Source organism: Acartia tonsa, chromosome 6 (genome assembly GCF_053477335.1).
Source record: "Acartia tonsa isolate MP-2025a chromosome 6, ASM5347733v1, whole genome shotgun sequence".
Lineage (NCBI taxonomy): Eukaryota > Metazoa > Arthropoda > Copepoda > Calanoida > Acartiidae > Acartia > Acartia tonsa.
Window position 1 is genome coordinate 42369317 of NC_137265.1, and position 128279 is coordinate 42497595.

Here is a 128279-nt window from a genome sequence, read left to right on the forward strand (position 1 = left end):
GGCCAACCACTAATTTTCGATAATTACATACTCTTATGTCTTAATATACATTCATACATAAAGAAATAAAGGAATAATTATGTAGACAAAAATGCCGTCTGAAATCTATTAACACCCTCCATTTTATCATTTTTGAAATAGATTTCAAAAGAGAGGAGGGGGGGGGGGATTTTTTTCCTAATATTCCGGGGTATATAACTGCGCTGCCCTAACCCTGCGGGGATACCATTTACCTATTACCAAAGTTAACAACAAACGCACGGAAAACTACCTCATACTCTAATTAGTAAAAGAGGATTCTATGCTCTACTAGGCATTTTGAAAGAAACCCAAAATAACTATCTTTTTTAAAATTTATGTACTGAAATTTCCATGTAATGCTTAAGCTTTGTATTATACCTTTATTCCTGCTGCAAGGAAATAATAATAATTATTTTAGTGAAGTGTACATATTTGTTCTGCCTTATTATTACTTTTCTTAAGAGCCACTGCTCAAAGTGTATAAACCAGAAAATAATATGACAAGGATGTCATTATCCATATTTAGCTAAGCACAAAAAGTCATAGATGAGCAAACGGACAAAAAAAATGACAAAGAAAATGTTCAGGTAGTGGGACAAAGTGACTCAAAAATCAGCCACGTGACGTCTTAAGAATGAGGGAGTGGAGAGGAGAAGTTAGAAAGAAAACCCCTTAAAAAAGAGATGGATAATTCCTCATTTACATGACGTCATATGGCTGATTTTTGAGTCACTTTGTCCCACTGCATGTTTAGGGGCCATAAAAATTTAAGAGTAATAAAAGTTTATAAAAACGAAACTTTCTTTAAAAAAATATTTATGCCTTTTGGATACTCTTTAGAAAGGGGTATTTGAACAAAAAAGCATCAATTTATCCTTAATAGCCGAAAAAAAAAATTCTGAGAGACGGACAAACCAATGAATTATAGGGTAGCATCGCTACTAATAAACATAATATAGAGATAGGACAATGGGCAAAGTCCAATATGACCAAAACAATTAACTATAGATCCGTTGTTACATTTCTAAATTCATAAATATTTTATGTTTTTTTGTTTTATTTAAAGCCGTTGCTTAAAATGTAAAAACTAAAAATACTAAAACAAAAAAAAAGTTTTTAGAATCAAAACAACTCTTTAATTTTATAAATGTGTCAAATAAAAATGTAAACAAGGATGACAACATCCATAAGTAGCTAAGCTCCAAAATTATGAATGGATGTCGGGGAAAAAAATTATCATAGAGCAGTGTCATACAATAAACATTAAACTTGATAAAATAGGGAAATCATAAAACATATAAAATTACGCAACCTTTAAAATCACGAAAACTTAAAAATCTAGGAATCGATCTAGCACCGCAATTAGTAGACAAATCTTAATGAAATTTGATGGAAATATGTAGAATATGAGCATATTCAACCCCCGATAATTTCAGTCGTTAATAAACAATTAATAAACAAATCTTAATAAAATATGTAGAATGTAAAATTAGTAAAACCTTGAAAATTTTAGCCCTCTATCTTGAAAAGGAGTTAAGAAAATCACGAAACTTGAAAATTTGGGAATCGATCTAGCACCCCAAATAACAGACAGATGAACAAAACAAAGTATAGATTAGATAAACATTTGACGTAGGTATCTACACTAAAAATATAAGCCAAGAAAATCACATTTCCCCCAAAGTGTTTCTTACGGACAGATGGACGTTTCAAATTTTAGAGTAGCTTCGCTACTAAAAATAAGTATAGTAAGACGCTCAGATTGCAATAAAGCACCCAAAGGAAATCCTTTTACATTAGCTAATCAAGAAACTAATGGCACATTAGTTTTTTTCAGGTATTATATCATTGAACCTTAATCTTCCCCCTTTGTGAGTGTTTTTTATCTTTATACTCAAACTTAAAAAAAAGTTTTGCACCTTCTGCTTATTTTCCTCCCTGTATTTTTTTTTACTTTTTGTCTCGGAAAATGGAAAATCTGATGAAAAAAATAAACATAAAATTTTGTTCACAAAAGCAAACAGACAAACATTTATATTTCAAACTTTTGTTTTTAATGTAATTTTGCAATGAAAGAGCGACAAATTTATATTATTTTGGCAAACAAAAACACGGCAAAAGTTTGCACGACTCCGCAGTGTGGTAACCTATTAACTCTAGCCACGTGGGGGGGGGGGGGGGGGTGATTAAGATGGAGTTAGGGTACCTATTTAAATCTATCTATCTGGGGTAATCTTTGTTATAGCTTATTAATTTGCGTTTTTTTGTATTTTTTAACACTATTTTGTGTGTTCATTTAAATTTAACTATGTTTGGAATTAGGAATTGGGGGGGGGGGGGTGGAGTTAACTTGAGGGATTATTTGTATATTTAACCCTTGTTAAGTGGGGATACGATAGGTTTATAAAAATGTTAACAAAAATTTAAATCGCTCCCAATTCTGGGTTAAATTTTTACCCTTTGAAGAGTTGAATAAAACAACTTATTTTATGAATCATTAACTGTTTGTTTTCTATTTTTGTTACTTTTGCTATATATTCAACAACTTGTAATAAAAGAGTACAATTGCGCCCAACAAATTTGTTAATACATAGTTTTGAAATAAAAATGTGATTGTTTCTTTTTAGGACAGTGGGGTGAAATTTTCTTTGGGGCATTTTTTCTTGGGGTGGTTAATTTAGCTTACCCTCCCCCCCTTCACTGCCACAACATGCCAACTTTCTGGGATTTCAAAATACATACAAAAGCATACACATACACACATACATCTTACTGCTCCATAGCCAATTAGTGACCTTGTCAAAAGCATCTAAAAGTGTGAAAAATAAGAATCAATTATGTCCCTTCTTCAAGGAAATAGCTTAAAACCATCTTATGACTAGTTCCCTTAAACAAGTAAAGCCAATTCAGCTTTGCAGTCACCGAGATCTTAAACTTTAGAAGGATATAAATTAATCTAGTTTGCATTATATAATTCGTTTTGGGCTTATGATTGAGGGAATTAATTAATTGTATAGATGTTTTGTATTGAAAAGTTAATTAACTATCAGAGTTTGTATAATCAGCACATGGAGAGATCCTACATACATATCTATATTATTATGTCATACAAGATAGATACACACACAATTTCATTTTAGGTACAACACATTTCGCAGATAGGTGGGTATCAGCTCCATTTACCTTAATAAAAATATTCAGTATCTTGAGGGGGGGGGGGGGTCACACTGTCATTTAAGTAATTTTATAGAAAGAAGCTATACCCGTAAGTAAAATATAAATATTAAACTATTTGTTTAATAATTTGTGTAGGTTAGACTTTAACAAAGCCAGTGATATAAATATTAATAAAATAGATAATTAATAATAAACTATTATTATACTTTGAAATAAGAAGAAAACTACTATAGTAATTTCAAAGCTTTAATTTAATTCAATGTAAAAACCTTATAAAAAAGTAACAGGATCTTTGTTTGTGTGCATGTGCTGAAGGATCTCACTAATCGCTTAACCGATATGGTTTTCCTTTACAGTGTTTTTACCAATTAAAAAAAACAACGCTTAAATCTGGAAGGTGGTCATTTCCACGTTTACCTCAAGTACCCTCTAGTGTAAAGGCCTCTAGGGGCGTAGTCACTAGCAAATTATTGTATATTTTTAAAATCTGCCTTCCAACGAAGATACATATTATTAAAGTTTCTGTGTAGTTCCCTTTAACAGTTATTATATAGGACAGATTTCATACCACAAATCAACTTCAATTTTGAGTGTGTGTGTGTTTCCTTGTCATTGTGTGAGTGGGTTTGTGTGTGTGTGTAAGTTGCCAGGGCTATAAGGAGGATAAATTGATGTATATCCCCAATGATGATAAACAAAATTACCCATTCTCGATTAAAATGTTTGGATGGAAACCTTTACACTGCTAGTTTACAAACTAACCAAACAAAATCAAATAAAAGTACCCAAAGTTTTTAAGCTAGCGAATAAGAAACGTGATAAAAAAGGTTTGGTATTGTGCAATTATCAGCCTAATGTCCCTTACTTCCCTGGCAACGTAAGGATCTGATTTAGCGGTCATAAAAAAATATCCTATGCATGCCACTTGCCTGTATTCCTGATGTGAATATACACAAATAGAATGTATTGGCAATTTGTGATATAACCTTCCAACCAATCCAATTCTAAGGTTATGGGAAATTATATTCTATTCTTAAAGTTTGTCCGTTTGTACGTAACAGAGAGCTTGGATTCTTGCATGAGATTACTTTAATAATGCGGTATAATCTGGAAACTTCAGAAACTCTGAAACTTCACCATAAATGTTTTAGTTTCTTGGGGGAGGTGAGAATTCCCGCAATCTTTGTACGTCCTTGAATAGAGTTTAGAAAAGAAAAATTTGTAATTAGATTAAAACTTTAAGATAGTATTTTTGAATATTTTATCACTAAAACTATAGGCCAAATTCTTTGAAAACAGTTAATTTTAAACATATTTTGTAATATTTCGCAGATATGTTTTCTTTGATTAAAAGGTGAAGCAAGGGTTATGTGTGCCCCACGGGGGGCCTAAAGTGTCTAAAATCATGCACAAGTACATTTTGAATTATAAAACTATGCTGTATATTCAAGGATTTCTAAGAATTTATTTAATCTTTTTAATTCTGTGAACTCTTGCAGTTGGAAAAACTCAAGAAATCCTTTAAGTACAAACATAAAAAAATGAATAAAAAAGAGTTAAAAAAACGTAATAAATTAAATATAACAAGGATGACAACATGCATAAAAGAGGAGCTCTGAAACGTTAGGACAAATGAACATTAACACTTGTATAGTGTCAGAACTGAATGATCAGAATATAAATGTATAAAGTCGAACAAAACAAAATTGTAAGTAAATTTTTTGAAAAACTGCTTGATATAGGATAATGTTTATGGCCATACTTACATTTTTAGGACTTGATTATAGAGTTGCTTCGCTTATAATATTATACTTTGTTGTCCCAGAAATCAATTTACCAAAAATCAGATCAATCGGATGATTAGATTACATAAAAATTTGTTGTTAAAAAAGTTAAAAAATCAACATGTTTAAAATGGACGTACGGACTTTCTGGTAACGATTATAGAGTTGCTTTGCTTTCTAACTCCTATAGGAATCATCATGGAAAGTTTAAAATCGATAGGACATAACATGCCTAAATTAACGAAAAGAGCTATCCGTTACGTACGGACGTACGGACGGACCGACCCTAATTATAGAAAAGCTTCACCTTTAACAAGTGTTAAGTTTAAAAAAATTTACTTTAAAATGTCAGAAAATTTTGTAATTGTACCTTTCAGGACAATAAATACAGGACTATAATTATAAACAAATTAAACAAATTAAATATGTTGATTTAAATTATTACTGGAAAAGTTTGACAACCAATCAACATTGAATAAAGTACCCAAAGTTTTAAAGCTAATTATTGAGACAATATGCTGAAACCAGTGTAAATTACAGTCTAATGCACCCTCCCTTCATAAATATAATAAAAATTTTCGGGTATAGTCCCTTTTGTCACAACGCTCATTAAGAGGCGAATCTTCGTATTTTTCACAGTAGCTTGTCTCCTATTTCTAGCCCCTGCGGGGGGCTATAACCCTGCGGGGCAATCACCAAACCTAAACTAAAATAACCTATTGAAAGCCATTTTAAAAATACGACGAAACGCCCTTAAGGAGCGTTGCCACGAAAGGGACTATACCCAAATTTTCTTTTAAAGCATGAATAATTTCAAAATAACTATCCTTCTAAAAAACACATTAACGTTTGCTTACAAAGTGTTATGGATAAAAAAGTGACAAATCGCTTTTTTATTACCAACTAAAAATACAATGATATGTATGTCCATAAGTGTTTTAGAAACAGCATAAAAACAATATTTCAAAGTTTAATTTTGTCAATAAAGTATAGTTTTTTTTTTAAATCAGAGAAGAAGGGTACATTGGACTTGAAATAAAGCTGGTCCCCAAAGTCATATTTATCTAATTAATTGGCCTAAAAACTTTGGGTGCTTTTATTAAATCTGGATTTTAGCAGCCATTTTTGATTCTCTCCATCAATCACTTTAATTTACAAAAGAGGTCATTTTGTTTATCATAATTGGGCTTTAACATTTGTTAAGTGTCTCTTACAGTCACTTTATGCAAGTTATTCCGCAACACAGACGGAATGTTAGACGTACAGACAGACCTAAGCTTCAGAGCAGCTAGGCTTCTAAAAAGTAAAAATATAATGATAAAATCAATATTTACTTATAAATGATAACATGACACTTAAAAACATAACATACAGGGTAGTGAAATTATTTTTATATCTAAAATAAAAAGTAGTACTTTTTTTGTTAGTAGCTTAAGATTTCGATAACTACTGAAACGATTGAGTTCTTCATTTTATTGAAGCTTTACATAGGCCCCGTGATGATTAAAAGCTATTAAATTTTAGATTTAAATATTGTGGTGGTTTAGGGCTATTATCTGTTCTTTAACCCTTCGAATACAAAGCTACTTGATGCTAGAACCGCAGGCACTAGAAAGCTTATAAACAGTAAAACTACATAATACTATATTTTTTTTTGATAAAACCAATTTAGTTGTTTATCTGTATGTGTGGGATAGTCACATTTCTATTTACCAATAATAAAGTGTTAGTCAACAAGGATGACAACATCCATAAAAGCGAAGCACTGAAACGGTAGGACAAACGGACATTAACACTTGTATAGTGTCAGAACTGAATAATCATAATATAAAATGTTTAAGAGTCAAAGCAAAATTGTAAGTAAATTTGTTGAAAAACTGCTTGATACAGGATTATGTTTATGGACATACTTACATTTTCAGGACTTGATTATAGAGTTGCATCGCTTATTACATTATTTAGATCACATAAAAATTTGTTGTTAAAAAAGTAAAAAAATCAACATGTTTAAAATGGACGTACGGACATTTTGGTAATGATTTTAAAGTTGCTACGCTTTCTAAATCGTACCTAACTACTAAAGGAATCACCATGCAAAATTTGAAACAGATAGGACAATTCTAACATGCCTAAATTAACGAAAAAAGCTATCCGTTACGGACGTACGGACGGACCGACCCAATTATAGAAAAGCTTCGCTTTTAAAAATACTAATAGTGTAATTTGAAAAAAGATATTCCTTCCACGTAGGGACTGTCTAGCAACGATTATAGAGCTGCTGCGCTTTCTAAATTGTAACTTGATATTACAGAATCATCATACCAAGTTTGAAATTGATAAGACAATTCTAACATGCTCAAATATTTATAGTTAAATTACCACTATCCACCTTTGTACATAATCTTCTTGAAATGCTTTATAAAAATTCCAATGCCTGTAAATTTTATTAAAAGCGAAGCTTTTCTATAATTAGGGTCGGTCCGTCCGTAACGGATAGCTTTTTCCGTTAATTTAGGCATGTTAGAATTGTCCTATCGATTTCAAATTTTGCAATGTGACTCCTTTAGTAGTTAGGTACGATTTAGAAAGCGTAGCAACTCTATAATCATTACCAAAATGTCCGTCCGTCCATTTTAAAAATGTTGATTTTTTTACTTTTCTAACAACAAATTTTTATGTGATCTAATCATCAGATTGATCTGATTTTAGGTATATTGATTCCTGGGACAACAAAGTATAATGTAATAAGCGAAGCAACTCTATAATCAAGTCCTAAAAATGTAAGTATGTCCATAAAAATTATCCTGTATCAAGCAGTTTTTCAACAAATTTACTTACAATTTTGCTTTGACTCTTATAAATTTATATTATGATAATTAAGTTCTAACACTATACAAGTGTTAATGTCCGTTTGTCCTACCGTTTTAGTGCTTCGCTTTTATGGATGTTGTCATCCTTGTTTCAATATATTTTAACATATTGTACAAAGAAGTAATATCATGTTATTATTATGTGTTTTGTTTTTCAGATATGAAAATCGTATAAAAATGTTGTCTATTTGTCTGTTGTTATTTTTTCTGGCCCCAGCCTACAATGGTAAGTCAACCAATTTCATTTTATAAGGGGCAGGGATCTTAAGGGATAAGACAATGAAAGATAAATTGAGTTACATCTCCAATAAAAATGAACAAATTACGCCTTCTGTAGATTAAAATTATACGTTGAAAGGTTTGGACACTTCTAGTAGTAGGAACTAATCAATCAATTGATTTGATAAAAGTACCAAAAGTCAACGAATAAGAGAGCGGCGTTATAAAACTATAAAACACAGCAAAATTGTAAGTAAATTTGTTGAAAAACTGCTTGAAGCAGAATAATGTTTATAGACATACTTACATTTTTGGACTTGATTATAGAGTTGCTTTGCCTATAATATTGTTCTTTGTTGTCCCAGGAATCAATATACCAAAAATCAGATCAAACGGATAATTAGAACACTTGAAAATTTGTTGTTTAAAAAGTAGAAAATTCAACATGTTTAAAATGGACGTACAGACATTCTGGTAATGATTATAGAGTTGCTACGCTTTCTAAATCGTACCCAACTACTACAGGAATCATCATGCAAAGTTTGAATTCGATAGGACAATTCTAACATGCCTAAATTAACGAATAAAAGCTGTCTATCTCGGACGGACGTACGGACGTACGGACGAACCGACCCTAATTATAGAAAAGCTTCGCTTTCAAAAAATCATATAAAGAATATATTATGGACACTCCATACATCCCTCTTGCGAGCGGATAGACCATTCAACATTTCATTGGATATTAGGTAAAATACAAAATGCTGAATGTTTAAGTTTATTTAGTTTTGTATGCAGTTTAATGTAATATCAATAATGAATAAATTAGGTTACATAGATAAAAGGATAAATGGATAATCCCTAATTTTGCGACTGAATATTTCTCCCTCTCTCTTATTCTATCTCTATATCTATCTTTATTTTCTCTCTCTCCCTCTTTCTTTACCTCTTTCGCTCTCTTTTTCTATCTCTCTATCTATCTTTATTTTCTCTACTCTATCTTTCTATACCTCTTTCTCTCTCTTTTTCTATCTCTCTATCTATCTTTATTTTCTCTCTCTTTCTCTTTCTCTCTCTTTTTCTATCTCTCGCTTTCTTTCTTTCTCGCTCTAGTTTTCTTTGTCACTTTCCATCTTTCTCTATCTCTCAATCTATCTTTATTTTCTCTCTCTCCCTCTTTCTTTACCTCATTCTCTCTCTTTTTCTATCTCTCTATCTATTTTTATTTTCTCTCTCTCCCTCTTTCTTTACCTCTTTCTCTCTCTTTTTCTATCTCTCTATCTATCTTTATTTACTCTCTCTCCCTCTTTCTTTACATCATTCTCTCTCTTTTTCTATCTCTCGCTTTCTTTCTTTCTCGCTCTATTTTTCTTTTTCACTTCTTGCCATCTTGCTCTCTCTCGTATTTCTCTCGCATTCTCTCATAATCCTTTCTTTTTCTTTCTAAATCTCTCTCTCTCTATCTATCTTTCTCATGCAAAATAAAGTGTTCCCTTATTTAATATAAATTGGGTTGTTGTGCAAATTTATATATTACTAGCGGTTTCGACCCTAGAGTCCACTATCTACTTTAATTTTAGTTTAAACAGAGGGAAAGAATATATTTTTTTGAGGTAACCTCCCTAAAAATAGTAACAACCTTCCCTGGACCTATAAGAAGCTTCACTGTAAAGGAGAACCTTATTGTTTTTACGGTCAGTGAGATCCTTTGCTAAGGATAGACACAATCACATATTAGGATTTTTCCACTATTTTTTTTTCACTATACGGCATTCTAATAAAGATACTGACTGTTTTCGACTGTTTAAATTTTTTATTATAATTGTATCATAAAAGAACAAAAGGGAACATTGGAAAATTGGAAAAGTCCAATAATCTTAGAGCTGCACACAGTATTATAAAACTAAAAGAGACTAAAAGAAATTCTTTAAAGTGTAAGTACAAAGAAGGGAGGAAGGGTATTGGGATTCCACTGCCTAAATAACCAATTCTACCAAATTAATTAATCTATAATCAGGAAAAAAACCTTTCAAGTTTTTAAACTAAATTTATTAGTTTAGATTAATTCCATGGAAAGCAAAGCTTTTTTATACTTAAACTTTGTCTGTCAATCTGTACATGGTAAATTAAGATATACTTGATAGGGGACAAAGTCGCTCAATAATGAGGGATGAGGAGAGGAGGAGTGGAAAAGAAAACTTTTGAAAAAGAGATGGATAATCCCTCATTTTTATGACGTCACATGCTGATTTATTGAGCGACTTTATCCCCTTACTATAATTGTTCTATAAATTAAAACTTTTTTTTACTATTTACTCAATAGGATAAAAATTTTATGGAAAGGTCAGATTTTCTAATTAAGAAAGTTGATCTAAAAAAGATGAAAACAACCACAAAAGCAAAACTACAAATTAGACAGTTGGGTAAATGATCATTAACACCTGTAGAATGTCAGCAAATTCCTAATATTATATAGCTTGATTAATATGAATATATACATGCATTGACTGTTAAGCTTCTTCGCTTCTTCTGCCTAATCTTTCAAAGAATCGCCATTACAGAAATCAAGATGATAATAGAATCATGAAATTCAGCAATTTTATTTAACTTGAATTTTGTAAGGGTAGAGAAGGGGTCACCATGATTGTGGGTTAAACCTTATCGTTATGATATGCCAAAAATCCCACTACCTTCTAGGTTTACTCAATTGAAAATGCCACTTTTCCCAATATAGATTGACAATTCACAAACTTAGCTTATTTCTGTTTCGCTACAAGAATTTCCAGGGATTATAAGGGATAAGAGAATTGCATATAAATTGATATTCATCCCGATTATGATACACAAAATTACTCTTCTTTAAATTACTGTTAGTAAAATTACAAATAGTAATTTAAAGAAGAAAATTAGAAAATTAAGTTAAAGTCCCCAAGGTGAAAGCCAACGAAAAAGAAAACGTTTTATAAAATAAAGTGTAATAAATAGTCCAATTTTTTATCCCTCCCTAAGAATTTTTCTTTCCAGTCCTAATATTTTATCTATGTTTTGACAAATATGGATTTGTATTCGATTTTAGCAGCTTTCTTACACTTAGGTTTGTCCGCAATTGACCATTAGGTCGTTTAAAAAATTTAAATACTTTTAGAAAGGGTTATCTCAAGAAACACTATTTCCCCTAAAATTCTGGAGAACAAGAATATCAGTTTCCTTTTAATTTGCTATGATAACAATATAAGTATTTTGTCAAAATATTCATTTTCCCAGAAAGGGAGGGGAAAATGGAGTGTTAATTACACTTGTAACTAAAGTTTTATAATTTAATTACGTTATCTAATTCGTAGGCTCATAAACTTCTTCTTTGCGTTGGTTCTAAACTCGTAGTGTCCAAACTTTTCAACCAATAATCTTAATCTATAGAAGAAATAGTTTGTATCATCATTATAGAGTTATATCAAATTATCTTTTATTGTCTTATTCCTTAAGATCTCGGATATTTTCTATTATTAGGTGAAATATCCTGCTTGTCATGTCATATTTATTCTTTTCCTTATATGTTAAGTATTTCTCAGGGATCTTAAGGGATAAGATAATAGAGAATAAATTACACTCCCAATGATGATAAACTTTATTATTATGGGTTGTAAACTGCTATTTTGGATACAACCAATCATTATCCAATAAAAATTCTTAAGGTTTTTGAGCACATGAATAACATAGTGTAGTTATAAAACTTTGGGTACCAGTGTACTCTACAGGCTAATGTCCCCTCCCTCCCCGATTCTTACCACACAATTATTTTTGTATATTTTCTAAGAATAGAAATGATAATAATGCAAATATAATAATGACAATGAATTCAATAACAAGAATAATTTATAAATATGCAAAATTCCAGGGCCCGTCAGCCGCCATACAAAAAGGAATTCCAGGGCCCGTCCATCGCTGTACTTTAAACCAGCTGAACAAAATAGCTGCTAATTAAGAGTTCTTATGATGGCTAATTATATGTCATTGGGTGGCTAGATAAGTTGCGGCTGCGGTTTTAAAAAATCAAATGGCGGTTCACGGTCGTGGCCGACGAGCCCTGTTTGTGTACAAATATGCAAAAATATCGCTAAGAAAATGTCAATTTATCATCTTTTTGCAAATGTTTATGTCAACTGAAAACAATTTATCAATAAAGTATGCTAAATACTTCTAGGTTGGCGTCCCTGTGAGGCTTGGAGGTATTGTGTTGACATAAAATTTGATGGATTGTTTTGACTATATGGTATTTATTAAAAGTGGTCATTAATGACATTTCATAACGTTATTACAAATATGTTATATCTATCATTACTATAAAAATATCTACCATGTGAGGCTATGCTTATAATGGCTAAAGTCTTATTTTGATATAATATCAGCAATTAAGATATACAGGGTGAGAAGTTATGCATAACTTTGGAAATTTTGCAGTTAGTTATTTATTGAATGTTTAGATATTTTCTGACCAAAAGACCTTTATTCCACCTCTTCCCCTCCCTTTTTCTGGATATTCCAATCATAATTTAGTTTTATGTTTCAAGAAAAAATACTTTGAACTATTTATAGTACATTCAGTTTATAGTGACTTATAATTTGGAAGGATAGTTTTGCCATGATTAAAATCCAGGAATCTAAAGGGATAAGACAATGGCCGATAAATTGATGTACACAGAGTTATTCCTCCTGTAGATTAAAATTATTGGTTGAAACGTATGAACACTCAACTTAATGAAGCAACCAAACAAAAGTCCCTACAGTTGTTAAGCCAAAGATAAAGAAAATTATAAAACTTTGGAGACTAGTTTAATAAAAAAAACCATTATCCCCCCTCTCTTTGGTTAGGGTCGGTCCGTCCGTCCGTCACGGATAGCTTTTTTCGTTAATTTAGACATGTTAAAATTGTCCTATCGATTTCAAATTTTGCATGGTGATTCCTTTAGTAGTTAGGTACGATTTAGAAAGCGTAGCAACTCTATAATCATTACCAAAATGTCCGTACGTCCATTTTAAACATGTTGATTTTTTTTACATTTTTAACAACAAATTTTTTACTTTTTTAAATAGCTTTTTTCGTTAATTTAGGCATGTTAGAATTGTCCTATCGATTTCAAATTTTGCATGGTGATTTCTGTAATAGTTAGGTACGAGTTAGAAAGCGTCGCAACTCTATAATCATTACCAGAATGTCCGTACGTCCATTTTAAACATGTTGATTTTTTTTTACATTTTTAACAACAAATTTGTATGTGACCTAATTATCCGATTGGTCTGATTTTTGGTATACTGATTCCTGGGACAACAAAGTACAATATTATAAGCGAAGCAACTCTATAATCAAGTCCTAAAAATGTAAGTATGTCCATAATCATTATCCTGTATCAAGCAGTTTTTCAACAAATTTACTTACAATTTTGCTTTGACTCTTATACATTCGCATTCTGATTTTTCAGTTCTGACATTATACAAGTGTTAATGTCCGTTTGTCCTACTGTTTCAGAGCTTCGCTTTTATGGATGTTGTCATCCTTGTTTTTTTTTTACAAATTAGAACTTTATTACTAACATACAAAGTAAACTATAAAGCAGCTATGGCTTAAATAAATTATCCAATATGCCTAAAAGCGTACTACACATACACCATAGCTTTACATATAATGATGACATATTTTCTTTAGTAGCGCAGCCACTCTGTATATAGGGTATGTCCGTATGTCCTTCACTCCTTCTAATATGCCTAAAAGCGTACTACACATACAACATAGCTACACATATAATGGTGGCATATTTTTTTTTTGTAGCGCAGCTACTTTGTATGTTGAGAATGTCCGTACGTCCATCAATACGCTAAAATCATCACATGAGACAGCGTAAAGTGGCAGAGGTGCATTAAAAAAATTACGTCATATGATACAATAACCAATAAGAGGCCTGCATAAATTTTACCATTGGTCAATTACAGTGTATCCTGGCCTCTCATTGGTCAACTTTATTGTATAGCGTAATTTTTTTGGTTCCACTTTACTCTGTCTCCATCACGTTACCGAATGACGTAACGTGCATTCGCTTAATTGCTATTTTAACAAATTTAAAAACACCATATTTTTTGCTTAAAAATTATGATAGTGATATTTTAAGATCTATTGACACTAATTAATTGCAGTTTATTTATGATAAATGTTGTTGCTACGCTAAATGATTGTCCTTATTTTTCTATAATAAAGCAATCTCCTTGAAGATACTCAAGTGTTTATCTAAATATTCTTACAGAAAAAAAATTGAGGTGAATATATTCAGTGGGGTGCTTTACCTTCCGCATATGTATCAGTTTTAATTCACTGGGACCGCATACTATTACAACAGCACAAACTGTCCTTCCTTGAAGCATGGATATAGAATACGTGGATACTGTGAGAGGATCTCGCATACCTTGATAAAATGTATCTTACAGCTGGCTAATAGAATGATAACCCCCCACTTATGTATTTACTCCATTTCCTCAACAGACAATGGAGGAACGTATGTGAATATGCCAGTGCAATAACTGTATTTTTGTCTTACCCCCTAAAAACGCAGGTGTGAATTTGACAGTAAAACTGTGTATTTGACAGTAATATCACTGTATTTTTGCTAGTGGTAAATCTGCCATGTACCCACAAATATCTGTGTGCCATATTAGCAAACCTAAATTGTTGACAAAAATCCACTTTATCCATTTTTATTTATTGGCTATTGTATTTTTTTTGTTAATCATTATTATTTTCTATGCGAAGGTTCATGAACACCTTATATACATACTTTATAAAATGTTGCATGAAAGGATATTTTAGCTTCTTATCCCTATAAAAAATTGCCCCCCTTCTTTAATAAAAAAAATTTAAATAAGGGGACGGGGTCTTCTTCTAGAGGGTACTCCCTCTTTTGATGAAGCCCGAAAGGTCACGAAAGAAACCGCCATTCTGTGATGTATTATTTTAAATTTAATCTGTAAGCTTTCAAGTCTAAAGCACAAAAAGGTCAACCATAGATTTGCGTATAAAACGCCCCTAAAAACAAGGGTCATAATCACTTGTTTATGTGTATATGTAATTGTACGTACATATTATATTTTGTATAGTTACATTAATACACACGACGTTCTCCCAGAGACTTGTTTTCACATTTTTTCCTTTTCATATTTTGGGTACTAAATATAAGCATTACCCTCACTCATTTCTTTAAATTTTACGCAGCAGTTGAGTTAACATACTATGACAAACATACCCTAACTGTAGGGTAGCTATGCTACTAAACAATCAATCCATCACACAATCACATCTTGGTTTAAAAAGTTGTAGTTTGTAAAAACCAATAAAATTTTGCATTGTGACCATGAAAATGTGGAAGAGAGTGTGCGTTCACTTCAGCAAATATATTCCATTATTTGATCATCAGAACCGCTAACTATTACTACACCACAAACAGTGAAATCATTCTGATCATAGTGCCTTTCTTCTAATTAATTTGTTCCTAATGGCTACGCCTACAAAATAGTTATAAACCTTCCCCAGACCTAAAAGGAGCTAATTTGTAAAGGAGAACCATATTGGTTTAGCGGTTCTTCAGAACAAATAAAAAAAACAGACATATTGTTACTTGTTTGTTTTTCTTCTTCAAATATTGCGATAATCATGTGCGGAACTGAATTCACACCATGGAAAGATGCATTTAGTTGAAGCTCTGAAACTTGAAAAAAACTTTTGTGAATGGCAAATAGTTGAATAATACAGAATGGGGTTGATGGCCAGATAGTTTGAGATCTGATTGAACAAACAAGAGGCGTGTAGAAGGGGGGTGTATCCACCCTCTGGCAATGTTTTGACTTTTTATGTAGTGGTTTTTTTTTGGGTTGTGCTTCGCACTCTCTCCTGGCAAAACCCTTTTCATACCACTGCGTAGAACTATTTATAAATATATATTATCCCTCACCTTTCTAATGTGCTGTACAACTCATATTCAGATCTCCAACCTTATTATTGTACCTACTAAACTAACCTAAAAAACTTTATTTTTGTTGAATTTAGCAATGGATGACTTTTTCTTGGTGATTTTGATTTATTTAAACTTTAGTACGGTCTTACGGTACTACATGCATTATTAAAAGGAATTTATGCAAGTCAAGCTCTTAAGGGAAATCACGTTTCATAATTATTAATTTCTCTGCATCTAAAATTTATGTTTATTGTAGAAAAGAAGACGCCCATGAAAAGTGCGATGAATTCTCAAACAATATTTGAAAATTACGACTTGGACCAACAGTTGAAAATTATTAAGGTAAATTCTTTCATCAATATTACTATGATGAATCTACACCAAAAATGGTTTATAAGGTCCCCGCTCTGAACAATGGACATAATTAAGCAAAAACAAAGCAGTTTATATATACTAATAATAATATAATATATGCACTGTGATAGCGTATCTTATTGTAGTAAGGGTATTTTTGTCTGAAGCTTAAGATCTCAACAATTACTGAACTGATTGGGTTCTCTATTTTTGGTAAGCTTCACAGAGGTCATGTTATGGTTTTAGGATATTTCATTTTGAGATTCAAGTCCTTGGATAGTTTTAAGCTATTTTTCTAGCCCCTTTCTGCTCTTTTTAATACAGAGCCCCTAGATTCTAGGGGCACTGCCGCCATAATATTATCTATAATACAAAGTAGTATGATGTCTTTCTGTCTGTCTGAAGCTTAAGATCTCAGTAACCACTGAACCGATTGGGCTCTTCTCTTCAGGGAATATACCTACTGGTCCTAGGATGGTTATAAGCTATTTTCTTGGGGGGGGGGGGGGTGGACACCCCCAACCCCCCCCCCAAAAAAAATTAAAAATCCCCCCCCCTCAAATTAATTTTTTATTTTTATTTTTAAATCTTAATATCACGAAAATAGGTCGATAAAACCTCTGGGGGCAAAGCCCCTAGAGGCTAGGGGCGAAGCCGCTAGTAAACAACAAAGAAGTAGTGACGCATATAATAAAATTGTAATGTATGAATAAATTGACCAAAAACCATTTATCCAAGACTATTGTGTTAATAATTGTCCTGCATACATGCATGCATTAAATAGAAGTCAGAGGATATTAGAAAACAATGTTTAGACGCGAAACTTCTAACAAAGGGCTGTACAGTCGTGGTTAAAGTACATATTATATAGTTTTTATCGGTAATTCAGGCATGTTAGAATTGTCCCATATATCGATTTAAACTTAAAACGAAGTTTTCTGTAACAGATAGTTCGTGCATATTAAGTGTAGAAACCAATGGCGTGCACAGTGTTTTAACCAAAAAAAATTTACCAATGATAGGCCAGTATACACTGTAATTGACCAATGATAAAATTTATAGTGGCCTCTCATTGGTTAATTTTTTTGACGTCATAATCTGAGTCAGGCACTTTACTAGCTTCAAATTAACTACCCCATACGATTTATAAAAAAACATTCTTACTATAAAAAACATTTTCTTTCTTTGTGGCGTCATTAATTATTGATTTTTTTATACATTACACACACAAACACACAATATAATATAACTAGCGGTTGTGCCCCTAGTATTTAGGGGCTCTGTCTTCGGAAAAGTATGGGGAATGTCAGACAAGTAGCCCAAAACCATCCCATCCTAAATTCTAAACTAAAATAGCCCGAAACCACCCCGGGAGCTATGTGAAGCTTTCCATAAAAGGAAAACTCAACCGGTTCAGTAATTTATGTTAAAATTCTATATTAGACTTGTCAGATCAAAATACTTATTTTAGTAATACAGCTACTTTATATCAAGCGAATGATGATGATTCCGTTAATCTTTAAACATATATTAGTGCTATTAGGTCTTGATTTTGTCCCCCCAAAAAAGAGGTGATAATTACTGGACATTATAATCTATTTAAGGCAGTTTTAACATTGTTCATAGAAAAATGATGCTTTAATTAATTTGATTTAACATCACGCTTTAGGTATTTACATGGTCTTATTTTAGAGTTTTTTGATGGCAATGGCGAAAAAAAGGTCATATGAAAATATCATATAAAAACAGCTAAAATAATATCTATTTTTTAGGCTGCTATGGCAACGCGTATCGATGCAGAGAACTCGCCTGGCAATGTTACCGTGGTTGCTGGTGACACAGCCATGCTCACATGCACTGTTATCAATATTGGTGATAAGTCGGTAAGTTTCATCGTTATTTCACGCTTCTAGAGGCACTTGAGAGTCCACCTTCCACCATTTCTAGGACCAATATCTCTTGGAAATGTGATGGTTTCATCTCCCAAAATAATCAAAAACCTTCTCTGGACAGACGATTAGCTTCAGTTTAAAGGAGAACCATATCGGTTCAGCGGCTAGTAAGTAATAAATAAATATCGCCACTGGAAAAAAAACTACAAGAAAGTTTTTTACTTAAAAAAAACTAAAATTGAAAATGGACGGACGACTTACTCTACTTTCCTTCCCTTCAGTGACCCTTGAGGCCTCTAGGGGCGTAGCCGCTAGTAATAGTTATATAAAATGAAGGAATATTTGCTAAAATGTATAATAGATAGATAGTACTAATTGATCTGTTGACCCACACATTGTAAATATAAAAAACATCACTATACAAACACAACATTGGATATATTATTACTTGGATTTTACACCAGATTTGATGGTTCTCTAATAAAGTGATCTTGTAGCTGGCTAAAATAACTATTCCTTCTTCTACTCCCTTTATCCCATCCCATCCCCTGCAACTGGATGAACAAACTAAACAGTAAATGGGGTAGATGTTAGCAACCTAGATTGACGACAATTTTTCCTCTGTCGTAATATCCACGTATATTCTACATCCATTTGGACAACAAAGACATAATCAAACATAACATAATAAAACAAGGATGACAACATCTATATGTAGCGAAGCACAACATTATTTATGGATTTGCAAACGGACAAAGTTGGATATAGAGATATTCAGTTGTCACTAAAAAAGAAAATCAAAGAGAGAGAGAGAGAGAGAATATGCTATAATTGAATGAAAATCATAAATCTTTATAAAAATACTAGCGGCTTTGCCCCAAGAGGTGATCAAAAAAAATTAAGGTGAAATTCGTAAAAGGACCAAGGAAATCTCCTGCAAAAAAAAATAAAGGACCAAGGAAATCTTCTGGAATAAAAAAAGAAAAAATATAAAAATGTTTTTTTTTGTTTTTTGGGGGGTTGGGGGTTTTCCACCCCCCAAGAAAATAGCTTAAAACCATCACAGGACCAGTAGGTATAATCCCTGAAAAGTAGAGCCCAATCGGTTCAGCGGTTACTGAGATCTTAAGCTTCAGACGGACAGACAGACGGACAGACGGACAGACAGACAGACGGACAGACATCGTTCTACTTTGTATTATAGATAAATGTAATTGTCCTTTAGAGCATGACCAATTAATTAAATAATTATGATTTGAATTATTTCCAGAAGTGTTTTAAAATTTGGTTAATTGCGAATTTTTACATGCATTACTGGGAGAATTTTGTCGATATGTAAATTCGATAGATACTAATGGTGGTATGAAAACTACACGACTTAATATGTTAACCATGTTATTTCTAGGTATCCTGGTTACGTCTGAAAGGTCCAATCCCCCAGTTAATGGCCCTGAACAATGTGACCAACACACTCAACACAAGATTCAAAGCCCTCGTTGCTGATTGGAGGTTAGTACATATCTGATTGTAGAGTAGTATCGCTTAATTTAAAGTTTAGTTAGCTCTACTCTCAACTGTTAGAGGGTAATTTTGTGTATAGTCATTCATTGGGGATGTCAAACAATTTATCAGTCATTGTCTATTCCCTTTAGATCCCTACTAAATATACTCAACACTTTGTTTTATGGGATCTCTTCATAGTTAGATTCCCCCTTTGTATGAATAATGTTTGTAATCGGCGTAATATTTTTCTTTAGATGAAATAACCCTACCTGGTGTAAAAGTATATATTGAAAATATATATTAGTTGTCTCATCATTTATACCTTTTTTCTCTCAGCAAAAGAGAGAAAAGTTTTCGAAGATTTTTTTTTGTATATTTGAAGTAAAAATAAAATTAAATTTTAAGATAAATTTTGAGCTTTCTATTGTTGTCGTTCTTGATATTGAGCTCATAATTTTCAATCAATTTAGTAAAAAAATAGTTTATGTTTATAAAAGTCAATAAGTTAAATGAAAAAATGTACTGTTAAGATGCCTTACAAAAAAAGGAACGCTCTAAAGTAACGAGCATAGTTCAAACTATTTTTTTTTAAATTCACAATGTTTAACTTTACCATTAAACAAATCTTATATATGTAGACTTTTTTTCTGCATTTAATTTTTATCAATGTTTAGCCGTACCGCTGAAGTACGTTATTTTCAAATAGTTTTTCTTTTCGCAATAAATTAACTAAATTCTTTTCTTGATATTATATTTTTGCAAGGGTTGCTAATGTTGCAAGGGTTAGGGCAGCCACTTTTAAAATAAAATCTGGACACGTGTTCATTTCAGTAACTTATTTATTGACCGATTAAAAAAACTAGATAGTCAATTGCAGCTTAAGATTAATTTAATGGCTTTAATACATTATTCATGAACATACTTGATTAATGACTCTTCGGATGGTTGATAACAACGCTGAGTACCAAGGCACTAACATCCCAAATATTACAGACAACCAACCATTTGATTGCGCGGCCTTTCGAGTATATTAACTCTGTATGGTAGTTATGCCTGATTTGTGCCGGGGCATTCCCTACATATTAATTAAGTCAGGCAATAGTCATAATAGCAGTAGGAACAAAAGTGTCTTTAGTAGAGACGTGTTATGCACCTAAATTCGAACCTGGCACCTCCACGATCATATGTATTTTTAATTTTATCCAAATTACATATATAAATTAAAATTTTAGAATAGAAAATAAGAATGCAGAATTAAATGATCCCAAAGCATTTATATAAATTAATATTTGCATCGAATGCTATGCTGATGTCCAAAGTGCATTAATACGCATACATAGAATTATACAGGGTTATCCAATCAAATTTTTACTTTAGGTCAGCTTAGGTTATGTTATTTTAGGTATAGGTAAGATCGCAAGGCACATAAGTTATAGGCCTCGCATGGTTTGGGCTACAAGCAGTGGTCGGCTATAGGAATAAAAAAAAGTTTCAATCTTTTTTTCAATTTTTTTGGACATCGGGGGCTTAATAGTGACTTTTGTAAGTTTTGCAATTTTCCGGGAGCTATGGTTATAGTCAAGTGTTCTTCTATTGAATAAATCATTGCATTAAAAACTATAAAATCCAAGAAAAAGAAACAAATGATTCGTTAGTGTCTTTTTTTATTTTCAAAGTCGCAAAAATTTATTATGACGAGGCCACCCTGTATAGCATCTATGAATATAATAATATAGACACATATCAAAGGAATATTGGAAAAAAAGAAATAATTGAATGTAATAATATTTTTTAAGCATACATAAAAACAAGCTGATGCGCTCTTTTAAAAATTAAAAAACTATTTATCTTTAGACAAAAAATATATATACACAGACTAAATCTTTGTATTAGACAGATTTGAAACCTTTATCTACAATAAAACATTAAATTGCTAATGACTTGGTCCTATTTCTGAGTATCCCTGTATTGAAATATATTGAAATTGGCCACAAATCCTGTAAAAAGTGCAATCTTATTTAAGACAGAATTACACTGTCACACACAGGGTTTATATAATTTTATCTCAAGGCCATTCAAATGCTTATTTTTTTTATAGGCAGAGTAATATTAAATCAAAAGAAAAACTTCTTCTTTTTTATCAATCCTCAATCCTCAACGTTTAATTTTAGTTTAAAAATAAAAAAATAATTAATTTACAGGGGCAATTTCTCTGGGCAGGGTGTAGATACCCTACTGCAAGTAGTTAAAGTCTTCCCTATCCATGTATAAGAAGCTTTACAGTAGAGGAGATTTATATCTGTTTATTGGTTAGCGAGATCCTACTCTATAGACAAACACAAAGACAAATAGACTTTTATATAAGGATTTTGTTATTTTTTGACAATAAAAGACTTCTAGGGTTAATAGCAGTTTATATCAATAACGAAATTAATTCGAAAAAACTCATGATACATAATTTCAGTTGTCGTTGTCGTTGGGGGTTAACACAAAGTAGAATTGACGACCTTTACATCTGCCCTCAAAATTATTTTTTTTAGATTTATTTTGCTTGTTGGTTATACCTTAATCCTGGGTTAATGGGCACACAACCGAGAAATTATTAAATATATTTAGTAGGCCAATCTTGAAATTATAACAAGTTTTCAATCATTGCCTAATTTCTATTTAATCTTATTACAAATGCTGTATAGAGTATAAAGGGACTATCTGAGAGATTAATATATTAAGAAAGTTTTTATCTTTATCAAAGGTCCACTTTATAAATTCAATTTTAACATAGCGTAGAAATTAGTTCGATAAGTTTTATAATTTTTGACTGCTTTGATTATATTTCCACCCCTTTATTCATTTGATAACACATTCTATCATAAAATTTAAGATATCATACTGAAGCTCTTTAAAGTGCCTTTAAAAAAGGGGAAAGATTTAAAAAACTATTTGCCTAAGTATCCCCTTTTTCATAGCACTTCAAAGAGCTTTATCTTTCAAATGGATTAATCAAAACCAAATAGAAATAGAAGAATAGAAGCATATTTTGAACCCTTTTTTCGTCAAATCTAAGAAAGAACATTTCTAGCAGACAAAAGTATTGTTTACTTTCGACTCAAGCTGATGTGGATTCTTAAGAAATTATAGACTGGCTACTCGATAGTGAGGCAAAATTATTTTTTTGTGAAAAATCATCCAAAAGCACATTAATAATCTACAAAAATTAAACAAAATCATATGTTAACAACCCTTTTAAGATTTTATTTAATTTTTGTAATTTTTTTTATTCGATTTTGGAGGATTTTTCACAAAAATAATTTTGCCTCACCAGCGAGTAGCCAGCATAACTTTTTTTAAAGAATCCACCTCGTTACTAAGTTTTCAAATTTAAACGAAATTTTTGGGCAATTAATTGTGATTCCGCAAAGCTTTCTACTAAGAAAATATACTGTTTACAACTGACTTTTATCTAAGTGTGAAATGAAAAAAAACATGCATTCGTAACAAGATGTGTACACAATTTCAACCAATGAGATTAAATGTATGTACCGATGCGATTCTCCTATTGGCTCAATCAGACATTCCCTCTCTTTCTTAGTACCTTTATTCAAAACCAATAACACTTTAAACATCTTTTATAATATCAATGATTGGTTTTGAAGATGCATTAAGGATGCGATATGGATTACTTATTTGATATTAAAAGATATATAAATTGTTAGAAAGAGTATAATGCCAACCTTTCCATCTGTAATTGTAATTGCCAGTCTTATAGAGAAGCTATGCACCATAGCCAAGGTGTTTGAACTGGAAAAAGGAAATCATAAATCCTATACCATATAAATATTCATTTTAGATATTAATCAGGGATGCAGGGAAAAGTTTGACAGCAACTTTTAACTTTTTGGAAGTAATTTTTCTGTCAATTGAAGACAAAACGTTTACTTTAAGTTAAGCATCTACATTTCATATTCGTGGTTTTTAATATTTCATTGGAGGAAGTTTAAAATTTTTACATTTTTTTGTTCTACTTTGTGCGCCATTCTAACTCCCCACATCCTCCTTCAACTTGAATTATAAATTTAGAGTAGACCACACCACTCAAAAAGCTAAGACAGCCTTAAGGTTTCATGTAAGGTTTGAAGTACATGGGACAATTATATAAATTCTTACGAGAAACACTATTTTATATATATTTGTTCCCTGTCATACATATATAACATGTATTTAGCTCAATTGGACTGAGGAGTTTTAGTTGAAATATCAAACTTTGGTGTAAATACAGTAAAGATTATTATATCTGCTCTAGATTCTGTTAGAAAAAAAAAGATTTTGAAAAATTCAAGTAAAAGCAAATTTTTTGGAGATAATTTTAAATGTTTAAATATTTAAGTTTTCTTGGTCTATAAAATTATAAAACAAATGTTACTGTTCAAAGTCTCTTCTCTTATTTTTTGGATACCCTACAACTTTGCGTTTATACAGAAATTAAAGTAAATAAGACAATTTCTACCCTCATTCCCTGAGATGGGGTTGGATTAAAGCCCCCCTCCCCTAGAATAGATGATACAAAAACAGAAATTGTTGAGTTGATGCCCTTGCAGAAAATTTTGACTTTAACATCGTTCTGGTTTGATAACATTTTTATAAAACTTGCATATTTTAACAATTCACTTAACTTCAATTCTTCAAATTCATTAAATTTGATTGCAATCTTTTAAAAGGTACTTTTATTAAAAGAAAGAGAGTTTTGTATGGACATCCAAACTTTTTGAATTTCCTATATTTTATGTATTATATATGTAGAGGAAAATCGGTTGAAATGTACAATATTTATTTACATATTGGAGTAGGGGCGTACAGCAAAGTTTGACAGAGGGGTGTGCATGTGCAATCTTTTAGACAAAAAAATATTATTTTTAAATTTACAACCAATCTGCAGCCACAAAAAAATTAACAACTCTGGGGACGGTTGATAGAAACACAGGGCCAGACCTTTATAGTAGGTCTCAGCTATTACAGACAACCAATACTTTGATTGCTGGACCTTTGTCTGCAAATTCTAAGTGTACATGAAAGTTAGTTGTGCGTTTTAACGGCGAAGGCATTCCCCCTATTCTTACTATTAATTTGAGATAAGAGTAGTTACGGCTTTTAACGTCTTTAGCTATGATGAAGATTAGGCTGAGATTCGAACAATATTTTGTCCTTTCAATCCTTATATAAAAGTTGACAGGATGCTGACTGTATTTATTGTGGACCGATATGCTTCTCCTTTACAATAAAACTTCTCATGGGTCATTGAATGGTTTTTAATTATCTAGTGGAGGATACCTTTGTCCTTCAAAGAGAAATCGCTCTTGCAAAAGATCCGAATCTCCCCCCAATAATATATTTTTTTTCTTTTTCCTTTTTTAAAATTTGATTGTAAAGTGAAGGGTCGACTGCTACCACTCCCCTTCCCTGAAGAGCCCCTAAAGACTTCTAGGGGCGCAACCGCTAGTTATAGATAAATAAATAGAGGAATCAATGGATGGTAATATTAAATATGAGGTTTTCTGATAGAGACAGGTTTATATACTATTGGTTAGTACTACTCCACTTGTGCTTTGATCTTACTTCCTTCAACTTATGTAACTGGACATAAAACTGAATACACGCGGTCTTGAAATATTATAAAATAAATTTAAATACAAGCAGTACGCAAATTTCAAAGTATTAAGTACATTTCAAAGGTGTTTTCCCTACAATTAAATCATCAAGTTTTGTTGATGTTTTGCTAATGAGCACGATTGTCCTTGTTTCTTCATACTTTCTAATGAAAAGTACACAAATTGTGGCCAACCAAAATTATTTGTTAGATCTGTACTGAGGTTTTCTTGGAATTCAATAGTTATCAGCGACTATTGTTATTTTATAAAAGATATAAGGTTTTCATAAGGAGTTATAGGATATTTACTTCGTCATTTTGACAATCATTAGGCATTGATAATAAAATAACAAAAGGACCAAACAACACCGAAGCGTTCTGTCAAGATACAATTGCAATGTTTTATGTCGACTATGAAGCATCATATAAAAGTGATCATAGCTGTACTAAGATATGAAATATTAATTTTATTTTGGTCTGCAGAACAAGTGTTAGCAAAATATTTTTGTTTGCAATCAGAGGCGCGAATCCCCATCCCCTCAATTTTACACACCTGTACACCCATCCTAGACAAGGGTCTACACCCCCCTTAAACAGCCAAGGGGGTGTCAAGTCAAAAAAAGTCACTTCCCTCTTAAATTCAATTTCTTTTTAGGATATCTTGGAAATAAAACATTCTTTCCAAAATTAATATATGATTTTCATAAGGTGAAGTTTGTTTTAAACTATTCTAAAGTTATTGTAATATTAGATATTCTAAACTACTTCAAGAAATGCACTATGAGATCTGTGCCTATTTATTATATTTTGCAGTCTTTGAACAGCCCCCCCCCCCCCTTCCCAAAAGAAACCAACTTTTTTACCATATGGGTAGAATTTAAAATCCTTTTTTGGGGGTGGTGGATTGAAACGTTAGTCCTAACTTTTTTTACATTTGAAGTTAAGGCTAGGACGAGGTAAGCCCGCAGGATTATGATAATTCAAATTAAAACATTTTATAAAGTTTAGCAAATACAAAAATTCGCTTCTCGCTTACAAATCTAATCTTATGTAAAAGATTATAAAACATTATTAATTTAAAGGTTTTTAATCTTCGCCCTACTCCTTTGTATGGAGGATTCATTTTAAGAGGGTGTGTAGTAAGGTAATACCCCTGATTATGTTTTGTTAAAAAATGTACCCTGGAAACAGTTACGTGAGCTAGGGGGGTGTAGAACGGGTCTCAACACCATCTCTAAAATAGATATTGGGTGGGCATGCCTTCTCCTTTTTATACCTTCTAAAGTATACCTCCCCCCTCACATTACTGCGTTGAAACTAAAATGTTAATGATCGGTCAAGCCGTTTACGAAATCTTACTGGAGATACAGACAACAGAGATACTTACAGACAGACACACATCCCATTACTCACAAAACTGAACAGGGAAAGACTAGCTTTGTATTTGTATTGTATTTCTTGCAATATGGCTGTAAGTTTTTGCTATATGGATATCAATTTTAGTTATATAAATTTCAGGGAGGGAGTGGACATTGGACTGTAAATTAAACTTGTATTTAAGTTTCATAACTAACCATGTTATATTATTAATTGGGTTCTTTTAATCAATCTTTATTGGTTGTTGCCCAAATTCTAACATTTTTCAGTAATAATTTTAATCTACAGAAGATATGATTTTGTTTGGGGATGTACATAATTTCGTAGTCCATTGTCTTATACTTTAAGATCCTAGGGCAAACATAATAATATAACAAGTAACAGTTCATACATTACGCTTCAATATCAAAACATTATACAGTGTGTTTTTTTTATGAGAACTTTTTTGGAAGCAATTTTACCCCACTTATAGTTATCAGAATTTAATGATTAATGGCTTATTTTCTTCGTTTTTTAAGGCAATTAATAGAACAACAAAAAATATTTCAGTTTTCATTTAAAAAGTACAGTAAAATCTAAAATTCAAAACTTAGGTGTCAACATCTGAAAATGGTTTTAGCGCATTTTTCTTATGCCTAAATCTTCTAAGAAAAAAATTAGATTTTCTGTGGTCGACTTTGGGAGGTCAGTACTCCCTCCCTGGTTGAGATATGACCTTTAAACTTTGATATGTTCTAGTACATGTCCCTAATAGTATCTGTATACATTTTTAGCTCTATATCTAAACTTTGAAGTGTTTTGCAGCCATTCTTGCAAAAGGTTGAATATTTGAGCATAAGAAAAATGCGCTGAAACCATTTTTAGATGTTGACACCTAAGTTTTGAATTTTAGATTTTACTGTTTTTTTTTAATAAAACTGAAATATTTTTTTGTTGTTCTATTAATTGCCTTAAAAAACGAAGAAAATAAGCCATTAATCATTAAATTCTAAAAGTGGGGTAAAATAGCTTTCAAAAAAGTTCTCATAAAAAAAACACACTGTAGAACTACTATAACATTAACAAGGATGACATTATCCCTAAAAGCGAAGCTCAGAAAATAAGAATAGAAAATCGTATGAATTGAAATCAAATTATATGGTAGGGATGCTTATAATTTCTAAATAATGTTCAAGTATCGAGAATTTCAATGTTTAAAGGTCTATAACATATTGCATATCGTCTTGCGATTAACCATCAAATTAAACAAATCAAGGTCAACTATATTATATCTATGTTCTATATCAAAACATCAAATATTGACATGTTTAAAATAGACGCACGAACTTTCAAGCATTAATAATACAATTGCTATACTTTCTACATTGTGCTTCTTTATTATAGAACCATAATACAAAATTTAAATCGGTAGGACGAGTTTAAAATAATTGACTTTCTGGTCTTGGCAATTCGTAACAACTTTTAGATATGGAAAATCTTCGCTTCCAATCCGTTCCAATATCCGGGAAGGTGAAAAACATTAAAATATACATTTCCTGATTCCAAAAATAGAATACTCTCTTAAAATTATGGCTCAGCAGCCGCGCGTCAGCCGCGGGTAAGCCTCAGGGAAATCAACCCTTTTAGCTAAATAAACCTGAATAAAATATGGCAATCCCTCTATTCTTAAAATAATCAAAGCATTTAAATGGGTTAAATTTGAAGCCTGGGTGCAGCTGTCTAGCCCTGATTAAAATCTTGTGTATTTAGATATAGCAACGCTTTTCTAAAATTCGGGTCGGTTCATATGTCCGCCACGGATCTTTGATTTAGGCATGTTAACAGTATATGGGCACCTCAGGTATAGTCCCTGAAGTGTTAAGGCCTCCCACATGAATAGAAAAAAACTCAATATTTTTTAAAAATATGGAGAGGAGATTCAGTGTTCGATAGACATTTTGAGATAAAGCTCCAATAAAATTCAAAACACCATTCAAATCCGTAATGCTGTAAATTTGAATTATTTTTTAATGTTCGTGAAGACCTTAATTTCGGTAATGGTGTTAATTAATAGAAACCATTAACTTCACGGATATAAGAACAAGTAAATTTTTAAAAGAAACTATTTTTTTTTCGGGGGTGTAGAGAAGATTTTTTTCTAGGGTTGGTTTATCTTGGGAGGGTGGAGGTCACCTTCTTCAATATACTTATAAACCTTCATTGGATATACAAAAAAATTCACTGTAAAGGAGAACCAAATTGGCCCAGCGGTATTTGAGAATCAAACACAAAAATAGATAGACATCCTGTTACTTTTATAATGGGTTTTTCTGACCCCTCTATCCCTGGTAAAGATTCATTAAGGATGTGAACAAAAACATTTTATATACACACAATGAATAAATTAAATACATAGACTGGCGTCTTCACCCCTTGCATTTGGGTTAGAGAGGTAATTTCTATAGCCTAAAACCATCTTATATGCAAAAATAAAAGATACTTAAACATACTGAGACCTATGTGAAGCACTGCACTGTATTGGACTGTAAATTACATTGTTCACCAATGTCTTATAACCCCTTTATCCTATTTGATGTCCAAAAACCTTGGGTACTTTTATTGAATTTTGATTGGTTGGTTCCAAACTATTAGTATCCAAACTTTACAACCAATAAATTCTACTGAAGGGATAATTTTGTTTATCATCATTGCGTATGTTTATCAATTCATAAATTATTGTCTTATCCCTCCTCTAAATATCTGGGTAATACCAGCCGTTTACGAGATCTTAGCGTACATAATTACAGACAGATAAACCCGCTTAAAAATGACAAAATTGTCCTTGTAATGTATTTTCATGCATTTTTACATCATTATAAATAGGTATATAATTATGTTCCATATCATTTAAAATATTAAAAGTAATTTTCATAAAAAAACAAGGTTGGAAACATCCAAGAAAGCGAAGATCCATTTATCAGACCGACAAACAAACGACCACTAACATATATAATACGATTTATATCGCTAAATCACTAAAATCTGATTAGACGTACTTACATTTTCATATTGGATTATAGAATATCTTTGCATTTAACGTTATGCCAAATTTTCCAGGAATCAATACAAACTGTTCAATTTTAGTTACCCTATCTTCTTCACTTTTTTGTTATTAGATGTTATCTTCCTTGTTTTATACAGTTTTGAAAGCCTAGCTTTTCCATAATTAGGATTGGTTCGTCCGTAACGCATAATTCTCATTGTAAATTAAGGCATGTTAGATTTGTCCGAGAAAGACTAAACTATATAACTTTTGTGTCACTTTTGAGGAAGACAATTCCCTTTTCTCCCATCTCTTTTGAAGAGATTTTCTCCCCCCCTTGCAACTGTAGCGTAGCAACTGTATAATCGTCAGTATATATTTTTGTATGATATAATCATTCTATTCATCTGATTTTTTTTGAATGCTGATTCCCAGGATTCTGAATAATCAAGACTTCAAAATGTAAGTATGTCCTTAATCAGTATACTATTTTAAACAGTTTTATAACAAATTAACTTACAATTTGGTATACCTAAGACCTATACATTTATATTCAGTGCTGACACTCTACAAAAGTTAATATTCTTTTGCCTTACAGTTTTAGAGCTTTGTTTTAATGGAAGTTGTCATCTTTGTTATTGTATTAAATAAGCCAATATAGTGTAGATTCCTGTGCAAGCAACAATACAAGCGATAATCCAATAAACCTTTTTGTTGAGACTATCTTTTTAAAATGTTTCATCCGAAGATATCGAATTCTGATACAATACAGATTAATCTAGCCATCATTTGATGTAGGCGGGACAATAGAGTTATTGATAATATTATTAAAGTGGTCATAATACAGATTAATCTAGCCTTTATTTGATGTAGGCGGTACATTAGAGATATTAATAATATTATTAGAGTAGTTATACTACAGATTATCTAGCCATCATTTGATGTAGGCGGGACAATAGAGTGATTGATAATATTATTAGAGTAGTTATAATACGGATTAATCTAGCCATTATTTGATGTAGGCGGGACAATAGAGTGATTGATAATATTATTAGAGTAGTTATAATACAGATTAATCTAGCCATCATTTGATGTAGGCGGGACAATAGAGTGATTGATAATATTATTAGAGTAGTTATAATACAGATTAATCTAGCCATCATTTGATGTAGGCGGGACAATAGAGTGATTGATAATATTATTAGAGTAGTTATAATACGGATTAATCTAGCCATCATTTGATGTAGGCGGGACAATAGAGTGATTAATAATATTATTAGAGTGGTCATAATACAGATTAATCTAGCCATTATTTGATGTAGGCGGGACAATAGAGTGATTGATAATATTATTAGAGTAGTTATAATACAGATTATCTAGCCATCATTTTATGTAGGCGGGACAATAGAGTGATTGATAATATTATTAGAGTAGTTATAATACGGATTAATCTAGCCATTATTTGATGTAGGCGGGACAATAGAGTGATTGATAATATTATTAGAGTAGTTATAATACAGATTAATCTAGCCATCATTTGATGTAGGCGGGACAATAGAGTGATTGATAATATTATTAGAGTAGTTATAATACAGATTAATCTAGCCATCATTTGATGTAGGCGGGACAATAGAGTGATTGATAATATTATTAGAGTAGTTATAATACAGATTAATCTAGCCATCATTTGATGTAGGCGGGACAATAGAGTGATTAATAATATTATTAGAGTGGTCATAATACGGATTAATCTAGCCATCATTTGATGTAGTCGGGACAATAGAGATAGTATTAATATTATTAGAGTGGTTATAATACAGATTAATTTAGCCTTAATTTGATGTAGGCGGGACAATAGAGTTATTAATGTTATTATAAGAGTGGTTATAATGCAGATAATCTAGCCATCATTTGATGTAGGCGGGACAATAGAGTGATTAATAATATTATTAGAATGGTTATAATGCAGATTAATCTAGCCATTATTTGATATAGGCGGGACAATAGAGTGATTAATAATATTATTAGAGTGGTCATAATACAGATTAATCTAGCTATCATTTGATGTAGTCGGGACAATAGAGATAGTATTAATGTTATTAGAGTGGTTATAATACAGATTAATCTAGCCTTAATTTGATGTAGGCGTGACAATAAAGTGATTGATAATATTATTAGAGTAGCCATAATGCAGAATAATCTAGCCATCATTTGATGTAGGCGAAACAATAGAGAAATTAATGATATTATTAGAGTGGTTATGATATAAATTAATCTAGCTTTCATTTGATGTAGGTGGGATAATAGAGATATTAATAATATTATTATAGTTACTAAAAAAAGATACAATATTATTTGATAGAGATTTATACAATAATTTTAGTGGTTATTATATTCTATATTATTTTTTTCTTTCCGCTAAAATCTTTATACAGCTGTAGTGATCGCTCAACAATTTTAAGGAAAATAGGGGTATAGTCCTTTCCATTAATTGTCAGATAGGTGATTGGTTCTAATCTCGGTCAAACACTGCGTAATAACTAAAGAAGTTAAAAAGGTTCCTAATGATGCTATATCAACTGCATAATATAAATAACTAGAGTAGGTGAAATGTTTAGGTTCACAAAAGTTACAACTCATTACCCTGCACAGTTGAAATATATTTTTGGGGGAGATAAATATACTTTGTATTACATTGTTTAAAACTAATGACAAAGTTCCTATTCAGTACCCACCAATAAAAAAGAAGATGACAAGGACATTCTTTTTTTTGGTACGTTAGTTTGTTAATCAGATTTATCAACTTATTTTTACAAAAACCTAAAAATACTATACGGTTCAAAGAAGTTTCATTGATAATTAATCTAATAACTTATTAAATGTTCAAAATAAACTAGATACAATAACCCATTTTATTGTCTGCTACAGTTTTATTAATGTTTTAGTTAGTAATTGAAGAATAAGATTCATTTGATAATGTGGTAAATAGATAATGGTATCATTTCTACTTTCCTCCAAAAGCTAAATATTACTCTTGCATGCAGTCAATAGCAGGGTCTAGGGTCCTATTCCTATATCCCTGATATTGTTCTAACTCTTTATCCCTAGTATTGTACTATCCTTATATCCTTGCTATTGTACTATCCCTATATCCCTGGTGCTATCCTTATATCCTTACTATTGTACTATCCCTATATCCTTGCTATTGTACTATCCCTATATCCTTGGTATTGTACTATCCCTATATCCTTGATATTGTACTATCCCTATATCCTTGATATTGTACTATCCCCATATCCTTGCTATTGTACTATCCATATATCCTTGGTATTGTACTATCCCTATATCCTTTGTATTGTATTATCCCTATATCCCTAGTATTGTACTATCCCTATATCCTTGGTATTGTACTATCCCTATATCCTTTGTATTGTATTATCCCTATATCCCTAGTATTGTACTATCCATATATCCTTGGTATTGTACTATTCCTATATCCTTTGTATTGTATTATCCCTATATCCCTAGTATTGTACTATGCCTATATCCTTGGTATTGTACTATCCCTATATCCTTGGTATTGTACTATCCCTATATCCCTAGTATTGTACTATCCCTATATCCTTGGTATTGTACTATCCTTATATCCTTGGTATTGTACTATCCTTATATCCTTGCAGTGGAACTATCCATATATTCTTGGTATTGTACTATCCCTATATCCTTGGTATTGTACTATCCTTATATAATTGGTATTGTACTATACTTATATACTTAGTATTGTACTATTCCTATATCCCTAGTATTGTACTTTCCCTATTTCCCTGAGGCTATTCTATCCAAATATCCCTAATATTGTCATATCCCTATATCCCTGGTATTGTAATGACATATATCCCTTGTATTATCCTATCCCTATATCCCTGATATTCATCTTTCCATTCATAACATCCTACAAAAGATTCAACTTTAATTACATTTTTCAAAAACTTTTCTAGGTGACCTAAAGTGGGTATATTTTGTTTGTACTTTTTGTAGCAAAAAAGTAGTTGGAAATAAAACAAAATGTGCAAAAAATGAATATTTCTATATGTATAGAAAGCTATTGTCAATTAAACTCATGAAAAAATTCTTATATTACCCCTTTTATAGATTAAAATTATTGGTTGACAAGTTTGAAGACTACTGGTTTGGAACAGACCAATCAAAATTCAATAAAAGTAACCAAAAAACTCTTTAACATAAAACTTTGAGTACTAGTGTAATTTACAGTCCACTGTCCCATCCCTCACTGAGAATCAGTCTCTTAATAATAAAGTTACATCCATTATCATATCTTATTAATAATTAAAAAATGCACTAGTATTATTAAGTAGCTGCACTACTTAAAAGCTAGGTATTGGTCATCAATTGTACAAGAATATGAAGGCCTAGAAATTATTTAAAACTTTCACTTTAGTACTATGTATGTGTACCTATCTACTACAGGATTAGATAACTGACAGCTTTTGAAGCAACTTAACTGCGGAGACTTTAAAAACATGCGACTCGGATACGGTTACTGTTAGTTGAAAACATTAAAAAAGGAAGGGCAAAGCTACGAATTTAGATTTTTTTGCTACGAGCTTCGGCTGATGATTTCTGTAGTTGCAGGTGCAAATTCTTGCATATCTTATTCGTATGTTAATGAAATAAACTATTAATAAATTAAATAAGTAAACCATACATAAAAGACATAAAAGTAATTGTGTAAAAGAAAAGTACTTATAAACTAATATAAAATCTTGATTTTTAAGACTGCTACTCACTTTACCTAGGCTAGGTACATTTAAGGTTATTTTAGGTATCTTAAGTGATGATACATTATATACAAACCCCATTGATGATAAACAAAATTGCACCTTCTATAGATTAAAATCCCTGAGTAGCGGGACAAAGTGTCTAAAAAATCAGCCATGTGACGTCATAAAAATTAGAGAGATGAGAGGAGAAGTAGGAAAGAAAACCCCTTAATGACGTCACATGGCTGATTTTTTAGACAATTTGTCCCGCTACATCCCTGATCATAGACGTCCAAGGGGGGGGGGGTAACGTGGGGATGACTCCTCCCCCAAGCAAATTTTACCCCCGGGGAAATTTTTTTTTTTTTTTGGGGGGGGGGGTTAAAAAAATTTGCGGCATGCTTCGCGCGCCATTCCCCCCCCCCTAAAAACGAATTACCCCCCCCCCCCAAAAAAAAAAAGCTTGGACGCCCCTGTCCCTGAGTTTATGTTCATTTATAATTGATGAACCAATATCAAGCAGACAATAATTTACTTGGTAAGTTGATACTATGGGTGGACATTCATATCCGCATTGTATTTTCTTATTCGCAAAAATAAATTATCCTTATATAACAGTAACAGGATGTTATAATCGGGTTCTAATGAAAGGAGTTGCTTCCCGGGAAGGTTTATTACTATTTTTGGGAAGGTACCACCACCCTAGAAGCCTGTAGACCGAATCCGCTAGTATTAAGTAGATTAGAGGGCGTGTTAGTTGATAGTAATGGTGAGTGATGGACAATTTGAGCTGTTGTAATAAACTGAAAATTTGAAAAATGTGTGGAAGTGAATGGAAACCAATACAATTATATTTGTATTGAAAATATTGAAGGGTATTAAATCAAAAGAAGGGACAAGAAAAAGAAAATAAAAAAATAAGCCCAATGCTCTGCCAACTTAAATTAATACTATGTATACTTGTTTGAACCGATTTGGTTCCCCATTATATAAGTATCTTATAAGTCATGGGAAGATTTATAACTTTTGGAAAGGGTACCTCCACTGGTAACTGGTGGCTTCGGATTGTTCATAAAGTATTTTGTATATTTGCTCAATTAAAACTACAGTTTTTCAGGTAAAACTAATGAAATCTTATAGGAACGCCAATCCCTGGATCCCTGTAGAATAAATTAGAATTGTCACATATTGATTGGCCAAGGCCAAAAATTAAAAACACACTATAATTCTATAATTGTCAATCTGTCTACGAAAATTTTTGGCGGTTTCCCTCAAACTGTCAATTTGAACACATAACCCCCATCGCGTAAAGAATTGATATTTGAAATAAACAGAAAATAAGAGGGGGTTAGTTTTTTTTTTAAATTAGTTTCAGGTTTGGTTATGGTATATTGGGTAATCGCAAGCCCTTCACGTATAGGCTCGCACTGATGTAATTATGAATTGGTAAGAAACGCACCCACACACAGATTTGAAAGAAAGCATCAAAATTTTCTATCACAAAATATCAAGAATTTGTAGTTGTTGTTTCCCAAAGGCTACAAAAGGTCAAAAGATATAAATGTACATTAAGAAACTTAATTTCAAACAATTGATAGAAACTGACTATTTCTAATTGTCATAGATTTCATCATTTCAATAAGCAGGTTATTTCCAATAAATTCATATACATATACATATTTGATATAGAAAAGGTAAACATTTTAAAAATAGATTGATGAATAGTTTATTTTCACTAGGAATCACCATTGAAATTTGAAATCAATAGAACGATTATGGAATAATAATAAATTTAAAACAATTGTTTTAATTTTAGAGAGTTCACTTTGATGATCAGAAATGTGGAGAAACAGGACGAAGGAGATTACGAGTGTCAGGTACGCAATTTTTACATTCAAGCCTTTTTTGCGCCAAAAAACCTCCTTTTTATTTTCTAAACAAACCATATTTGCCATGCTGGATCTAATCCTCCTGTACTTCCATATTGAATTTCCATATTATGTGAGGGGAAACCGCCAAATATAATTCTTTACATTGTGCTAATTTGTTTCCTAATTGTTTTTACGTTACAAGCATGAACAACAATAGAAACTAAAGAGGCCTTAAAAAAAGTTTTGTGACTAATAAAACATTCAACAAGCCTTGAAATCAAAGTTCTAAATGGACATTATCATCCTTGGAATCTATATACCAGTCCTGACAGTATTAGCTCTCATAATCACAACTAAAAAATTACTGATTCAATATAACAGATGTAGCTAGCTCTATTGAAAAACTAAGCTTTCCTAACATTGATTTTGAAAATTTGACTATTCTTTAACGAGCGTAGTCTAATAAAAAAAAGATTATTATATTCTGATTTAGTTCAGAAATTAACGGACTAATCAAAAGCTTGCCCGAAACAAGAACTAACTTATTTTAAAGCCTTGTTATATTTAAGTTTTTAATTAGCTATCGTTAGCTTTGCTAAAGTCTAACCTACATAAATTATAAATTAAAAGGCCGCACTTAAAATATTTTTCTTCCTCCATTAGCTATACATCATCTATTATACATAAAGATATTATAAACTTCCTAAGAAATTCTCAGGGATTCATGGATAGGTTAATGGACAATAATTTTGTCTCCTCCGATTTTTACGTTGCATCATTTAGCCTTTCGTATCAAAGCTTTTAATATTGCCTGTAGAAAAACAGATAAAATTAAAAACTTTAGGCCGAAGTGTCCCGAATGACGTCAAATTAATCCATTATTGAAATATGGCGTCATTTGGGGTTTTATCCTCTTTCTTTAGAGGCACTATAAAGAGCTTCTTTGGTATCTTCAGAGGAATAATGGGGAGATTTTATTTATCCTCCAGTGTTTTATCCCTAAAACCCTGTTCCTTCTCAAATTTTACAATTTTATAAATCAAAATATAGGCCAAGATATTGTTGTTCTAAGGTTAGAAAATAAATTTGTTAAGATAGGAGTAAAAAAGATATTAGCTGTATAGTTTATTTATAAACTGGTGACGACTTCTTTTAAATATTTCATGTCTCTTGGTGGCTTCGCTTGTCATTAGCAAAGCTATTCTATATGTGTTCGGTCTTATCTGTCTGTTTGCTATGTTGATGATTAGAAGTAACGAAGCTACTCTATAATTGTTCATGACTGTCTATAATCTGTTTTCATACCAAACAATATCTCTCTCTCTATATCTCTCTCTCTCTTTCTCTCTTTGCATTTTCTTTCTTTCTATTAATATCTTTTTCATTATCTCTCTCTTTTGTTCTTCCTCTCTTTCTCTCTCTCTCTCTCTCTCTTGCTCTACCTCTCTTTCTTTCTCTCACGCTATCTATCTATTTCTTCCTTCTATTTTTCTTTTTGCTCTCTCATTATCTTTCTCTCTTTCTTACTCTATCTCTATCTACAAGTTTTTCTCTTCTGTCTTTATTTCTCTTTTCTATACACCTTAACTTATTATTATAAAAAGCTTCGCTTCAAATGATTGTAAAGTTTTTGTTTAAATTATCAGATTTATCTAGTCAAAATTTTAGTATATTATCCTATTATAGTAAAAACTGCATCTATATAAAAAAGAAAATTTTAATTCTCAAATAAAAAATACTAGAGAAATGCAAAATTTGTAACCTCATTAATTCTTAAAAATGTAAATATTTTTTCTTAAAATTTTTCCTTAATTGTATCAAGAATCAGCAAGATCTGAAAACTGGATCTCGAATACTGGGGGGGAGGGGGGGGGATTTGTTAGGAAATTTAGGTCAGGTTAGGTTATATATTGGGTACTAGGTAGCTCAGGGTTAGTTCACTGCACTTATAGGACACGTTGGGGTTAGGCATAGAAAAAAGTACCTCCCACCTTTCTTCACTTTATCTCAAAGATAAGAAGGACGGGGTTCGTTCAAAATTAAGAATAGAACAATCCCTTGGACCATGGGCGTCCAAGCTTTTTAAATTTTTTTGGGGGGGTTGGGGAGGGGTAAAAATTTTTTAAGGGGGGGGGTAATTTATGTTTGGGGGGGTTATCAATACTTTACCCCTCCCCCCCCTTGGACGTCCTTGCCTTGGACTGACATGTGTTTTTACATACCTCTTATTTTCAACTTTTGAAATAAATGTGCTTTTGGTAATGGACTTTTTAGACTATCCTATGAATTAGGGTTTCCTAAATCTTACATATTCCGTTATATCTATGTAAGGTTAAAAAGGCTAGTTTAGAAAATTGTATAGAATTTTAAGCAATGTCTTTATTGGAGACTTATTTCCCCAAAAGCCTTCCTTACTGTTTTACGTAATCGTAATATTTTTTGTACAGTTTTTATAAAAATATTAAAAAGGATGATAAAATCCATAACATCGAAGCATAATGTTTAAGACAGACAAACAAACGAATATTAACATATCCAGAATATCAGTGCTTTTGATATGATTCCGAATTCTAAAAAAATTTCTATTAATCTGTCAAAAAAAACCTTAAAATCAAAATCCTAACTATGGACATACTTTAAAAGTTGATTTAAAGATGTTTCGCTTATTACATGATAACCTATCGTCCTAGTTATCAGAGAAAATATAGAAACATACATACCATAGAGTAGCTGCGCTAAATAAAAATATACACTATTTAACAAAAGGTTCATTATTAAAAATATAATTTATCATGTGTATAAGCCCTTTTGTCTAATTTTATATCCTTTAATTGCATATCCTATATATGGTGGCTTCTCCCAAAGAGGGAGTTAAAGGTTTCTCTCGGGAGAGAGAGAGAGAGAGAGAGAGAGAGAGAGAGAGAGAGAGAGAGAGAGAGAGAGAGAGAGAGAGTGAGAGAGAGAGAGAGAGAGAGAGAGAGTGAGAGAGAGAGAGAGAGAGAGAGAGAGAGAGAGAGAGAGAGAGAGAGAGAGAGAGAGAGAGAGAGAGAGAGAGAAGTAGTAAAATAGAAAATAGTAGTAGGTTTGGTATGGGCCTTCAACATTTATAGAGTTACACAAAATCTGCAACTCCGTTCTAATATTACAGACAGCCACACCAACACGAACACTTATAGAATTGCTTTGCTAATGAAAAGTTCGAAAATAATTACTGGCTTGCTTAGTTATATACTTAGTGCTAATTGGCGAAGAGATTCTTTGCGAAAAAAATCAGCACTCTATCTCAAATAGAAGCCAAGTAGATCCGGCCCAACCTTTAACGTTGCGGACAGACAGAGATACTGAATTTTGAATAGCAAAACGAGTTAATCCTTGCCTTACTCTTTTATGCAACTTAAAATAATAATATTCATTTTTCAACCTACTTATATGGAAAAAAACAAATAGCAAAAGATTAAAATTTTATAAGATGTATTGTATAGAAAAGTTTAAATATATTTTATATTTTTTAGAAACAGAATTAGGTTTTATCTTATTATGCATAATTTAGGTTATAATTCTGATATATGGTAACCCTGCAGTGTAAGGGCACCTTAGATATAGACCCTGCAGGGATAGGACTTTCACAGGGGTTAGATATAAAGTGTTTCATTTTCTATCACCAAAGTTTTGCATCTAAGATTAGCAATACAAACGATAAATTCTTTGATTTCATAGCCTTTGTTTTAAAGTTCTTATGGGTTGCATCATTTATCACATCCTTGCCTTGGGTTATAGGTCCACGAAAATATATTATTTATTAATATTCTTCTTGATGATATTAATAAGCTTCTTGATAAGAAAGGTTTTTCCTAGAATTTAAATAAAGCTGGTTCATTTGGATTTTTACATATTTTAAGTATTGAGAATCTATTATACCCAAGTATGATATGTTGGTTGAATGATTCCTACATAATAAATTATGGATTTGGCTTGAAAATAGTCACAAAAAAACGCAAAGCAGCTAAGCCGTTAGTAGTTACTTTCTAACGTTTTGTTCGATTTAAGATAAAAAGAACTACCTAGGATAACTAATGCTAACTTTTATAACGAAATTCGGATTTTACGTGCAATTTGTGCACTGATTACGAGAGGTTGCATAAAAAATCCCCCCCTTGTTTACATATTTAGAAAATTCTTTTGACCGTTGATTGTTTTTAGAGCATTTTAATTTTCTCTCTCAAACATTGTTTAGCAAGTTTAGAATAAGATCTGTAAATTATAAATTAATCTCTAATAACTAAAATATCCAAATAAATCCGCCCAGCTAGAATGCAGCTTTTCTTTGTAATTTCCTGAAAGATAGTTGCTCACTACAACACTGCTGCCAGCTCTAAGTAAAAAGTTTCCACATTTGATGATAAATGATATCTATTAAATTGTGAAGCGTAATACAATATGCATCAGTGTTGCGGAGCCAAAACTAGAAGGACAACATCAATAAGTAGCGAAGCTTATAAATAAACATAAACATTGAAGTACTTAGGTTAATTTCCCTGAAAGTCCCTTCCCTTATTTCTTTCTGTTTATTACTTTAGGTCAGGTTGGGTGAAGTTGGGGGGGGGGGGGGGGGGGAGATATTTTCAGAGCTTGAAAGGCACTTTAGGAAAATTAAAACTAATATTTTTCCTTAGAAATCCTATTCTTTACTTAGCAATGTGGATGGAGAGACAGTCTGACGGATTCTTTTGTCTAGATAATCTTTTAGAGAATTTTCAGCAGAGGAGTAATTTTTATTTTCTTTGAAATAAAAAGCCTAGCGTACCTATTTTTGACAATAAATGTGTAATCAGAAAATGTACTTTTGGAAAGGATGATTACTCCTTCTGTAGGTATAATTATTACTCGTAAGGTTTTATAACTACTTGTGTATATCTACCAATTAAGAATTAATAAAAGTAACCAATGTTTTTAAAGCCAACGAATAAGAGGGTGTATTATAAAACTTTAGTTACAAGTATTGTTTCTTTCATTAGAGAGAATTACGGCTCCTCACCTCTATATGCACAACTTTAAGTGTATAAAGCGAGAAACAATTTCAATTTATGTAAAACTAGAAAAACAACAAGGATGACAACATCAATGAAAGCGAAGATCAATATAAAATATTAAAGGCTCGTATATTTTTAACAAAAATATGATGTTAGTTTCTTAAATTCCCAGTTGATGAATATGGACAACAATTCATACATAATCAAATAGTCGCTTTGCTCATAGGATTATCCCAAATCTTTAAATGAATCTTAGATTATACAGGATATGTGTACTATGTACATTTTTTTTGTCAAAATAGCTGAAAAATCAATATATTTCAAATCTACATATTAACTTTCTGGTAATGATTATTGAGTTGATTCTTTATAGGTACAGGAATCCTCTATTAATTCACTATTGCAGAATCAGATGTCTCTGGCGGACGGACAGACACAACCTAAATGTAGAAAAGCTTCGCTATCAACAACTTTGTCTCTGTAATCATAAACTGATCAAAACTTTGGAAATACAAAAAAATGAAAAAAGTTTTAAAGTGAATTGAAAAGGCAGGCTTCTGTGCAATCTCAGGGATGCATGGATAGGACCCTTGAAGATAAATTAATGCTCCATCAAATTGATAAAGAAGATCTTACAGAAACCACAGAAAACCAAATTTTCAATTTGACTATTTCTGTGTCTCGAAGTCCTAAACTAACACAACAGATGCTGGTACAATTGTGATCATCAAAAGTTATGACGCCGAGATTTAAACCCATTACCTCACTGGTAACCAGCAAATGCTACAGACACAGGCTAAATCTTTTACTCTCACTGTATATGTATTTCATGCGCTTGACATCCAACTAATTTTGTATATTTTTTACAGGTATCGGGACCAAACCATACTTCCCTGTCAAAGATAATTAACCTTTCTGTAATAGGTAATATTTTTTGTGGCAAAGCTACTCTTTAATGAAAATGTCCGTCCGTCTGCTTCATAAGATTTAGAATAGGGAAATCGTGATGTTCAAGCTAAAACTTTAGTAGAAAACGCTGTAGAGTGCTAATTTGAACCAACAAATCAATATTCAATAGGATTACATAATTTTTTTAAAAGTCAACAAATGAGATAAAGTGTGTATAAAACTTTGGTCATCAATAAGATTTATATTTCAAAGTTCCCTTATTCCCTTGATAATCGGTAATATATTTAGGATGTGTTATTTTCTTTCCGAATTACAAAGAGAGGGGTAGGTTTCTGGTAAAATCCGTAAAGGTTATGTGTTAAGTAAAAAACAGTAGTAGAACGATTCAAATTTAGGATAACTTTTTAAAAAATTGTTGTCTTTAGTTCTTTTCAATAAGAAATACACATATTAAGTCAATATTATCGTTCTTTTTACTATTTTTAAGCCTTAAAACACACACCTTTACGGATTCTACCAGAATCCTATCCCTCTCTTTCAAAATAAAGGGGGGGGGGGGGGGGTTTCTGTGCTCGACTAATTTGCGCACTGCCATGAATTTATATGGATTTTATTTTTAGGTTCTAATACAGAGATAGACGGAGGTCCAGATATATTTGTAGACCAGGCAATTGTCATACTTTTAAAATCAATAAGTAAATATGTAAAATAGCCTATGTATGAATTCTCTGAAATTGAGAACTCAGTCGGTTTATAGTTATTGAAATCTTAAACTTCACACAATAATAAAGCCTTGCTAATTTATATTCTAGGAAAATGATATAATTATTCTAGGTATAATCTTCATGTTTTCTTCTTATCATTAATTGTACAAGAGTAATTATATTCATAAACAGCGGAGTACAAATTAATCATTATTTTTTGGCAATATCCCACAAATATCAATAAACCTTTATCCAAAAATTTTATATGAATGAATATATAATAGATTTATGTTCCTCCCCATTGATGATAAAAAATACGTCTTCTGTAAACTAAAATCATTAATGTAAAGAAATATAAACTGCAAATTTCAACCAAACAATCAAGATTGATTAAATTTACCAAGGGGGGGGGGTAATGGGGCGATTACCCCCCATTTAAAATTTACCCCTACCCTGGGGTGCCGTAGGCACTCCCAACCATTTAAGAGGGGGTATTTACCCCCCCAAACAATTTTGGGGGGGTAAATACTTCCCCAAAATAAAAAATCTAATAAAAAAAATTTTTGCGCGCTTCGCGCGCATTTTTTGTACTAAATATTTAATAAAATTTAAATTATCCCCCTCAAAAATTTTACCCCGGGGGTAAATTTTTGGGGGGGTAAACTAAATTTACCCCTGCCAACAGATTTCAGGGGGGGTAATTACCCCTGCCAACAGATTTCAGGGGGGGTAATTACCCCCCCAAGCAAATTTGACCCCCAGGGTAAAAATTTTGGGGGGGGTAAAAAAAATTTCGGCGGGCTTCGCGCGCCATTCTACCCCCCCAAATACGAATTACCCCCCTCCCCTTAAATTTTTACCCCCCCCCCAAAAAAAAACTTGGACGTCTATGATACGAAGCAAATTAAAGGATTCATTTTATTATATTAGAACAAACTATAATTAAAAGATTCAATATAGTCTGTTTTAGTATTTAGTTTTATTCACAAAATCATCTAAAAGTGATCTTGCTTCCTTTCTGTCTGTCTTTATTTGTCTCCTATCCCTCTCTTCTTATATATTTATTCTCTAAATGGATGTATTGTTACTTGGATCTACACCAGATTACTATAAATCTAATAAAGTGAAACTTATAGCTGGCTAAAATAAGGATACCCCATTTCCTCTCCTTCTAACGATGAACAAATTGGCCAATAATGTCCATGTTAGCAACTTTTCCCCTGTCATGATATCCACGTATATTCTATGCATATCCATTATTCTATATCCTTTTTCTTTATTTCTCAGTTGAGAAAATAAAATTAACAATCTTTAACTTTAACACAATAAACTTTACTCAAAAATTAAAGGATAGCCAATAGCAGTATATTGTATTCTTAATCCAAATTTTGTAAATCTATTGTCAGTCCGTCAGTCCATACGTACCTAACAGATAGCTTTAAGAGTTAAGACATGGTATAATTGTCTTATTAATTTCAAACTTGGCATAATGATTCCTGTTACAGTCAGGTACTATTTAAAAAGCTTAGGAACTGTATGATTAATATCAGAAAGTTTTTACTTTATGTCCAATTTAAACATAATGATTTGTGATTTTTAGATAATATTTCAAATGATAAAATTATTATATTCACTTGTTTTTTGAAATATGGATTCTTAGGACCATAATGTATAATGTTATTAGCAAAGCATCTCTTTATTCATGTCTAAAAATCAGATATGTCCATATATGGCATTTAAAATTTAGAAGAAAAATTTGCATGCCTTTTATTCCTGAGAATCCCCTCATAAAAACTGAAGACTGTCTTTAAACTTTCTTTAACAAAAAATTTTAGTCCAATTTTTGAACTAAGAAATTAAGAGAAGAAAAAACTATAAAACTTTGAAGGGGGAGGGGGGGGGGGAGCCTTTGATTTATCTCTAATTAGCATACCCATCCTCTTAATCATTTAGAACTGTTTCAGTTTCACATAATTCCCAGTTTGTCTGTCTGTTTGATAGGGTTCCCAAACTGATGTATATGCAAAAAAGAAATAGCATTTTTTATGTTAATTTGAAAATTTCTCTAATAAGTGGCATAATTTCATTTTAAAAAGGAGAAGGTTTTAAAAGAAAATCACTTTAAATAGATCAATGAACCCCAACCCCATGCCCTCGTATTTTCAATGGAGAAAAAAAGTGTTTTTAACAACTTATTTATTCTTAAAGACCGTTAACAAAGTTGTTTGAGTAAAAAAAGGTTTATATCCTTCTTAACCCTGTACAGCCCATCCTTATATAAAATTAACAGGATGTTTATGAGTTTGTCTGTCTGTTTGTACCGAAGGAACTTTTTAACCGCTGAACTAATATGGTTATACTTTACAGTGCAGCTTCATTCTCCCCCCTCTCCATATAAGCCTCTAAAGACAAAGCCGCTGGTTTATATATTTCCATAACTGAAGTTCAAATGTATGACAATCCTGTATTGTGCAGTCCTCCAGGCTGGAGCTTACCTGTAGAGTCTCCTCTGGACACATTAAGCCAGACTACATCATATGGGAGAAAGAAAATATGGTAAGTATTTGTGGCATAGTATTATAAAAAGTACTGGGGTTTCAATACTCCCCTTAAATTTAATATTTTGTAGGCCTGCCTACCCCTTTTTACCCCATAATGGTCTACACCCCTGAGGTAAAGCGCTGTGCACGAAACTGGTTAATAGGGTATTTTTTGGTTCTTAATTCCTTTACCACCGAATATAGCATATGGAATTTATAAAATCTGGACACAACAAAAATCTGGAGGCAAATTCATATAGGGGATTTCCCTCAATCATTGAAATCAGTTCCCCTCCCCTTAAGTTTTGTAAATATCCCCCCATTTAGATTCTTTACCCCCTCATAAAATAAACAAAAACTTGTATATCCTTGATTGATAATATTGTTATTAACGGTTGATTAAGATTAAAGAACTAAGTAGAAAATACATATATCTATCGAGACAGGAAAATAAAACTTTCCAATTTCTTTTAATTTTCCTCAAGTTTGAAAAACAGGCAAAGTTTTAACTTAATAGAAATTTCCATTGTATTTTAGCTCAGCCGTAGTATATGTATTGAACATAGGGAATAATAAAATTATTGGTTTATATTGCGTCAACTTTTCTGTTTGTCTTTCAATAGGTCTTCATTTTACCTCAAAAAAAAGAAACAGGATTTGTCTGTGTGTGTGTGTTTGCGCTTTAATGTGTAGCGAAGGATAAATTTATTATCGAGATAACTACCAGGCTCCAGTGGTGGGGACCCTTTTTATCTGCTAGCAAATTACTTTCTGCTCTTTTGTAGAGATTGGCTGTGTTAGTATTTCCGACGCTATTAGCTGATATTCAAAGACGCATTTAAAAGTCGGCTCAGGGTCCCCACCCCGTTGGCTGAACTTATAGCTCGTGCCCCCTCAATTTTTTACTTTAATCCATAGTAAAAGACAAAAACATTTTAAATGCCTAATTTTTTAGATATTGCTTTTTGATGGTGGGGAAATGAGTTTGGAGCCCATTCTTCAGAGAGACGAGAAAGGGAGATACCTGTCCTATCTCATCATTGATAACGTTTCTCAGGTAAAGATAACCTTTATATTAGCGATGCTACTCTATAATTCACGTTGTCCATCTGTCCGTCAGTCAGTTCGTAACGCTATTGGGAAAATGTGATTTTCTCGGCTGCCTTTGAAGATAGACAGCTGAAATTTTAAGTAAAGATTCCAAGGACATATGCGCTTCTAGTGTATACATTATTTTGTCTGTCTGTCTGTCGGTCATGTTTTAAAAGACATAAACCTTATCTTTCTTTGAGTTTTGCCTTTTTCTTTTCTTTGTTTTGATAACTACACATCTGCTCTATTCCTTAATTTTTCTGTTTGCCCATTCCAAGATTTTTGTGCTTCGCTACTTATGGATGTTGTAATCCTTGTTATTTATTAAATTGATTCCTATGCTTAATCCTTGAGGGGCCTAAATCTGCTGTTCTCTTACCCTTGGGGGATACCAATTGCCCAATGGAACGAAAAACTACTACCCCCTAATTTTTGATTATGTTTATGTTATAAGTAGAGGGTGTTGGGGGGGGGGGGTGAGGAATGTTGGGATCTATGCTCAACAGAGCACTTTGAGGGAAAACACCGGATATTTTAGTTTTAAATTATTTAATAATTGGATAGATAGATATAAAAAAGACAGTTTTAGCGACACACTAACAATGCTGCAAAATCATAAATGATAAAATGACGGTTTAGTCATTAATTGCTGTGTTTTTTAGAAACGTAATTAATTTATGGTAACTTTATTCTATGTAAGAATTTGGCCTTTTTTGTGATTGTTTGTTGTGTTTATGTGTGTGTCAGTTAATGTAAAGTTTAGTTTAAAAACTCTAGACAAAGACAAATTATGATGTAATAGGAATATGTACATGTAACAGAGTTTCTCTTGAGTTCATACCACCCCATGATAAATTATAAATTAATATGAATATGTACATGTAACAAAGTTTCTCTTGATATCCTACCACCCCATGATAAATTATAAATTAATATAAATATGTACATGTAACAGAGTTTCTTTTGAAATCCTACCACCCCATGATAAGTTATAAAATAATATTAATATGTACATGTAACAGAGTTTCTCTTGAAATCCTACCACCCCATGATAAATTATAAAATAATATTAATATGTACATGTAACAGAGTTTCTCTTGAAATCCTACCACCCCATGATAAATTATAAAATAATATAAATATGTTCATGTAACAGAGTTTCTCGTGAGTTCTTACCACCCCATGATAAATTATAAAATAAAAGGAATATGTACATGTAACAGAGTTTCTTTTGAAATCCTACCACCCCATGATAAATTATAAAATAATATTAATATGTACATGTAACAGAGTTTCTCTTGAAATCCTACCACCCCATGATAAATTATAAAAAAATATAAATATGTTCATGTAACAGAGTTTCTCTTGAAATCCTACAACCCCATGATAAATTATAAAATAATAAAAATATGTACATGTAACGGAGTTTCTCTTGAAATCCTACCACCCTATGATAAATTATAAAATAATAGGAATATGTACATGTAACAGAGTTTCTTTTGAAATCCTACAACCCCCTGATAAATTATAAAATAATAGGAATATGTACATGTAACAGAGTTTCTCTTGAAATCCTACCACCCTATGATAAATTATAAAATAATATAAATATGTACATGTAACAGAGTTTCTCTTGAAATCCTACCACCCCATGATAAATTATAAAATAAAAGGAATATGTACATGTAACAGAGTTTCTCTTGAAATCCTACAACCCCCTGATAAATTATAAAATAATAGGAATATGTACATGTAACAGAGTTTCTTTTGAAATACTACCATCCCAAGAAAAATTATAAAATAATATAAATATGTACATGTAACAGAGTTTCTCTTGAAATCCTACCACCCCATGATAAAGTATAAAATAAAAGGAATATGTACATGTAACAGAGTATCTCTTGAAATCCTACCACCCCATGATAAATTACAAATTAATATGAATATGTTCATGTAATAGAGTTTCTCTTGAAATCCTACCACCGGCACCCCATGATAAATTATAAAATAATATAAATATGTACAAGTAACAGAGTTTCTCTTGGGTTCTTACCACCCCTTGATAAATAATACAATAATAGGAATATGTACATGTAACAGAGTATCTCTTGAAATCCTACCACCCCATGGTAAAGTATAGAATAATAGGAATATGTACATGCAACAGAGTTTCTCTTGAGTTCTTACCACTCCATGATAAATTATAAAATAATAGGAATATGTACATGTAACAGAGTTATGTAATGATATAATTGACCCATATGAAATGGAAAGTTGTAAGTAACAGATTTTAAAGGCATGTTTTCATTTGGAGAAAAATCAAAATACATAGATAATTGTTTAATGTTCTAGCATTATTATAAATCTAACCAAAGCAATTCTCTTAAAATTTGCTATAAAGTATGCAACTTCAGAATTATTTATCTCAGAAAAAAGGTTTTAGATATAAAGTAAAAATAAGCAATTTCCTTTAAACTGATTGGTCGAGCACATAACCTCAATTCCCTTTATTGAAATAGATGTAAAATAAGGAGGTGGGGAGGGGGGGGGGGGGTGCGGGTTCTTGTGCTTTTTCTATGCTTTAGGTCAATACATACAAAGATAATTTGCTTTTCATAGAAGACTAAAAATTATATCAAGTTTTATAATGAACAGATGATTCTTTTGTGCCTAAAAGACTGTAGTTTCTACTGTGTTCCTATTGTCATGACTTTTGATCATAATTATGAAATGCTTCACTTAAAACGATAAATCATTTTAAATTTTCCCTTAACTTATCTTACTCAATTAGTAGTGAAACAAAAACAAATGTATTATTTACTTTTCCCAAAATTACTCAGTTTTTACTTTGAAGTTTGAAGAGTAACAGTGGGTGTGCTTTCCATACCGTTTAATAGCATATCCTCATAGTGTATTAAAATTGCACTAAAAAATATGTGCTTTCCTTAAAAGTGTCTAACAGGTACCGAACAAACCCTTTTTTACAAAGATTCAAAATAAGAGGGGCGGGTTATTTTTTCCATGCCTACCCATCGAAACTTTTAAAAAAAGCTAGCATTCGATATCTCAAATGGTGGCTTATAAAATACCACCTAATTTTTTGGCAATAAACGTTGGAAATCGGCCTTTCAAGCAAAAGGTAGCATGCAAATTTGCCATCGAAAATCGGCATTTCAAACAAAAGGTAGCATGCGAGTTCGCCATCGATATCGTAGCAGAGTATGTATCGAAGTAGCACAATAGCAGCATAAATTAAAGTAATGCTGCTCTTTATTCGGTTCTTTATAAAGTATAGAAGCCGCTCAGCTCTTTATTCTCACTTCTGCTATTTTTTTACTCTCTCTCTCTCTCTCTCTCTCTCTCTCTCTCTCTCTCTCTCTCTTCTCTCTCTCTCTCTCTCTCTCTCTCTCTCTCTCTCTCTCTCTCTCTCTCTCTCTCTCTCTCTATCTCTCTTTTAATTTATGCTACTATTGTGCTACTTTGCCTCATACTCTGCTACGATATCGATGGCGAACTCGCATGCTACCTTTTGTTTGAAATGCCGATTTTCCAACGTTTATCGCCAAAAAATTAGGTGTTAATTCATGGTGAATGAGATTCGAGGTAGCATAGGAATTGGGTTATATATTGCACGAGCTCGAAGGCGACTCTATGGCGAAATATCTTGCTGGGTAAATTCTAGTGAGAGGGTCCCACCTGCGTTGCCCTAATTCAACCCTGTAGGGATACCCATAATTTAAGCTAACCTCACCCCCTTGTTTTCAATTCTAAAAATATATACGAGTGTCTGGGGAAGGGAGGGGGGTGGGGGTTCAAGGCTCAACAAGGCCCTTTGATGGAATACGCCAAAAAAATCTGAGGGAGTGATTGTTTAATTAGAATAATTAGATGGGGAAGGTATGTGCTGTTTTAAATATACGGTTTAATAATATGATACACGTACGGAAATGAATACACACCATAACAGTCATTTCTATAATTTGAATGTTTTGCTTATTTTTACAACATTTAACTTCTTTCCAAAGCTAGTATATTCAAGTAAATGATGTTTCTAACGCATTTTATTTACATAGTACACATTCACTTTATAATTAAGGCATGTCTCATATAAACACTTATTAAAATTTTTAAATAAGCACTGGGATGAGACAAAATTAATACTGATAGTTTGTACAAACCAATCAATAATTGATAAACTACCTAAAGTCAACAAATGAAGAATTTTTTTATGAAAAAAACTTAGAGCAGTTTATTTTACAGTCAAATGTCTTTTTTTTCTAAATAAGTTAGAATATTTTTATCTTAAACAGTTAGGGAGTTGAATCCATTTTTATAGAAGCAGAAATATAATCTATGATTATGGTTTGGACCCTCTAAAACTGTAATCTACCCTTCCACTTTCCCCTCTCTTGGTGAAGATATCTTCACCAAGAGAGGGGAAAGTGGAATCTTACATTTCAAAAATCGTATCGGCGTTGAAGATATCTTCACCAAGAGAAGGGAAAGTAGAATCTTACATTTCAAAAATCGTATCGGCGTTGAAGATATCTTCACCAAGAGAGGGGAAAGTGGAAAGGTAGATTACAGTTTTAGAGAGTCCAAACCATAATCATAGATTATATTTCTGCTTCTATAAAAATGGATTCAACTCCCTAACTGTTAAACCTTATTAAAGCGCACATTTTTTAATTAAAGTTCTTACGGACAAATCAATGCGATTTTGTATAAATACTTTGGCTAAGGTAAATAAAGATTCTAATGCAGTGAAAACTTGAAAAACTGAAGCTACAACATCAAACGGTTTTCTGAAATTATCCTCCCTTAATTGTCGGGACCCCCCCTAATCGTTTTTTAACTGAGAAATTAATTTGTTTTATAATTTTTAAATCAAACAAAAACTTTTTGCAGCTATCAAGTTATCTGTTTACTATTAATTGATTAGACTTTATTCGAAGAGAAGGAAGGTATATATTATGTTAGTAAGGATAAATAAACCCTTTATTGTAGTATTACAGAAGTATACTCTAATTAACTACCTGCCCAATTGATCATTGAGATTAAATTTTGCAGAAATTTTTGCATAACTTCTTTACATAATTGTATTAATGAAACATTTTTAAATGACACAACTTAAATATTTTGGGTATAGTCCTTTCCACGACATCCCTCCATAAGGAGCGATTAGTCGTATTTTTAAAATGGCTTTTTATAGGTTATTTTAGGTTAGGTTAGGTTATATTGTGTTAGATGATTGCCCCACAGGGTTAGGTAATTGGCCCCGCAGGGTTAGAACCCCCCGCAGGGGTTAGAAATAAGAGAAAAGCTACTGTGAAAAATACGAAGAATCGCTCCTTATGGAGGGATGTCGTGGAAAGGACTATACCCGATATTTTTGCTACATTAATCTTGTTGGACAAAGGATTCTTCTAAGAACCAGGTTAAAGAACTTAAATAAAAAAGTCATGACTTAAGCAGATAAAATAAATCAAAAAGAAAGATTGAGATTCATAGAAAAGATAAAAAAGCAAACTTTGAAAATTTTACAAATATTGATATACTAGAGTTGGGCTCGATATAATTATCTCGCTATTGGCTATAGGTTTATTCAATTTTTTATTTACTTTCTTTTGGTTATCTGAATTCTGACTATTAACCCTATTCTTCCATTATCTTCTCCCTGACGATTTCTTTCTTTAAACTATTTTAGGATCTTAATATTTTGTATTTCAAATTATCGTCCTGAAAGGGTTAAAATGTTTAGTTAACTGTTAAATTTTAGTTCAATATCTGACCACATTACGCATGTATCACTAGTATCAAATTATTTTAAAACTAAGTTTTCTTTTATTTACTATATTATAAATTTAAATTTAATTGTTTATTGAGAGAAATTTAATACTTCAATATAATTCAAATAGCAACATGAAATAAAAAAATGAATTTATTCTTCATACAGTAAAATAATGGGTCTTATCGTTCTGGTCAATGGGAGTTTATTACGGATTATTGGAGCACTATGAGTTTTAAACATTAATCGCTTGGAAAACTTCTGCTTATATATAGACATTTATTTCCTATATAGATCTGTCATGGATCTTGATGCAATAAAGCATGCTGTTTTGTAAATGTTAAAAATTGGAAGATTTCATTAAACAAAAGTTCCCGCAAATATAAGTATTAAATAACAAGGAGGGATGGGACAATGCCATAAAATTCAACAATAAGACTTTAGTTTTGGGTTATATTTAGTTGTTAATTTAGATTAAGCTATTTTCAAATTCATTATTCATTATATCAATAACATATAAATTGAGTTTATATTTAGGGAAAGGAAAAGTTTAAAATGTGTTAATGTTTGGGGCATTATAGAAATTCTTTATCATTGTTTATCAATTAAAAATAGATTAACAAACAAACAAAGGCAACTGCAGTACCATGAATACAGGGATTGGACAATAGGAGCTTATTAACAACAATAACTAAATCCAGAATTATCTGAAAATTCAAAGAATATTATGGCTGTAACTTTTAACAGAGCCAAAAATTATTCATTAAGCTTCTTTTATTGCTGATGAATCATAATTGAAATAACTATATGATTCTTAACAGTTATAAATTTTCAGTATTTGTTATAACATATGTGCATTAAACTTATTTCTTTTTTGAAAATTGACATTTATTTGACAAAACTTATTTTTTTGCCTTTTTAAATTTTTTTAATACTTTAAATAATGATGTGCACTTCTGAAAGCTTAAATTTTCAACTTATTTATAAGCTAACAAAATAAAACCAAGATACAGCAAAATTTTATTTAATATCAACCATGCTATCTGTGTATTCCTGAACCGTTGCAGAATCATTTAGGCATTTAATGCTAAAATAAATAGTTTGCTAAGTAGCAAGCTACTCTGTGTTAATTCGGCACCAAAAGTAAAAAATTATACAACTTTATTGCATTCTATTATACTTGTTGCTTCGCCCCTATCCTCAAAAATGGGCACTTGAGATTAGGACAATAGCTTAGAGCCTTTAAAACATATCTATTAAAGCTTAACTAAAAATTACAATCAGTTTAGAACATTAACTTCTAAGATCTTTGGCTTTAGATAAAAAAATCTTCAGATAAATATGCTGATATGTTAAAAAAAAGCTTATGTCAATCGTAATTTACTACAGATATATTCTTATATTTCTGCAAAACTACAACACAGTTTTACTTAATTTTTTTAGTTAGTAACTGAATATTTAAGTCCTTGTTCAATAAACAATTAATTTCTGCTAACAAAGTTATGTTAAAAAGTTATCAATGGTACGATATTTATTTTCTATAAAATTTTCTACAGGCAAAAACATTTAAGTGTTTTCAACTACCAACAATAATCAGAGAAAAAGGACACATTTCAAAATTGAATTCTTTAACGCTTTAGAATAGTTTTCTTGAAAAAATATTGTTAAAAGTTTTATGTTATTCATAATAAAATTATAGTAAATGTCTGTGGGAAAGGGTCATGTTAACCGCTTAACTATTAGGGTTCTCCTTTACTTTTAAGCTTCTTATTTAAAGGTTCTAATTAAAAAAAAAAATTGGAGGGTCGACTTCTCCTCAGTCCCCTATAAGCCTCTAGAGGCCTTTATGGGCGTAACCGTCAATAGCAATAAATAAACTAATAAGTTTCACATATTTTTTTTCATAGGTGCCCAATATTAAATTCTATTAATTTTGCCTTGATGTATTTTTTGTTTTATTTATCTATCCTTTAATATCTGTGTGTGTGACTTGTATGTCTAAATAAATCAATAATAAATGCGTTCTTGTGCCTGTCAGTCACAAAGAAAGGTTTAAATAAATTAGAAAATAAATTATAAAATAAATTGAAACCTCAACAGGAGCAATAGGTACATTCTCTGAGAAGCACAACCTCGTCGATTCTGTGGTTGCATTAAGATCTTAAGCTTAAGATAAACAGATATCCTCCTGTATTATACTATCGGCTGTGCTCCTAGCATCTAGAGACTCTGTCTTAAAAGGGGTAAGAATGGGACATAGAAAAAGCATAAAACAATCATAATGCTTAAATCTAAAGATTAAAAGCCTAAAAGCTTTCCGGGACCTATGTGAATCTTCCCTTAAAGTTCTGTAGTTTAAGAAATCTCAAGCTTAGACAAAAAACCCTACTACTTCATATAATAGAATATACAGTGTGTTTTTTTTATGAGAACTTTTTTGAAAGCAATTTTACCCAACTTATAGTTATCAGAATTTAATGATTAACGGCTTATTTTCTTCGTTTTTAAAAACCATTTATAGAACATCAAAAAAATATTTAGGTTTTTATTTAAAAAGTACAGTAAAATCAAAAATTCAAAACTTGGGTGTCAACATCTAAAAATGGTTTAGCGCATTTTTCTTGAGCTCAAATCTTCTATCCTTTGGAAGAAAAAAAATTGGATTTTCAGTAGTCAACTTTGTGGGGCCAGTACTCCCTCCTTTGTTGAGATATGGCCTTCAAACTTTAATATGTTTTAGTACATGTTCCTAAAAGTATCTGTATCAATTTTTAACTCTGCATATCAACTTTAAAGCGTTTTGCAGCCATTCTTGCCAGATTCGAGCATGAGAAAAATGTGCTAAAACCATTTTTAGATGTTGACACCTAGGTTTTGAATTTTTGATTTTTCTGCACTTTTTAAATAAAAACTAAAATATTTTTTTGATGTTCTATAAATGGTTATAAAAAATGAAGAAAATAAGACCTTAATAATTAAATTCTGATAAATATAAGTGGGGTAAAATTGCTTTCAAAAAAGTTCTCATAAAAAAAACACACTGTATATTGAAAGACTTTTTGTATCCATTAATTCCTGGCTAGGCTTTGATTGTTGTGAATATTCTGTCCATCTATAATTCATAATAAATACCTAAACTTCACATTAATGCTGGTTCTAGAGGACTATGTTATAGTTAATAACAGTAGTACTAGTAGGTTTGGTGATGTAAACTTAGTATTGTATCTAACTCTTATAAATCGGCTCTTGAAACGTTTCTAAAAAAAAGTCGGCATGTTATAATTTGTCTCAAGCATGAAAAAAGAGGTTTGTATGTTTTTAAAGATTATTTTGATTTTAAAATATGGAAGGGAGGGGACTTTGTAATTCAAAATATACTCAACCCTTAAAGACTTTTATTAAAGCTTGATTGATTAATACAAAACTTTCAATGTCCAAACTTGTTATCTATTAATCTAGAATAGGGGACGTTTGTATATCAATATACTGTCGAATGCTTTATCCTTAAGATCACTCTAAATAATTACTAAATAAAAAGTATTAAAGATCTTAATAAAATGTAATTTAATGTCTTTTGGACTTTAAAAAAGCAATTGATAACAGTTTAAAAACATTCCCACAATTCAATTTAGTAGTTTTAGATGTTTTTACTTTGGTGAAGTTATTACAAGGATAAAACACTTCAAAAAGCAATTATTGAAATATAAGTTAAATTTATGTAGATATAAGTATCTAGTAGGAATTTTATTGTTAGACTTGATGTGAATGTATTTGTTAGACAAATTACCTTTTGTTAATAATGAATTAAATTTGATTAAATTAAAATTATGATTATAATTATTGGCTCTTTTATAATTTCTTTATTCCTGGCCCCAACCCAAAAGTGTTTATTTTTTATGTGTGTGTGTGTGTGTGTGTGTGTGTAAATATGCGTGTTAGTGTGTGTGTTATAAAAACAGTAGGATGACCAACATTTTTTCGCGATCATATTTTCTTTTTGAAAAACAGACCTCTTCCCCACCCTTATTTTTGAGATAAAAAGAAAAATAAGTGGAGGTGAGGGTTAGATTTTCGTTTGTTTGTTTATTACTCTATATCAGATACGGTTAGGTTATATTGGGAACTGGGTAGCCCCTATGGGTTAGCGCACCTCTGAAAGAAGACCAGCAGGGGATAAGCATAGGAAAACAAACTATCATCATTTTTAAAAAAAAATAGGGAATTGGGGGGGGGGGGGGAATGTTGTCAGTGCTAAAGCACATATAGCTTAAAATGATAAACCCATTCAATAAAGAATACATATTTTTTAAATGGTTATGTAAATGTTGTAAAAATGCCATTTTCTTATAGTTAGAATCTAATAAAAATACGTTTTCTTTTCAATAAATAAAAGGACTGTCTAATAAATACTAACATTGAGTATAAATATTTGATGTGATATTAAATAAAAAAGACAGAGTGTTTTTTCTAATGTCATATTATTTATGATTTTGACTGTGTGTTTGATTGTATATGTATTTTTAATTGCGAGGCTCATCGACTGCAGCAATCCACATACTGCCGCGATATATAATTCAGAGTCTCACTATCTTAAATAAGAGGCAATTCTTACATCTAACATAGAGGCTTTTGATAATAAAATTTGGGAATTTTCGGTTTGACATAGAACTCTTAAGGTGCGTTTCGTTGTATTTTCACAGTAGCTTTTCTCCTATTTCTAGCCCCTACGGGGGGCAATAATCCTGAGGGGCAAGCATTAACATTTCCCTAACCTAACCTAAAAAAAACCTATCAACAACTACTGTGAAAATACGACGAAACCAACAATACCCGAAAATTTTACAACAACCTTAATTTTTATCAACTACCAGAGTTTTTTTGCTAATGCAAAGTTATAGACTATTGAAAGAATTTCAGCTGCTTGTTTAATTCCTTTTTAAAAACAAGATACTTAACTGCTAGCTGTCTTTACATTGGCGGCTCTCGAGTCCTGCTTAATTGGTTTAATATGTTGAAACATTTTTTTAATTTGGTCAATTGACTCCAAGTCTTTTTATAGCGTAGCTATCATATAAATATATGGCATGTCTGTACGCCCATCTGTCTGCTATTATAATGGCTGTTTGTCCAAATGACAATGATTCACTTTTTACTGTTTTTAAATCAGCATTATTGCCTGACTTTTTACCGCATAAAAATCTTTATTAGTGCTTACTGTTCCTTTTTATATTAAAATCGTTTTAAGTTCTTGTCAGCTTATTTTTGCTATGCTACTTATGGATATGGTTGTCCTTTTGTTTTATTTGGTCAATTTTCTCTAACTCTTTTTTTCCAATACTATATCATTATAGAATCATTGAAAAGCGTGGATAGCAATTTTAAACTTAAATCAAATTTTGTTTAGACAATTACTTTAATTAATTGTTCAAATTGTTTTTTGGTGTGTGAATATGCTGTTTAATTGAAATATTAAAGTAATTAATCAGTTTTAAAGAAACAAAATTGAAACTAAAAAGTATAAAAATAGTACAATATAGTGGAGTAATATGTTTTTTTTACCCGGCAAAATCTCGCTTACCACAGAACCCATTTATTTTTGTATTTTCTGGAAGCTTCGCAGTCCTGGGTAGCTATTGACAATTTCATTTTAAAATTGAAGTCTTTGTTTGTTAGTAGGCTCTTATGTGCTATTAGTGCAGCCGCTAGTTGGTGAATAATGAAGTAAAATAGAGGGGGTTAGTTTTTCTTTTGCTTGTTTTTATTTTATTACATATTAGACTAGGATATAATGGCTACAAGGTAGCCCCGCAGGATTAGTATTAAGCATACAACAATAAGTGTGAGAGTTTAGACTTAGTTCTCGACAGGCACTTGAGGGAAAGCACATGATTTTTTCCTAAAAACGTTCTTGCTATCCATCCTAATCGTCCTTGTTTTATTAAGAGTGACACTGGTGACTACCGCTGTGCTCCAGCCGCGGGTCAAGCCGCCATGGTCACTGTACATGTACTCCAGAGGGACACGGAGGTACAGGCTGTTCTGGGGGAAGGAGGTAAGCTTTTATACTTTTGATAGTAGTTGGATAGTTTTGAACAACCAATAAAAAGTGTCTATGAAAATTTATACTTACTTCGAGATCCTTAACACTTGATTCAAACAGTCTAATACTACAGTATGAAGGATATTCTCAGTTCAGATTTAAGGTTATTTTTTTCATGGAAACCATTCAAATATATGTATAAGGTAGCCGTAAATTTAAAAAATACAAATCTTCTCCGAAAATTAGGCCATCTCTTTAATAAATCTTTAAACACATAAAGAGAAAGTGCCTACTAATTTAGTATATAGGATAATTTCAGTTCAAATTAAGTTATTTTTTAAGGGATATTTAAAGCAGCCATTAATTCAAAAAAATATATAAGTCTTCTCCAAGAATAAGGTCAGGTCTTTAATAGGTCTTTTGTTGCAGGTGGTGGTACTGGCTCCGGAGCAGGATCAAGTGAACAGCAGTCACCAGACAATAAGGCAAAGTTTCCCGCTCTCACGGACAGTGGTGTGTCCTTGTTTAGACTGCCATGCACTTATCTAGTAATTCTAGTCAACCTGGGAATGTTATATTTCAATTATTATTCACTATTTACATGAAAATTATAAACTGTACAGTTTTTTTTATTAGATTGATTTACATAAACATTAAACAAGGATGACAACATCCATTAGTAGCGATGAAAAAACGGACAAAAGTGAGTTATGCTCTTTGGAAAGGGAAATTTTAATTCACGTTTCCATCTTCCATGGAAGGACAGCCAAGGATCATTATAGAGTAACTTCGCTACTAAAAAGAAATGTAGTAAGTTCTTGAGGGATAAAATTAGAGAACTTGACATAAAGGTCAGCGAATTACCGTTTGTTTGTTAAAATATTATTAAGAAATTTTTCAAATAACTAATATCTGATCATATCGCCACTTTTCTAATTCCATCTTTGAAGAGAACCAGTTTCTCGTTTATTGTTTTTGTTGTTTTAAGCAATACATTATTTACTACGAATAAAATAATTTAAATTTAGGTCATTTGATTATTGAATTCCTGGTAAAAAAGACAATGGCGTCTTGTGATCAATTTATGATTAAGGTTCAAATGTTTAAAATTACTTTTTTTTGTACATCGCAACAATTATAACAAAGTAAAATGAATGGAAAAGTATGTTTTGTTATTAAATGATATAATTGTATGTATAAAATAATATGTTATACTTTCAAATTAATATTTTATAAATCGCCTTTAGACTCAAGAATTAAGTAAAATTAATTATGTTTTTGCCTTTATTTTACATTTTTTACACTAAAGAATAAAAATCTATATTAATTTTCCATGAAGTATTAATTTACTTTCTGTAATATGTTATCTTAAAGGTATTATCAATAGTTATTTATCGCATCGTATTATAGACAGCTTTCCGCGGAGAGTAAAATAAAAGATTTTAGGATTAAAACCAGATTTGTAAGCTCCTAGTTGCCGAAGGATAACAAAACTAGTATTATTTTATGATTTTTACTTTAATATTCGTGGAAAATTGTCTGCAATTTGATGCTATACATGAGTTTTCAGTAGGGATGAGAACCGGTGCATACTGAAAGGTTTTTCTATGGTTTAAAAAATTATTTATGAATACATAAACGATTACATGTAAAATAAGCAAAAACGTTGATATAATTATTTAATGCCTTTAAATTTGACATACAATTTTTTACATTAATAAAGTCAAACAAATTAAATGCAACAAAACTCCAAAACAATTGACCAATAACCAAAAAGTTAGCAGCTTATAATGTTAATTCCAGTATGGCTACGAATCCGATTAATATCCGCTGGATTTGAACCGGTTCTGAGCCGTACTAAAAAATCATGTATTGTTTCGTGTTATAGACAATTCTCCGCGTAAAATAAAATACAATGCCTTGAATTTTCCCTGTTTTATTGGCTGGGACTTCTGCCAATGAAACAGAAATTGGTCCTATATTTTTTATTTTACTAACCTAAGAAAACTGTCTATAAAACGATGCGATATATAAATATTAGTGTATTTAGAATTATTTGAAATATGATATTTTAAGAAAATAAAATATTGTGAATTGTAACTCTTTTTTTTATTAATTAATTAACTCTTGTTCTAAAAAGCTTAGCCTTGTATATTCTACTTGTCTGTAAGTGTATGATAGACGAGTTTGATCTAAATGTCTTTGATACTTTGAAAATTGCAAATACTTAGGAATGTGTATTTACATTGAAAGTTTAAAATCCAAAAGGTGGGAATGTAAAGGCTTTTGGACGGGTACCTAAAGTTTTATACCTATGTTATCTTATTTGTTGGTTCTAAAATTTTGAGCACTTTCATTGAATATTAGTTCGTTTTAAAACTTTTCAACCAATGATTTTGATCTACAGAAGGAGTGATTTATCTTATCATTATTGGGAGGTTTGTTGTCTTATCCCTTAAGATCCCTAATAAAGCGTAATTTCTTAATGATCTCAAATATCTATAATACAAAGTAGCTTGATGTCTATCTGTCCGTCCGTCCGTCTGACTGTCCGTCCGTCTGAAGCTTAAAATCTCGGTAACCACTGAACCGATTGGATTCTACTCTTCAGGGTATATACCTATTGGTCCTGTGGTGGTTTTAAGCTAATTCCTTGGGGGGGGGGGGGACACCCCCAACCCCCCCCCCCCCCCAAAAAATGAAAATTTCCCCCCCAAATTTTTTTTTGTATTTTTTTAAATTTTTAAATTTTTTTCTTCTTTTAATTTTTTAAACTTTGTTTTTTCAAATTCAAAAAGATTGTGAAACCTTCCTTCTCCTGTAGGGGCGAAGCCCCAAAAAGGCTAATGGCAAAGACATTTTAAAAGACATTAAAAAAGAGAAAAAATTCGAAGGTTTTAGAAAATATAAATTAATATAAATAAATATAAAAAGTTATAACAAGTTATAAAGAGTTATAAAATGTTAGAACAAGTTATAAAATACAGAAAATATTTTTAAAAATGTAAACAAAATCTTTTTTACTTTTCCCTTGAACCTTAAGGGAAAAAGCCCCTAGAGGCTAGGGGTGAAGCCGCTAGTAAGTAATAATGTCATCAATATTAGTTTCCAAAGAAGATGATTAAAGTCCCTCCACAGTTTATGACGTCATACGATAGAATAGCAAATGAGAGGCTAGTATACACTGTAATTGACCAATGGTAAAATTTATGCTGGCCTTTCATTAGTTGTTTTTCGTATGACGTCATAATCTGTGGAGGGACTTTAATCATCATCGATTTCAAAGGCCTCAAGGGATTCTTTTTTATATGGATCTTTTATTTAGAGGGGGAAAAATATTTTAGAAAATTTTCCAATATAAATTTTTGAAATTTAAATCTCATCAAAATGTTGCACTACATATGAAATGTAAAAAATAAAATAAAATGTTGTTATGTAAGCAAATAAGATAAGGACAAAAAAGGATTTTATTTAAGAATCCTCTTAATAGTCAGCGATCCTCAAATTCTAACCCCCGTTTAATTACAATCTTTTATTAAAATGTGTTGAATTTTCTGCTTTATTAAGATTAATTTAAAAAATCTAAAGCGATAAGACAATAGCCGATTAATTGATTTACAAACCCAATGGTGATACACAAAGTTACCCCTTCTTTAAATAAAAAAAGTGCTTAAAACGTTTGGTTACTCAACTTAAAAAAACAACTAATCAAAATTCAATATAATCCCCAAAGTTTTTAAGTCAACGAATAAGAAAACACTATTATAAAACTTTGGAGACTTTGGTGTAATAAATAGCCTAATGATTACAATTCCAACAATTTACGTCGACTTTGTTAAGACATTAAAAAAGTGTTTATAGTTGACATGTAAACAACATGCCATTTTTCTAATCACATTATTAAAGAACTATCGGCTACGCCCCTAGCCTCTAGCGGCTGAAAAATAGCTTAAAACCATCCCAAAATCTTAAATCTGAAGATAAAATAGTGTTAAACCATCTCAGGACCTATGTGAAGCTTAACAGAAACGGAAAATCCAATCAGTTCATTGGTTATTGAGATCTTAAACTTCAGACAAAAAACTCTTGTTACTTATAATAGGATAGATAAAATTAATTATGAATGAATTTAATTGACATTATGACAATAGTAATATGTCGATATAACAACAACATGAAATTTCAAGAGGAAAATTTAGGTTAAGGTGTTTGTCTAGCGGTATGAGCTATTTTGCCAGAGATTTATTTATTTTCTTTTTCTTAGAATTGCAAAATTTAAATTTAGTATTGCAGTAGGGATCAAGGGAACGGTAAAATAAGAAGCGCTGGAAAGTGTCATGTCTGACGTCACAAAATCGAAGAAAATATATCAACATTTCCTTCCCTTGCTTTGTTTGTAAACAAATAGTAACTTTTGTTAGATGGGTTTTGGACATTTCATATACCCTCTTAAAAATGCTTTTTATGGGGAGGAGGTAAACAAACCAAAACTTGGTAACTCTCCCCCTCATTTTCCTAAATTTGTTTCATGTTTTAGTAAAGAACAAAAAAGGCAGACAAACATCTTGCTACTTTTATATTATAGTGAGTAATCCCTTAACCCCTGATGCATGGTTGTATAATATAATCTTTCTTTCAACTCTGACATTAACTAGAATTCATTTTCACACAAATTTTACACTTGTCACAGAATATCAGATACACAATTTGTTTGTTGCAATGCTGCGCTACAAGTCTGCTGTATGTGTCTGTCTGTCGTTTACTAGCTTGTCGACGTTTTCCCTTAATGAACATATAAACAGCTCTTCTTATTTTTGAAATTAAAGGAGAGGTTGTTGTTTTTCGTTTTACTTCAGATTCGGTTAAGTTAAGTCATATTTGGTAGCCACATAGGAATAAGAAACCGCAGTGTAAGTGCCTATCTTAGGTGTTAGGCATAGTAAAGAAATGCCCCTCTCATTGTTTTCAATTTATTTAAAAAATAAGGAGGGAAATTTTAGTGCTCAACTGGCACTTTGTATGAAACCACCAGCCTTTTGTATTTGTCTGTCTATTGGTTAACTGGTTTGTCGGCTATAAAAAACTTGAAAGTGTCTTTAGTTTTAATTAAGTTGAAAGATATCAAGTATACTATTTTTCACAGTCACGGCTATTCGGCAAGACATAAAACCAAGCCCTTGTAAGATTTCTATTGGTTTACTTAAAAATCATGTACCCGCGACCGTGTCTCAACACGTAGCGCATCCGATCGTCGTCGGGAAGGTGATAGGTTCGATTTTCGGTCCGAATACCGCGTCAAAACTAAAGACGTTGAAAATGGTTCCCACTGCTACTATGTCAGATGCGCGACGTAAATAGTTAGAGTGAGGGGAATGCCTTGGCCCAAAACAGGCGCAAGTATTGTATGTATGTTCCAAGGTGCGTGGAGAGAGGTCTAGTACCCGAAGCGACACCTAGCCCCCTAGAGTCTTCAACTCTTTTACTTAAAAATCATGCATTTAATTTGGATTTTCTAATTGCCACAGAAATTTCTAAAATTGTTTAATTATCAAAATAGAAATTAAATTAAAAAACATTAAATCGATTCAATGATTTTGGGTTTAAAAAGATATGTGCAGTACATTGTTTGTACTCTAAGCTTATTGAAAGGTACTGAAATTTTGTTGTACTGTTTTGTTTATAACCTTGATTTGATTTAATTGTCACAGGAAATTTTAAGAGACATTTGAGAACAAAGAAAATCGGAAAAGTGTTCGGATGAAAATATAAATATTTTTTTCATTCTTTGCTGCACTGGGTCATTCGAGTACAAACTTTCCAAAAATTGTGTGATTATTTTGTCAACATAAGTATTTAGACATAATTTCATCAGAATATCATTATGTTGATTATGTCAGCCATTCAAACTTTTAAAGATATGATAAATTCACTGAGTGAAAAAGACTTCTTAGTTATTAGTTATTTATTGAAATATATTTTGGAGAACTTGGCACTCTCTTCAGTCTAAATGACATAAATCATCATGTAGTTTAGCTGGATGTTAAATGTAGCTTTTTATAGTGCCTATATAATACGACGTCATACAGGCCTACCATTGGTCAATTAAAATGTATACTGGCCTGCATTTGGTAATTTAGTCTGTGTATTGGCCTATCATTTGGATTTTATTACGTCATTTTATTATAAGCACTACAAAGAGCTTTCCACTTTTATATTAAATCCATATTAACTACATAAATAACAATTTGATATGAAAAATGGCATGTTAATATTACGTCAAATTTTTTAAGTTTAGAATTTTTGAAGTTTTTGTAGAAATACTAATATTAAATATAATATATTGCTTTGTTGTAAAACAGGCATTTGGTGTTTTTAGATTATTGTTAAAAAAAATTGTATGGTTAAACCCGAAATAAAGTAAAAATATTTTTTAAAGTGATGTATTTTTTGCTTCAAAATTTTTTATGGTAGTATTTTTTTATAATTTTCTATAATATTTTGTTTGCTAAATTGTATGATTGTTCGTAAATCATCCTATATACACTAAACCCTTAATTTCATCAGTAAAAGAGGTATTATTCACAAATTTTATTGATCATCTTTTCTTAGTAAAGTAAGGGCTTCGTAGATTATATTACTAGAGATAACAAATTAAAGATTTACCTGTTAGCACTGCACTGGAAGGAGGGGGCTGTTTATTACACTAGTCCCCAAAGTATTAAAATAACGTTTTCTCATTCGTTGGCTACAACTTTAATTTATTTGGATTGGTTGGTTCATTTACTAATTATTATCTATAAAAGGGCTAATTTTGTGTATCATCATTGGAGATTTCAATTTTCTGTCATTGCATTATCCCTTAAAATCCCTGCTGTCAGGACCTTGTGAGTTTTTGTTCCGCATCCCCCATCATATATAAGAGAAAAAACTTACTGTTTATTTTCAAACTTTATTTTTAAATTTATTTTTTCTAAAACTTACTGACAGATTAAATAAAATTTAAAAATCTGGTTAATCTGATGCCAATGCTATCTTTAAAAACTTTAGAGATATCAAAACAAACAAAAGAGAAAAGTTGCTCAAAATTAAAAATCAGAATGAAATCACCGCCGTTATTTATCGTTAAAAACGTCGATAATATTAGATAACCTGAAAATCATTTTATTGTAAATTTTGGTGAATTAGGTCCCCAGGTTAACCTTGAAATAAATTATCAAGTTCAATCAAGCTTTCCAAGCTGGAACTAAGATTTACAATCCAGGATTTCAATGCATCTGCAAATACAACAATAACAAATATGGCAATTTTGACAAATTACAAATATTTAACGCGCAAAAAAGCTACATTTTTATGACAAATAATATTTTTTTATAAGTTGTTAATAAAATGGTTAAAAAACTAAAATGCTTAAAACTACTACAGAAAAATATTTTTGTTCTCATTAAATAAAAAGAATGTCTAATTACAGAATTTCAATGCATCTCCAGATACAACAAATATGTGGTGGACTATTAACAAATATGGCAATAATTGACAAAGTACAAATAATTAGCACGAAAAAAATGTAGCATGATAAATAACACTTTGGATTTTTGGAATTCTGATTTCTATTACTTCATGGTAAACGGTTATAAGCAAAGCATCTCTATAATCAAGTCCCAAAAATGTAAGTAAATATGTCCTTAAACAGAATCCTGTATTCAAAAAGTATTGCAACAAATTTACTTACAATTTAGTGTAGACTTGTGCAATAATATTCCGCTTATTCAGTTCTGACGCTCTACAAGTGTTAATGTTCGTTTGTCCTACCGTTTCAGGGCTTCGCTTTTATGGATGTTTATAAAATTGTTAGACATCTAACATGCTTAAAATTAACCAGAGACAAATATTTTTTTCCCATTACATATAAAGAATAATGTGAGGGAGGGGACATTGGGATGTTTATTACAATATACCCCAAAGTCTTATAATAAAGTTTTCTTCTTCGTAGGCTTAACAACCTTTGGTTCTTTTAATGAATTTTGATTGGTTGGTTTCAACCACTAATTGTAATCTACAGAAGGGGTAATTTTGTGTGTCATCATTGGAGATGCAGATCGTTTTATCGGCAATTGTCTTATCCCTTTAGCTCCCTGTAAAGAATGTCTGTTGATGGAAGACTTGATGACAAATTATTCACTTGAGATGCTGGACAATTATCATTATGTGTTTCTAATAGCTACACCAGACAAGGAAAATGGTTTATTAAGCTGAGATCTGAAGGGATAGGACAATGGCCGATAAATAGATGTACATCCCCAATGATTATACACCAAACTACCTTTTCGTTAGATAACAATTAGTGGTTGAAACGTTTGGAAACTCAACTAAATGAACCATCTAATTAAAATTCATTGAAGTCCCCAAAGTTGTTAGTACAACTAACAAAAAAGCATTATTATTAAACTTTTGCGACTAGTGTAATATCAGCCCCTAATGTCCCCTTTCCCAAGGACAGGAAAGCAATTTTTAATCTTTGGCTAATACTATAAAGTAGTAAGATTTTTTTGCGATAACTTCTAAACAACTAAGATCTCTATTTTTAGAAAGCTTCACATAGATTCTAGGATGGTTTTATGCTATTTAATGCCCCTACCTACCTATTCAAATACATATATCCTGGATGCTTGTGGCGCAGCTATAATCCTATCCACTGTCCGTAAACAGTCATCTGAGTATCTACTAACTACCAATTCCAGACGTGGAAATAAGTTGAGGATTCTTCTTTTTCAAAATAATCTATTTAACCAAATAAAAAATCAAAGGCTGTGTTAAAGTCAAACTGTCATAAATATAATATCATTAATTTGTACGTACTGTACAAAATATATATGAAGCTTTATATCTTTCAAACCACTGGATCTAAAAGGGTCATTATTATAGGGAATATACCTCATTGCTTTTTAAGACACTAATTTCTTTTTTAGAAATGCTAAAATTGTCCTTCCGTTTTAAAACCTTGAACGAAGATTACTGTATAATTAAGGAATACTGTATGATATAATGTGTTATATTGTGATCCCTGTATTTTTTATTGCTTTCTCTTTACCAGCGGCTACGATCCTAGAGGCCTCTAGTGGCATTTAAATGTTTTTTTTTATTTTGAATATGTATAATTTGAGAAATAATTTGTCTATGTTATGATCAGCTGTTAAATTCATCCTTCTACGCAGCGCCACTACGCTAGCGACACTATGCGGCGGGAATATTTCAATTTTTTTCGATTTTATTGGGATTTCTCTTGGGAGGGTGGTGGTACCCTCCCCCAAAATAGTTATAAACCTTCCCGGGACCTATGAGAAGCTACCTTGTTAAGGAGAACCAGATCGGTTCAGCGGTTAGCGAGATCCTTCGGTACAAACACACTGACACACAAACACACAAACACACAGACACACAGACAAAAAGACAAATAGACATCCTGTTACTTTAGTATAAGGATTGCTTTATCCTTTATCATTAAGATGTCTTTCTGAACTGAACATTTTTTTTCTGTTGAACCTAGAATATTAATATAAAAGTACATAATAAATAGATTTTTTAGGGACAGTTTTCTAAATAATAAATACTGCTGGAGCACAGTAAAATATTGGACAGACAGACGGACAAAGTGGTTTATGAGTGTTAATATAGATGTTTACAACAAATATCAGCCCCCTATCTACAATTACTGAGCAATTTCATGTTTTCCAATCCAATAAAACAGTCAGACAAAATATATAATTGGCCAGTGAGATGTTAAGTATGAATTTCAGCTATATCCTCGATAATTGGGCCAACTGAATCACATGTTCTATCCTAATATATAAATTCGTAAGCGTTTTTTTGTCTGTAGCGAAGGATCTCGCTAACCGCTTAATTGATATGGTCCTCCTTTACAGCGAAGCTACCTATAGGTCTCGGGATGGTTTTAGGCTATTCTATTTTTACAAAAAGACTGGGTATGTGTGGTTTAAGGCTATTTTTCTGCCCTTCCATATTCCTATTATTTACGTCTTTTGGGTTAATTAGGATTTTAAGGTTAAATATCAGAAGATAGCTTATATTCAATCTTTTCATTAAAAGAAACTTTGCGCCTTTGATTTGGATTTATTAAAATGAAGGGGGATATTGATATATATCTCTGCCCAGGTAGCTGCCCCTGGATAAAGGTGTAGTTTCAAGTTGAGAATCTTTATTGAATCCTGCAAACTTTGGTTCCCAGCTATAACACTGTTTAAGGCATGATGAATTGACTAAAAAGTTGGTGTATAGTCCCTTTTATGACACCTTAAGGGGCGATTCTTCGTATTTTCACAGTAGGTTTTCTCCTAGTTTTAGCCCCTGCGGGGGCTCTAACCCTGCGGAGCCAATTACCTAACCATGTGGGGCAATCACCTAACCCAATATAACCTGACCTAACCTAAAACAACCTATAAAAAGCCATTTTTAAAATACGACAAATCGCTTCTTAAGGTGCGATGTCACGAAAGGGACTATTCCCAAAAGTTGTTCTACTATTCTTTAGGTGCTGTTATTTTATCAACACAGCAGCCATAGTTTTTAATAGTAATACTGACAACCTAATAGATTATTTTAATAGCTTGCTAACATGTAAGTATGTAATAACCACTTTTTAATTGTTTAAAATAGTTGATTATAGAGCACAATAGTCCCTCCCCCCTAATTAATGACATAAATTGAAAATAATAGGGGGAGGAGGCAGGGGCGTCCAAGCTTTTTATTTTGGGGGGGGGGTAAAATTTTTTTAACGGGGGGGGTAATTTGTTTTTGCGGGGGGTAATCACCCCTTAACCCCCCCCCCCCTCCCCCTTGGACGACTATGGGATGAGGGGTTATGCCTAAATCTGAGAGGCCTTTACCTACGTTGCCCTATAGATGCTGGGCTACCCTGTAAACAATTCTACCAACAAACTACCCCCCATACTTTAAATTCATTACAAAACTAAGAAGGGTTTATGCTTTTAAAAAACCTCAAGCCTTTGATGGAATATTATAGTATTAAATATTTTCCTCTTTTATATGTTATCCCTCCTGATTTGTGAGAAATATAAAACACAGGCTACTAGATTAAAACTTGAACACCAATTTTCTTAGAAACTTTAATCGGTAATTTCCCCTTAATTAAAACTGGACCACAAACACTTTCTAAAAAGAAAATGTTTTAGATGTTAATTAAGAAATCAGCTAAAACACGTTTTTCTTCTACTAAAAAGTATTACTATAAGTTGAGTGACGAGGGGTTTCAGGTGGTCCCCCAATCGAACCTTGGGATTTAGCTCAGGGATGGAGGGGATATTAGACTTTAAATTACACTGGTACCCAAAGTTTTATAATCACGTTATCTCATTCGTTAGCCTTAAAATTTTAGGGATCCTTTATTGAACATTTATTGGTCACTTATGAGCTACTAGCGGCTTCGCCCCTAGCCTCTAGGGGCTTTGCCCCAAGAGGTATAATTACATCTTCTATTACTTACCCAGCAGAACGGATCGCAAATTTTCGCACCTACCAAGCAGGAAAACATTTTCTCGTTTAAATAACGAATTCGCAAAATTCGTAAAAAAAAATAGTCTAATGTATTCTCAAGAAAATTACTACTGGTGCTGCTCATAGTCTAATGTGTTCTCAAGAAATTTTTTTTTTTTTTTGGGGGGGGTAAATTTTCATTTTTTGGGGGGTTGGGGGTGTCCCACCCCCCAAGAAAATAGCTTAAAACCACCACAGGACCAATAGGTATATACCCTGAAGAGTAGAATCCAATCGGTTCAGTGGTTACTGAGATCTTAAGCTTCAGATGGACGGACAGACAGACGGACATACATCAAGCTACTTTGTATTATAGATTAGCGCTCAATTTTTTCATCCAATGATTTAATCAAAAGAATATTATCATCTTTGGGGATCAATTTATCGTCCATTGTCTTTTCCCTTAAGATTCCTGGATTTTTCCTTTAATCTGTTTTGGTTTAATAATTGAGTTAATCATATACGTATGTAGAGTCACTTTACAGTTATATTTTTTTGCTGATATTATACTAACAAAAGATAGGGGTTTTAATGCCATTCAATTACTGGGAGATATAGGTTTCTATTGGCATAATTTAAAGTTAACTTGAGACAAATTGACTATTATAATAAAGTGAAGATAACTTCAATGATCAGTATTACCGAACGACCATAATAATTTTTCCAGATTGGTTTTGAGACCGATTAATATCCGTAAAGCTGTTTTTCAGAACTTGTTTTAATCCAGCGGACATTAATAGGTTTCGAAGATTTAATGGAAAATTTGACATAGTGACGGAAGGAAAATCTGCATTTAGTTCTGAGGGAGGGTACATTGGGCTGTTTATTACACTAGTCCTCAAAGTTTTATAATAACGTTTTCTTATAAGCTGGCTTAAAAACTTTGGCGTCTTTTATTGAATTTAAATTGGTTGTTTCACCAAACCACTAGTTGTAATCTACAGAAGGGGTAATTTTGTGTATCATCATTTGGGATGTACAGTAATTTATTGGCCATTGTCTTATCCCTGTATAGTTATAAAATTGTTAAAGATATAAGTTAATAAATTATATTAATAAATCCTTGGTATTTAAAATTGCATTTCTTTTGAATAGTAATTGTAAGTAGAATTATTATTTACTGTATTCAAAGATAGTAATATGTATTCAAAAAACAAACAGCCATTAAAAAAGAAGCTTTTCTACATTTATTAATCAATTTAAAAGCATATCAACTCTCTATTATTCTACAAGAATTCCGTAAGTTCATTTTAAACATGCTGCCTTTTTAAAAAGAATCTTTTTTTGTAATCAAGTCTAAAACGTTAAAATGTGTCTTGATGTTATAATACATTCACTCTATAATGGAGATATTCGAAGCTTCAATTCTATATTAGTTATTTATCGCTTCGTATTATATACAGCTTTCCGCGGATATTAAAAGGAAAACAAATCAAGTTTAAAACCTTCGTTCTTGGGCCCCTCGGGTCACACAAAACTGGTATTAATTTCATGATTTTTCATACTCATGGAAAAATTGTCTGTAATACGATGCTATGCACGATTTTTTAGTATTGCTCAGAACTGGTTATAATCCTGTGGATATTAATCGGTTTCGAAGCCATACTGGAAATGTTTTTCAATTTTTTAGTAACGTCTGCTCGTTTGAATGACAAAGAGTTTTTTTTCCAGATACAATACCCCTGCCTGGATTGGATACAACATAAATCAAGTTATATCCCTGTTGTGTGATAAATGAATAAGGTAACAACAAGAATGACAACATCCAAAAACCAAAGCTCTACAAAGAACACAGTAATAGTGTCTGACTGATTATGACGTAACAAAAAAAAAATTAGCCAATGAGAGGCCGTTATTGACCAATGGTAAAATTTATAGTGGCCTCTCATTGGCAATTTTTTTTTGTTACGTCATAATCAGTCAGACATTATCACTGTGTTCCTCTACAAATCAGACACAAACGATTATTGACAAATCCTTATGATAAAGTAAAAGGATGTTTGTTTGTTTGTCTGTTGCCTGTCTGTTTGTTTGTACCAAAGGATCTCGCTAACCGCTGAACCGATATGGTTCTCCTCAACAGAGTAGATTCTCATGGGTCCTGGAAATGTTTATAAATATTTTGGGGGAGGGTACAACCAACCTCCCAAGAGAAATCGCCCTTTAAAAAAAATCACCTCCCCCTCTTAAAAAAAACTTTCCCTCCTCAAGTGCCTCTAGAGGCCTCCAGGGGGTGTGGCCGCTAATATAAACATAAAGTAATAACCAAGGCTCATGAGCCGCACGTTAGCCGCGTGAAATACTCTGTGAAACCATCATATGCTAACTTTAAGATGCAGCTGGATGTCTAAAACTTTTCTTAATTAGACAGACAATCCATTATTTTAAGAACATATTTTTTTGCGCATAAGTTTTTTTTTAGGCTTATGAAATGACTACCGAGCCCTGATAACAAGTCATTAACATTTAACATAATGTAGAAACACAATTACAAATTTCGAATGAATCAATTCCAAAATTATTTAAATATAATATATACAGACATACTTCTGATAATCTTCCTAGAACTATTTTTCTCGTATTCATTCGAATCCGTTGGATAGGAACCGGTTCTCATCCATACGAAAAAAACTATGTCTAGTATCGTATCATATCCAGCTTTCTACGAATATAAAAATGTACAATCATAAGATTTAAACAAGTTTTTTTAGCCTGTGCCTTCGGCACCTCGGGGCTAAAAAAACTGGTTTTAATCTTATAATTGTACATTCTATATCCGCGGAAAGCTGTTTATAATACGATGCGAGAAATAACTATTAAAAAATTCAGATTAAAAGGATATGATAATATGATAAAAAAGTTTTAAATCAACATTCAACATGCATTTATGAATCTACAGACTTTTTGATAATAATTAAAGAGTTGTTGCGCTTTCTTAATTGCATCCATGTTCAAGAAATAATCTCACCAAACTTACAATTCTAAATGCTAAATTAACGATAATAGCTATTCGTTACGAACAAGCCTACCCTGGTTATAGAAAAGATTCGGCTTTAAAAAAAGAGGACAAAGTATTTTTTTGTGCTTTGAAGTCATTTATTTCTAGCAACGCAACTTCTTATATAATTTTAACACGCTATAGCCAATTACGCTAAAAAAAGAGGCGTCAGCAGCCGCACATAAACCACAAATAATCCACCCTGAAATCATTGGATAACAATGCTTCGGCTTAACAAAAAATCCCTGAAACGGGTTTTAATATCAAGCACGTGTGTAATCTATTTTGTGTGCTTTTAAGATATGTTTATTTAAACTGTAAACAAGGATGAAACATCCATAAAAGCGAAGCTCTGAAACAGTAAGACAAACGAATATTAACACTAATAGAGTGTCAGAACTGAATAATCTGAATATAAATGTATCATCAAAATCATCATGTTTAAACTGGACGTATTGACATTCTGGTAATGATTATAGAGTTGCTACGCTTTCTACATCGTGCCTATCTACTACAGAAATCACCATGCAAAATTTGGAATACATAGGACAATTCTGACCTGTTTAGATTAACGAAAAGAGCTAACTGTCTGTGACGTACGGACAGACGGACTGACCCTAATTATAGAAAAGCTTTGCTTTAAAAAAACTTTTACTAAGGCTATTTTGGTGGTCATGGCCATAATTTATACAAAAATGTAACAAGAATGAGTTGATCAAAAGCAAAGCTTTGATGATGATATAGTTTTAAATCGCTGTTTAACATATTTTTCTATGCCACTATTGACATTTATCCACAGATACAATAATATAAAAAAAACGATACATTCCTATTTTATTTGACAGGAAATGACACTATAATGAGGCTATAATTTTTGTTTTCTATTCTTGTTTTAAACCACACCTTTTTGGTGCATTAAACATCAGATTCGAGCTAGTTATAGAATGGTTACTGACTAACAGACCAAATTAAAGAATGTATTTGCAGCTACTAAAAAATGAAAAAATGCATTGGCAATAGAATTATGGTTTCAAATAACAAAAATCCATTTATCGCCAAATATTTGGTGAAAACAAACAAAACTAGAAATAAACCAAAGATAGCGTAGATTTTTAGTTTCATACAAGTTAATTTTAAAACTTGTGAGTAAACCAGAAGGACATATTTTATATTAGGAAAATTATTTTGCCTTGATCTTCATTTATATTAATACGATTGACGTACTATGAATTAAAATCAATCAAAATAGTAAGGGACTTTTAAAATTGAGCATATAGTTAAAATAAAATTGGGGGGGGGGGGGAGTGGGAAGGGGGGCTGGTCGACCGAGCACCTTCAATTTTAGTATTTTTTTGGGGAGTAATTTAGTTGTATGCTGGAAGTAGCTTACTTCTAAATAGTCTAGTTCGTTTCAAAGGAATCTTAAACCTCGCATTTCGGTTACATTACGCGGTTAGCGAGATCTTTCAGTACAAATGTACGCAAACAGTCAAATATCCTGTTTGGATCATTTAAATATATTCTTTAAAAAAATATACAAAAATATTATTTTTCGCAACTAAAATTTTGAAGGAAATATTGAAACTACGTTAAAAAGTACATACATACAACGACGCAAAAACTTGCATAGTAGCCTCGCTGGTGCACAGGCATCTAGAGCTCTGTCAATGTCGCGCTGCGTAATAATTGAATTCAGAATAAAACATTTCTTGGCAATTTCCCTCAGTTCGCCAGTGAAGGACATATGGATCCCTTTTCTTTTGAAAATGATAAGCAAGGAGAGAATGGTTCCTTAAAGTGACAGGAGTAATTGCTAATAATTAAATATTAATTGGGTAATTAAAAAAAAAGGGGAAAATACTCCTGTTTGGGGGGGGGGGGAGGGTTGATGGGTAAGTCCACCTTCCACTTTGAATTTCAGTTGTAAAAAGAGAAATTAAAGAAGAAAAAATATAAAGGGGGATATTTATCCATTTTTCTAGGCGCGATTTTTTTTGGAATGATAAAGGTATCTTCCTCTAAAATAGTTAAACACCTTTTCTGGATTTAAAAGAAGCTGCACTTTAAACACCTTATCGGTCTAGCGATTAGCACAGACATACATCCTGTTACTTTTATATAAGTATAACATAAATCTCTTTTACCTGTGATGACAAAGGGGAAGTAGGTTATCCACTTTCGATTAAATGGCTTTTATCAACATTTCTTTTTGCAATTTCTTTTTCTTTGTTTTGCACACCAAAATTGTGCTTTGCTATAATCCAAATTATTTTCTTTAATTTCCTAATTATCAAAGTTTTTTTTAGCAGTGTAAATACTCTAGAACTGGTGTGTATAACACAGTAATATACTTTAAACACGACAAATAACTCTGTTTCAATTCTCTTGTCCAATCTGAACACGAACAAAACTTGAAAATTTATATCTATATTTAAGATAGTTTAATACTTTTTTTTACAGTTTTTATGAACAAATTTGTTAAATAAAGGCAAAATATCCGTATCGAAAATTAATAAGATGTAGGTCTGTCTGTGTGTAGCAGGGATCTCGACGAACAGATATGGTTTTCCTTTAGTTTCAGCGAAGATTCAAAACTTTATGGCTTACCTCAACCCAAGAGATTGAAAGTTAAGAGTCGACTTCCCTCCCTTTCCTCAAGTGCTTCTAGAGGCATTAATTCAATCAAACTACCAGAACTGTAAATCACATATAGACCTCTTAAAGAATAGATTTGCTGCAAAGAAATATTATCAATGGGAGAAATATTTTACAGTAGCTTGTATTTGTAAGATACAGGGATTTCCAGGGATAAGACAAAGGACGATTTATTTATATAAAAATTTCCAATTTTATTAAACAAAATTACCCTTTTTTAAATCAAAATATTTCGTGTATAACTTTGGACGCTTAAGATTCTGCAAAAAAAATCAAGATTGATAAATGTACTTAAAGTTTTTAAACCAGAGAAAGTATTAATAAAACTTTGGATACCAGTTTAATTTACAGTCCAATGTTCCCTCTCTTCCTGATAAGAGAATAATAAAAATAACAAACACATATTTATATTTCTTATTTTCATATCTTTATATAAAACACATTATAACCAGGGATATGACAATAGTTGATGAATAAATTTCTCTGAAATTCCCATATGTACAATTCTGTCCTTGGTAGTTAGTAATTTTAGGGTGAAAGAAGTAGAAGATTAATTTACTCAGCAATGTACTCTTCCTACTTGCATTATAATATTCACCAAAAAAATAAGGATAACAACGTCCAATGAAAAATAAAAAAAAATAATTTTTAGAAAATGTTTTTAAATTGTGTATGTAATAAATTAATAATGCATGAAGAATAATATTCTTTGATTTAACAAATGAAATATTTTTATTGCTACGTTACTAGAGGCTTCTTTGAAGTGTAAGGGGGGAGGGGGGAGTCGACCCGCAATTTAAAATTTTATCTATAATACAAAGTAGCTTGATGTCTCTCCGTCCGTCTGTCTGTCTGTCCGTCCGTCCGTCTTTCCCTTAAGATCTCGGTAACCACTGAACCGATCGAATTCTACTCTTCAGGGTATATACCTATTGTTCTTGTGGTGGTTTTAAGCTATTTTCTTGGGGGGTGGGACAACCCCAACCCCCCAAAAAATGAAATTCCCTTCCTCAAAAAAAAAATTGGGTGGGAGAGTATGGTTCCGAGCACCAGAATTTTTTTTATTTTCTATTTTTTTTAGAAAAAGCCCCTAGAGGCTAGGGGCGAAGCCGCTAGTTTATAAAAAAGTAAAAGCCAAATTTTTTGGGTAGTTCCTACCTTCTCGTAAAATAGTTAAAAACCTATATTGGACAGAAAGACATCATGTTTCTTTATTATTTCTACAATGTTTTACAGGACGAACACACAACACACAGGACTAGTATTGTAGCGTCGCTACTACAAAAAGTAAATCTTTTAGGATTGTTATGATTTATTATGAAAATGTTGACAATATGTATTTATTCCAACACAATTATATTCTTTATTTTTAGTAGCGAAGCTACTCTATAATTCACTTCGTCTGTCTATCTGTCCGTCAGTTTGTAATGCTATTTGGAAACAGTGATATCTATTGCTACTGACGCTGAATTTTTTTTGTGAAGATGCCCTTTTTTAAAGAGCATCCAGTATCTACCTACTCGTTTCATCGTTTTCTTTCGGTCTTGCTACAAAAGAATTGTTTTTTTTTTCATAAAGTTTTTGTGATTTTCAATCATCATATCATATAATTAATTTTCATTTTCTTTATTTAATGAACAATAAACATCTGTTTTACATCTCAATTTGTCTATCCAAACTTGTACGTGTTGCCATCTATATTTACAATAAAAACCTTTCGTGATGCATTGGTCCTTCACTGGCGATTTCAGGTAAATTACTAAGAAATTTATTATTCTGAATTCAATCATTATTACGTCAACATAGGCATGTAGTACAAATATGTTAATATTATGTCAGATTCGAACACTTAAAGCAAATTAGTCAACCTTAAAAGTGCATATAAATAGATAGAATATCAAAATTAATGGTTATGAAAAGGATGATTATATTCTGTCTGACTTATGATATATTATCAAGATTATGATATTTAGTTGACATTACGTTTACAGCTGATGTCGATACAATAATGAATAAAAAGTTTAACATGGAAAGTGCATTACACTATCTTATTTTAAAAATTGGTTTTTGCTTGACTTGAGGGGCTTTGAGAAAATACTTTTAGCCCCAGCACTGACATAATTAACCAAGACAATAATATCAGGAATCACAAGGGATAAGACAAAGGAAAATAAAATAATAATCAATATATTATTACTTTTGATGTTGCACCAGATTTTTCATGTACTCTGATAAAGTAGAACTCGCAGCTGGCTAAAACAACGCCCCCCCCCAATTTACCCCATCCGCCCCCCCCCTACTTGATGAACGAACTGACCAATAAATGAGCTAAATTGATGACAATTTTTTTCCTTTCATTATATCCTCGTATATCCTAAATCCATAAAATTAATATATATCACAAATGATGATAAACAAAATTACCCCTTCTGTAGATTAAAATATTAGTTGTATAGTTTTGACATTACTAGTTTGAATCAACCAATCAAGATTTGATAAGAACATTAAGAATAAATATCATAAAATATAATTAATTAGATTCTGTTTAAAATATGTAATTTTAGTGCTGTGCATGAATGTAATTTTAGTGCTGTGCATTAATGTAATTTTAGTGCTGTGCATGAATGTAATTTTAGTGCTGTGTATGAATTTAATTTTAGTGCTGTGCATGAATGTAATTTTAGTGCTGTGCATGAATGTAATTTTAGTGCTGTGCATGAATGATTAAAATTTTAGTGCTGTGCATGAATGTAATTTTAGTGCTGTGCATGAATGTAATTTTAGTGCTGTGCATGAATGATTAAAATTTTAGTGCTGTGCATGAATGATTAAAATTTTAGTGCTGTGCATGAATGTAATTTTAGTGCTTTGCATGAATGATTAAAATTTTAGTGCTGTGCATGAATGACTAAAATTTTGGTTCCAGATTCAGGTAGTGCCAGGTTTTGCTAGGTTCTGCCAGCAAACCAGGGTCATGGGAATTTTACATATGGTTACAAAACTAAATGACAGTTCCAGTAATAATTAGACATAATTTAGCACCACATTTTTTATGTTTATTTGAAACATGTTGATGTTGTATAATGAATTTTTAGATGACATTTAAGATTTGAAACAACATTATTTTGGCTTGTTAAAATTTAAAGTTTTGTCACTCTTTATTTGGCTTATAATATTGTATGATTTTAAAGCTTAGCTCCTATATATTTAGTTTTTTATTTATTTTATAGTCAGTTCTAAACCAAAAATAAGTTGTATAATATAAGGACAACTACGTCCAATAGTAGCAAAGCTTTTATAAATTTAGGAAAATACCATCAAACATCGGAGGAAAAAAGTGAAGAAAAAGAAATGAAGAAGTTAAGGGAAGTGAAGTAATGGGGAGTAGAGGAGAGTTAAACATTTGTAATTTTAAAAGTAATAATCGGCAAACTTTTGACATTACAGGCAGAAGAACAGACATTCATGAATTCTCATAAAGTTACTTTGCTCTACTAAACATCTGGCCAGTTTATTTTTCAACATTATATTTGCAACACCTTGTTGTAGTAATTTTTATTCCAATCATGCATTGACAATCATGTCCACAGGTTCAAAGGTGGACTAGCTCTTCATCACGTGCCTATGGATGCTTTTCGTTCTTGTGTCACCTTTCTTTTTTTACATTGTGTTGCCTCGTTTTATTATGTGATTTTAACCATTTGGAAACAACTTTCTTTGAGTAGATATGTCCAATTTTCAGAGATAAGAGGATGGATAAACTTGCAGAAATATAGATAATTAACTATGTTTAATAAGAAGAAAAATAATCGAAATTGGGGCAATCAAAAGCACCATATCTTTTACTAAACAATTTCTAGGGTATATGGGTATTTTTTCATTTATGTCTAAAATATCTAATTTTTTTCTAATATGTTAAACCTATAATTGGCTTTAAATCATATTTTTTCCCTGTGTTCTAGTTGAAGTTTAAACAATAAATATGTAGGGTACACACATTTAAATTTATTTGTAATAGAGCAAAATGCCAACAAAATTAAACATCGCACTGTCTCTCTTAAACAAAATTCAATAGAACATTTTCTATTATTGTCATATGCCTATATCCATGTGTGTAACTGCATAGAATATCAAACACTGGTCATTTGTTTTTCCCTAGCGCAGCGAAGCTTATCTATAACTCTTTTGTTTCTTTCATGTCTGTACGTCCACTCGTAATAGATAGCCCTGATGTAGGCATGTTTGAATATTCATAAAGATTTCAAACAAGAATTCCTGTCACAATTAGGTATAAGTATAAGTAAGTAAGAATGAAGAACTATATACTTGTTAATTATTAATGGTCTATTCTACTTTTATGTTTGTTGTCATCCTTGTTTTATTTTGTAGTAAGTAAGTGTCCTGGATAGCTTTTCTACTATTTATGTATTTCAATAAGACAGAAATGTAATAAATATAAAAACAAGGATAACAACTTTCATTAGTAGCGTAGCAACAACAAGTTCAGGTAAAGTATTCCTTTGATGCTTTGCATCAACTGAATTGAAAATAAGGGCCATGCGAACGGTAATATTTTTTTCTCGTATTCATTCGCATCCGGTGGATAGGAACCGGTTCTCATCCATACGTAAAAACTATGTCTATCATCTTATTATGTCCAGCTTTCTACGAATATAAAAATGTACAATCATAAGATTAAAACAAGTTTTTTTAGCCCGTGCCTTTGGCACCTCGGGGCTAAAAAAAACTTGTTTTTATCTTACAATTGTACATTCTATATCCGCGGAAAGCCGTTTATAATACGATGAAAGAAATAACTATTCCCTGCAGTTTCCTATTTAAAGCAATTATTGATCAGTAGTTGTCGTATCAGATTAATTTTTAGCTATTACAATAAAGTTCAAACATAAAATGTACGTTCAGCCTTTTAAACGCTAGTAGCCTCTACATTACTTTGTTTTTAAAAAGGTTTAATTGATTCTTACAACATTTTACCGTGAACTGCATCAGATCCGATATTTTTTGCTTGTGATCTAAGTTTGTCATCTTGTGAGTACCTTATTTTTTTGAAAAACTGTACAGACTGCACAGAGAATTAAATGGATAAAACAATTTGTTATTATTCAGAGTAAATGTTCAAAAATGTATCCTATTATAAAAAGTGGTAAGGCAGTTAATGTCTCGTTAGCTACTGAAATAATTGAGTTTCACTTTTGGGAATCTTAATACATGGTTCAGGATCTATTTAGGCTAATAGCGGCTTCGACCCTAGCCTCTAGTGGCTTTGCCCCAAGAGGTTTATCAACCTATTTTTGTGTTATTTAGATTTAAAATGAAAAGGCAAAAAAAATTTTGGAGGGGGGTATTTGTCCTTTTTTGGGTTGGTTAGGGGTGTCCCACCCCCCAAGAAAATAACTTAAAACCATCCCAGGACCAGTAGCTATTTTCCCTGAAGAGAAGAGCCCAATCGGTTCATTGGTTACTGAGATCTTAAGCTTCAGACAGACAGACAGACAGACAGACGGACAGACAGACAGACAGACATCGTGCTACTTTGTATTATAGATAATATTTTTATTTTATTTCTCTACTTTTCGAATATAAGGGGCGAAGCCATTATTTTAAAGTAGTAAGGTTCATACAAAACAAGGTTCGCTAACCACTGAACCGATTGAGTTCTCCACTTAGGAAAGCTTCACACAAGGTGCAGGATGGAAATAATTTTGAAATTACTAATTCATATGTTCTAAAATGCAAGGATGGAGATGTCACTTGTTCCTTCTTTATTAGATTTTTATAAAACATAGAAATATAATTTCACACAGACTTATTAGGGTGATGGATCTGTATTGCATTGTCCTATCCCTCCGTTTCCTTGCAAAATATAGAGCTTTCAGTCCCGAACTTGATTTCAAATTTTGTTTCAAGTTTTAGCAATTTATCTTTTTATTGGAGATATTGGAGGTGTCACATCAATTCTGCAAAAGAAATAGATTATTCTTTACAGCACAATGAAATAAGCAGCAAATGTTTCTCATGCTAAATTAAGTCATGGAAGTCGCGGGATTTGCGTAGATAATAGCGTGCCTGCTTGCTGTCAGGAAGGTGTAACTCTACATGGTGACTCATAAGATATGTCCGTTAATATGAAAGAACAGTGCACATTTAACTACTAGCCCCTTTTTTGGTTTCCAAAACATGTGCGGAGTGGAGAGGGGATATGTGATTGACGAGTCATTTTAGTGAAATTTCTTAAACAAAAACGGTTCCAGGACAAACACAGGAGTGAATAAAGTCGGAGTGGACAAACACAGGAGTGTCTAAAATATTAAATGAAGTATTTCTTTACATGTTAGGTTAAAATATGAATATACAAATTAGCCCCCAGCCGGGGATAGGCATTTAAAAACCTATAAATTGGTTTAAAATAAGTTATGTTATGTTAAGTGTCCACTCCAACCTTTTTCATCCTGCGTTTGTTTACTTAAAATTGCCCATTGTATACAATTCTTTTGTTAGTTAAACTATCTGATTTTATGTGTGTTGTATTGATGTCACACCAGATATTGGGATAAAATAAATCATGGCATGGAGGTTGTGAATGGAATACCAGTTTATATTATTATGTAATATTTATAATAGAGACACTTTTCGATGACATGCAGAAGAACCTATAAGCACAAAAAATCATAGATAAATGGCTGGACAAAGTCAGCTGCAATGCTGATGTTCAGTGTCATAAAAAAAAGTATTCCTAAAAAGTTATCTTGATTTCATATTATTCAAAGGAGAGGAGGGTACATTGGGTTGTTTATTACACTAGTCCCAAAAGTTTTATAATAATATTTTTGTATTCGTTGGCTTTACAACTTTGGGGACTTTTCTTGAATTTTAATTGGTTGATAAATTAAGATAAGTGTCCAAATGCTTCTACCACTTCTACAGATGGGTTAATTTTGTTTATTATCATTGGGCATGTATAAAAAAATATTGTTATTATACTCTAGCTGAACAAAAAAGGCCCTAAACTGGCGAATCATCCTCCAACTGCTGATTTGAAAGAACAAAGGTTGAGATCTGATTGCGCGGTTTTGGCCCAAGTTGCATAAAACGTGTGTAAGCCATCTTTACATGAATGTTTATTTGTTTTAGCTTTTCTTATATTTTTGCAGCAGGGATATTTTAATGAAAAAAAATAATAAGAATTGTAATTGTTGTATTTTTCATGGGTATAGTCCCTTTAAGGTGCGATTTCTCGTATTTCTTTACCCATTTTTATTTTTAAAAAGCTACTCTACAATTTATTATATTTGTCTGTTAGGGATTTCTGTGTTTAAGAATGAAGCACATGTAGCTAATTTATATTATGTATTTTTTAATGTTTTTTTATTATCTCTGCTGCTATAAAGATAGATTGCTAATTCTTAAAAAAGACCGTTCCAAAGAGAATCCAGTATACAACTTTCTCTGTCTGACTGTCCGTCGGTCAGTCATGCAACATAGGACTTAAAAATAGTATTATGAAGGTTCTGAATTTTTTATTATTCATAATATCTTAAAACTTTATGTTCTTTTTTCATTTTTTTCTTCTTTCGTCTCTCTTTTATTAATAATCCATGATTTTTGTCAATCCATGATTTTTTTGTGTTTTAATGTTATTTTTTATTTCTAAAATGCCTTTTGCGTTAAATAAAGGGGTGAATTAAATGAATATAAAATAACTTAAGGCAAATCCCCCAACCCCTTGAAAGTCCTTCATAATTATAAGTTGATAATCTAGAACATGTAATAGTTATTTCTCGCATCGTATTATAAACGGCTTTCCGCGGATATAGAATGTACACAATTATAAGATTAAAACCAGTTTTTTAGCCCTGAGGTGCCGAAGGCCCGGGTTAAAAAGTGGTTTTAATCTTGTGACTGTACATTTTTATATTCGTAGAAAGCTGGATATAATGCGATGCTAGACATAGTTTTTTCGTATGGATGAGAACCGGTTCCTATCCACCGGATTCGAATGAATACGAGAAATAATGTTATAGATCTTAGAGAAAGCCCATACAAAGTATTTGATTTGAAAAGAAAATAAAAATAAAAATGAATAGATAGATACAACAGAGACCAATCTATAATTCTTTAAATAAATCTGAAACTGGTATTTTTGTATCTTTTAATGGCTTTAAATCACCCTGACCATGAAAATGTATTTCCTGGGTGTTTATATATTTATGTAAGAAAATAAAGGAGACAACAGCTAAATATATATTTTACAACATACCAAAGGCCATGTCCGAATTTGTATTAGGTCATTGGTATGTCAGTTTCTAAAATGTCAACATAGCCAGGTCGTTACAAAAGAACCAAAGGCAAATTGCAAACAAATCCAAATTTTAATTTTCTAGTACTAGTCAAAACCATCAAATTACACAAAAAAGCCACGGTTCTGAGGTCAAACAGCAGTTTTAGCAAACTTATTATTCATGAAATCCACATAATCATTTCCTTACTAGTATACAGCTTTTCAGGAATGCTAGAACACAATTTTGTGCACCTCTAAACCATTAGTACAAGAGTTATACTTTTAAAGGTTTAAAAATAAATATCAATCAGTTGATAGTTAGTCTGTTGTCTAGCGCAATTAACATCAGGTCAGCTTTTAAAGACGCTTTTTATTGGTCCTAAGATGCTTTATTGTTACATTTCCATGATATTGATTGTTTTTAAAAAGGTAACCAGTCTTTTGGATAAGCAATCAACCAAATCTTTGATTGTACAACCTTTGTCTAATTTAATGGTTTTCAGAAAGGAAAGAAAAATCCTTTTTGGAATTTTGATGGATTGATTCAATTTATGTGAGTTGTGTGTCAATGATTAATAGAATAAGGCTTTGAAGACAACATTTGTGAATTCATGAGAAATTGTGCGCGGCATTCAGTTGTTTATGTGCGCTCGGGGAAGCTTGGCTTGGTAGCCATATGAATTTTGTTGAGATAATTGGAAGGATTCCATTTCTATGTATTAGTTTTGTGCATATGAGAGCTTGTATAGTGGAATGAGGGCTTAATAAATGATCAAAACAGGTACATGTGTTAAATTTATTCTTTTTAACCCACCCTAATGTTAGAAATTGCATATGTTATGAAAGTAAAAAGGCAATTAAGAAAATGTATAGTCATTTTTTAGTTCAAAAACGAGAAAAGAAAAGAACAGACATATTTTTAACCCATATATATTTTTTTATTTTTTACTACAAATCAGAGTTTGGATATACCAAAGAATATTACTTTTAGCTTTATTTGAACCTTATATATGATATGTATTAAACTGTACTAATTATGTATTTTTTTGTTACAGAGTCTTCAACGTTTTTATGGTTTCAATAAAACTGATGTATAAACTGTTTTGCAGTTCATCTCATTTCCGGCCAAGCATCTCTATAACCTGGACGTCTGATGCGACCTAATTAAAAAGTCGGCTTTGTTTGGATTGTAGCCGCGACAAAAAGTCCTAACTATGCATGCATGGCAATGAGTTGCGCCTCTTTTGGGCTAAGGCATTCCACATTTTCTAACAAATAATTAGATTATATGTAAAAAAAAACACCTCTAAATCAAAATAATGTCAGGCATTGTCCAAAAAAAAAATATTTTCTAACCTTTAGTGTGAAATCCATGGAAAAAGCTTCCATCTCTTTATCTAGATTTACGTTTGCTGGCTCTAAATTTGTATTTACTTTCCTTCCACATATTTCCTGCAATCTTACATGAGTAATAATAAAGAGGAACAATTTCTTCAATTTAATTCATTAATTTAGATTTACTATATTAGATGTTCAATTTTAAATCCTTTTTCAACCATTTTTTCCTGCGTTCTTACATGAGTAATATAAAAGAGGAATAATTATTTCAATTTAAATCAAGATAAATAATTAAGAGGAACAATTCCTTCAATTTGATTTAAACATTCATATTTGCATGAGTACAATCATATTAGAGGATTAATATTCTTTTAATATACTTTTTCATATAGTAACATAAAAAAGAATAATTTAACCCAATTCAATTGAATTAATCCAAAAGGTATCTTCTTGTATTTAGCATTAGTTCTAGCCCTTTTAAGCTTCTGGTAAATTTCGATTGTAATTTTGCTAGTCTTTGCAGGTTTGAACTTTTCAAATTCCTATTAAGAATTCTATATCACTCTCATTCTGTAAACTAAAGTCTTATTCTTACATATACTTACTCGATGTAAAGGACTCCAGCAATCTAAAGTTCAATAACTGAGAAAACACTGCTAAGTTTATGCAAAAATTTCAACCACAAAAAAAGATGCATAATTGTCGTTTTACCCTTCTAAAGTAAAAGTGGAAATAGAGGTCAACCTTTTTTATTGAGATATTACTATTAAATAAGTAGTAGCCTTCAGAACTTTCTAACAACGGTTGTTCAATCAAAAGGTTTTATGGGTGTTCACCGTTTTTTGATGCAAAGCTTTGAAGATTATTGATAAAAGATATTTGCAGTTGTTTTAGAGTATTATAATTCTTTAAAACCTTAAAGTAATTATCTATTTTACTGTTTTCTAAAAATTAATTAAAATGCTAGAGAATTTAAAAAAAACAAATATAAAGACTATAAAAAAATTTTCCATAACCAATTTAATTATTGTAATTTGTATTAGAGATCATTAAGACTACCAAAGTCAGGATCTAAAAACAAAGGTTGGTTAATCAAGAGGGTAAGGAAGCCAAAAACGTCATTGACTGTTCGTGGTTGGAAAATATGGTAAAAACAGGAAAAAAAAAGGATAACAGTGGTGGGCATTAAACCCCCCTTCCTCTATCCCCAATCAACACAGTTCCTGCATTGAGAATACAAAAGTTTAAAATACATTATTTATTTCATATTAAAAAAGTCATCACAACCCAATCGGTTCAGCAGTTACTGAGATCTTAAGCTTCATACAGACAGACAGACATAAAACATTCAACTTTGTGTAATAGAGGTACACATACTAAATTATAAAATACCAAATATAAATGTGGGAATGATAATTTGGCGACTTTTATATTTTATATATATATTAGCAGGGATAAGACAATTATTAATTAATATAATATACACCCTTATCTTTCCCCATTTCCCCAATATATGTCAGCTAACAAAGGCAAAGTTTCAATTTAACCCCTTACAGTCGGGCCCCTTGCCGCACCTTGCCGGGGGGGGGGGGGCGTTAAACGCTCCTCCCCCCTATTATCTCAGTTCCTATTAGAGGGCTAAATTTTTTTGTGCAAGTCCCCTGTGTTATGATGAATTTCCGACCTGAAGTAAGTCAAGGTCAATTTTCGCTTCCTTCACCCTTTTATTTAACAACCTTTGTTTTTAGGTCCTTTTTTACTTCTAAATTTCAAACGGCTGTAATTTTTTTATTTTTGAAGCTAGAATAAAATTTTTTTTTGCAGAAAATGTTAACCTTTCTGTAAATTTTATATTTGAAATATAAAAATATAATTTCAGCGGCCGCAGCTGTACTTGGCAGCTGCCAGCCGCCGCAGTCGGCGGTCGGCGGGAAAACGGCGGCGGATCTTTATGAAATTTTTATACATTATGTAGACTTGTAAGATTAGCTTAAGTTTGAAATTTGAAGTCTCTAAGTCAAAAATTGCGGCCACAGAAGCCTTTTAAAGATTTCTGGAGACCTGCAGGATCAGGACCTGCAGGATCATACCTGGAACCTAAAATTGACTTGAACACCTGTATTTAATATGAGGATGTACTACTAGAGAATATTTTTGTATTTTGGTAAGATAAAATGCTTTGTTTAAGTAAAAAAAAATATTTTTGCTCTTTACCTGGATGACCCTGCCAGGTTTGCTTGCATCCTGTGCCCGCCAGGATGGAGATATTCAAAAAATTTCAACTCTCAGTTATGTCTCATACCCACACTTAAAAAGTCAAGCAGTTTGGGCTCTTTATCTTTCACACACAGAAAATGAGATAGAAAAAACCGGATGGGGGGGGGGGGGCGTTCAACGCCCCCCCCCCCCGACCGTTAAGGGTTAAAAATTAGGGTAAATTATTGAATCATTATCTGGCCTATCCCCTAATTTTTTTTAAAAATGGACAATTAAAGTAATAATAAACAAATAGGGGTTATTTAACATGTACATACAGTAAAATACTCCATCAGATTTAACTCTAAGAGCACTCTAAAACATCATATGTGTCACGCATTACAGATATACAAACACATGATCATTTGAGGGATATTAAAGGACGCCTGCAAGAACTCTCACGCTTTAACTGCTGAAAGACTGCCACAAGTAGACCCAATACCCCAAATTTGAAGCCTTCAGCTTCAATAACCTAAAAGTTCTAGGCATTTCAAAATAGTATTTTATGTACATTGATATTTTGAAAGATTTCCAATGCTCATAAAAGAAAAAACAATATTAAATTACGTCGCCTAGACACAAAATTATAACCTTATCTTTGTCAGAAATTTAGATTACCTGTAACTGATTACATTTTTACATTAAAAACACCACATTTCATAGTCAAAATCTATGAAAAAAATCGATTTAAATTGCATTTGTAAACGAAAATCATAGCGGACACAAAGGGGGAAACTTATACAAGCTCAGCTGTGATTGGTTGTTTAGCTGATTCAGCCTTCTGATTGGCTACAGTACATTCGGTACAATGCAAGTTAAACTTAATTTTTTTTAATGATTTTGACTATAAAAATGGGTATTTTTATTGTAAAAATATAATTAGTTACGGGCAACCTAAATTTCTGACAAAAATAAGCTTATAATTTTGTTTCTAGGCCACGTAGTTTCATTTCAAAATTTCTAACATTAGCATTGAATTTCTTTCAAAATTTCCATTGTATATAAAATGTCAATTTAAAATGCCTAGAACTTTTTTGTTATAGAAGCTGAAGGCTTCAAATTTGGGGTAATGGGTCTAATTGTGGCAGTCTTTCAGCAGTCAAAGCGTGGTATTTCTTGCAGGCTTCCTTTAAGCTTTATAGAACAAACGGGTATAGACATAGTCCCTTTCGTTGCAACGCCCCTTAAGGGGCGATTCGTCGTATTTTTAAAATGGCTTTTAATAGGTTATTTTAGGTTAGGTTAGGTTATATTGGATTAGGTAATTGAACCGTAGGGTTAGGCAATTGTCCAAGCAAGGTTAGAGTCCCCCGCAGGTGTTGTTTGTGTACTGTGTTTAATAAATCATGCGTCTATCATGCGAAAAGATAACTGATAAATGATTATTTGTAAGAAAAATAATGTTAAAAAATTATTGACGCTAAACTTATCGGTTTTTAAATTTTACTTATCGTTAACATTGATAACTCATGCAGGGTACATGTTCTGACAATGTCTGATCACATGGCAAAACTTGAAGGTTGCAATTTTTGTCAGTTATCACTATGTTGAAATCATATATAGTATAAAGTATAAAGAAATCATACTGTAATTTTTGGAAATAAATAGAAGGAATTCTACAAATATAATTTGGTGGTGAGGTTAGTGGCTAACCAATAGCAATTATCCTATTTTTAATAGAAAGGTTACTCTACGATTACGTTTGTCCATGCATTAGTCTGTTAGTCCACCCGTTCGTCAGCCTGTAATGCAATGGGAAAATGTGATTTTTTTGGCAGCTGTCTAAAATAGACTGCTATTTTTTGTCTTAATAAACCCCTTCTGTACAAAACTTATTTGTTCCGTCTGTTGAGGATAAGACATATATAATATAAGTATTATACAAAAGATTTCGGGATTTTTAAAATTTCATCATATCTGTCTATATATACATATATTTTTTCTCTCTCTTTTATGACAAATTATCCTCCTGATGTTAAGCTCTTATTGAAGCTACCGAATGCGGCAAAGCATAGACAGACATATAATTACTCTGTTGAATATCAATAATCCTTAACCATAGGTAGGTTCGCCGTGACGAGGCCAGGGGGCTTTTTTACTAAGAACCTGCACTCGGTACCTTGGCAAGTCAATATGGTATAATCAAATATTCTCTTCCATGGCTACATCCCCAAATGACAAATAATTATCATTATGGGGTGTTGACAATTTACCGAGAACTAGGGTAACTTAAAAATGTCGTCTTTTCTAATATAAGGCTGCTTCTGATTGGTTGATCACAATACTAAAATTAAATCAGCTGACTTTTGTTTACATCCCCCCACAGTCCACACCAAACCATTGTGATCACACAAACTTTTCTTAAACTTTATTTCTTTTATTTTGTATTTTTAATCAGAAGTGAATTAAATCAAAACCAAAAAAACAGTACATAAAAATTCCCCGCAGATTAATTTAGGTAAGGACGTAACTCTGGCCGCAGTGAAATCCTTTAGGTGTAAATTTTCTCTAGGCCATTCAAAAATAACTAATATTCTTTTTCAGAATATTAGCTTATTTAAAATGTCCAATATGAATGTCAACAAGATTGAAAATGTCCCCCAACTCGAAATGGGGAAGAGAGATGAGTCTGGAGCCGGTGGCCAACTCATCCCTGAAGCTACTGCCGGGGGGGCCATCCCAATGGAAGAGGGACTGGTTGGGACCCCCCAAAGGACTACAGGAAGCCTCGAATCATCAACAAAAACGGTCGGTAATTTTAATATTTCCGGCGTATCAGTCCCTGGGACAAGCAAATTTCCGAATAGGAGATTTGCTTCTCCCAGGAGAATGTCAACTTCGGCGCTCTCAGCGCCAACTACACCAGACGGACGTGGTACTACTGCGATGAAGGATGCCGCTGTTTTTACGCCATCCAGAGCAGGAAACCCATCCGGCGCAGGTATCTCCATGGGGGCTGCCGCTGTCTCGACGCCACCCCCAGGGAATGACAATGGGAATTTGATGGATAAAACCATTGACAGAAGTACGGACGATTTTGGCCAGTTTCTGGATACATTCTCAGAAACTCTGAATGATGGAGCCGGCTGCAACACTGACAAAGGGGAAGGGGAGGGGTGGCAAGTGGAAAAGAAAAGGAAGAGGGGCAAGGGGGGGAAAACAAAGAAAGGGGAAAAACAGGTTGTCAGTGGTGCAGCTGTAGCCAGCAATCAGGGCAAGAACAGAGCCCACAAAATCAGGGCAGAAAAGAGAAGGGCCAAAAGGGACGAGATGTCCTTCTCCAAGGCGACCAGAGTCGAGGGCCTGCAGGTGGATGTCAGGGCGGTGCCTGACAATGATGATGCCGGCGCCGATGCTGACCTCCACACGCTGGACCAAGATGACTGGGACACCATTGAGGCGGAGCTGGAGATGGCCCTAATGAGTGAGGGCCTCGTCAAAAATCTCGAGGCCATTGACATGGGAAAGGACATCTTGGGGAGGGGACGCAGGAACCATGGCTTCTGGGTCAAGTGCCGCAACCAAGCCACGGTTGATTTCCTGCTCAGGACAATCCGGCAAGCCGGAGTGCCCGAGGGCAGGGAACGGCTGGGGTACAAGTATGCGGCATACGGCCCAGGGGAGATGCCGTTCATGTGCCTCTCCGTCAAGAACCTCAAGAGGTTGGCCTGGAAAGAAAGGCCCTTAATGGAAAGCTTTCTCAGGTTATATAATCCATTTTTAAGGGAAAAACATCTGAAGGTGGTCAAGGGATGTTTGAACAAGGATGAGGAGCTTCCAGAGGGTGCTAAATTTTTTAGCATTGTCGTGGAAGTAGCCGAGGACGCCCTGGACAACATCCTTGACCAAGGCAGCCAGCTGAAGACCAGCATTTACACATACTCTGACGTCTGGGGTAAAGCTCTGGAGGATTGGAGTGAGAGGAAGAAGGAAGGTTTCCCACCCCTCCAGGAGGGAGCCTCCATGCAGGAGAAAAACTAAGTATTTTTCTATTTAGTATATTTATATAAATTTTCCCCCCTTAAATAATTTTTATAAATAATGACGCCACCTACTCAAACTAGACTAAAATTTAGTCAAATCAACTTACATAAAGCCATCGCAGCTACAGCAGTACATGACAATTACTTAAGCTTAGGCTTAAATAGTAACAACATTGACTTTGCCTACGCAGGATTTGTCTCTCTGATACAAGAGCCAAATTTTAATCATAAAAGTTTCAAAATTACTGGTTTCTCAAAAAAACATAAGCTTTTTTGTGGTAAGCCTAATACTAAGAACAGGGCAGGGATCTTAGTATCAAAAAATATTAATTGTTGGCAGATAAATCAGTTCTGTTCTCCGGATATGTGCTCAGTGGGCATGCATTTGGAGGATGGGACCACTCTAGTTATTTCTAGTGTATACATGGAATATCACCAGGGACCTGGAGCACCACCACCACCCCCGGAACTGCTGAGAGAGCTCACAACTTTCTGCAGGACCAAAGGATGGTCCCTACTAATTGGTAGCGATCCAAACTGCCATAGTACAGCTTTTGGCAGCTCAAATGACAACCGAAGGGGCGTAGAGCTCATGGAATGGCTGTCCTCCACAAACTTACACATTCTAAATAAAGGTAATGATTACACTTTTTCCGATTGTAGGAGACAAGAGGTAATTGATATCACAATAGGTGACACTAAAGTCTTAGACAAAGTAGTAAACTGGCAGGTATCTAGTGATGAAACAATGTCAGATCACCGTAAAATTGAATTTGACCTCATTGTAAGTAAAAACATAGCTGACCCAAATATGGACAACTCGTACAGAAATGTAAAAAAGACAGACTGGTCTCTCTTTGGTCAAAATTTGAACAAAGAAATTTCAGGTATTAATACAAGTAGTGAAAACATAGACATACTAACGGATAGATTAGAAAATGCTATTATCAACTCCTATAACTCTAGCTGCAAGCTGAGATTCTTCAAAGGTAAAAGAAGACCACCTTGGTGGAATGGTAATCTTAGTCAAACACAACGTAAGCTACACAGAGCTAACGTCAAAAATCGCAGGTATAATACAGCTGAGACAAAAGAGGCATATGACAGGTTAAAAAGTAAGTATAAATCTGACATCAAAACAGCTAAAATTGAGGGATGGAAACGTCATTGTGACGAACTTTCAGACCTCACCACGGCAAGCAGAATACAAAAAGTTCTAGCCCAGGGCAACAAGATTGAACTAGGTACAGTAAAAAATCAAGAAGGTGATTTCACCTGCTCCCCAGAAGAAACTTTAAAGGTATTATTAGACACACATTTCCCCAGTGTACCAGAGGAGGAACAGTATGTCCCTAGAGACTTTGGTGTAAGTAATCTAGATATTGACAACATTGTGAACAGACAATCAGTCAAGGCATGCTTTAAAGGGCGAATATAGGTTTGATATAATATGAGCTTATTTCAAAGGTGCCATTATATAGATTATAAATAACTTAAGGATATTGACATATCTAATTGTATAAGTCTGTTTATAGCTTAAAACCTTTCTAACTCAAGATAATATTATGTAATAAGTGTGGTTCCCTAAGAACTCAATTACCCTAGCATCACACAAGGCTTCGTAGCAAGGTTGAATTAAAAAGCTTTCGTTAAAGGATAGTCGTAATAATGTGGAAACCAATTAATCAGGGGTAAATATACCCATCTTCTACCTTAATACAAATTATATAAAGTAAAATATTTAAAAGTTAAAAAAATATCAAATAATGTAAAAAGTAAAAAAAAAATAATTGATAAAATTTTCTTGGAGGAAGAATGATTTCAAATCCCTGTTTTTTTAAGGTTTGTGTGTGTGTGTGTTAAAATTGCGTACATCAGGGTTTTTATATTTTCCAGAATTAACCAATGATCTTTGTACAGAAAATAAACTTTAAGACGTATTATTTACCCTAGTCAAAACTTTTACGCAAATTATTTCTACGCTTTTTAAAAATTGAATTAAAGAGTATATAATCTAAAATAATAAACATTTAAATTATCATTTAAGATGCGTGCCATTGTAATAGTCAATCAAACTTAAGCAAAATAGTCAAAAAAAAGTCTTGTAAAGGGCTAAAATAAACTGTTTGTCGTCAATCTCATTTATCATATGTTCAATTGAAACAGAAAATTGCAAAATCTACTTAAGGATTTTTTTGAATTTTTAAATTTGGCATAGATATTCTAAAAGTATGAAATGGCACCTTTCATATAAGCTCATATCATATCGAACCTATATTCGCCCTTTAAAAGTTTCAGTCCATATAAATCCCCGGGCCCAGATGGCATTTACCCAGCCATGCTACAACATGGCTCAGATGCCATTCTGGACCTAGTCACACATATCTACAAGCTAAGTATTACACAAGGTAAAGTACCTAAAAGCTGGTTGAGAACTAAAGTAGTTTTCATACCAAAGGCAGGTAAACTAGATTATAGTAACCCAAAAAATCTCAGACCCATCAGCCTGACATCCTTTCTCCTGAAAGGGCTTGAAAGGCTCATCTTCTGGTATCTCAACAGGACCACCTTTAAGTACAACAAGCTTCATAAGAACTTGTTCAGTTACAGGGAAAGTATATCTACAGAAGATGCTCTCCATAGGTTAGTACACAAGGTTGAAAAATCACTCGAAAAGAAAGAGATCACAGGTGCCCTCTTTCTAGACATTGATGCAGCCTTCTCTAAAGCCAGCATAAGTAGCATTATCAACAACTTGGTAAGGAAAGGTATAGATCCAGCTATTATAAAATGGTCAGAACACCTGCTCACCAACAGAATAGCCGAAGCCACGCTAAATGGTGAGTGTGTCACAAAGATCCCCACCAGGGGGACACCACAAGGTGGCATTATGTCCATCATCTTCTGGAATTTAGAACCAGATGATCTCTTAGATAGGTTCCCAGATGTACACCCCAGCATGATAAATGCCTTTGCTGATGACTTAGTGGACTTAGTCACAGGTATAGATATATCAACCATAGAGGATCGCCTAAACCAGGATGCTAAGGTAATGGAAAAATGGGCCTCAGACTGTGGCCTTAGTTTCAGCGCCTCAAAAACCAAAATCATGGTTTTCACCCGAAAACGCAACATCAGAAACCCCATAGTCAAGGTAAATGGTGAGTTAGTTGAAGTTGTTAAAACCTTTAAGTACTTGGGGGTCACTCTAGACTCCAAACTCACCTGGACCAAACATGTAGATAACATCACCAGGAAAGCCAATATTGTAATGAACCAATGTCGTAAAATGCTTGGGAAAAATTGGGGGCATAGACCCAAAGTGTGTAGGTGGATGTACACTAGTCTAGTCAGACCCATCCTTACATATGGATGTCTAGTTTGGCTAAACAGTGCCTACAAAACCACACACATTAAAAAACTAGAAAAGGTCCAGCGCAGGGGGTGCCTTGCCTCTCTTAATGCAATAAAAACCACAGCCACACAGGCCATGGAAATTATTTTAGATCTACATCCTATAGAAATTCATATTAAGGCTCTATCACTGAAAAGTTACCTAAGGTTGACGAGGAATGGTAACTGGTCACACAAGGAAGGAGAGGTCACAAAACCTGAAAACCACACCAACAGAGTTCTAAAATTGGCAAAAGAACTCCCAGAACTATCACTGCCAACAGACAAGCTCATCAACAAGCAAAGGGGTGAGTGTAATTTTATTAGTATCATAAAAACAAAAGATGAGCTGAACAAATATCAGTTTAAGCTCACTCCATCAAATGACAGCACCATTCATGTCTACACAGACGGGTCAAAAACCAAATCAGATAGTGGTTTTGGCTACACAACCAAAGGTATCAATATCAAACAACAGGGATACAGGCACCTAGGTAAGATTGCCACAGTGTTCCAAGCGGAAATCCTGGCAATGGAAGCTGCGGCACAACATCTACTAGAAACCAACCCCATAGGTAAAAATATTAAAGTACATATTGACAGCCAGGCAGCTATCAAAGCTGCAAGTAAGTATATAGTGGACAGCACCTGCGTGGCGAGAGCCAAACAGGCACTAAACAGACTAGGTAAGAATAATATGGTGGAACTTATCTGGATCCCAGCACATGTAGGTCACAAAGGTAATGAAATTGCGGATCGCCTAGCCAAGCTTGGCTCCGCAATGAACAACAAACAGGTAATCTATCCAGAACCACATGCACCCATTCCTATATCATACATCAATGGTATAATCAAAGAATGGGCCGACAGGGCTCATCAACAGAAGTGGATGAGTCCTGCTGACCCAAGATTCTGCAGACAAACACGAATGTTTCTGAAAGAAGCCAGAAACAATGTCTGGAAACTCATCCAGAACAAAAACAGGACTTTTGTCATGTATGCATGCCAGATCCTGACTGGCCACGCTAACACTAATAAACACTTATTTAGAATGAACCTGGCAGACAACCCAGGCTGCCAACAGTGTGGATTCCATGAGGAAACCATCGAACACCTCATCGGCTACTGCCCCAGATACAACAAGCTCAGGCTGGAGCTATTTGGTAACAACACCATACGGACCAAAGACTTCCATACCTTGAGTCTCAAGCACATATTGAAATTTATAAAAAAAAACAGGAAAATTTAGAGTTTAAAACCACAAGTTTAGAGAAACATATATTATAGGCGGACATGGGACATCATGTCACAACAAGAGAAGGCTAACATATACTATTTAGGTTTGCTAGCCAAGAACAGTGGTAACAAAGCAGATGGGTCTGTGGACAAGTGCGTAGCACAAGTTTGGTCCCTGCCTTGGACAAGATGGCGAAGTCGCCCAAGTTCCTGAGGCCTGCTACATTCTGATACCTGATATGACAAATTATTATCTACTTTACAACTTTCTTGTCTACGGTACTAATTACGAACAAAAATAAACACATTTGAATTATATTTTATTATTTTTCCTCAAATTTTGAGTTATCCCAGCCAGAAAGTAGCATCACTATCGCGCTACTATAGCGCACAATATCGTGTAGCAATCGAGCACGAGTTCTTACGATATCGCTAAATAGTCGTCCAATGCACATTGACGATATGTTATGATAAGTGGTCGAAAAGGTACTTAGAGCTGCGCGATACACCTACAAACTCGTAAGTGATATTGTAAGTATCGTACGCGATATCGCAACAGTTTCGTAGCAGTTTCGTTGTGGCATTGACGCATTTTTTACGACATTTAGCGATATCGCATCAATGTTGCGAGTATTTATGGGGGTCAATTAAACGAGAAACACGATTTAATCGCATAACTCGTACACGATACAATAGCTACATTTACGATAAAGTCGCATACAATTGCTTTCCGAATTTGGCGAGTAGCTGGTTAAAAAAATCAGATAATAATTTATTTAATATTTATTCAAAGATTCAAAGAACATATACAAAAAAAGGATACTGTATAACATTTTCTTTCATAATAAACTTTAAATATATTAAAACATTTACTAACAAGACAACATCCATAACAGCAAGACCAAAAAAATATCTCTTAATTACTAAAAAAAGTATTATTTAATAACTTAAGTTTTTCTTTGCTCCCAAGTTTGAAATTGATAGGACACATAATCCAGAACAAACCTATTTATACAAGAGTGTTACTTTAAAAAAAGGCTACATTATTTTTACAAATAAAGGGTGACAACATCCATAAAAGCAAAGCATTAAACGGTATGACAGACGAACATTAACTCTAGAAGAGTGTCATAACTGAATATACAAAATATAAATATAAATGATTTGACAAAATTCTATGTAAATTTTTGAAAAAACTTCATAAATACAGAATACTGTATAAGGACATATTGACAAATAAAAAATGTTGTTGATGTTTAATATGGAATCATCATGAAAAGTTTGAAATCAATAGAATAATTCTAACATACCTGAATTGACGGAAAAAAGCTATCCATTACGGACGTATGGACGGACCAACCCTAAATATAGAAAAGCTTTGCTTTCCAAATTGTAAAAAAGCACGTATAGCATCGTACTATAAACAATTTTCTATGAATATTAAAATAAATATCATAAATTAAAACAAGCTTTGTTATCCAAGGCTCTTGGGCCTAGCAAAACTGGTTTTAAATTTTTAATTTTCATTTTCTAAATAAAGCTGACTATAATACGAAGCGATATATAACTACCTACTATAAATATACAAAATAAAATATAACTTTTTATACCACAGGTCTCCTTAGCAAAACCTTAGATTTAAAAAAATCTCGAAAGAAACGGACAACAGGGCCTTCAAATAGGGTACAGTGGTGGTCAGAATCCGTTGGAGATTAAATCTTAGCTGCTCCTTCTTGCCAGATATTGCAATTTGAAGTTTTGTGGTAAAAATGCCTAAAATTACAAGAATTCCAAGGATATATGCATAAGAAAACACCTTAATTCATCAAATAAAATGGGTGAGTTTAACATTTGAGGAGTTTATATGTCTCTGCATATGTAAACTACACAGTCCCTCCCCATTTAAAAAATTTTGTTTCTTTAAAGAAATTATTTAATGAAAAGGTACATTGTTCTGTTTACAACTTTAAGCTAGAGGCTGTTACCCTGGAACCAGTAAAGAAAACCTCAGTTCTAGTTTACATATTGCTAAAGTTAATATTTAAAATACTCTCAACCCCCCCCCCCCCTTCAACCCCCTCTTGCAACCCATAAATTTTAGGGGGGAGGGCAAAGTAATAGTATTATGTTTTACTCAAAACTACTTGAAGTATTGAAAGAAAACATTATATGTAAGATTCTTAGGCCCAAAGTTTCTGGAAATATAAGCTTTAGTACGTAAACTTTAGTAGCCATCAAAATCTCTTGCAAATATTGCTGCAACCAACCCACTCCCTCCTTCTTAGACCACAAATTATTAGGAGGGGGGCAGTGGACATGGAAAATATAACTTTGGATTTAAGCTTCTTTGGGATATTTGTTACTTTTACAAATATTGCTGGATTCCCCCCCCCCCCTCCGTCTGTTGGAAGTAGTGGCTAGTGGCATAGGTAAATAATATTGTATATTATTAGAAACCTCTGGAGATATTCAGGGTATATTTAATTTTATAAATATCTGTTTCAACTACAACCCTCCCAATCTAGTACAATTATTTTGCTATATAATCTCCTCCAGCCTATTGGACTAATAAAATAAATATGGTCAACCCATTGCTCCTTCCCCAAACATTGAATAGGTAATACATATGAAGCAATTTGAAATCTAAAAGTTTTATTCCAATGCAATGTTTGCTCCTTATTGCTATAGTAGTTTCTGAGTAAAACACAGGTGGTGAGGTTGTATGGAGGGTAGCTGGAGAGGGAGGGGGAGGGCAAGCAATATTTTAACTTTTTTTTTATTGGGGTGGAGGAAATTTAGCAGCAATATAATTTTTCTGGATGGGGTTGGGGAAAGGTCAGCAATATTTGTTCAATTATGAAGTAATTATGGACCTACTAAAGTTTAAATCCAAAAGCACTCTATATCTTGAGTAATCTACAAGTAAATCACAAGGGTATTGCTATACTCCCTTCTATTACTTATTTGGAAGGAGGGGGGGGGGAGAGATTGTAAAGCAATAGGGAGGGAAAGGGGGCTTGGAAGGAGAATTCAGCAAAATTTGTTAAAATTACTTTTGTCGTAACAAAGCATATTTGCTTTGCTGCTACAACTCTAGTGGTTTCTTAGTAATACAAATCCAAAAGCTTTATATGTATCTCTAATATTTTCTTAAAACACATTGGAATGATCTTCCGCCACCCCCCCCCCCAATTATGTCAGGACAAGGGGGAGGGGGAGAGAAGGTGGTCAACATAATTTCTACAAAATTATGGCATTAAAACCTTACATAAAAATTTTTCCCACTATACTTCAATTAGTTTTTGAGAAACACATAATAGTATTACTATGCTCCCCCCCCCTCCACCCTAAAGTTGGTAGGTTGTGAGAGTATGGGGGGGGGGAAGCAGAATTACTAAAAGTAACTTGGGCCATATGTAAACTTAAACTTAAACTGTTTTAAACCTATTTTTGAATGGGGGGTCAAAAATATACTAGGACACCTATAGAATCAGACTGCAGAGCCCAAATTTGAATTGAGTCCCCAATAAACTTTTTTTGGGGGATTTAAAAATTAATTTTTAGTGTTGCTGTAATCATTTTGACCGAAGCAAAAGCCTTTTTTTACTTCGGGTAATTTTGTGGCTTACAGAACATTTTTATATAATTCACTTTATATTGATACAATAAAAAAAACATTACTCTGTTCATTGGAAATATTTTTTTTTCCAAAACAATTAATTTCATTTACATTACATTTACATTTACAGTAAAACAAATGATTCTGAAATCTAACCAATAAAAAGTCTTGTTTTATTTCAATTCCTAACAATTCAAAAAAAGAGTGTTTTCACAAAGTAACTTATTTCCAACGTAGTTAAATAATTTTTATTTAATTAAAATGAAAAGAATGAAAACCATACACATAAAAGATACATTCTTTTTAAAATTATTTTAAAAATAAGTTTGAATAATCTTATTTTAAAACACATTTGTATATGTGACAAAAATAAATTTGTTGTATTGCATAAACATTTGTTGTCATTTAACCCTTTACAGCCATTTTTTATGTTTTTAAAATAAGTGAGAGAACACAAACATGTTAATGTTAATTCGTTGATATATTATAAAGAATTAACTTTTTAGTGAATTTTTATAGTAAAATCATAAGGCCTAATTTTACTCTATACCAGAATACAATATTTATGAAGCAAAACACTCTAAAAGCTACGAATTTTACCCAAATAAAAAAAAAACTTTTGCTTCGGTCAAAATGATCACGGCAACAGTAAAAATTAATATTTAAATCCCCCCAAAAAAGTTTATTGGGGATTTAATTCAAATTTAGGCTCTGCAGTCTGATTCTACTGGTGTCATAGTATATTTTTTATATACGTTTTAAAAATAGGTTAAAAACAGTTAAGGTTTTTCCAGGGTAACAGCCTTTGGGATAAAGTTGTAAATTGGGCAAACCTCTTTAAGCTTATAGTACCTTGTTTATTACTCTTATTGAAGTTAAAAACATCATTTATAGTAGTAAAAATTGTTCTAAATGGGGATGAAATGTGTAGTTTACAAATGAAGAGATATCTAAACTCCTCAAAAGTTAAACTCGCCCTTTTTATTTGATGAATTAAGGTGTTCACTTATGCATATATCCTTGGAATTCTTGTAATTGTAGGCATTTTTACCACAAAACTTCAAATTGCAATATCTGGCAAGAAGGAGCAGCTAAGATTTAATCTCCAACGGATTCTGACCACCACAGTACCCTATTTGAAGGCCCTGTTGTCCGTTTCTTTCGAGATTTTTTTTAATCTAAGGTTTTGCTAAGGAGACCTGTGATACTTTATCACAATAGAAAAAAAACATAACAATTATAAATAACTACATTACCTAGATTTTGAAAATTAAGTAAAAAAAAGGATAAAAATGAAAAGCTTAAAAAAAGAAGGCAAAGATATCTGAAGAACAAAATTTCAAATTTCTTGGAAAGACTTTTTTTGTTTGTTTTTGAAAGTTACATTTTTTTGTTTTTAAGTTTTTTATAATACAAAGTTTTATTTAACTATGTTCTTTAATTAGTTTTTGTATAAACAAGGATGACAAGATCCATAAAAGCAAAGCACTGAAACGGTAGGACTAACGGACATTAACACTTATATAGTGTCAGAACTGAATAATCAGAATATAAAAGTACGAGAGTCGAAGCAAAATAGTAAGTAAATTTGTTGAAAATCTGGATAATGTCTATAGACATACTTACATTCTTAGGACTTGATTATAGGGTTGCTTCACTTATAATATTATACTTTGTTGGCCCAGGAATCAATATACCAAAAATTACAGAAAAGTTTTATTTTTATTTAAAAATACAAATATACTTCTTTTAAATAGTCAATATCACCGCGATTTTTTTTTTAAATAAACTAAAAACGCCGGTGACAAATTAAGTTTGCAGCATTCTTGCGCGCGCGTAAGGGTTTTCAACTTTTTTTATTTAACTTTAATTTTAAGATCTAGCACCAATCCACAAACATAAAGTTTTTGACTTTGGACATGTATACATTCATATTAAGTATTCAAGAAGTAAATATATTTCTAATGTTCCTTATTTAAAAATCTTGACAAAAAATTAATTCCATGCCTAAATAAGTTGGCATTCTACCCTGAATTTTGAATTTTGAAGCCAAGTTCATTTTCAACATTTAAAAAACAAATAATGTTTTCTAATTTAGTAATCTTTTGAATTATCAGAAAATTTAACGCTCTTTTATTAAAAAATCTAAATAATGTAAATAAAATTTTTATAATTTTTACATTTTAAAATGAACTTGTCCTTTATGAATGATGACGCCACTTAGCTATGAACTTTGCCATATTTTTACCATAATATCGTAAATACGATTTTGTCGCTAATTTAGCAAAAACTCGCGTAATATATATACGACTATATCACCAATATCGTAAATACGATTTTGTCGCAAAATTAGCAAAGATATCATGAGCAACTTTAGGCGATATTTACTATATTTTCGCAAAAAATCGTAAATACGATATTGGCGATAAAATACGATATATCGCACGCGAGTTTTCTTACGACGTTTCTGGCTGGGATTATTCTATTGGTGGTGTAGCTTGAATTTGATGCACATTTTTCTGCTGACTAGTGTAAAACATTTTACCTTATAAAAATGGATATAGAATGCACGTGGATATTATGACAGGGGAAAAATTGTCAACTAAAGTTGCTAACATGGACATTCGTCAGTGTTCGTTCATCCAGTAGGAGAGGAGGGGATGGTGTAAAGGTGGTGTATGGGGGGATTTTTATTTTAGCCAGCTACAATTTTCACTTTATTAGATCGACAGTCAGACAATTAATGGGTTGGTTAATCTAGATTTATATTATGTCCTCTATAGGTTACCTGAAGATGCAAATAAGAATAATAATAATAGTAAGGCAAATATTTTAACCATCCGCCCCAAGCACTCCTTACATCTAGAAAAAAGCAGATAAAGCTTAAATCTTTAAGACTTGAATTTATGCACAGATATAAAACAGTAGAAGCTAAATTAATCTTCAGCGTTAAGGTAAATACATAGACATGGTTTGTGCCATTTCTTATGTTTTATATCTTTAATTAAATGTCAGCAATCTCCCTAGCCTTAGGTTAGCAAATAAAATAGCATAAAACTATTTCAAAACTTTTGTAAAGAAAACTATGATAAGATCTTAATGTACAAACCAATAACCTTACCTTTTACATATTAAGTTATAAATTCATATTTTCACTTAACTTGTATTATATATAGTTATGGATTTTAACGCTAGAGTTCTCAATTGTGTAAAATTTCTTCCTTTTCTTTACTTGTTTAACTATTTATACCACTAATCATTTTTTATAGGTATATGTTGATTGTGTGTATGGTATATTTTTTAGGTTTTATAAATAAAATAAAAACATATCCTAATAAGTGGATTGAGAATTTAACAAACGAAAATAAGATCTTGAAAATCAATTTTAAATTCACGACGAAACAGACAAACCCTAATTGTAGAAAAGCTTTGCTCATTTATTATGACAACTTCATAAAAGTGAAGCAAATTAATATACAATTTCTTGAGGGTTCAGAAATGAACTCAATTAGCAGTCTACAGTGAAAGTATAGCATACAATCATAGAATAAGGAGGAATAGAAATGAAAACCCTAAATATTTCTGGGAAATTTGAAGGAATCTTTGACTTGCACAGTAAAGACAATAATGCTAAAGTACAAATCACAATGACTAGTTGGACAAAACTAGAAAAGTTTAATTTGTATCAAAATCTAATATATACTGTTAGAAATTTGTTTAATCTTCATGCTTTTAAATTTTGTAATGTGGTATAACACATTTGAATTTTCTAATCAGAAGGTAATCTTAAACCAATAAAATTAAATGTTTGACAGCATCTGTCCTCTGATACACACCTCTTATTGAAGTGAAGACAGCATTAGCTGCTTGGTTGTTTAAGACAATAATGGAAAGTCACTTCTACATGAAGTTGTTTTATTTTGGTAAGTACAATTGACCACATTTATAATTTTTAAGGGTCAGCTAAATGGGTACAGCCCCTTCCTCCCCCCTCCCCCCTCCCCCCCTTCCACAAGTTAATGTATGGATGTAGTTGCTATTATCATGTATAAATCAGCTGTTTAAAAACAAACATAAGAGCGCAACCTATTTTTATAATATAAATACTGAGACCAATATTTTTGTAAATTTTCTTACATAATTAATTTTTTAAGGCTTAATATGCACATTAAATTCATTTTTAAACCATTGTGAATAGGGAAGAGAATGCTGGATTCTGGTGAACTGAAATTAGTTTCCGAATGTGAACACATTTTCCTAGGTGTTTCCCAATCCTATCTCAATATTTGCTACTAGCTAAAAAACCTTCAAACTTCCAAAAAAAAAAATCAAAATTTGAAAAATTAAAACTTTGAATGTATAATGTATAAATCGTTAATACATTCAAATTTTGATTTTTTTTGAAGTTTGAAGGTTTTTTAGCTAGTAGCAAATATTAAGATAGGATTGGGAAACACCTAGGAAAATGTGTTCACATTCGGAAACTAATTTCAGTTCATCTGGATTCTTGGCTACATGGCTTTTAGTAAATTATTGGAAAAGAAATTTATTTTGAATATTTTTTCTGAATAATTACTGAAATCATGTTATTTACTAACAGCCTTGTAGCCGTTTTGGTCTTTCAAAAGTTCCAACTTTACTTCAGGCTAGCCAGGCAGAATCTTCTACCTGGATTCTATTCTATACTTTATTTTCTTTGATTTTTCTATATTTTAAAATCAAAGTTTTTTTATATGTTAATAAGTTATTGTTAAAATAAATATTGATAAGAAATAATCAAAAAAAAAAATAGTCGGAATGAGGGGCCTATTTTAATTTACAGGTAGGACTTCCAGACAAAGGTTTGGTGTATCTTGTCATCTAGTGGATATCCAGGTTAAATAAAATGCTGTGTTCTATTTTTACAGGAAGGTTTTAAATTCACGTTTGTTCAGGGAGGGAGGGGACATTGAATTGTGAATTCCAATGGAACCAAAGTTTTTTGTGACCACATTATTTTATTCGTTGGCTCCAAACTTAGGGAAATATGATCATCTAATTTTGATTAAATGGTTCTTATATAGTAGAGTCCAAACTTTTCAATAGTAAACAGAAGTGGTAATTTTGTTTTATCACCATTGGAGATAAATATCATTTCATTGTTATATTCCTTAGGATCCGTGGGTTTGTTCTAGAATGCAGTGAATACCTCAATATGCAATTCCTGCTCAATATAAAGTGGATATACAATTACCATAGAGTGTTCATACACCTATGTAAGTGTTAACTTACACATTATCCGGTGCTTTCCCCCAAAGTGCCCACCCAGCCCCCCCCCCTCCTCTATTTTTGATAAATTGAAACAATGATTCCTAGGACAATAAGGTACAATGTTTTAAGCGAAATATCTCTATTATGCAAGTGTCTAATTTACATACTACGCGGTGCTTTCCCATAATAAGTCTCCGTCCCCCTTTTTTTTATAAATTAAAAATAGGAGAGTCGTTTGGGGGGGGGGGGGTGGCAACCCCTTGTCCAAGAACCCTAACCTTTTATGATCTAATCAAAAACCTATCCTCGCCCCTTACATTTGTTTAAAAAACAAACATTGGTGATTTTCGGTGATTGACTTGGCACTTTGAGGAAAACCACTCAAAAAGTAGGGCTGCTCTACTTTTTGGCAGGGAGAAAGGGGACACTAGACTGTAAATTATGCTGATACCAGAAGTTTTATAAACACATTCTCACATTTGTTGTTTTATAAACTATGGATCTTTAATATCAGTTGGTTAAAATAATGCACAGGAAGGTATAGTGTTGTAAATCAACATGGCATGCCCACAATTTACCGTCCATTGTCTTATCCCTCAAGATCCCTGAATTAATAACCCAGTTGTGCTTATAGTGCTTCAAGCAATAAAGTAAAAGAAAAAAGGGGGCATAGAATATATGTAACTCTGTCCACAGGGCGGGGACCTTAACCCGATTTTGTATTTGGACTTTCAAATCAGATATTAGCGTCGGAAATATAAACAAAACAATATGCTAGCAGACTAAAAATGTCTCCACCACTTGAGCCAGGTAGTTGTCTGGATCACAAATATATTCTCCAAGCTGAGTAAATGTATAGGAGGTGTCCTGCCCTCTAAATATCTCCAGCAAATATTTTGTGTTTCATTGATCAAGTAATGCCCTGCCCTGCTTTTATATTTAATACATTTAAATTTAGATAAAGAAGGAAAACTAAAAGGATCATTTAATTTATAGGTTAGGAGTTCAGATAGATTTAAATTGAAAATGTTTAAACATTCTATAATGTGATTATATTCCTAGGATTCCGATGGGTCTCAGGAAAAGAGCTTTACAAAGTGTCTAAAAAACCAGCAATGTGGCGTAATAAAGATGAAGGATAAGATGAGGAGTGGGAAAGAAACCCCCTAAAAAAGAGATGGGTAATCCCTCATTTTTATGACGTCACATAACTGATTATTTGAGACACTTTGTAAAGCTTCCTCAAAAGTTTTTCTATAATTAGGAATGGTCCGTCCGTATGTACGTCTGTAACTTTGCATGATGATTCCTATGAGGAAATAAAATCTTATCTTATAACAGTTAGGTACGGTTAAGGAAAAGTAGAAACTCTATAATCTTACCAGAGAGTCCATTTAAAATATGATAATTTTAACTTTTTACGGCAACTTATTGCATTTCTTATTAATCTGATTTTTGTTTTGGAACAAAGATTTCTAGGTCCAATATTTTAATCGAAGAATCTCTATAATCAAGTCCTTTAATAAAATTATGCTTCTATGCATTTTTGCAATTTTTTATTTCTAAATGAATATTCTACTTATAAAGTTTTGATACTTTACCGATTGATTTCAGAGCTTCGCTTTTATGTATGTTGTCATCCTAATTTGTTATATATTTTGAGCTTAATATTAAAAGAGAAACCACACCTGGATTAGTTACCATGTTCAAAACTTTAAGTGACCAACTTTTTTGAATATATTTTGGCTAGCAGTCAATAAAAAGCCTGAATTAATTTTGTTCTTTTTGGTTATTCTTAGAGAGGTTTTAGGCTATATCGAAAGCTAATACCTTACATTATCTTTTTACTGCTTAAAAAGTTGCAGTTTAAGGGCTAGGGGGGCAGCTATCAGCTGAAACTATAGTAATTAGATATTCTTGATTTTTTTTATACTTTATTATAGCTAATCTAAACTTAGATATTAGCTTTTAATAATAAATATATGTAGATGTAAGGAATAAAGAAGTATATTAAAAACAGTCTTAAAGTTAAGGGGCATAATTTGCCCCTTCTATCTAAGAAACTTTCAGAAATAAAGTTGTATTTAGAGTTTTAAAAAAAGAAAATCAAACGTGCTCTGACTTATTTATATATATTCAAATATCGGTGATGCCACTAGAGACCTTTACCTTAGGGTAAGGGGGTTGTGAACTTGACCCTCTACTTTCGATTTTAGTTATAATAATAAAATTAAAATGAGAAAAGGTAGTGGTATCTCCCTTGATTAAAGAAGAGACATAACCCTTCTTAAAACCTATAAGCAGTCACACAAATAAACATACATACATTCTCTTACTTATACATAATAATTACTGAGATCCAATAAAAATAAGAAAAGAGAAAAAACACTTTAAAATGTTAAATTCAAATTTATATATAGGCACAATAATTATTAATCCTTTATCTCTGTGTAAAAAACTAGCTTGATAATTAAGATAAATATTTATATACTTTTATAACAATATATTCTTCATTTTGGTAGTAGTAAAGCTTTTCAATATTCCGTACATGTTGTATACGAAGGAGAGGGGTTCTGTGAAAGCTAGTTGCTTCGGGGGAAAGCACCTGGTAATCAATTCGTGATCATAATTTAATGATATTCAAACAATGGTTTAGATCCTTATTTGATAAAGTTCAGAAAAAAACCTAATCAAGAAACAATAGATTAAATTCTAAATGTGAAACAGTAACTTTATTACAACAGTTTGACTTTCAAATAACATTTAATAGAGGTTTTTATAGGGTAGAAACGTTGGAAAGTGTTATGTGTGATATCATAAAAATAGTATACTTTCCATCTATTTTTAGGGTTTCTATCATCCCTCCTTTTTAGACGTAATTTTATGAAATCACATATGACACTTTCAAGCGCCTTTATAGAGAAGGGCTTTTATATATATGATGGAGAAGTCTGTTATTTTTGTTTGTTTTAGTCTAGTTTCAAACTGTTGCATTTTTGAGGCTTATATTGTTATGTGATTGTATTTTATTCACCATTTCCCTTGTGTGGGGTTGGAATTCCCCCTCCCCCCATTCAGCATTGAAATAAAATTATATCATTATCTAATAGGTTTGGGAGGATTTTTTTGTCAAGGTCTATATCTCCAAGGAGTTGCCAACCTGGTACCCCCTTCCAAATAGTATAAAAAAACATTCACTTGACCTATGGTGAACTACCCTGAAAATTGAAGAATATCGGTCTGGCATTTGACGAGATCCTATTTTGAGACAACCTATCCCCGTCCTTAGTGCCACGTTGCAAGTTATTCAGTGACTTTGGTCCAACTTGTGCGACAAACTTTATTATTGGAGCAAGCCATGGACAATGGATGTAAGACACCGCAAACAGCAATTCTAGAAACTATTGAAAAGAACAAATAGGTGCCAAGTCCTTATTTTTCAATGAATTGAAAAAAAAGTTGGGGGGGGGGGGGGGGGGTTGTGTTTCAGAATAGGTCAGATCGTGTAAGGTTATATTTTTTCAATTTCTTTTAAATAGGGGAGATGCTTCCTTAACACCAATCAGGTAGAGTGCGGTTAGTAATCGGAAAAGACACAGAGATTTTGTCGTCTAATGCAAACTAATTTCTGTTGTCAATTGCAATGCCTTGTCCGTGAGGGCAATGTGTAGGTAGAGTATGTAACACCTGTGCTCTCCCAAGTCGAGGTGCAACATAATTTATTGCTGGCTGCTGCACAAAGGGTACAGCGGGTGCAATGGGGTGTACGGGTGTTACTTGTGGGAGCAGAGGGGTAGGTCGGGTACTGCCGGGTGCAAACAAAGTTAGGAGGAGACAGATTTTGCCATTTTTAGTAGCAAAGCTACTTTATAATCACGTTTTCTGTCCATCTGTCTGCAATGCTATTCAGGACATGCGAGTTTCTCGACTGCTATGCACGATGCTATTTTTGTTGTTGTGAAGATTCCACTTACCAAAGAGCAACCAGTTTACAACTAACTGGAATTGTCAGTCTGTCGGTCATTTTGCAAAATACATTTTTTTATTATTATGTATAGGTTTTGTGATTTTCTATTATTTATCTTATCCTTCTTTTTTCTTTTTTTCACCCTCTGTTTATGACTACTGAACAACTGCTCTATAACTCACTTTGTCCGCGTGTCAAATGATTCTTTGTGCTTTGCTACTTATGGATGTTGTCATCCTTGTGGATCATATGAAATAGGCCAAATATTTAGAAAATGCAGTTTAATTTTTAATATTATATAATTTTATTCAAGTTTCTAAGTGTTAGCATGTTATATTCTATTTGAAATAAAGGTTTTAATTAGTTGTTGGGAAATAAAAGTAGTTCAGATTATAAATTTACAAATTATTAGATATTGTTGGTATTTATTTCTAATGTTGGTTTTTACCATGGTAACATTGGAATGTAAATCATGATTTTACTTAAAGTTTTATGAAAAAGTTCTGAATTCACTGACTAAAATTATTTGGGTATTTATTGATCTGATCATACTATTTAGCAGTGTTCAAACTTTTCATTCAACCAACAATCTAATATACAGAAGGAGCAATTTTGTTTGTTATCATTGGAGATTTACATTAATTTATTGTCCATTGTCTTTTATCTTTCAGAACCAAAGTTGGTACCAAAAATACTTTATGTTTCATCGGTTAAAAACAAGAATAATCCTCAAAACAAAATCAATGTAAGATGAAAGGGAAGTAAATGAATAAGGAAATCTCTATAACAATAAAATAGCATCATATAAAATTTCAAAATCTTTAAGTATACGTAATTAAATTTTGAATAAGGTTGAGAAACTTATGATTCAAAGAAAAATTACCCAACATTAACCTAACAAGAATATGAAAATGCAAGAGAAAAAAATAAAATAATACATTACATTTGCTTAAAGGGAAACTATGAGCCTCATTTTATGAAGCGATGTTACTCTATAATTCAAACTGAAGAGATTATGTATTTAGCCCAACCCCGAATAATTGAAAAAATATGACTCTTTCTTTGTGAGAAAGCACAAATTATTCAGAAAAACCGAAAAAGTTTACTACAAAATAGTAGGGGGTCATTTGGAGAATGAGGGTGGTAGTAGTTTTGTGTATTTATAAATCTATTTTCTACGTGTTCAGTCCATGTTCAAAGATGATTAAAACAGAATAAAAACGGTCGGACAGACAGGAAATTGATTTAAAGAGAAGCATTGCTTCTAGTTATGATGTATAGGTTGTGTTGAAGGGGCTGGATAAGTGGATTTATTTGATTAACCTTGCTTAACTTAAATGCTAATCAAACTCTTCACTCACAGCAAATCAAAGGACAGGTAAATTTAGAAACACATGCTATTTTCTATTGTTGAGTCTTGCTTATTATTAAATAGTAACAAATCTTTGCGTATTCATAAAAATTAGGAAAAACTACATCCTTTGTAATATTGTCCTTTTTGACAACCCCCATCCACCATATCTTTAAATTTAAAGAAGTTAGGTTAGTTGGTTTAGTATTTTTCTATGCCAAAGCCCTGAGGGGCTACTCAAACCCAATATGACCTAACCTAACATGACCTGATAAACAAACAAACATAAAACTAACCCCACCCATTATTATACTTTGTAAAATAAAAGGAAGGTTTCAAGCCATCCTCCCCAATAATATATTCCTAAATATTCCTATTCGGTCCAATCTTAGGCAGATATAAAACAAATCTTTGAATAAGAAAACTGGCTCCCCCAACAACCCTGTATTTTGAAGATATATTAATGTGAAGTTGTCCTCAATTTAAATTTCAATATTTCTATCAACTATTAATTAAAGTTTGAACTGAAATTACATAAAACAATGTCTGAGAAAGTTATTATTTATATTAAACTTATATATTTTAAAAATTGTATGATAGAAAGAGTTCTCATTATTTTAAACATATATTACAGTAAACAATGAACAAATTTTATTAGACAAACTTTTAAAAAAGATAAAATACCCTAAATTTAACCATATATATATATATACATGTATAGCTTATATAATTTCAAAAAGCTTATCAACAATTAGGGCTGAGCAGTGATCATCCTTGATTTTTTTTTTATAAAAATGCAATAAATTTTGCGGTTTTTTTCCTTTAAATACAGTGTAGGATTATGTGTTTTACAAAGATAAGCTCATATTGTCATTTTCCTGATATATTGAAATTGACCTACTTAAATCAACATTTGGATTTTTAAAATTATAATAATTATTTATCGCATTGTATTGTTGACAGGTCTTTGCAGGGATCAAAATTAACTATCATAATATTAATTTCAGTTTTGTTGGCCCATAGACCCCATAGGCCAGCAAAACCAGTTCTAATCCAGAGGATCCGAAGCCATAATGGAATGTATACATGTATCATTGATTTTTAGAAGCAAAGCTACTCTAGAAGTGATCATGTCTGTATGTCTGACCTCTCTTTCACAAACAACACTCAAATACAAAGTCTTGAACTTATCCAATTTGTCTGAAAGTAATAATTAGTGTAGCTGTTTGTGTTTATTGACTAAGTTATTTCTACTGTTCTATTAACATCACGAGTCTGACATAGTTTCGGCTATGGCAGTTTTATTGTCACTACTAGTTAGCAATCTTAATCAACTTTCTGGATTTTAAATTCAGCAGTAGCCCAGTTATTCTCATAGACCATTGCTATGTACATATATATTACATGCAAAACAAAAAACGAAATATTTTCACTCTATAAAAAACAACGACATTTAAAGAATGAAATAATGTACGCGGCATCCAGAGCTTTCTGATTGTTTCATGGTTTTAAATCTCATTTCTGGGAAATTGCATTCATATCTTCCTTGGTTCCTGAAGTATATAATCCTACGGGAGGAAGATTTAAAGAATTAATGATAGAGAAAGAATCATCTTTTTTATATATCTTTTCGTTGCTGACTTTTAGGGTACAGTCCGAGGAAAGGTGTGCATTTACTTTTGCCCATATATTGCATTAAAAAATAAGCAGATTAACATTAAAACCTTTCTATTCCCATTTGGTTCACGTTTTACATTAAATACCCCATAATATATAAGTGCTATAATATCTAGATATAAAACAATATATGTCCTGGATGGGATGATATTTCATCTGCAGAAAAACTTTGCCAGTTAAAAGAATATTCACTATTTAGACAAATTTTTAAATTATTGTGGGAGCTTCATTGTCTGTTATTAAAAGCGAAGCTTTTCTATAATTAGGGTCGGTCCGTCCGTCCGTACGTCCGTCCGTACGTCCGTCCGAGATAGATAGCTTTTATTCGTTAATTTAGGCATGTTAGAATTGTCCTATCGATTTCAAACTTTGCATGATGATTCCTGTAGTAGTTGGGTACGATTTAGAAAGCGTAGCAACTCTATAATCATTACCAAAATGTCCGTACGTCCATTTTAAACATGTTGATTTTTCTACTTTTTTAACAACAAATTTTAAAGTGTTTTAAATATCCGTTTGATCTGATTTTTGGTATATTGATTCCTGGGACAACAAAGAACAATATTATAAGCGAAGCAACTCTATAATCAAGTCCAAAAATGTAAGTATGTCCATAAACATTATCCTGTTTTTAAGCAGTTTTTCAACAAATTTACCTACAATTTTGATTCGAGATTGATACATTTATGTTCCGATTTTCAGTTCAGATACTATACAAGTGTTAATGTCCGTTTGTCCTACCGTTTTAGTGCTTCGCTTTTATGGATGTTGTCATCCTTGTTTTCATCTAATTATGATGAAAATGTCAAGTTCAAAGAAGTAAAAAAGGTTGAAATGTACAAAAATAAACCACAAGTTAAAACTGTATTAGGAAAGGACTGTAAATTACTCAGGTACTCAAAGTTTTATATTCATGTTATCTTATGCGTTGGCTAAAAAGCTTTAGGTAACTATATTTAGGTTTTAATTGTTCCAACCTCTAATTTGAATCCACAGAAAAATTGTTTATTTATCATCATTGCTTTTGTGTACTATGAATACCTTAACTTTTATATGTTTTATATTATTTTTATTGAAAAGTTTGTACTTTATTGTTCCTTTGAAATAAGGTTATAAGAATGTCAAAATATTTTTATTAAAGAAAAATATTCTTTTTATTGGCTGAATGTTTATTCAAGAATAAAATCTGAAAATATCCAGCAATGTTGCCGTTAGAGGTACGCTCCAAATGAATAAAGGATATTAGCCACAATGCCATCGAAGGTGATTTGACTTTTGTGTCAGAACCTGAATTGGGACATAGTGCATTTCATTACCCTAGGTTAGGTAACTTCATTTCACTTTTCAATAAAATCTAAAATGCAGCCGTTTTTGCAGGAGGTACCATTTTCTGTGAAAATTTTAGAGGAAAATTAAATAGTTTTTTGTTAATTTCTACTTCTATTTTCAACTGAAGAAAAAATCCTTTTGTGTATATACAGAATCATTGTTGTTACTTAATTTCATCAAAAAAAAAATTTAAAAACTAACTCATAAAAGCCGATTTTTCATTTTGTTCAATATGGGTAAAATAAAAATATTACCATCTCCAAAGGGTTAAAATCAAAATTTCAAAGCTCTAAAATGTTGTTCATCAAAAATAAATAGCAGTTTATAAGGACTTTTTGCATCCATCTTCTCATTTAACAGGGAAAAAAAAACAAAAATAGAATCTATTTTTTCAGTGTTGACATAAAAAAAGCATTTGATAAAAAAACAACAAAAAAATTATTTTTTAAAAGTGCTAAAAAGTAATACAGACTATTCAGTCTTTACCTCTGACATTGAAATAGATGTAAAAAATGTCAATTTTGTATAGCAGCCAATTAAAATAAATTTTCTTATGGAAATTCTCATCAGAGCATTACTGATAAACCAAGGTCTTATTGGATAACATACTAAATGCTCCTTTAAAAATTTGTATACTATGAGAAAATCATGTTTTCAAACGGATATTTCAAATTATAGAGTAGCTTCAAGTGTTTAGCTGTTCCCAGAGTGAGAGATACCAATGTTTATTACACTAGTCCTTAAAGTTTTACAATTATGTTGGTTTAACAACTTCGATGACTTTTTTAATTGGTTAGTTTTTTAAGTTGACTGTTCAAACATTTCAACCACTAATCTTAAGCTCTAAAGAAGGTAATTTTGTGTTTCAATATTGGGGATGTACATCAATTTATTGGCCTTTGTCTTATCCCTTTGGATCCATGAGTTGTTCTACCCTTTGACTTTAGGGCGATATTGATCTTGAAAATAGTTTAAAACCACACCCAAATAAAAGTGCAACCAAGTTGGACCAGCGATTTCCGAGAATTTTGGATACAGACAAAAAACCTTAGTACTGTATGTATATTAGAATGACAAGATTGAATGTTTAATGTCTATTTTATAGGTAAAATTGTTATTCTAACTCACGCTTTCTTATGCTCCCTCTCTCTCTATCTCTCTCAATCAATCTCCCTCTCTCTCTTTGTTTCTCTGTTTCTTTCTCTCTCTATTCAAGGGTGATAAAAGGGATATGCAGTTCTTCATAAAATGTTGTTTCAAGGGGTTGTATACATCCCCTTCTGCACGCTTATGATCCAAAATATTGCAGGCAGACTATATTGTAACATACCCTTTTTCCAAAATGATCACGTTTATGGGTTGCACTTGTTTTTGAGAGAAGGCATTTCCCCTACTTTTACTATAAATACCGCTCTTCTGACATAGCAGCAGTAGGTCTTTATTTTGTCTTCAGTTATGAAATTTGTTTTGGCTAAGATTCGTACCTTTCTCTACCATGTGCAGATTTGCTGAATGCTATAGAAATATTACTATTACTTGGATGTTGCACCAGATTTTTGTGTATTGTAATAAAGTAATTCTCACAGCCAGCTTAAGTTACAATACCCCAATCCACCCCCTGGATGAACAAACTTTAATAAACGAGGTACATATTAGCTAGCTAAATTGGCGACAAATTTTCCCTTGTTAATATATACATGTATTCTATATACATTGCTAAAGTAAACCAGTTTTAAAAAATATAAAAGAGATAAACGGACATTGGAATTATAGAGTAGCTTCGCTACTAATAATGGATATATTATTATTTGGATTTTCATGTTCTCTGATAAGGATAATGAACATTTCCCCCTCTACCACATTTATATCCTCCCCTCTTTCTGGATGAACAAACTGACCAATATATGGGTTTCATGTTAGCAAGCTTAATTGACGACAATTTCCCTCTGTCATAATATCCATGTATATTCTACATCCATTATTAAAATTGTGACTATTTCTAAATTATGTTTATTTGGGATTAAGTCGGACAGAAAAACATTGTTTTTAATCATATTATGTAAAACTTTGGGATGCGCCACTAGCATCTAGCAGCTTTTAATTCAAAGGGATGGGGAAATTCCTAAAATCATTCCGGGTAAAAGCAGTTAGAGAAAGGTTATTAAAATAAAACCTTCCATCACATTCTACCGAATCCAACTTTTAAATAACATAGTTTAAATTAAGCGACACTTTTCAAGTTTTTTATTCTCTATTTTAATTCTTTAAAGATTAAATAGATTCTACTTTTTAAAAGCTACTCTATAATTTGAAATGTCCATTTGAAAACATGATTTTCTTATAGAATACATTTTTTATAGAATCTTTTTACAAAGGAGCATATAGTATGTTATCTAATAAGTCCTTGGTTTATCAGTAATGCTTTGGTGAAAATTTTGTTAAAAAATTATCATAATTGTCTGCTATGATAAATAGATTTTTTTACATCTAATTAAATGTCAGAGGTAAAGTTGAATAGTCTGTATTACTTTTTAGCACTTCTTAAAAAAATTATTATTTATATTTTTAATCAAACGCTTTTTTTATGTCAACACTGAAAAAATAGATTCTATTTTTGTTTTTTTTCCCTGTTAAATGAGAAGATGGATGCAAAAAGTCCTTATAAACTGCTATTTATTTTCGATGAACAACATTTTAGAGCTTTGAAATTTTGATTTTAACCCTTTGGAGATGGTAATATTTTTATTTTACCCATATTGAACAAAATGAAAAATCGGCTTTTATGGGTTAGTTTTTAAATTTTTTTTTTGATGAAATTAAGTAACAACAATGATTCTGTATATGCACAAAAGGATTTTTTCTTCAGTTGAAAATAGAAGTAGAAATTAACAAAAAACTGTTTAATTTTCCTCTAAAATTTTAACAGAAAATGGTACCTTCTGCAAAAACGGCTGCATTTTAGATTTTATTGAAAAGTAAAATGAAGTTACCTAACCTAGGGTAATGAAATGCACTATGTCCCAATTCAGGTTCTGACACAAAAGTCAAATCACCTTCAATGGCATTGTGTAGCATAGATGTTCACAGTTTATTGGGGTACGTGGTAGAAAATGTCATAGAGAGGGGGGTAATGGTAATTCCTTTTTTTTTCGTGTGTGGGGAGGAGAGTAATTGCGAGAAGAGTAATTTTTACCCAATCCCAAAATTCACATGAGGTGGTGGGGGGGGGGGGGGGGATAGTTATTAATTACCCACCCTAATTTTTTTTTCTTTTAAAGACGAAAAATTGCAGACCTATACCGACCAAATGACGGCAGCTTGGAAAATGTTTTGAGTCAATCATACCAAAAGTTCTCAAGGACCTAAAATCATACGAATAAGTATATATGGAGTAAAACAGATTTTGATTCTTGTTCAAATAGTCTGTCAATGTGAAATTTTATTGGTTTCTATCGACTATTTGGTATTAAAAATGGCTTGACATTATCTTTGTCTTTCATATGGCATAAAATAAAGGTGGCAATGACTGACATATTAATGAAATTATCGATACCCAAATAACATTATTATGTTATACATTCTACAATTCATTTTTTTCCTAAAGTGTAGGATGGATGTTTGTCAGTTTCCTCAATAGATCACAAAAATCGGCTATAGTAACTCTAGAATTTGATGTCACTAAAAACTTCTAGGTTTAACATTCTGAATAAATATCTTTTTTCATGCTCAAGTCGAAGGGTTAGAAAAATATTTGAAACAAGGATGACAAAATCCATAAGAAGTAAAGCTTACAAATAGACGGACGAAGTTTTTTCCATTTATGTCTATGTCTAACCCCTTTGCATTAGGGGTGGGGTTCTAACCCAATTTAACATAACATAACCAAACCTAAAATAACACATCAAAAGTAACGGGGGAGGGGTTTTCTTTTCTGATGAAAAATCAAAAAGTTAATATGCTTATCAGGGCTCGGCACGGCAGCCGCCCGTCAGCTGAGACTAAGTCTTAAATTTAAACCCGCTCGGATGCTTCGAAATTTAAAAAAAAAGGTATTGCCAAATTTGTGTCAGGTTTAGACTTCCAGCTGTAAATAGTTGATTTCACTGAGGCTTACAGGCTTACAGACAAATATCTAAATAGCATTCGAGAAAATCACGTCTCCTGAACAATGCGTCTGCCATATAGACAGACAGGCGTTAAACCAAATATTATTAGCTAAAGAGTAGATTTACTCATTACTATTCAATTTCAAGTAGATTTGACAATAGAAAAATATATAAGAATGTTAAAATCTGTTCAAATATGTACTAAGAGTCTTGGAATTGTAATGCAGCCGGCTAAAAACTTTGAAACAAGGATGACAACATACATATTTAGCAAAGATCAATAAATAATGTAATGGAAAATTAAGTTATAGCGCAGATTCTCAATTCCCCCCCCCCCCCCTTTGGATCATGGCCTTGTACCCAAGGTATTATCTAACAGATATGGAAATATTTTTCATCTAAAAATAGGTGCCCTGCCTTAAACTTTTCAACCATTTTATAGCATGTTTTTTTGTTGTGTGTATTTTATAGTAAGATAATAGTTTTACAAATTACATATTTTCCCTGGAGAAATTAATTTATAAGGAATTTTGTATTGGATATATTATCACTTGGAACTTACACCAGATTTTCATGTTCTCTAATAGAATGAAACTTGTAGTGGGCTAAAATAACGATACCCCCCATCCACCTAAAACCCCTTTTACCCAATCCCTTCCCCTCCTACCGGATAAACAAACTAACCTATGAGCGAGTTCCAACTCTATCATAGTATCCACGTATATTCTAAATCCATTAATTGTGTACTCTCTGTAAAGTGCAAGATGCTGTAAAAGTATATTTATTGCGTCCTTATGAAAACATAATAAATTAAATCTTTCAGGAATAAGGATTAGAAAATGCAACAGTGGAAAAACTTTAAAAAGAAAAAATACATGTGCGTGTGAAAACATTGGAGGGGTATGGGGTAATGCCTTAACGTCTTAAAGCTTTTAACCCCGTGGCAAATTTCTGTTCACGCGTCTCAACTAATGAGTTTCAAAAGTGGTTATAAATAATTAGGGATAAATGATAAATTGATATACACCCTCAATGATGAGAAGCTAAATTACGCTTTCTGTAGATTTTAATCATTGGATGAAACGTTTTGACAGCTAGTTTGGAACCAACCAATCAAAATTTGACTAAAGTAATTTTAGGCCAACGAATAATATAATGTGGTAACACAACTTTGACACAACCCAATCTTTCCAGATTTTGTATAATTTTTTGAGGAACACGACTCCAGTGACGTCATATTTTTCTTTCACGAAAAAGGGAAGGGGGGAAGAAAATCTCTTCAAAAGAGATGGGGAAAACCCCCTTTTCTCCCATCTCTTTTTTCTTCCCCCCTTCCCTTTTTCGGGAAAGAAAAATATGACGTCACTGGAGTCGTGTTCCTCAAAAAATTATACAAAATCTGGAAAGATTGGGTTGTGTCCAACTTTGGAAACCAGGGTTATCTGTAGTTCAATATCCCCTCTCTCTCTTAAAATAAAAGTTTAACCGACAACGTGATAAGTGTTATTTAACTGAAGACTCATTGTACGAGAAATTTAATCAATAAATAAATCTTAACAAGGATTACAACATTCATAAGTAGCGAAGCTAAAAAATTATGGATGGATATCCGGAAAAAAAAATAAACTATAGAGATGTTTCATAAAAAAAAACATTAAACTAAAAAAAACTACGAAAACCTAAGATTTATAACGAGAAAATCAAGGAATCAATCTAGCACCTCAACCAATAAGCAAATATTAATGAAATTTTGTGGAGATATGTAAATTGTAAACTAATTTAATCCCTAAAAATATCAGCCGTCTATATTGAATAGGAGTAAAGAAAATCATGAAAACTTAAAACTTTAATAATCGACCTAGCACCCCAACTAATTTACGAATCTCAATAAAACTTGATAAAAGTATACAGAAAGTTAAAGTATTCAATCCCTGAAAATTTCAGCCGTTTATCTTGAATAGGAGTTGAGAAAATCATGAAAACTTAAAAATGTAGGAATTAAGTTAATTAATTGACGAAGATATGTTAACATATTTAATCCCTAAAAATTTCAGCCTTCTGTCTTTCATAGGAGCCGAGAAAATCACATTTCCCACTTTCTGTCTCAGACGGACGTATTATAGAGTAGCTTCGCTACTAAAAATATCCCCCTAAAAAATGTTAAGAATTTATTAAACCTGCAATAAAGTATAAGCAATATATTTCATGTGGCTACGCCCGTAGAGGACTGTTGTGGCACTCGTGGGCGAGACGACTCTTCAGTCGCGATTTTTTGTATGGCAACCCCCCCCCCCCCAAAAAAAAATATATAAACCTTCCCTGGATCATGAAGAGCCTTCACTTTAAAGGAACCATATCGGTAAAGCTAAATCTGAAAAATCATGTTTATCTTAAATATTTGAAGAATGTGTAACCTGTTAATTTAGTTCGCCTCACTAAAAAATCTTTGCGGGGGGGGAGGGGAAGATCAGATTTTCCTGGGCTAAAAGAAGAAGAAGAAGAAGGATCAGATTTTCCAACCTCCAAAAACAACAATAACATGTAGTTTGTCCATGCTTACCCCCCTCTAGAAATTTTGTATCCATCAACTTAAAAAAAAAAACATAGAGGTAGAGGGGGCGGAAGTTGTTATCTTCTGAATGATTTGCGGGATCTTATCACATTATTTTCTCAATAATAGAATTGTATTGAAGTTTTACTAGATAATATATTGGTGGTGTGATCTGGGTTACAAAATAACAAATAAACAACCTTTTTGTTAACACACCTCGTCTAGAATTCAAAATGTTCGTCCGTTTGTCAGTTCACCTATAAGCTACGTTATTAGGGGAAACATAGAAGTCTCGGCTTCCATTTAAGATAAACAGCTGACATTTTTTATAAAGATTCTCTGCAACAATGAGCATTCAGTATATAGTTATACGGAAGTCAAGGTTTTGTTATTTTCTGCATAGTTATCTTTCTCTCTCTATAATATATCTATATATCTAATTTGAAAAATAATTGTCTATGGTGCGTTCAAGTCTCTATGCAAAAAAAAAATCATTAGAGGGTGGTGATACCCTCCCCCAAAATAGTTATAAAACTTACCTGTACCTATGAGAAGCTACCCTGTTAAGGAGGGCCCGATCGGTTCAGCGGTTAGCGAGACCCTTCGGTACAAACAGACATCCTGTTACTTTATTAAAAGGATAAATCACCTGATTAAATTTTTTTAAATGAAAATAAACAAGAATTGTCGGTATTTAGTAGCAACACTTTTTCTGTTTGTAGTAAATAAAATACACTAAAAATTAATGATTTTTTGCCCCTGTGGCGTATTGTCTTATTTTTAAATTTTCTTACTTAATAATTGCATTTCAATATGTATGGCAAATATATCTTCTTAATAATCCTATTATAAAAAGTAGTAAGGTTTTTTTGGTTTGAATCTTAAGATTTCGGATTGAATTCTCCCCCTAAGCCGGGAATTGGTTTCAAGCTTTTAATTTTAAACCAAGTATTAGGATGGTTTGGGCTTTTTTAAAGCTTCCTCCTTTCCCCAAATGCTCAGTGAATAACCAGGGGTGGGGGGTTGAAGGTGAAACTTTTATGGGGGATAAAATTGAAAGATATTACTTCCTAAAATCTTGTGAAGGGGGTGTTGATTTTTTCCCCCTTCTGCAGGTCACTATTTAAGGAATCCTAATGCGAAGTAATTTTTTTTAAAGCTTAAATGTTGAGAATATCGGAAGAAATATTAATTATAACTTTGTACTTTGTTTTTCTAAAATGTTTAGAAGAAGAGAGAAAAAGTTAATGTTTATTGAATATTTGAAATTGTTAGACTCTGAAGATATGTCAAATATATCATTATTATCTCAGCAAGGAAACTAACATTCACTTTTAAGTAGCGCAGCTACTTTTCAAGCTAGATTCAGGAAATTTTTTTCCCAAACTTTTTATTGGGGGGGAGGGGGGTGGGGGGGGGGGAACTAAAGGGATGAATTGGCGTGAAATCTAAATAATTTTTACATAGGGGATTAATTTTTATGGGATATCGGGTAAACTCTGATTATTTCTTTAAAAATTGGGGATGGGGGTAATCACCCCTGTACTTTTGTATACCAATGTACTCTATAATTTTAATGTCAATTGGCCAAAGGTACATTTTTATATTATAGTATAGGTATAAAGACTTTTTTAAAAATAAACTTCCCAATCATAGAGATGCAAGTTCAATTTAGAGTGTTAATTAAAAGACAGTTTGACTTTTGCATAGCGTTTAATATGCTTTTATTTTGAGGAGCAACATAAGAGAACCATATCGGAGGTAGCTAGATCTTTCGGTACACACAGACAGACACACATACTGCTACTTTTACACAAGGATATATATATTATACATAATTCTATATTAAATAGATTTTTCCCATAATATTCAATTACGGAAATAATTATTCTTGTTATACAATATTGAATATTTGTAAATATTGTTTAGCGGCCAAAGAATGTTTAAAATTACCTAAAAATATTTGAAAATGAATAATTGTTTTTATCAGACTATTATTCATTTCACATCGTGTCATATTAGAGACGTTAAAAATGGTACTTTCTGGTTGTTAAGTTACCTCAATTATTTACAGTATGTGGAATGACTTAGCTCATAAACAGGTGTAACTCATTAACATGCATAGTTAGGACTTTGAAATAAATTTTCTGCAACCCATAGATTCTTATCTCTTCTTGGGTCGAACCAGCTAATTATGATGCAAATTACTAAGGGCTTCGCAATTTTTTTTAATTTGATTTTTTCTCGGTCATATCGGGTCAACCAGGGATGGCCGATAACTTGTTTTACATCCCTAATGATGACACACAAAATTGTCAATTAGTTAGATTAAAATTAGTGGTTAAAAAATTTAGTGTAAGTCCCCAACGTTGTAAAGTCAACGAATAAGAAAACGTTGACAAAACCTTAACGAATACCAGCTACTTATCCTAGCACACAGAAATACATCATAGTCTATTCCTTATATAACATTTTTAGATATATCAGAATCGTTTATCTTATAATTTTATAGGTCAGTTTATAGACTGAACAAATAATATATATATATATCGCCAATACATTTAACAATCACGATCAATTCCACAAATCGTGGAAACAAAAATAATATATGTCGAACTAATAAATATATTTATTATACAGATTGAAATACAATTTACTTTCAGGCTTTTGTCGTCATTTACGAAAGGATGACGGAAAATGTAGTGATACAGTAAATGAGCAATGGTCAAAGAAATTCCATTTTCATTGTTAATATTCATTAATAGATTTAGTCATCTATTTTAAAATTAACCTAAATAATACCTTTAACATTGTAGACTAACTGACGTATAGCATAGACTTACATAAGATCATACCATTTTTAGTTATATATAAGCTTCGCTACTAAATAAAAAAAAACTTGTACACTGCAAAACTTTAAATTAGTTTTCAAGATTTATAACTTATACCCACCCAAATAATATCCTCATTCATCACGGATCTTTAGGGATAAGACAATGGATGATAAATTGATATTAATGCCGAATGATAATAAACAAAATTATTATCCCTTGTGTAGAATATAATTATTGTTTGGTCACTACTAGTTTCTATCAACTAATTTAAATTCAATAAAAGTATTTAATGTTTTGTGAAAGATATCGTGATTATGAAACTTAGGGTACCAGTGTCATTTACAGCCTAATGTAAATCCCTCAATTAGGTTTAAAATAATGCCACGGTCGTAGCGGTCATGCGTCTTGCGTCATATTGGAAGGGTGACGCAAATTTTAAATCACAGTTTTCGCTATTTGATTTACTATTTTTCTCTATAAGATAAATGCGATGCTCGCCAGATTATCTAATTCGCTATAATATGTATAAAGATAAATTTTTCTCAAATTGCCAAATCTGGGGTCTGAAATTTGCGTATCCCTTCCAACCTGACGCAGGACGCATAACTGCTACGACCGTGGCATTATTTTGTCCACTATCAAATCCATCCTGCCTGGAAGTCACGCACCCAAATAGTACATATCAAACAAAGTTACCCAACAAAATAATACCCTATTTTACCCTACCCCGATATTCATTCACTACAAAAGAAAAGGGTAAATGTTATAAAGCAAGACATATCCTAAATTGCGAAATTTAATATAGCTAAATAAAAAAAATCATAAAAGAAACATGGATGGCGAAAAAGAATAAGAAAAGTTTAGAAGAATATTAGAATATCCGACCAAGCGTAAATAAGTTATAGAGTTAGACAAAAACTGGTATTCAAAGCTTTTTTTTTTAATCGATGGCTTAAGATCTTTTTATTCAATCTTGATTAGTAAGCTATAAAAATTGGAAAGGATTTTAATGAATATAATAGATTTGAAATCTGCATAAAATTTTAAGGAATTTTTATAAAATTCGTTTTTTGTATAATTCTTTATCTATAAGTGCAAATACAAATTAAGTTAGATAATGTTGACATCTAAGATTGGTGGATTGAAAACTATCTGCGCCCTGATTGGAGAAGCTTAAGTGACGTACATCATTCAACCAATTAGAGCTCAGGTAGTTTCCAATCCACCTATCCTATTGGTCAAAATTTATAAACTTAAATTGGGTTTGCGCTTTTAAATAATGATTTATATAAAAAACGAATTTTATAAAAAATCCTTAAAATTTTATGCAGATTTCAAATCTATTATATTCATTAAAATTCTTTCCAATTTTTATAGCTTATTGATTAGGTTTAGAAACCAAATATTTTCACAATAATTCTACAGAGGGGTAATTTTGTTTAATCACCACTATAATTATTGTCTTATTCATTACGAGTCATGGTATTAATAAATACTTGGAAATGTTTTATTAGCCTAAAAAAGGATTTGGCTGTTTCTTGCTTTTTAAAAAAACTTTAAAAAGTTAGCTGTTATAAATGTTGTAAAATAAAGTTATCGTAATATTTTAAAACTTTTATTGTAAAATCACGTTTTTATTCTGTACACATTATGCACGTTTTGTAAGAAGTGACTTCACTTAACTTAAAATTTTAAATTAAAATCCATTACATACACATTGGAGAATTAGACAAATAAATTGTTTTTAAAGTGTATTTTTAAAGTAAGTGACGAGATTAAACAGAAGTATTTCCATTAGGTTATAGATTCATATAAAGCTTTCTCGAAAAGAACAGCCTACTCAGGTGACTTAAGAGATAAGACAATGAACGATAAATACCCAATGTAATAAATAATAAATTACCCCTTCAGTAGATTAAAAGTATTGGTTAAATTCTTTGTACTTTGATAGCTCATGAACAACTCAATCAAAATTTTAAAAATTCCCCAAAGTTTTTAGATCAAAAAATAAGAAAGCATTGTTATAATACTTTGGGTACTTGTGTAAATAAAAGTCCGTTTTCCACCGCTCCACGAGCCTACCTCATCTAACCTTACATATTTGAAAATATTTAGCTTCAGACCTATAGCCAAATAAATGAATTCCTTTACTTTAATATTTAGAACAGCTGTGTATCCGTGAAACAAATTTGAAATATTATCCCTGAATATTTTATAATAACAAAATATGATTGGCGTTTGCATTTTTTAAAACAAATAATTTATCCGAATAATATTCATTTTTCAAGAATAAAGGCATATAAATAAGCCATAAATTCTGGCATGTTTTTAAAAGATTTTCAATAATTAGGATTTGTACGTCCGCGCGACTGTAATGGATAGCTCTTATCGTTAATCTAATCATGTTAGAATTGTCCTATTGTTTTCAAACTAACTTTATAGACAGTCAGGCAGAAGTAAAGAACGACACAAATACTTAAATTGTAGCTTTGCTACTAAGAATACCTAAATGAAAAATAAGTACTAAAATAAATTTCCATAAATTTAGATTTGTATTTCTAACACCGGTACTTGGGGTCATTGAATGGTTTATAGATCAAAGAAAAGTGGCTATGATCGCAGGGATAATGGAAGTCAGATATAATGATTTGAAGTAAATGTTTCGCTACAAAGTTTATACTCTCATACATAGGGATACCTTGCTTATTAAAATAGTGCCTTATCGTTCTATGAATCAGCATTTCAAATTTCAATATCAAAGAAACAACATATATTCATATATCCTTACGTTTTTAGATTTATTTATAGAGATCTTCTTTTTCTTTTATAAATGATTAATAAATATTTTGAAATTAACAATCCCTTTATTTATAGAAAAATTTAATAAAAAAAAACCTTTGAAATCCATCTGTTACATGTAACTAAATATTATTCCTTTCTTCAGAATATGGAAATTTTTTAGCTGATGGACTTTTAGTTGCACCCACATAGGAGTGCATACCCATAGAAAGGGATGGGACAATGGGCTGTTTATTCACTAGTCCTCAAAGTTTTATAATAACTTTTCATATTCGTTGGCTTAGCAACTTCAGTGAATTTTTATTGGTCTGTTCATCAAGTTGAGTGTTCAAACGTTTAAACCACTAATTGTAATCTACAGAAGGGGTATTTTTTTCAATTATCATTGGGGATGTATATCAATTTATCGGCCATTGTCTTATCCCTGTTGTATACCAACACGGAACTTTAAAATAAAACAAGGATGACAACATCTTTAAAAGACAAGTTTAACTAATCAGACAGACAAACGAACAATGACAACTTATTTATTATTCAACAACAAATTTGATATAAACTTATCTAATTTATTTTATAAATAAATTATGCTTTTTTCATTAATTCGAAAGGATTTGCCTACCTCTCTACAAAACTATCTTACGAGTGATCGGATAGCCGTTTCATTGATCTTTCTGGACAAACATAAATCTAAATACAGCAAGCTACTTAAAGATAAGGTTGTAAATTGTTTGTAATACTATGCTATACACGATTTTTCAGTATGAGTAATAACCGTTTCTAATCACGCGTCTGTCAACCGGTTTTGAAGCCATACTGGAAAGTTACTTTCTACCATAATATTTAAATTAATTTCTTATTTATATAAATTAAATGCTTTACTAATGTTTAAAGTACATTAATCGCACAGATGTTGTTGTATTAGATTTTCCGCCATTTTAAAAGATATTTTATTTAAAGCTAGTGGCTTTAGTATTTAGCCTCTAATGCAAATTTTCATCACGAAAAACACGTTTACATTAAATTTCAATATTTTTAAAGACCTTAATGTTTCTAGGAAATTAAACTAAAATGGCCAAATAAACACCAAAATGATGAAATCTTTTATTTAGTAGCAATTTTGAGAATCTTTTGAGTTCTTCATTTCAGGGAACCTTCATATATGTTATTTTTTACTGATTAATTTTAAAATCTAAATCTTGAAATAGTTTTATGCTATTTATCAGCTCATTCTCTTTCCCTTTAAATAGAAAAGCTACTAGATGCTAGGGACGCACCCGATACTTTTAATACAGTATATCATTACGTATGTATTGTACATAGCTAAAAAAAGTCCATACAAAATTTAGAATTTATTTTGTTTTAGTTTTAGTATTCTAATCCTTTAGTGACGCATTTCAACTTAAATATACAATTTTATAAACAATTTCCCTATTGGTTGCAAATCATTACAACAAGACCCCCCCTAAATGTTTGATTTGTTTGAGGTATAATTTAAATGATTAGAGTATTAGTTAAAATGTTAAGATACTCAAAATTTAATATAAGTCCCCAAAGTTTTTTTGAGCCAACGAATGAGATAGTATTTTACAAAAAAAAATGGGGAATAGCACAATTTACAGTCCAATGTCCCCTCCCTCCCAGTGAACGAATGGGGGATTGGTCCATTTTATTCAAACATAAGGCTTTCTAACAGTTTCCCTTTTTTTTCAAAATCTATTTATTTACATTTTTTGTCCATGTCAGTAAATATTTTTCTTTATCGCACCGTATTATAGACAGCTTTCCGCGCATGTTAAAGTAAAAAATAAAAGATTAAAACCAGTTTTGTTAGCCCCAGAAGTGCCAAAGGCTCACATAAAAGGTATCAATTTTTTTATCTTTATAACATTCGTGGAAAATTGTCTCAAAAAGATGCTATGCATGTTTTTCAGTATGGATAAGAACCGTTCTTATCCAGCGGATATTATTGGTTTATTGTAGATGATTTTCTCGTATTCATTCGAATCCGGTGGATAGGAACCGGTTCTCATCCATACAAAATAAAACTATGTCTAGCATCGTATTATATCCAGCTTTCTACGAATATAAAAATGTACAATCATAAGATTAAAACCAGTTTTTTTTATCATGATATTAGTGGAAAATTGTCTGTGATACAATGCTATACTATAATTTTTCAGTATGGCTGAAAACCGCTTCTTATCCAGCGGATATTAATCGTTATCGAAGCCATACTGGTATATTTTATTCATAGAAGAGATAAATTTATTAGTAAATGTACCTTTCTGATAAAACAAAACTTTTTTTTATTTTAACACAAACTTAAATTGCAATTATTTTGTTTAAAAAGAAAGAGATATTGTATAGGAAATTATTTTCTCTCAAAATTATATTTTATTGTTGTTTTTTGTATAAAAGCTTAACAACTATTCTTAATGTTTAGAATTACAATACAATTGTCTCA

The 128279-nt window shown here is 31.9% G+C and overlaps 1 protein-coding gene and 1 long non-coding RNA gene across 2 annotated transcripts; both read left to right on the forward strand.

The window, feature by feature from the left end:
* Window positions 1–8014: 8014 nt before the first annotated feature.
* On the forward strand, window positions 8015–60706 carry LOC145323113 (protein amalgam-like). Its single transcript, XM_080165499.1, has 11 exons — window positions 8015–8078; window positions 16319–16404; window positions 18189–18299; window positions 19714–19817; window positions 36449–36509; window positions 42403–42457; window positions 43063–43145; window positions 45622–45702; window positions 46642–46743; window positions 58510–58618; window positions 59036–60706. The coding sequence occupies exons 1-11, from the start codon at window positions 8030–8032 to the stop codon at window positions 59209–59211; spliced, it is 1017 nt and encodes a 338-aa protein (XP_080021625.1). The 5' UTR covers window positions 8015–8029; the 3' UTR covers window positions 59212–60706.
* Window positions 60707–95025: 34319 nt separating this feature from the next.
* On the forward strand, window positions 95026–96573 carry LOC145322713 (uncharacterized). Its single transcript, XR_013880795.1, has 3 exons — window positions 95026–95404; window positions 96147–96259; window positions 96437–96573. It is a non-coding gene; the product is annotated as an uncharacterized LOC145322713 (long non-coding RNA).
* Window positions 96574–128279: the final 31706 nt, after the last annotated feature.

Excerpts from the sequence above, each read along its gene's own strand:
- LOC145323113 (XM_080165499.1), top strand. The coding sequence starts at position 8,030 with ATGTTGTCTATTTGTCTGTTGTTATTTTTTCTGGCCCCAGCCTACAAT. Across the intron at positions 36,510-42,402 it reads AAGGAGATTACGAGTGTCAG|GTATCGGGACCAAACCATAC; the intron begins GTACGCAATTTT and ends TATTTTTTACAG. Across the intron at positions 42,458-43,062 it reads AATTAACCTTTCTGTAATAG|GTTCTAATACAGAGATAGAC; the intron begins GTAATATTTTTT and ends TTTTATTTTTAG.